The following is a 142,755-nucleotide window of genomic DNA, read 5'->3' on the forward strand; positions in this document are numbered from 1 at the left end:
ATTTTGGTCTTCAGCCATCACAACGTCTCCAAAACTTTCCAGTGAAAAAAAGAGATAGAGATTATCAGGCTGTTTTACAAATCTCTTATCTACTTTTTTTCCTCTGACTCTTACGGCTTCTACACAACCAACTGAATTCTAGTCTTTTGCTGATTCTTCCTTCTCCCATCTCTGTCCCTCAAAAAAAAAAAAAAAACCCAATGCCAGAAACCAAGCCTTTCTTCACCTGGGAGAGTACTAAGTTTAATTTTGGCAAGATATGTGTATGACTATTATGCATATTATGTGCTACACAGTCATCTGGGTGATTGGTACACTTGGCCTGATGAGGAAGAGCTGTATAGCTCTGTGACTGACACCTATCTCCTTCCATTGACCATAGTTGAAGGAGGACTAGGAAACAGCTTTGCTGAGAATATGTCTCAGATTACAGTCTGATCTCTTTGTACCACAGTAGAACAATCCACATAACAATATAGTTGCAGAAAACTTATTAAGTGTATTTAAGTGTGCTGTGAGTCATGCTTGTAAACTCTGCTCATCCACCTCCCTGAAAATGTGTATTCGTCAGTGGGAATGTGGGTGCATGTAAACCACAATAAGGCATTAAAAGATTAAGCCAGGATCAGAGAGAGGGGAAAAAACCCCAGATATTGAGAAACAGGATAGATGATACAGAGCCACCAGCCTTCAGTTTTTTGCATGTAGGTGCCTTGTGAGCAGTGAAAATGCAGTGAAAGGGCTACATCCCGTGGGACTCTGTTGGCCTGGGGGCTGGTGGTAACTTGAACATTTCTACACTGCACAGCTGCCTCAGGCCCACTCCATCCCACCGTGGGTGCACAAGCAGACACAACTGCTCACCTGGGACATGCTCTGGAGACCTACCTGCATCTGCCTCCATTGTGATCAGCAACACTTATTGCATGGCCAAGAGCCACACAGAGATGCTGGTGTGCTGCTCACAGGGCAAGGAAAATCACGGGTCCTTGTCATCAAAAGATAAAGGCAAAGTATGACCAGGAATAAAAAATGTAGCCCTGGGAGATGTGTTCAGTGGGAAATAGAGGCAGCAGTAGTCCCTGGAACACCCAAATTCAAGGAAAATGTTTTCTATTAAATATAGACTGAAACTTCAATTGACTCTGAATATGTTGTAATTGTTGGAAGTCCCTGTTAAGGAGAGGGAGAAAGCAGTGGTGTCTTTAACCCCTCCATCTCAGAGGAAAAAGGAAACTTATGTTTTGATGCAGGAAGAAGTGGAATGCCTAAAAAATATAGAGTTTTTTAGAACATAGAACATTTCAGGTTCTTTATCTCCAGCTGCAATTCAGTTTGTTGTTGTCCACACAGCTTATTTAGTGTTATCTCAACTCTGCAGGGCAAATACTTTGTTACCAAATCAAACTATGAATAAAAGAGGACAAGTCAATGCTGTTTCTGAAAGCAAACTGATGACATGGCCAGTATAGGTGTTTATGCTGGAACTTTGGCAAGATGTACCACTACATCACTGTAGGAGACAGAAATCCTGAACTTGAAGTCCTCAAGAGCAGCCTTTTTTCATTTGCAGGGCCTGAATCATTACCTGGTTTAATGACATGATTTCCATGTGATGACTACCACAGCTTATCATCTTGTCCCATTTCTGTTGAAGGTATAAAGGAGAAAGTTGAAAAAGGTAGAAAAAATATAAACAAAAAGCCAAGACCTCTTGTTTTTTCTGTAATATAATCAAACAAATTCCTTATTGTTTTTGTGAGGTTGAAGCAGTAGGTAAATTCTTTGTATTTTTAGTATTTATATTACTATATTAGATAAGTATCTCACAGATTTGAAGTTTGCCTCCCAGTGCCCCCATGCTACTCCCATTTTGCAGAAGAGGAATTTTGATGATGTTGAAGCAGTCTGAAACAGAGTAATCCCATGCCTCATGATTTCTACCCTCAGAGTCATTGTCCTGTATTCTTGCTACACTTCAACAATTTTATTTTTCAGAAAATATAATGGCCTTTTTTATATTTTAGGACTCTAGATCCACTCCATATATATATGTACACTTGATAGAAGAGACAGTTCAGTGTTGTCATTCAGTGACCTTCTGACTTCATGCAGTAAACCCACTGCATGAGCTTGTTTTGCACTTGTGTTCAAGATGCATCACCTTGAAAAATAAAAATTATCTCTGAGTCTATGTTTTGTCTTTGGAAAGAGACAAGTATTAGAAGCAATTTAGAATTAATAGAAGAATTTTACTCAAAAGAAAATGTTTAGCTATTTGAGTCTTCATTTAAAAATTCAGCATTTGGGAAAAATTCTAAAGCAGGAGGAAATATTTTCCTTCTGCAATGGTATTTTGATGCACTGTGCTCTGGTTCTCTATTAGTCATGCTCCCAGCTGGAGACCAAGAGAAAAGAGGATTGTAATACAAAGTCATATTCCATGGTGCACTGTGGGAGGTTCTGTTCAAAAAGGAGAAATGAGACATGAGAAAACTGGGCTACAGTTTCCCTGCAGAACCACAATGTGATACACACGCACCCATCACAACACTGAAATTTTGATTTTTAAAATATTGAATGATTTCACGGACCTTTAGACCACTTTTACAGTTCTGATGGAAATTCCCAGCAACACATAGTAATACACACCTCATTCAGGCATGTCATTATAAAGCTCTTGTTGTTTACTGCTTATTATCTAACTACAGTCATACACAGTAGTTCCATTTTCAGCATGTCATTAGATGACTTGCAAAGATGTTGCCCTGAGGAGTCACAGACCTATCCTGGCTGATTCCAAAGAGTATCCAGAAAGGGCTGTTAACAATTTCTGTGTAATCTACATAATATTTTTTTTTTAACTCTTGGTGCCTCCATACACCAGTTATCATCCTTTTAAACAATTTTCCAGTACAAGGAATGCTCAGCAGTATAGCTATTTCTCTTGTGCGGAGGACAGGGAGATAGGTGAGCCACCAGACTTCAGGTGAAAAATCCTGAGTGTTCAGTGAACTGACCAAAAGAGACACAGGTTTCACAGTACCATGCATCATGCATCTTACTTAGCCATTTATTCCTGCAGTACAGAGGGCAAATAAAGAATAATGGCTAATTTCTGTGATAGGTTGGAAATGCATGCAACTGATAAATATGTGATACAGATTAAAAGTAAACAGGGCTAAAAGACAAAAGACATATTAGTAGAATCAAGAGTAAAGATTATTTCAGGGTAATCTTTCTTACTAGGGCAGGCACCTGAGAGATGTAACTTAGTCTGACAAGAAACACTGTTTCAAGAAGAATTTGGACACATGTTGCTGGGAACATCCAGAAACAACACCGGTTGAAAGAGGGAGCACCATGGTATCAGACCCTTCTTTCATTAACTTTATCAGTAATACAAAATGTCTTACTCTATATGCACTACTGGCTAATTGGCATTCAGAGCTTTCCTTCCAGCATTTTATCATGGGAAGCTCTGACTCATCTCTATCATACCTCAGTCACATTTTCTAATGTGTAACTTCTTGGCACGACTAAAGCTAAAGTGGTTTAAACTGCCTATACTAATCATATATGCCAGGTTATTACTGCCATTCTTACCCTATTGTCTCCCCAGTGGTTTCCTGCATTGTTTTACATATACAAATTGAAAATGTAGAGAGAAAACAGTGTTTCCTGTATTCTTACACTGCATAGCAGTGGTGGCCCTAATGCTTGGCTGCTGTTGGGGCTGCCAGCAGACAGGTGCAGTGTATCTTCTCTTTTGATGTGTGATGACCCTGGGTTTGGTGCAAGTATTTGTGCCATCAGTGACTAGACCAAGAGGGAAATAAGACTGAGAATAATTTTAGCAAGGGTAGATTTCCACTGGGGACAGACTCCACTGTCTTCAAGGTAAGAACAGCCACCTGGTATTCATGTTATGGCTGAAGGTCGGTCTGCAGACTGTTGGGGAGCCTCTGAAACCCAAGGACATAGGGGATAAAGATGAGCATTAGGAAACCTTGTTATTTTGTATTAAGTTTTCCCCAGCTCACAGCAACACTAAGAGCTCCTCACTTGCTGATGATATTCTCAGTGATTTGGGAAACTCCCTGCAATTTACTCTGGCTGCTTTCTCACCAGCTGTGACATGACACAGAGGTGTGAGCTCAGATCCAGAACACCACGTGTGCTGCCATGCAGGTAGGTAAACACAGACATCTGCTATTGTGTGAATAGGTCTGTACAGCTTCTATAGCCAAATTGGCCGATTTCATTTCTGGTTGTGGGGAGTGGAGCCAGCTGTGTCCCCCCACACTTCAGCAGACACGCCGGTGAGCAGCAGACGCCCTGACCCGAGGCTGCTGCTGGCATCACCCCTGGGTGCTGAGCCCTGGCTTGCCACTCAGAGCCGTGCAGGTCAGAAAAAAGAAGGTGCAGCTCAAGTCAGGAGCAGGAACATCTCCAAATTGTCCCTTGCTCACGAGACAGTCAGCCCATAAAGTTAACATGTAAACAAGTCCTCTAACCTTCCACCAGCCTGGGCAACACCACCAGAGTAATGCGCCAGACACCTCACTTTGTTTCCAGAGATCTGCACACCAGCCTGGGGCTCACCTGGCCCTACCTTTTTTCCTGCTTTTAATTACCCTTTTCTCATCAGCATTTTCTGAGCAGAATCTGAAATTCACAAATCATTCAAAAATACCTCTGACAAAGAACAGAAAAGTAATCTGAAAACAGCCTTGCCAAACTATTTCAGGAACCTGTATGGTCCCAACACCAACTATAAACCACACCGTCTCTCACTATGTGCTTTATTCTTTCTTCAGGTAAGGTTCTTCCCTGTTTCCCACAGTACACATGGCTTTCAGGCCCTAAATCCACTTTCATAAGCATAATGTGGTGGGTCTTAACCACCCACAAAATAATAGGATTAATTCACCTCTACCAACTTTAGCTGTCAAAATTTCTCAGTAGGATTACAGGATTAAGCAGGAATCCTTGATTTAGAGCCTGCTATCCCATACTGTTCTCACGAAAACACAATCCTATGATTGCCACTAATAGGATTTTACAATTGGCCTTACAGCAACTGAGCAGCCACCAAGGAGTCTTCAGCATTACACCAATTCTGGACTTAGTTGTCTTTGTCTTATGTTTTCTAGAATTTTAACTCCTACCATAACCTTACTTTTAGCTATTAACAGATCACCCATGTTGGCTTCAAAACTTGCTGGTAACATATATTTTCACCTTGTTTTGCAGAAAGCAGCACTAAAGCCAGCTTTCACACCTGTTGCCTATAAAACACAATCCATCAATTACCACCCTCTAAGGAACTGGTATATTCTAGGATCATGGCTGGTACGAGTAGGATAAAAGATGTCCAGCAAGTTCTGTGGTGAATTTTAGGTTAGGGCAACCTTAATTCTTAAGTTTACCCCATACCTAACTCCTACTTTAATGATACTCTCACATCACCTACTGAGGAGTATCCATAAGTCATCATGATTCTTCCAGTCTCTGTGAGACTTAAGGGGTCTTAAAATTCTTAGGATCCATGCATTTTGTAGAGTCACAGAATGGTTTGTGTGGGAATCGACCTTAAAGATCATCCAGTTCCAATCTTCCTGCCAGGGGGAGAGACACCTTCCAGTAGATCAGGTTGCTCAGAGCCCCAGCCAACCTGGTCTGGAACACTTCCAGGCATGGGGCATCCACAGCTTCTCTGGGAAACCCATTCCAGTGCCTCACCACCCTCACAGTAAAGAATGTTTTCCTAATATCTGATCTAAACCCACTGTCTTTCAGTTCAAAGCCATTTCCCTTTGTCCTATCATTACATGCCCTTGTAGAGTGTTCCTCTCCAGCTTGCTTCTCAGTGTGTCCCATAGTCCTCTGTTTGCACCCTAAAGCCTCCTGTTTCGTTTTTGGCCCTCTTACAACCCCTCTTTTTCAGTGTGCCCCCTCTGTTAGTGGTTGGCACCCAGATCTTCAGTCCACAGTCTGAAACATAAGCCTAACTCCTAACCTTTGTTAGAGCTGAATAATTAAGGAATTAATTTCAGCTGGAAAGTGGTAATCGTTGAATGACCATCAGGAAAAACTGCATTTCCTGAAAGTGCTACCAAAGCTCGTCCCTGAGGGATTTGGTTATGGCTCACAATAAAGTGGGAGACCTGACTCCTGGGTACACAGAGGCTTTTTTATACACTGGCACCAGTACCAACCACATAAACCCCTCTAATCTGGTTTATAAATCCTAGGTTGTTGGGCTGTGTTTAATGAATGAATTGGAAGTTCTTTACAAGTTGTCTTCTGCTTCCAGGAATTGGAGAGGGGAGAACATGAAATTATTCAAAGACTCTAAGAAAAATGATAAAAGGTAACACTACTAGCTTCCTGCATACAGGATACTTGCAAATGTTAGTCAATTCAGTTTACATGTACTGCAAAGCTGCTGTGTCCCACCAAGTTAGTGTCAGAGAGAAAGATTTTAGGATAAATTATCATTCATGTGGCATCTTGCTGTACATTCAGTTTAGATCAAAATTAAAAGAGTTTCCACATTGCCCATCATGTCTTTACTGTCAGTACTAATTTCTAGTCCCAAGATCAGTTCAAGTTCTACATTGTGCTATTGTAGCCCCCTTATTCACATCTGAATACTTAAACAGATTCAGAAATAGCTGCTCCAACTCTTGGCAGCATCTGATATAAAGACTGCTATTCAACCTTCCTCTTACTCCCAAAATCACCAAGGATAAGGTGTGTTTGTGATCCATTCCCCTCAAGACCAGGTTTCACTCCGGTGCCCTGGCCGTGTAGATGGTGACTGATGGTGCTACAAGGATCAGTCATGCACGAGGTGCTGTGTGCCTCAGGGAGGTCTCACAAACCAACTGCCTCTCGGAGACTGGGAAGGCAGGGCATTTCCAACTTTGGATTGCAGTGGGCTGCAAACACATGTACCTGGTCAATCTTGACATGTTAACATATTCCTGTAATGACTCCTTCATTACTTGTATGCATATTTCCTTTTTGGGGAAAGGAGCAGGTTTTTTTCCTTTTTCAGAGGTAGCTTGAAATTTTTGGTCCCATAGGTGTTGAATGTAAGGTAGATTACAATTTAAGCCAACAAAACCCAGTTAGAAGTTGTTTTATTTCACTCTGTTCCTTTCCTAACGTTTTTCTGACCCTCCCTTTGGGGTCATTTATTTCTCACATTCCTTAGTTGCTCTTCCTGTTTGGGGATTTGGTAGTTTTAGTGAAACATTTAAAGGAGAAGACCAAGCAAACTCTCTCCTTATTTGGCTAAGAATGTTTGTTCTGCTAATATCTGGATATAAAAACAACCTAATACTTGGGGTAAAATCAGGGAGCATCCTCAGGAGACTTTCCAAGCTCCTAGTTTTGTTCAAACTTTTCAGGGGAGACTGTTTAAATCTCTTGAAAGGTTTTTTGTGTTTGGCTGTTTTTTTTTTTTTTTTAATTTCCTTTTTTTTTTTTTTTTGTAGAATAATCTCAAGATATAGATTTTACCTAGAGGAATGGATGTATGAAATTAACACAATGATGGGATATTTCTTTGCTCTGTAATCTTTTCTTTCCTTTTCTTTCCTTTTCTTTCCACACCTATCTTTTTTCTGTTTCTTTCTTTTTCATTCTCTCTTTGTCCTTCTCACTTTCTTGTTTTCTCATATCAAAAAATATGAACCAAATTTGCACACTGACTTTTATTTTTTTAGATAGCATGTGGTGGCACAGTTCTAAACTGAGATTTTTTTTCTTTGGATCTTAACATCCCCAAATAGATTTTCTACTCCCTTCATGTTTGTTTGTTTTAACTAGGTCTCTTGGTATTGTAGCAGCTCAGGACAACTTTCCATATACTGCCCTTCAGTTCCCACAAGAGTTAAATCCCAGGCTTTCGGCTAGATGAGTTGCCAGCTACTGAGTGATGCCATTTGAAGCTCAGCCTCAGATGATGAGCCTGGGACCTTTTATTTGGCATGCCTCAGACTTTTGGAGCAATGGGAGGACTGCACACTTCTTTTTGAGTCATGGTCAGAGTCACTATTTGCTCCCCCTCTTACCGAAGGCAAATGGTTGGAGAAGGTAAACTTCAGCTTCTTCAAGAAAGTTCTTCAACAGCCTCAGGGAAATCTGAACAAACCATGGATGTATCTGGAAGAAGAGGATTCTTTCCATCCTCATCTCTGAATGCTGCCATGAGGGAATGACCTTAGTAAGTTGAAAATTTTTTCCTCTTTGTTTTACTCTCCAGAGAGAAAACTCCTTTCCTACAGTGATACAAATCAAGAACTTGCTTGAATATTTTCATACTCTGTCGCTTTTTCATACTTGAGTCTTTTAATTCTCTTTTTCCTTTCCTATTTGTTTTAACTCTTGAAGAAGATAGCTTCTCCTCTCCTTTTTTTCTGTGAACCTTTGCTGTACTTCCAGCAGCACCTTCCTGCACTTCCCGCTTGAGCACCTTCCCTCTGCCGTTTTTGCAGAGCAGTGCTTTTGGGAGGCTTGCCACACATTCTGGTCACTGCATTTACTTGTTGCATTCACTCTCCCCTGCCACATCTCCAGCTATGTTGTTTGTTGCCTTCAACTGTCTCAGGTGGTGGCATGGTCAGCATACAGGTGGGATCATCATTAATGTTTTTGCACAGGTTTAAATGCCAGCAAGGCCTGAAGCTTCCCAGGCTGTTTACAGAATGTTCATTCTTAGACTGTGATATCCTGTCTTAAAGAGCTGTTTTAAAACCAGGAAAAGTAAGGCTCATGAGAGAAAAAAATATGACTGGGGTGAATGGCTCTCTTTAAATAATCATTGAAGAAATTGCCCCAGTAAAATTTCTTTACTTTGCATTTGATGTTCTTAACTACAGTTACTTAACAGTACAGGTAAATTTCATGTTAATGAACAAGGTAACTTATATGGATGAACCAAGTCAGCTAGGTAAGCTTATTGTCAACAGTTAGTCCCTGTTAACATCAATAAATCCAAAAGTGTCCTGAATGTGACTGTGTATCATCACAGGGCAGCTGGGAAGTTAACAGGGAATGGGGTGTGAAATATTTGTATGAAAATCAGCAGAAGCCAATGCTACCAACTCTCTGTTTTGAGATAAAAGGAGACTTTACCCCATAACTCAGCAAAACAACAGTTAAAACCATTATAACAATGGCAGGGGATCTGAACAGATTGTGGTGATGATGATGATGATGATGAACACAATGTGACGAACAACATCTCCTCGTGATGGGTTAGATTTATTATGCTTGCAAGTCATGTTAAGTGTTTAGAGTGTGTGAACATGTTTAAATTATGTTATGCTGTGATAAATGGCACTTAAAGCAGGTAAGAAATCGCTCTCTCAAAACAGTGCCATTTTGCCTTCCCTCCACCTCTGTACTTGGAGGAAATACAATGCTGAATAACTACAAATTATTTTTACTTAATTAAATCCCTTTCTGGAAAACTGATGTTGGTATCAATGTTTTTTTTTTAAACCAAAAAAACCTATGAGCAAAGTTCACTTGAAATACATAAATTTAACTTAAAATTAATGCCATTAACTTCAAGAGGAACTGAAGAGACCTCTCTGGGAACAATCTAGTGCTCTAACAAGAGCTACCAATGCCTTTTGTCACAACTATATAATGAAACTGTGCAATGTGATGGGGACATTGCTTGTCCAAGAGCTCTTTAAGAGAATCTCTTTAGCTGTGGTTTAGCACTAACAGGCTGAGCCCCTCGGAGAAGGCGGGTCAGGATTTCTGCTAGCATGATGGGCTTAGTGATCTTTAACATTGCCAAGAGCAGTTCTAACTGGGTTTTAGGTAGCATCAGTATATCAAAGTTGGTTCCTTTTTCCAAGGCCTTCATGTAAGACCAGAAATTGAGGGTCCACAAAACAGAAGGAAAAGGGGGAGGGGAGGAGCACACAATGCTCACAGTATATTTTTATACATATTTACAGAAGGAAGAGCTGTGCTATCCAAACTTGAGCTTTCCCCATGGATGAGTCAAACATAACGTTTCATCCCAGCGAAGGCACAGAGAACATCTCAATGCACAGAAACATTTCTACACAGGAAAGGGTCTGGGAGATATTGACCCCACTTTGGGTAATTATGATCATCTCCTTCCTGGGTTTTTGTGAAAATGGAATTGTCCTCTGGTGCCTCTGCTTCCAGATCAAAAGAAACCCATTCACTGCGTACATCACACACTTGTCCATTGCTGATATCTCCTTACTGCTTTGTACGTTTATTCTGTCAATTGAGTACATTGCTGGCTTTGGATTTGCATATGGTTTTTACTATTATGTAACCACCACACTATCTATTGTCTTCCTTCTTGGCTATAATACTGGTCTCTATCTCCTGACAGCCATCAGTATTGAGAGGTGTCTGTCTATTGTTTACCCCATCTGGTACCGATGCCACCGGTCACAGCACCAATCGGCAATTGTGTGTGCGATTCTGTGGACTCTGTCTTTTTTCATGACAGTAGCTGAATATTTAGCATGCAAAGATGATTCAACCAAGGAACAATTTGACGACGGCAACCATTGCCAAGCACTGCTCATCTTCACATGGATCCTGACTTTCATGATCTTCATTCCTCTAATGATTCTGTCCAGCCTGATCTTGGTTATCAGGATTCACCGTAACTCCCTGAGACCTCATTCGTCAAAGCTCTACATCATCATTGTGGTCACAGTCATTGTCTTCCTCATCTTTGCCATGCCTATGAGGCTGTTGTATCTTCTGAATTACCACCACTGGTCATCTTTGCTCAGCCAGCAGAACCACGTCACCATTGTTCTCTCCACCGTTAACAGTAGCATCAACCCCCTGGTTTACTTCTTTGTAGGAAGCAGCAAGAAGAACAGGTTCAAGGAGAGCCTCAAAGTGGTTCTTAGCAGAGCTCTCACTGATGGCTTGCGGCCAAGAAGCCAGGAAGTTGGCATGAGTTTGGATATAGCTGAAACAATTTTCTAAAGCTTAGGGGGGAAACTCTAGGGGCAAATAATTGGATGTGGAACGTTTAATAAACCACTGCAAAACTAAAAGTATTTTTCATAGAATGTAAAAAGCAGAGGTGAAATGGTATTGTTATCTTTGGTGGTTGAGCAGTGGAAAAACATGGACTAGAATAAAGATAACTTTTATTTGTTTTTTTTTTTTTAAATTTGTATTTTCTTAATTATTCAAACACATGCTACATCCTGATGTGACTATACCAATCAAAGAAACCACAGTGAAAAACAGATATGCCAACAGAGAACATAAAAAAAGGACACAGAAATATGTTATAAATAGTGTGACATTTATAAAAGCACCGAGCACCCATAAATGCTATTGAAGTCATCAGGGCCTGTGTGCGTTCACATTTTTAAAAGTCAAACCCACTAAACGCAGGATTCACATTACATACTGGGATTTAATTTCAACTGTTTCCAGCTCGCTTAAGTGCGCAAAAGAGCTGCTCCCTGGGGGAAACAGAGGAAGAAATCCACGTGTGACAGTAAGTCCCCATACATAGCCAAGCACATACGGTGTAACTTCGATCTAAGCAAGACATTTAAGTATATGTTAAATGGCCTAATTAATCTGTTGTTAAACTTCAGAATTTGTTTTCAAAGTATATGTTGCATAATTTCCACTGACACCGAGCTGTCTCTGGGTCCTTGGATAATTCGGTACTTGACACATAGGAGTATCTGGCAACACAGCGATGTTGCCAACTCACAGAGGGCTTTTGCCCTAATTATGAAGGGTGGGGCGGGCTTATCCCCAAAAATGTCAGCATTCCTGTATGTTTAGATATTCAAGGAGTCTATGAGAAAGTCAGTCCCAATATTTGCTGTCCCAGCCACATATGTAGTATTTATCTCTTTGGAGAATGTATATTCTCTGTGTGGCTTCTCTGTTTTATAACAACCAGCTTTGGAAAAACAGAAAAAAGAAAGGTGCCTCACACAATGAATGACTGGAGCCACACACCAGCCACACTGTTCCAGCTGCCTGCCTCCATCTGTTGTATGCCAGGGTACTGGGGCTGGTATTTTGTGGAGTTTAATTCCCAGGGTCACTTGCCCAACTATAGCCAAGCTGCAGAGTGCAGAGGACAACAGGAAAGAAATGATGGGGCCAGATGAGCTTTACCACACAGAACATAGGAGATCTTGTGAGACAGAGCACTGTGGCACTTTCAAAGAGACACACATTTGCTTCTGGCCCCCATGGAGCTCCAAATTCAGCAGGAACTGAGAGCTCCCCTCACAAGCAAAAGCAGCATCTTCAGCTTCCCGCCAAGTTTCCATTGGCACACTTAATAGCTAACTGGGGAAAGAAAAATACAATCCACCCCTCCTTTGTTGAAAGATTGCCAGTCCTGGAACAAGGAAGATTGTAGGTTTAGACAGAGGATTGGATGGGAATTCATGTAGAAAAAAGATCTCAGAAAGGTAAATGTTCTTTCTACACCTTCCTCCTTACATTAAAGCATTGCATTGTGCCATTGTAGAAGACTTGGGAGAAGGAAGAGGTTACTCCTACATCTTCCTGAGTCCCTCACTCTATCAAAACCTTTATCCGTGACAGCCCCTCCCCCTGTCCCAGTTTCTGTCTTTGAAACTCCAGTCCCAGGCTTGTCACCTCTACTGGTTCAGGCGGTAGATGAGTGGCATCTGCTTCTCTCTTAGGGCAGAGATCTACTGTGCTGCTGGAATGACACATCAGCTGAACTGCACCCCATTGTCAATGGGGAGTGCAGGAGAGGGTGTCTGTGGACACCTTGTGAGGGAGGGCCGGGGGAAAAGTCAGTGTGATATCCACATACAAGTGTCATGTGTGTGCACGCAGCTGCTGAGGGCTGGGGGACTGTCGGGAAATTTGTCAACACTGATGAATGCCATAAACTTAACTACTAGGGAAGATCTTGCCCTGACTTAAAAACCCCCAGACTTTCCTTTAAAGCTGTTCCCTACCCTTACCTCAAAACCCTTTACAATAATCACACAGAGAACCAGAGAGAGGGGCAGCATTGCAGGAAGCATCTTCAACACGTGCTTCTGCTATAACCACACATGTAACCCACTTCTCTGAGTGATTCAGGTGAGGTAAGGCATATGATTTACAGTGCTTAAACATATCCAGATTATTACAACAGGCTTGGGTTAAGGATCACTATGCATGCAGCCAGGGCAGTAGATCTGAAGAGGCAATAATATGCAGCAGGGCAATCAGGATGCTTGTGAGCTGAATAGGTGCTCTAGGACTTCTTGCTTCTTACTGCTTTTCACCTGGCCATGCCTCCAAATGTTTCAGATTTTGGACAACAATCCATAGATCAGTTCACAGAGCAACAAAAATTAACACTCGGCATGAGATGAACATCCAGGACAAAGAAGAATTAACATCTAACAGTTGAAAAATTATTAATATTTTCCAGTGGATAGATAAAAATAACTTAGGGATGTTCTTTCTTCCTTATCATAGCACCTGGTGACTGTTCTCTGTGCAGACAGGCTGCAGTACAAGGGGAACTAATAAGCACATGATTCCATGATTAAAAAAAACCAAACAAACCCCAAGACAGGGAAAATGTGACAATGTTGCACAACAAGGATGTGATTCTCCACCAGCTTGCATCTTTAAAAATTATTTGCAACTGTGGGAGAGACTGGAATACCACTGTGCAGATCAGATGGTTTAGGCACTCTTTAGTGGCCCAGATCAGGAAAGGTTGTCTTGTGGGTCAGGTACTAGCTATGGAGTTTTAGAGATGAGAGTTCTATTTTCATGCAATATTGGCATCTAATTTTTCTGTGCCACTCTTTCCTACTGATAAAATGAGTTGTATTATTTTGCCTCCAGTGTTGTGCTTTCACATTTGTACTACAGGCACTTCAGAACAGCAACTATCTCTTGGTTATCTCTTGTAATGTCTGGGGCAATAAGGATGTAATTTTGCTGTGCTGTGAAGACAAGGAATTATTCAGGAAAGTAATGTCCAGTATAGATCTTGCTTTGTTAAACCTCTCTTTACCAGGCTTCTGATCAACTTGATACTAATGAATATTGTGGGATGTAAAAGTGTGACTAGAAATACAAGGAGAGAAGTCACTTCCGTAGACACAGAAGAGTTATTGCTCTTGTAGCTACTCCTTGGGTCAAGAGGATGATATGGGGCAGGCTGCTGTTTCAGGCCCAAAATGATGTGATGAGTTTATGCAGCAACTTTCCTCTATAACTCACAGACTTTGTGAACAGTCCTTGTGGCAACAAGGACAGAGAGGTGAGGAACATGATATTGCCCAGTTTACTTCTAGCCTGGAGCATACCCTGGGAAATCCTCTAAGGGAAGCTGAAATGCTTCTCAGTTGTACTGGTTGCTGCAAACAACAAACCTCCCTTTCCCAGCATGAGAACAATCCACAAGTCCACAGCATTCCCTGGTAAAATTCCTCAGGTCACTTTGTGGAGTGAGAGTAAGAGGGACAGTTCCTTTGCAGGGTCCTCCAAAAACCCTAGATAGATTGTCTGGCTCTGCATGCACCTCAGAGAGACTCCTTCTCAAGTCCTCCCACTGTGCCAGTCTCAGGGAGAGCATGATCCACACACTGGGTTTTATGAACAGACTTTGCAGTGATGGCACTGGCCAGCAGAAGATACTCTCAGATGGCACCAGGTCAAGGGAAAGCAGAAAGTCAGAGTGAGCTGACTGAGTATGGTGTAGCTCACACCATACAATGCTGCCTGCCATTTGTGTACCTTCTCTTCCCAACTTCTCTTCCCAACTCCATGCAGAAATAATTCATTAAAATCCACTGCACAGGGTTTCTGGCAATCCATCCAACTGGAAAGCCAGTTTGCTTTCTATTTGGTTGCCCAGGCACTTGTGTGATGTCCACATGGAATTACTTTCTTTTCCAGTTGACTCATACAAGCCTAAAAGATGAAGCATCAGGATCCACATTCAAACAAAAGTATTATCGGCGCAAAACTTTGAATTCAAAGAAGAGGTACTGAGATAGCCTGCATGATTCTAATACTTCTTCCTTGCATATAACATTCCATTTTTAATTACATGATTGCAACCTATTTTTTTCTCCAAACTGGACTCTTGCCTCATTAAATACACAAGACTAGACCTGCTGCTGGTTTAGTTAAGTATTTCTAGAGTCCTTGCTTCAGTTTCAGAAATATGAAGGGTAGGAAAGGGGAAGGAGTGGCTGTGGCTGTATCCATCTGGCCCCAAATCCTGTCTCCAGCAGTGTTCACAAGCAGATGCCTACAGAGGAGAAGGAACAGAGCAAACACGTATCATGCTTCTTTCTCATCCTCTCCAAGCCTTCAACAGTTATCAGCTCAGAAACACTGTGGTCTAGAAATCTTTACACTTGGTAACTTTCAGTGGATTTCTCTTTAACAAAAACATCTGACCTCCATGGAAGCTGTATAAATTTTCTATGTCTTCAACACCTCCACAGAAGTATTTCATGGTTATTCTGAAGGATTGTCTTCAGGAATAGGGGAATGAAATTCTTACCTTGGATTCCATCATTCTAAGACCACTAAGCAAGATGCAATACAAAGCAACTAGTTTTTTTTTTCTTTTAGAGCACACTATTTTTTTTTTCCCTCTGGATACAAAGCATCTCTGGAATTGGAGTAACTTTTAATTATTTATTTCTCCTGTTAAGAATTTGCTTTATAAAAAATACGGCTCTTGAAAATTGGACATTGTAACAAATAGATAGCAATTTTAATGATACAAGTTAACAGATATTTGAGGTAAAGAATAAATTAAAATATTTATAGAATCAGTATTTTTAGGTATAGTCTACAAAGAGATGTGAAACTTAACAGTTATGTGCAGGAGATGGAGTGAACACCTTGGTACCACTGTTCTATCTTAGAACAAAAACCCCATTTGCTTAAATGCATTAGAGGAGGGTTTGGTCTATCTGGATTTATTTTTTAACTCAAAGAGTGACATCTGTGTTTCAGATATAATTTTTTTATATTATTTATAGGAAAAAAGTTCTCTTTGTTACAAGTCAAGTATTTCAGATGAACACATATGCTAAGCTCAATGACTATACTCAATTAGATGCTACAGCAAAATGTAATTATTTTGTGAAAATAAATATATGCAACCAATAATTTTTGTTTTGGCTAATTTTGATTTTTTTTTCTTTCCCTGGGCTTGGCCTGGAATGGACCTGCCCTTAGCCAGGGGACAGGCTGAGCCTGTCAGACCAGTGTCTGAACAGTAAACAACATCTCTATTGCTAGCCTTGGCCTGGCTGAGGTCCTCTGTAAATATAGCTCTGCTCAATAATTATATTCTTCATATTATCACCTCTCTTCTGGTTCATTTATCTGTTAGCATATATAGCATTTCAGTACAACACTGGCCTCTGTTTCTTAGCAGGATTCAGTGTGGAGAAACTTTTCTCTGTACTTTTCTGTGTCTGGATTTGATGTCACCTCCTAAAGCATCATCCAGCCACTGCATGTGCCAGCCTGTGGGTTCTCCCTTGTTTATTCCCTGTGGCAGGAGACTTCAAGCCTACAGCACAGCTATTTTAACTCCATGGGCAGACACAATGAGATACATGCCATGCATCTCTCAGCTTGCTATTCATCCTGAGTTTCCTGCTGTGTACTCCACTTATACTTCCCTCCAGTTTCAGCATTCACATAAGGCTTGTAAAATTCTGCAGAGATTTGATCCCTCCTACCCTGTCTACTCAGAGTCACTGCAGCCATCACGCTCTTCTCTTGGCCGTGCTCATGACATCATGTCCCTCCTGTAGCACTGGGATAACAAAACACACTGTCCAAAGGACTCAACAAGCTTTTAGCATCACTGCCCATCATCAGTCTCAGTCTCCTCATTATTGCTTTGTGTGGAGCAGCAAGAAAGAAAAGACACAGAAAATCCCTCCAACTAGTTTTATTGAAGGCTTCAAAGACGAATCATTCTTAGCTCATGAGAAAGCTCCAACACCTGTTTCAGAGAGCAGGCTCTGAGACTGGAGCACACATTAGAACACTGAGAAGGAAAAGTTAAGGCAAATAATAATCAGAGAAAACTATTTTCTCTCTTGTGTGGGACAAACCTTCTATCTTATTTTGGATGAGAACACACATGGCATTTCCTAATATTACTTTATTTCAGCTCCTAAGGCAATAGCTGCCTGATAATATCAGTGTTTATTGCTAAAAAATTTTCCACTACAATGTTTATTCAATTCAGTAAGGGTGACCTGAAAGATTTTCTTCCCCACTGCAACATCTATCATATCTTTAAATGCCATGTCAGTACACGAAAAAATGCCAGAAAACTCTTCAAGACAGTTGTCATTCCATGTCTATCTGATGCATATTTCTTAGCACATTCACTATCATATTTGTACACTTTCTGTTCATTTTACTCTGGCTCTGACTGAAAAAAAGAAAAGGAAAATCTGGACTACTGCACTTCAGATGGTAATATCACAGATTCAAAACTGTGCAGTATGGAGATCTCCTTCTTGTCTTGTGATCCACATGTGCAACCGGTTTTTATGATCTACTGTGAATCTCTAATTGAACCATTTATTCAATACTGTAATGGTTTACCTGGGCCTTCATGTGTATACTGACACTTATTTTTCTCTACCCTATCTCCTTCAGCAATTTGTGAATATAAAACATCTAGGGCAACATGGTATCTATTAAAAAAAAGGATTGTTACTTTTCTTCTAAGTAACTTAATATGTACAATTCTTTCTTCTACTTTGGATATCTTAAAATGTTTTACACACAAATGTAATGGAAATAAAATGCGTGCCTAGAAGAAGTTTAATACTGGCCTAAACCTATTTATGAATGTGGCTATAAAAGCAAAAACATATGCATGGACAGAATATATAAATGAATCATCAGAATATATCAATAAATTCTAGCAAGGGAATCTAGAAGAATCACCTGAATAAAGTATACCACATATTTTAGTCCTCCACAAATATCACATTATGCAAGAAATTTCTTGTTCAGTTCTTTTCCCCTGAAGCGACTAGGAAGAAAGAAAATGTAGGTTGAGCCTTGATGCTTTCAACAAAACCAGTTTGGTAATTTCTCTGTTGTGTGTGAAGTTTGTTAATTTTTAAGTGTGATGTTGAAAATAGCATTTTGATTTTGGTGCCATTTGGCTACATAGGAAAAAAGAATTTCTTTTTCTTTGTAATTTCCCATTACAAAGAACCAGGAAAAATACAGCAAACCAGAAATTTATCAGCTACCTTGTAACAATCAAGAAGGAACAGATGACAACATGTTTCCTTACATAATACTACTGAATTAGGTGAAATAACTACTGAACTAGAAAAAGAAAAGTTGCCTATTGTCTTACAATAAAAATACAACATGACGAAGCAGTAAGACTTCCAGATGATTCATTTTTTCACTTCAGCTCCGCACGAGATATCTGCAGGTTTTTGCCATGGTAAAAAAGTGGTCTTTACATATCCTGTACCAGCTTGCACTTCTTCCAGCCAAGGATCCACAGCTGTTTCCAGCTTTAGGCATCGCTCTAGGTTAGTGCTGTGGTTTAGACCCAGCTGGCAACCAAGCCCCATGAGCCACTTACTCTCTCTTTCAGGTGAGAACTGGAAGGGTAAAAGTGAGAAAACTTGTAGGCTGAGATAAAGACAATTTAATAGGGAAAGAAGAAGCCATGCCACAAGCAAAGTGAACACGGCATTCATTCACTGCTGCCCATAGGCAGAGAGGTGTTCAGTCATCCCCAGGAAGGTTGGACTTCATCATGTGCAACAGTGAGCTGGGAAGACAAACACTGTCACCTCAAACATCCCCCCCTTCCTCCTTCTTCCCCCAGCTCTACCTGCGAGCATGATGCTGTGTGGTGTGGGATATCCCTGTGGTCAGTCGGGGTTGGTTGTCCCAGCTGTGTCCCCTCCCAACAGCCGGTGCACCCAGCCCTCTCGGTGGTGGTGTCGGAGGGGGGAGGGATGAGAGGGGCAGAAAAGACCTTGATGCTGGTTATTGCTGCTCAGCAATAACCAAAACATCTCTATATTATCAACACTAAGCTTCTAAGCCACAGCACAAAACAGTGCCCTTTTCAGTGCAAACACCGAATACAGCACGTAAGGACTTTCCCAACAAGACAAAGATTTCACATAAAGTCAAAGTGTTCGGACAAAGCTGACATTCTTTTACAGTATCATTGAACAGTACCATCTAGATTAGGAAATGCCATTAATTATCTCCCTAACTGCATTGGGAAGCCTAAACCTAAGTCTGCAAAACAAGGTCATCAGGGACTGTTTTCCTCAATTGTTATAAAGCAGGATAACTCATCACAACAAATCAGAAGGTAGCTCTTATCAAGAGCTTGCCTTTAAAAATGCTAAGGAGAGTAGATGTAGAACAGAAAGAAGTAGAAAGCATTAGAAACAAGCAGCAAAAAGAATAAGGAACATTCAGAAGTAATGGCAATGGGAGTCATATTAGGAAGACTGAAGTGCAGAATAGCAAGCAAGAGAACAGGAAAGAAAAGGAAATTAACCAGTCAGTGGCAAATCTGTGCTTTCTGAAAAACTGCACAGCTCCACAAAAGAGCCTTATGAAGTTTCCATGAAGTATAAAAGTAATTACTTCAACATAAGCTTACAGACAGATAGAAAGAAACTGTCCAGACCTCACAGGATAAGGAATTTCCCACAATCAAAAGTAAAAACAGCTCTGGATGCAGAAAAATTTTTTGTTCCAATTACTGGAAAAAAAAAAAATAGAGATCAGATGTGAGTGTTAAAGGGAACTGAGAGAGTAGCAGTAAAAGTGAGCTGCCTCTCAGCCAGCCTGACCTGCACACCTGATGGTGGCCACATGAAGCAAGAGTGTGAGCCAGAAGAACAAAAATTGATGCGATATTTGACACCTGGCAAGATGAAAAGAAGAATCCTGGAGGAGACCTGTGTACCATCAGTTATTCATGACACTGTGCCTACTGAAAACCACCCATAACATGGAAATTGCAGCACGGCTTTCAGGTGTACTGGGATTTACTCCACATAACTAGCAGCCATTGTGCTGAACTTCTCCTGAGGGAAAGGAAAAGGTAAGATTAAGACAATGACATAATTTCAGAATATTTTAACACTCTGCCATCGTACATGGTTAGCTGAGATGCCAGTATGATTAAGCATGGGAGGTAAATATTTTATAAATCATACTCAGAATGGCGTATTCTTATGGGCTATTTGCAAAACATAGTTTAGGCTATAAAAATGACTAACATAGCTCCTGACAATTTCTATTGCATGTAGCTAGCTTTAAGCATGGCAGAAAGTCCATGAATCTTGATGGAACTGCTGCATCCACCAGATTATAAAGGCTAAGGAAAATATGTAGTAAATGGAAACAGTCACATGATTGGAACTTGTAAACTTTTACTTCATTTTATTTTAAAGGCATTTGCACTTACATTGTGTATTTCAGTATTTCTGCAGCACCCTTGCTGTGTTGCAACATTGGTTTATTGTTAGGTTTATGCTTATGTATTAGCACAGCAGATGAAAGAAGAATTTCTGGTTTGTTCCTTTTCCTTTCTAACTGGTATTTTTCTTCCAGGTATTTCAATTTCTTTCCTTCTTGCTAGATAGCTGTTCACATACTTTCCTTTGTATGCAAAGAAACTGCTCTGAAGTCTTGTGCAAATATAAAGGCCTAAGCATTCACAGCAGTACCAAAAGTGAAGAATGCCACTCTAAACGTCTTCATTCTTTTGTCAGTAAACAACTTTGAGTTAGCTCTTACCAGATAACTGGAATTAACTGTTTCTGCGCTGCCAGGCCCTGACACTGCAATAATTATTGTATTCCTAATGTTACCAAGGTGAGCTGTCACATTGTCTTCAGTGGAGTCACTCAGGGACTTAAATCTACACAAAGAAAATTCCAGGTATAAAGCTCTATTTGCAGAAACCTGGGTAGTTAATAAGGTCAGCAGCTACAGAATGTCTGCCTGCTCTGCTGTCTGCAGTGAATTTCCTGGCTGATACATTTTTAATTGAAGTTGGTAAGCAGAGATGGGATTTCCACCAAGTCTTTTCTATCTGCACTGCTCTGTGTCAAGCAAGTGATGCCAGTCCTGCTAGCAAAGCAGCGAAGTTTAAGAAACATAACCACAGAAATAACAGATCAAGTATTCTTTTTGTCGACTGCTTTTGTTTTTTTGAGCCTTTGATTTGGTGTTATCAAGCTTCTCTTTAAACTATACAGGCTGGAGTCTTAAAGGCAGACAACAGAGATTCTTGGGTAATCAGATTTGGAACTTTCAGGAATCCACTGAAGGTTAAAACAAAAGAAAAAGAATTGACAATAATCCATTATATTGTAGTAGAAAGCTGTAGAGGACAATAGCATCTCCTGAGTCCCTTTCACGAATTCTTTTTCTGCAGTTCCTCTGCCCCTTCTGGAGCTGGTGGTGCTGTTTGTGCAGATATGCAGCGAGCCTAGTAAGTCAGGTGACAGGTTCAGCTGCAAATGTGCATGAAAAAACCAGAATAGTATGCCAGCTTTCAGCCAGAGCAGCATCTTCAGCCAGCTGACTGCCCTGCTGCAGAGCTAATGCTACCAGAAAGGTGGGCTGTATCTGAGAGAAAAGAGAGGAAAAGGAGATCAGGACAGCCTGGAATCACGATGAACTGCCTGAGAGGCAGATCTGCAGTGCTGTCTCATTCTCATGGATGCTAGGGAATGGGGCAAGAAAAACTATTTCAGTTTTAGGCCTTTTTCTGTTTTTTTTTTTGCGCAAATGGCTTTTGGAAAGTATTCATAATTAGAGAACAGGATTTCTTCACATAAGACAGCTGTCTGTTTAATGAGTGTAACTTTTAATTTTCTTTCTCTCTCCCACCCTTATGCCTCTTACCACTCTCAAAGGCGCTTTTCGTCTTAACTGCACTTCCATAAAAATTTACTGCTAATTAATTCCCTCTTTTCAATCTTTATGCTGCAGTAAAAATTTGCTAAATCTTGGAAATAATTATGTCAGCTCCAGGCTAGATCACTTTTTTCTGTAGGCCAGGAGGCAGTGGAGGTAGGACAGTGTGTGTTTCACTTCCTGCTGTCAAGGCTGCTGCCTTGTGCAAGCCTCCCCTCCTGCCCTCTGTTTGAATTGAGCGTAATTTCTACACCACACCAGCCTCCCTGCTGCAGTAATGATTCTTGCAGCCAGACAACTAAGCACTGTCATTGCCTCCTCAGCCTTCATCCCTAATGGGTTTCATTTCTTGATCTCTCACAAGATTTCACTGTACATTTTGAATAACTTATTTAAAACCCCACTTAATGTTTTCCAAACAGCATTTCTTTGATTCAACCACCAAGCCACAGAATCAGAGAATGGTTCAAGTCAGAAGGGACCGCAGTGGGTCATCTGGTCCAACCTCCCCGCTCAGGTAGGGTCGTCCCAGAGCACGTGGCACAGGATTGTGTCCATATCATTCCAGTGACGGAATCTCCAGTGAGGGAGACCCCACACTCTCCCTGGGCACCCTGCTGCAGTGCGTGGTTACCCGCACAGGAAAGTTCTTCCTCGTGTTCGGATGGAACTTCCTGTGCATCAGCTCCTGCCCGTTGCCTCTTGGCCTATTGCTGGGCACCACCAAGGAGAGCCCGGAGGCATCCTCTTGGCGCTCCCCCTTAAGACACTTACAGACATTGACGAGGTCTCTTCTCCAGGCCCAGCTCCCTCAACCTGTCCTTGTTAAGACTTGCTCCCGTCCCTTAATTGTTGCCCTCCGCAGGACACGCTCCGGGACACTCCAACCCAGGGGCAGTGCGCCCCACGGGCCGAGCCCCCGCGCACCTCAGCCGGCCGGACAGCAGCCACGGGCGCAGCGCCGGGGACAGGGGTGCCGGTGTGGCGGTGTCCCTGTGTCCCGGTGTGGCGGTGTCCCTGTGTCCCTGTGTGGCGGTGTCCCTGTATCCCTGTGTCCCTGTGTCCCGGTATGGCGGTGTCCCTGTGTCCCGGTGTCCCTGTGTCCCTGTGTGGCGGTGTCCCTGTATCCCTGTGTCCCTGTGTGGCGGTGTCCCTGTGTCCCGGTGTCCCGGTGTGGCGGTGTCCCTGTGTCCCTGTGTCCCGGTGTCACCGCACGGGCCGCGGGGCGCGCATCACGTGAGCGCCGTGCCCGCACATGGCGGCGGTCACGTGACGGGGCGGGGGCGCGCGGCGGTCACATGACGCGCCGGCGGCGCCGCCTGACGTCCCGGGGCAGCCCGGCCCATGGCGCCCATGGCCTCGCTGCTGCTCGGCGCCCTCCTGGCGCTGCTCCCGCCCGCCGGGGCGGCCGCCGCGGCGCTCCCCGACTCCTACCAGGACCTGTGCAGGTGGGCGGCCGCTGGGACGCGATGGGGCGGCCGGAGAAGGGGGTACGGGGAGTGGGGGGTGTACATCGGTGCTCGTGCCGCTCCCGCTCCCCGCGGGAGCGCGGCACCGGGACTCGGCAGCGCGGGCCCGGTCGCCCGGGCTATGGGTCGCTCGTCCCGGGAAGGGTCAGGCCGGGGAGCTCCGGGGGAAGCGACGGCCGTGTGTCCCGGGCGCGTGGCCGAGGCTGGTCCGTGGCGAAGGCGCAGCAGGGCTGGGAGCCTGGAGGGGCGGCTGAGGGGCCGGTGCCCTGCGAGAGCTCTCTGCGTGGATCTCCGCAGATACAGGAAATCTGCGGGTGAGAGGATGAGTGGGCTTGCGCTATGCAAGGCGCCTGTGGTCGGTTTAGTCTGAAAAACACAAAGTGTTGTTGCTTTGGAAGGGATGTCACTTGAGAGTTGGCCTCTTGCTAAGGATATCACCATGTGCCATTCGGTTACTTACGGGTGAATTAAGAAAGTTTTGGGAAACTTAGCACGTGGAGATGTCACCATTATTCATGTCTTGACGTTTTTTTGCTCCCATTTCAGCCGTGAATTTAATGTAGCACCAATATCTTGCCAGTCTTAATTTCTTAATTATTTAGACAGAATATGCAGGATACATACAAGGACACATTATTTCAATCAGTGTCACTGCGAAGGCACCGGTGTAGCAGGGTGGATGTAGCACTAAGGGCAGAGGTTGGATCACTGGAGGCAATGGGCTGTCCACCTTGCAGAATCTGGGATATGATACTATTAAATGATGAAAAAAGGGGGGGAAAGGGTTGGCTTGCAAGAATAATCCATGAGGGTGGCAAAAAGTGGTTTTGTCAGATGACCACCCTGATTGCAGAATTGAGACAGAAATGAGAAACTATCGTGTAGCTTTTGGAAGGAATTTAGCTACTCTGATGAGTGATTTTTGTTGGTGGTGGGTTTTTTGTTTTGTTTTGGTTTTTTTTCTCTTTTTCTTGGCTTTGTTGTGTGTCTGTGACTAGAGGAATATTTGAGAGCGTTATGGAGAGACGTGCAGTCTCATTTTAGATGCAAATTACTTAAGCTGGTTTCATTTTGTTACTGGCAAGTGGAAATAATTTCCATGTAGATAGCACAATCAGCAGGTTTCCTTTTAAGATGGACTGCTTCAAAAACATGTATTTGCTGTTGTGCCATGGTGGGGAAAAAACTGCTTTGAAGGATTTATATCCAGTAATCCTTGAAGGGTAAAAGAAAAAATAAGAACTTTTGCTCTGATAGGTGGGAAGTCCCCATGGCGTTCAGTGGTGAAGTGTCTTCTTTTTTGGTACAGTTGCGAAAAAACTTTACCAAGTGAGGAATGATGCAGGCAATGCAAACACAGTACTGGTGGATTTCTCAGCCAAAAGTTGCAATGTCGTTGTGCAGGACAAGTCCCTGACCTACCTATTTTTTTTTTTTTTGGCTTAAAACAAGGTTTTTATTTGTTTTACAGCCGTTAAGAAAACAGTGTCCTGGGTTTTGTGTGCTGTAATAGGGGTGGTGAAACTGCAGCAGCTGTTGCGTCTGGTGTGTGAATGTCAGAAGATGGGCAAAGAAGGAAATTGCTGGGGATTAGAAGAGGCACTGGCTCTCCTTTAAGTAAGAGTAGGAAAGCTGTTTTGCAGGGAGGAGGAAAGGTGTCAAAACTGTTTTGCACAAGAACTGTGGCATGAGGCTACTTAAACTTGAGTTGGAGGTTTTCATTGTTTGTTTTGTGTAGCCTTACTGCTGCTATGCTTGGATGGTCTCGGGAAAGAAGAAAAGCTTTCATTCTCTGAAACTTTGTCTAATGGCATGGTTTCAGTCACTGATTTGGTTATGCTTTCTCCTTTGTTCTTGTGTGCTCCGACAGCTGACTGTGGCTGTCATGTGACTTGCAGTTGGAATTCTTTTTTTATCTTCTATGTAGAGGTTTCTCCAGGATTGCTGCAGTATGAGTACCTGGAAAAGAGTATAGGGAACTGGGTGGATACAGGAAGTTACTGGCTGGTTTGGTCTCTTCCAGATTTTCTTCTTCCCCTTATATCTTTCATGTTACGATGCAGGAAAAATTCTGGAATTAGAGTTAATTTTGTGACATGTTATTTAAGTCCATCTACTTCAAAAGAAATCTTGACAGTTTGAGTTCACCTTCTACATAACACTGCAAAAGTTGGAGTGTAATTTTCCTTTCTTTCTAAAAAAAAATCCAGAATATGTTTTGAGTGTGATGGTAGAACAACAAATACAAACTGCCTCCTCTGTGGGCTGTTTTGCCTGAAAATCTATACTGGATGAGAGGTGATTTAATGACTAGTGCTGTTTTTGCCCCCTTGCAAGGATAGGACCTGGTGCATAACTTCAATGATTTTTAGACTTATGGATGTAAGGGAATCTCAAACTTCTGTACAACACAGGATTGCTATTACACAGACTTCCAATTATAGGGTTGTAAGTAAATTCTATTTTATGTTAAATGTGTAGTTTTTAATAACACAACTCCTACAGCTGACTGCACCTAAACTTCTGTTCATTCAAAAGACTGAATTTTCAGCCTTTGTTGTGAAACCACAACTGTGCTCATCTGTGCTGCTTGAAACCCCAAGCTTGGCCTTGGTGAAGAAGCACATGCTGAGTACAGAGAGATGACCTTTGGGTGCATTCATTCAGCTCTATTAAGTGCTTTGACATATTTAAGTGGGAGATGTCATAAATAAGATATTACTGGACTTAAATACTGATGTGATTGGTTGTGTTATGTGCCTGGAAGCTGTCATTGTAATGTCTGAATGTGATTACTCAGCACATGAACCACCTCCTATAGTCTTAGGTACTTAAACTTCAGATTTCTAGCCCTTTTCTTAAGCATTCTGTGAAATGGTGTAATAGATGTGGTTTAGAGTGCAGCATGAAAGATCAAATGTCTCCTGGATGCAAAAAGCAGAAGAGCTTGTTGTGTAGCTGAAAGGCTGTCATGCATGATGCACGCGCAGGAAAACTTGCCTGAAGATACACAGTGTGCGTGGTAGCTGGAAAAGGGGATGGGTGAGCTAGAGCAGAATTCTGCATGGGTATGGATGCATTAAAAAGCTCTTGAGGCGTAGTGATGTCTGTACTTTGTGCCATTCAAGCTCTCATTTTCTGTAAGGAGAGCTTGCTTTGACGTAGAGATTTCTTTACTGTACACATTTGTGTGAAAAGAGTAGTCACATCTAATAGTGATTTCTATGGCAAATGAGCTGCAAGCTTCAAATTAACTGTGGCTATTCTGGAAATTGTTCCTGATCTTGCCTGCCCGAGACTGTGCTTGTTGAAACTGCTGGTAAAGAGCTTTGGATCCTCGTTTAATCTCTGCAGTGTTGTGATAGCTGAGAAGCATCTGGGCACAAAATCGTGCGGATGCATAATCACATGTGGATGTGCTTTCCAGCTCTGTGGTCGTAGGTTGCCTTGTCTCTCTGCCAGGTCGTCTGTGTAACACCCCCTCAGTAAAATGAACTATTTCAGTGCGTTCCCCTGAGAGGAAACACATGATTCTTTGCGACTGTGCTTTATAGCCGTTTGGAGCAGGGTGCACTGTTCTTCCCAGCAGTCATCTCTTGGGTAGCAGTTTGAGAACCAAAACCCTTGAACTATTGTTGGAGATTGGTGGCAGTAGTCTCTCTGGTGCTCTGCTGATTTGAAGTGGTTCCCTAGTGCACAGGCCTCAAAGTGGCTCTGGCGCTGGGATGCACCTTGCTGTGACAGGAGTTAGCCTTAGCCTTCTGCACCTTGCTTAACTTCAGTGCCTCAGCTTCTCATCACAAAGTAAACTAGGCTTGCTTTTCCCTTTCTCATGTTATTTTTTTCATATTGCTTCTTTGATGTGTTAAAAAAAGCGGAGCTCTGATTTGATGTTGCAGCTTGCTGAGAACTAGATTAATTTTTTTTTTTTTCCATGTAATTGCTTCAATGTCTCAAGAACAATGCTAGGTAGCTGAAAAGGCTGACCTTCAGGCAGGGTTATCCCAAAAAACTCATTTCGACCTTGCTTGCACAACTGCTTTAGACAGTGGTCTGAGCTGGCCCTGTCTCCTTCTGTGCCTCCTACTGCTGGTGCATGGCCAGAAACCACTGTGAGCCAGACGGGGAACTGGCCAGGCTCGGTATCCCCTCCACGCACATGCACATGCACCTGTTGTTTTTGCTGAGTTAATTTTGAGACAGTACAGTCCCTGGGCCCAGCTTGTGTCAGGTGCTTGGGCCAGCAACACTGGCGGGAGACAGGAGAGCCTGCCCTGGGGGGATTAACGTGGGTGTATGTTTCATCCCTTAATTGTGGGCTAGTTCGCAGTTGGGTTTATTAGAAAACAAGCGTCATGTTGTGGTTTCAGCAAAAAGAACTGTTTGACAGTTTTATTCAGGGCAGACAGCATGTTTGAGCCTTGACCTTGAACTGCTCCAGAAATAGATGTTTGAATGTTTTAATCTGTCAGATGGCATCTGTACTGAACCCCCTGGATCTGAGGATGCATCACACCCCACCCCACAATCATCACTGTTGCTTTTTAAAGGTGCTGATATAACAGCTCCCTAAACTAGCTCAACTGCATTGAAGCAGGATACCTTAAGCCCTTCAAACAAGGTAACTTCGTCTGGCCCTGGCAAAGGAATGATTGCATCAGGCATCACCACTGGTGGAGGTGAATGCTGAGGAGGCTGGAGGAAGCCAGTCCATGTGACTCACATGGTCAGGATGGGCAGTGTGGTTGCCAACAGATTGTTTCCATTATGGATTGCAGTACAGAGGTCAGCTTGTATCTTACTGGAAAGTAGAGCACATGCAACTTGAAACTATTCCCAGGTACTGATTTAATGCCTGGAGTCTTACTTGTGTGAGAAATAATTCTTGCTTTTACTGTTGAAGTACTTTGCATCTCTCTGAGAACAGCTGCTTAGGCTACATCTGGGCTGCTGTTGCTTGCATTGAATAAATCCCACCTTGCTCCTCCCACACATTAGAAAAAAATAGAAGTCTCTGTAACATCCATGAAAGTAATACTACTCTGAAACTGCACTAGATTTTCACTTCCATGTGCCCCTGAAGTTGTGGTTTGGAACATGATTGAACATTGGAATTCATATTTCTTTTGTGCAGACTGTTTTGAAGGATTCCTCAACCTTCCCTGTCATGGGGCCTGTTACAGGGCAGAGGGAAGGTCTGGTTTCAGTGGCTGCTTTGCTTCTGTTCTGTAAGCTGCACATCTTGTTTCTGTTTTGCTTCTGGCCTGTGGGTGAACTGACTTGAAGATGTCGATTTCCTATATTTCATAACATGGAACTGGGAAAGCAAAACCTTAATCTCAGAGTGATAATTCTGTTGTGTGAAGGACTTAAATTCTTGTTCCATTCACAAATAGATTTTAACTTGCAAGGTCTCTATAAAAACCAACAACACACTGAAGAGCGCCCCCGTTTGATCAAAAATGTTGTGCCTTAGTATTGTTACCTTTTTGTCATCTTCCAAAACCAGTCAAAGAAAAGAGTACTGGAGCCCTTCAGAAGTTTTCAGCAGAAATGCTAACTTTCTGGGGCTTCATTGTGAAGAAATTTGGTTTGGACTGAAATGCATTTTCTCCTGGATGTAAAACCAGCTTTGATTTTAATCTCTTGCTGTTTTCAGAGCCTTTGAAGATAGTCAGGTTCTTCTAACTTCTTTTTTTGTGTGTTGAGAAGCTTTATTCTGTTGCTGAACTTTGGTTATTCTGCACCATAGCTGAATTCTCATCATCTTCCTGCATCGATATTGCCTTTATCCACTTCAGAAATGCAACAGACTAGCTGAGAGAACGAATCAATATGATTGTAAAAGGTCAGGTCTGCCTGCTTATGAGGAAAGAATAATGGCAAGTGTTTGTCTAGGATTGAGACACAGTCCTTGAATATATACTTTTATTGATGTTTTGGGTGTGACTCAATACCTGGCAAGTTATTTTTGACCCTTATATTAGGATATAAAGCCTCGAATATAATATTATGCTAATGTATAAAGATTTTCTTTGTTTTTTTAGTTCACAGAGAATGCTCTTGTATTTGTCCCTAACTTGTTCCAGCCATCAGCAGACTGAATTGAACATGGCTGTTGTAGTACAGGGAATCCAAGAGCCCCATAGTCAGTAATTAAAATGGAAAACTGTGTGCTATCTACTGCTTTCTCTTGGTTAGTTATGGGATGCACTGGGTTTGAGAGGAATTCTCAGAGGATTTAAAATTTAAAATAAAGTAACTGAACTGTTGTTGCCCCTTTCTCATCCAAGGACTGGAATTCAGAGCTGAACAGGAATGGTTTCTCCTCCTGGGGGGACCTGGTGTACGATAATGCTGAGAAATATGTTGCACATATTGTTGGTGCAACACATATGACCTAGAGATTAAGGCAAACAAACCTGATGGGTGAAGCTTCTTATCAACTGAGATTTGTACATTAAGACAAATGCATCTGTGGGTCAGATAAGTGCACTAAATAACAGGAATGCCTAATAAGTCACTGTGGTGTCCTCAGTTTTCTGATGTGTTGATGAGTGTGCATTAATCCTACTGAAGCTTCCACTTGGAATAGAAAGGCAGCTGGGGAATCTGTTATGTTGGAAAAAACAAGTGTCCAGGAGATGCAGGATGCTGCCAGTGCCAGAAGAGGGATAGCTGAGCCAAGGTGACAGCAAACCTTTATTGAGTTGTGCTTTTTTAACAGAGATTGACCAAAGAGCCCTGATAGTAAGCCAGGCTGTCTAAAGAGCTCCTGGCTCTAAACTAGATGACCTGGGCCAGCCTCAAAACTGAGCAGTGCTGTGTCATGCAACTGACCACATTTCACTGCAGTCATACTGCCTGCTGTGAGGGGAAGGAATCCTTGCTCTGCTTCTGAACTGTGCTGCATTTGGTTTTTTTCCTGCTGTTACTCAGATTTATTCCCAGTTGTATTTAACCTGAGCTTTCTGCTCCTTTCCCAGTTTTTAGATAGCTGTTTTTCTGATAGGCCTGTAGCTAGGTAGTATGATCTTTCACTGAGTGTCTTGAGGATAGCTCTGCTTGTTTTCCAGATGTTGACATATATCTAATGCCTAAAGGTGCAGCTGTGCCCTCCTAAGCACTGTTAGCATCTTTTGGTCTGAATACTGTAAGACTCTCAGCCCTAATTTTGACCCTGAAGCTGGGGGACTCTACTGCTCTATTCCACTTAGACGTAGCACTTCTGCCATTGTTGTTGGGCAGAACACTAAGGTGCAGTAGTGTCCAGCCTGCCAAAGTCACCTGAGAAATTTATCAGGCTGTCAAGGCTAACATATCAGAGGTGATGATCCTTAGTCAGGGTGGCCTTCACAGAGATTTGAAGGGATGGGATGGGGAAAGAATGGGTAATTGGGTGTTCAAGACAAGGAGAAATGGACTTGATGTTACATTCCACAAGTGGTTTAATCTGTTCTGCTCTTAGTCTCAACAAAATAGCAATTATTTCTGGCATTTACAAATATAGAACACGAATAGGAATTTAAGTTAGTGGTGCTCTTAGCCTTTAACTTGGTTATTTCAGGGACTGAAATAGGACACAATTCAGACAGCTTGAATACCAACTGACAGGCATTTTTGTCTTTTCAGTTACACTTGGGAAGCAATTGATGCAGACAAAGAAGTGCTTTATAAAATAAATTTCTGTTCTGGTGTTGAAGAGTGTGGAAGGACAAGTGCAGTCTGTGCATATGACATCAAGAAGAATACCCATCTGTCTGTAGGTAAGTAAACAAGTGTCTTGTAGGTAGTTCAGAGGCATGTTAATGGATGTTCTTACAACTATTGCAAAGTTTGATGTGTTAGGAAAGATTTCTCTCCATTGCCCTCTCCCCTCCCCCCCCGGAACTGTGTAAAACTTCGTTTTGTTGCTGATTTACTAGGGAGATTTGGTAAAACATAATCTGATTGTAGATAATGACTTTATGGGACAGTGAAATGTATCTTATGTTCTAGTTAACTGTAATCTAGTGTGAAAGTATGCAAGGCTACCTCCGGTACAGTAAGTGCATCTACCTGTGGCAGGTATGGACTGTGCACAACTTTGTAAATACTGAACACAGGATAGAAATTGAGTTACAGCTCTAAACTATACTCAGCCTAGCCTGATGTAATGTCAGGTCTTTGTTCAGAGGCAGGTTATGCTTTGTAATGCAGTCTTGAGAGTATTGCCAAGTGTCTGGGGTGTCATCTCCAAGTTGTTCCACACAGAAAGGAAGCTAATTACATGCAGTTCTCTGGTTGTGGTTACACTTGTGAAATCTGGTGTCAGCTTCAGTAGTTCACAGATGTCCTTGGTATTCTGAGGAGAGGTGGACTTGTGTGTGCTGATCTAAATATGAAACCGGCATATTCCTATACACGTACACGTGATTTCATCAGTCAGAAGCACCTTGTGCTCTGAACAGTGTTTTTTCATGAGTTCATGTGATTTATTTTCATGGATGTTTGTCATTTTCAAGGTTGCTTTTGTGTTTTGGCTGAGACAATAATACCTGAGTACTGTTCAAGAGGCTTTCTCATGGTTTACTGTAACTTCTAAAACAATAAAATAATAGCATTCTGAGGAGCAGTATATCTTCAGACTGCTTCGTAGTATCTGCAGATCTGAAGTCTGATTTAACATGCTTGTCAATCTTGCCAGCCATTGGCAGACAGCTCTTAAAAGAAGCTATGATTCTTCATTGAATTGCTTGAGTTTGAACTGCCAGAATGTGGTGAGGAGGAAAGTGTTTCTCATCTGTATGCCAATGCACCAGCAGCTAGTCAGCTTCCATTCTCCCCTCACCTCTCTATTAACAGTAGAGATACTTTGGTTTCAGTCTATGGTTGATGAGTGCTTTTCAAACAAACTGTTAATGTTGGGACCCAGGCTTACAGAATCACTGAGTGCATGAATAAAGGTATATTCCGGCTCCAGAGTTCTCTGGGAGGACTGGTTAGGTTGCTTTTGTATTCAAACTCCAACTGCATGTAGTGTAGCATCTTCTCTGAGGGGTATGGCATGTTAGAGCACTTGATGCTGTTATTCTTGTTGTACATTTTAGGAATGAAACACATTTTTATTTCCTGCTGATGGGGGTCTCAGCTCATAAGCTGTTGAGGCTTCAGTTGCCTGTGGATTAGAAAAGAAAGTAGCATCTGAGCATCTCTTTTAACATGCTGCTTTGGGTGAGACTGGAATGTGGCAGGTGGAGTGAGACTGAGGAAGTCTGTTCTCCACAGGGAAGTGTGAGAACTAGAGGCTTGTGTAGGTTTTGTTCTATACTTCTTGTGGAGAGTGGAAGGGCGAACAGAGCTGGGTGATGACTGAGCAGTATCAAATATTCCTCTGTATGCAAACCTTGAGTTCATGAGTGCCTCTGTACTTCTGAATGGAAGAGCATTTAGCAACAGATATACTGTGTCTTGCTGAGGCAGTTTGAAATGACTTTCAGAGGTTAAGCCATGAATCTTGTTCAAGTGGGATATGTTTTTAACTACCCTGCAATAAAGTGCAAAAACAAGGTGAGCAGTTAACATTGTCATTGAATTTTGCTTTTTTCTATTGGTCAAATTGTCCAAGTTTTGTTCTTGCTCCTGCCTCTAAATGCCTTGAAGCTTCATCACCATCACACTGAGTTTAGATCATGCTAATGGGTTATCAAACTTGTTTGTTAAAAAAACCAAAAAAAACCACCCCACTCCTAGTGAGAAAAGAGGAATCTCTCTGATCCAGGTCTAGGCAGGTGTAGACTCCTGGTTACCTAAACCAGCTAAACCACATACTTGTCTTCAAGCAATCCAGATGACATGAGGTTACCTGTATGCCAAAGCTGTGGGCCGATGAAGGACATTTATTTGGGGGAAGAAGGGCAGTTTGTCAACTGATAAATTTTGCTAAGCAGTAAGCTTTCTTCAAATATGGGCTTAATCGGTTCTCTTCTTCATTCTTTAAGAAAAAAAATTCAATGCAAACAATTTTTTTGTTTTTTTTAAATATTAGCTGTGCAGAAGATGACAGCTGTAGGACTGTTTGTTGCTCCCAGCTTTGAGGGGTGTTAAGGCCATATGCTCTATGGCAGTAATCAGCTTGTATCCCAGGCAAGCCTTGTGGCTAATCTTAACTGTGTGTCAGTGATGTACCAGGGTTTGCATGGAGACCCCAAAGGCCTCTCCTCTGCACTTTTATTGATTAATCCTAGAAGTTTTCAAGGGTAGGCAAATACTTAGTTCATGAACATCAGTGGGGATGGAAATGACATGGTAGTTATTTAACTTTTCAGCTTACCATGATACCTAGTGACTCATGTGCCATGTACTTGGACTGTTCCTAGAAAATGGAGATATGACTTTGTGTCTGTTAAGCTGATGGTGGAATGTACACTTTGCCCAGCTGCTGTAGGATGAGTGGACATGAAATGAGAGCTGCCATCTAAATGCCACTTTCTTCTGGACAATTTACTAGAGATCTTCCATGGTTGCCTTTTTCCTACTAAGTAGCTAAACAGATGGAGTCAATGAACAGAAGATGTTGTGGACAGTGCCTTTGGTACTGATTTAGCACAACTGTGTAATAAGAAGTATTTGGTGCTAATTTTTGTGAGCAGTACTAGCTGATTTGTAGCGTGTTGGTTTGTGGAAGCAACATATCTCTGAAGTCATGAAGAAACATGAGTGATGATTGTAGAGGGAGCTTGATGGTACAGTGAAAGTGATTGCAGCTGTGGAAGGAAGCTGATCATGTGAGGGACTGATTTTCCTTGCCCTGTGAGAAAGGGTGTGATGAGACATGTGCCACTGAAGAGACTTACTAAAACTTTTAGCAAGTTCCCAAACTAATTTTAAGCATGCAAGGGGGAAGAGAGTATACTTGTTGGCCTGTAGTCAACAAGATATACTGGCTGAACTTGTTTTTTCTTGAATATTACTTTTACTGAGAAAACTGGAATCAGCTCAGAAGTGCCTTTAACACAATGTACTGTGTTTTTAGCACAGAGAGAAGCTAGTGCTTACAGAGCACGAAGTCCTCAGATGGTGCTGCCATAAGTTCCCTCCTAAATGGGGGCTTGTAGCTGTATACATTTATAACTGGAGAGGTTTTAAATCATGCGCATATTGTTACTATAATACATTTCTTGCCTAGAAAGTTGTGTTGGCTTCCTTCTGCTAATCTGTGGAAGAAAAGAGGACACCTTGACAGTATCTTCTAAGCAATCGTGTGATAAGTTACACTCTTACTGTCAAAGCAGTATGGAGCTCTTAGGTTTAAGACAGCTGCATGGCACTTTGGCTAGCATCAGAGCTGGAAGCTGTAGAACCTGAAGATGGCCTTTTGATAACACAGAAATAAAAAAGGCATAAACCACATGTATAATCTTCCTGCGCAGTTGTTTGACTTCTGTTCTCTAGGCTGTATTACATGGGTGCAGTGCCTTAAGTGAGGAGGTAACAGGTTGGGCAAAGTTCCTACAAGTGTATTTTTTATAAAAACATTTGGCCTAGGTGCAAAGCTTCTATCTGCAATGCTTACAGATTTGACTTGCTTTCTCCCTAGTGTAGACATAAACTAAAATGGAAAAGGGGAAGCTGATCCACGCTCACATTTTACAGCATTTTCTGTAGTTCGAACCAAACTCATTGCAGAATTAAAATCTACTTCTCAAAACAAAACAAAACAAAAAAACCCAAAAAACAAACCCAAAACCAAACAAAAAAACCCACAAAAACCCCAAAAAACAAACAAACCCCAAACTAGACTGAAGTTAGCATAGAAGGTCTAAAAGCGGTTGGTGTTTAATATTAACCAAAATGGGCTTGAGCAGGAACATTTCAGTGACCTGAGCTGGTGCTCATCATGATTGAAATGTGCCCCACCTTTCCCCTTCACGTCAAGTTCTGGGGAGGAGAACAGTGTGCAGTGACAAAGCACTGCCCCTACTCCTCATGCAGCATGTGAGCTGTGCTAAAGGGGATGGAGGATGTGGGGGATTTGCACTGTGGCGGTGGATCTGTGCTGGGTTTGTCTGCAGAGAGTGCCAGTGCACAGGCACCAGTGTGTTCTTCATTAAGTAGATTAAAGATTAAGTGGAGCCAGCAATGTGCACCTGCAGCCTGGAATGCCAGCTGTATCAAAAACAATGTGGCCAGCACGTCGAGGGAGGTGATTCTGCCCCTCCTTTCCCTCTGGTGAGACTGCACCTGGACTACTGCATTCAGTTTTGGGGTCCTCAGCACAGGAAGGACATGGACCTGTTGGAGCAGGTCCAGAGGAGGGTAACAAAAATGCTCACAGGGCTGGAGTACCTCTCCTATGAAGACAGAGTGAGAGAGTTGAGGTTGGTTAGCTTGGGGAAGAGAAGACTCCAGAGAGACCTTATTGCAGCATTCCAGTGCTTATAGGAGGCTTATAAGAAAAATGAGGTCTTAGTAGGGCCTGCAGTTACAGGACAAGAGGTAATAATTTTAAACTAAAGGAGGGTAGATTCAGACTAGATATAAGGATTAAAATTCTTTATGATGATGGTGGTGAGGCAGTGGAACAAGTTGTCCAGAGAGGTTGCAGATGCCTCATCCTGAAAGTGTTCAAGGTCAGGCTGAACAGGGCTCTGAGCAGCTGATCAAGTTGAAGATGTCCCTGCTTATTGCAGAGGTCCTTTCTAAGCAAAAACCACTCTATGATAGACTCTCATTTTGTGCTGATGCTATTATTATAAATGGTATAAAGGCTGAGAAACTGATAAATAGAAACTTGTAGGAGGAAGGAGTGAATTGCGATTGAAACTAGTTGGTAACAGCTTTCCTTGTTCCTAAGGAGTTGATTGGATTGTAGTAGCACCTGCTGTTGTACTTTTATTTTAAAAAGTGTTTGCTAAAAACGTTTAAGAAAGTACAAGTGTGATTAGGGAGTCAAATACTATCTTAACTTGGATCTGATCTTCCAAATCAGAAAATCCACAAAGATCTTCAGTTGTACTGTCTTCAAGTGAACTGGTATGTCTTGTGCTGCTCAGTGGTTGAAACTACATCCTGTCTGTTGAGCTTCTATGAAGGTGTTGTATTATAACACCCATTTTCCCCCCACTTTCTCATTTTTAAACCCTAGGTGATTTAGCCTTGCAAAAAGTTTCTGAAAGTCTTCTGGAGCTCAACACTACACGTAACTGCTTGCAGCAAGGCAGCGAACACCAAATTCAAAGCAATATTAACTTCCTCTGTGGGAAAACACTGGTAAGTCTAAATAATGTGCTGTTATCTTCAGTGGAAATGACACGTAGTTCTGACTTGCTTTTTAAAGAGACTTGCTGTACTTCTGGATGTACTGATTACTGAGCTTCACAGCTTAAAGAAGAGCCAGTTACATTTTACTGTTAAGTTAAAGCGATAATTTATTATGGCTTTCAAAATTCAGTCCTGGTAGAATATTGTTGCAGATCTGCAGCTTAGCTCTGGTTATAGGCTCTTCTTTGTCTTTAATGTTTTTACATGGTTGGCACTGTAGTATTTTATTAGCTTAATATGGAGGAATGAGTCAACAGTGTGCAGGGTACCATAACAGTGAGAGCTGTTGTTTAATTGTTGGCTGTGCCTTAGCTATGAATCTGGCAGGACTGTTTAATAGAATAGTATTGAAGAAAACGACTGACCTCTGTCATGGGGCAGCCTAGTTGACAGCAGTAAGCCTTAGGCTTGGTCTGTGCATTGTTGAACTAACAGTGCTTATACAGCCAGCTGGGCTTCTGAAGAGCTAGTTCTTTGGGAGAATGTGTTTGAAGTGTGGTTGGAGATCCCCGAAAAGTTTCTAGGGGCCTGTGTGCATGCAGTTCACTTCAAAGTGCTTTTGGAGTTACACCTTCCACACACTTAACAGAACTCACTATGGACTGTGATTGGTTCACGTATTTGTGTATCCAGGAGAAGTATTTATTGGTGCTGCTCTTGGCACTGACAATGCTATTGCACACCCCTCTTGGAAATGCAGCCAATTCAAACAAAGTGCCAGTGCAGCAGAGACTTAAATGTTTCTTGTTCTGTTTCAGCAGATGACTCTTTAAACTAAATTAAAAATTATTGCTCAACTTCAACTGTAACACCAGATCATGCTGATCTTCAGCCTTCTTCTGGTTAGCTCAGTTCTAATACCTGTTCATCTCGTGACATAGTAAAAAGATTTTGTAACAGTGTCTGGAACAACTTGTTTTGTCCCCTTTTATGGCAGGGTTAAATGAGAGAGGAAATCAGTTTAAGTGTGCTAAACTGCTTCTAGCTGAGGTGGTAGAGGGCAAAGTGAAAAATTGTGTTTTCACTGAGAGACATTCAGTTGAACATCCAGTCCTGAACCATGGTAGAACCCCCATCTTGAAATATATACAAATGTGTATAACATGAGCCTAAAAAAATAGGCAGTTCAGGTCATAAATATTCTTTCTGTGTAGCAGAAGAGGCTGCTAATCAGTTGTTTCTGTAGGATAAAAGGGAACTGATAAACCATGCATTGCTTCACTGTGTTAACCTATTTATATGCATTTCTATTGGTGTCGTCCTTTCTAGTAAGCACATATCACTGGTGCTTCTGTGATTATCAGTTGGCATAGTGAGCACTTCTAAAAGATGGAATACAGTTACTGCATATTAGGACTGGATATGTTGATTATTGGTGCATATGCAGACTATGGATTTGGCATCCTGCATCTTCCTGAGTTGCCCAACAAAGCTGTTATATAACAATCTTGCTGTTAACAAGTGCCATTAAGAAACTGTATGCCCTTGTTCTTTGATGTGCTGTATCCTGTTTTTCTTAATCTCTTGAATAAACTTCATAATGTTTCCAGATGTAAAATAAAATCAGTCTGTTTTTCAAAGCATTGTTTTTTCTTACTTGAAATAGGGTACCCCTGAATTTGTAACAGCAACAGAGTGTGTGCACTATTTTGAATGGAGGACCTTTGTGGCTTGCAAGAAAGACTTGTTTAAACCTGTGAAAGAGGTAATCTATGTACTATCCATGCAGAAGTTACTCTTCACGTACATGACAATTTAATTACCTGCCCCCCCTCCCCAAATTAATCTGAACAACCTCCAGAAACCTATGTTTTTCACAGGTGTGTAAAGCATAAATGTTGGAAGTTGGTGGAGCTGAGAATTTTAAAGAACTCTTGAACCTTTTCTGTGCGTTGGGTGGTTGTTTATAGTAAAACTCTTCCAAAAGCTGGACAAATGAGTCTAACTTTGGATGCCTCATTTTAATCAGCATGTCCAGCTTTGAGCTTCCAGAAGTAAAAAAAGTTTACCACATACTAACTGGGCTTCATATATGCCTGTTCATCACTTCCCCCTACTTGTGTAGTATGGTTTGCACATAATTTTTTTGTTGTTGTTCTAGGTCCCTTGCTATGTGTTTGATGAAGATCTCAAGAAACATGACTTGAATCCTCTCATCCAAGTTTCCGGACACTACTTGGTGGATGATTCTGATGATGACTCCTTGTTCATAAATGTCTGCAGGGATATAGGTTTGAATGGTTGTTTATGTCATTTGTCAGTGTGTAAATTTCTTGTAATGTGGTTCTTCTCTATTAAAGTTGTCCGATGTCCAAAGATCAGTATTTCAAGACTTAGATGATTATTTCGAACCCCCTACTCTCCAAGTATTGAGGTGTTCAGAGATATGCCCCTTCTGGATGTGCAAGTACTGTTAGTACAGTTTAAGCCACTTTTTCTAAGTGGGAGAGGGCAGCTTGTCTTGTATCTGTGTTTGCTGCCAAGTAGGACCAATATTGTTCACAGGGCTTCATGTGCTCCAAGTTTATTCCTTTGGACTCCAGGTTGTCGCCCAGTTCCTGATGAATGTCCTGAGGTGTATCTAAGCACTGTTTAGGTGCTTGCCTAAGTACTGGTGCATAGCTAGCACTTTCCTGTCAGTTGAGAGCTATATGTATAAGGAATTAAACCAGAAAAAAACACATATTTGAAACTTGCTGAAAAGGTTAGTTTAGCTGTATACTCCCACTGTGATTTTTACTTAGCAGTTAAATATGTGTTTTGTGCCCCTGTTATGGGTTTAATGCTTCTAGTTTTAGTGAGAGGTCTATTCTTTTAAACATCTCACCAGTATGAAACTTTTTGCTGACAGCTTTGAATTAGATGGCTAATAAAGAACAAAGAAGGGGATAAAACCTTCCATGTAAGGAAGAGTTACCCCTGACTTGGTTGTGGGGGAAAAAAAGAAATACTTGTCACACTTTTGGAAGTTTTCAAAGCCCTGTGTATCCAGCAGCAGTACTAGCAACTAGGTGCAGATATTTTGTCAGGAAGGATGAATTTGCTGTCCCCAACCAGGGCAGCATGAATTACCACAAGCACTGCAGGTTTTGTCTTGTCAGTTTTACATTCTAATGTAGCCTGTTTTTTAGAACTATTTTTAGAAGAACCCACAGATGAAATGGCAAGATACTTCAGGTAGAGCAGGGCTTAGAAGCTGAGTCCTATAACTGCTTTTCTATGTGCTATAACCAGGAAGTTCAAGTGGAGAGACCATAAGGTGCCCTGCTGGCAGTGCTGCTTGCTTGGTGCATGATGGTCTGGCATATGATGTTGGCCGTCCAAAGGAGCAGCTGAAGATTCAAGACAAAGACAGGTATGCAATTTTTGTGGTAATACTTCTGTGAGCACTTCAGTCATCTGGCCTGGAAACAACACTCTTGGTAACAGATCAGTCTCCTAAAACTTCACATTAATACCTCTTCAGTGTTGAAGCATTAGCAGAAAACTATTCAAAAATACTGTCAGAGCAGTCTGTAAGGCCATAGCAGATCCTTCGTTTCTCCTTCTTTGTGAGAGACTCCTTTTTACAGAACTGCAGAGCTCTTAGAAGCTAGGGGTGGTTAGTGCTCTCAACCCGCAAGCAGAAAGGTAAGATTTGGTCCTGTCTGCCTGCTGTCTGAGGGCCCACAGGCTAAATGCATTTAGCTCACTCTACTCTCCAGGAGTACTTTAAAAATTGGGAATAGGACCAGAATTTGCCTTTCTGTGGTGTGGCTAATCTCAAGCCAGAATGTCACTGCTCTGGGAGCTGTTGTCTTCTGCCTGTTAAACTGCATAGGATAATAATGCATAGCTGGGAAGTTGTGGTGATTGTCCTGTTCTCTCATCCAAGTCATCTTGCTATTTGTCTCTCCCTGTCAGATAATTACTGTGTTTTATTCTCCTTCTCCTGCTTCACCTGATCTAACCCAGTTGCCTTGCTCCTGTCAATTTGCTGATGAGTTAATTTTGCTGTTAATTCTGGGGGCAGAATGGAAAGAGTTTATATGTAGAGAGGTGATCAAGTACAGGAATGTGGCAAAACCCGAGTGGGTACTGCTTTCAAAAGTTGCAAGAACATTTGCCACATCTGCTCTCCAGCAGTAGTTTTGAGAACAAAACTGCGATTATCCTGTGTTCCTGTGATTATCAGCTAAATTGTTGCTACAATATGAGTCACGAGGCATTCAGCATAGTCTTACGTAGGGTACCAGAAGATACTGTATTAAGTAATTTTGCTGGGACTATTTTAGTTTTTATTTTAAATTAACTCTTAAGATTAAAGGAATGAGGATCTCCATAGAAGTTGCTTTCAGGAGCAGGGCTACATTGGTATACTCTGTTGGAGTGTCTAGCAAAGATTGAGCATTTCAAGAATATCCTTCTTCTGTAGAGTGTGGTGTCTTAACTGTCTCTTTGGTTTGTTGTTTTCTATTTCTAGGCTTGTATTGAGTTATGAGAGACAATACAAGCATGATGAAGAAAGGCCAGGCTTCTGCCTAGGCCACAATCCAGCAGTGACAATCACTTTTGTTTGCCCATCAAAGAGGGGAGAAGAGGTAACTTCAATGTTTTAGCTTGTGTTAACTGGTTGGTCTTTAACTTTTGTGTTTTATTATTTATTTTTATTCAGACCTGAAGAGAGCGTAAGTATTCCTGGCTTGTAGCTTGTGAAGAGGGTGAAATTCTAGATGTACTCTTTTACTGTCTTCTAGAACTTAAGAAGTAATAAGAACCTGAATAGAATTTCCCCAGGAGTATGTTGTCTCTGCTGATGAATTTGGTTGTCCCTTTACAGGTTCAAGGCTTTTCTCTAAGCATAGGATGGATGTAGTGTAGAGTTAATCCTGGGCACATTGGCACAGGGCTTTACTTGCTAATGAGTGCTCTTCCTCATCAGTCAGGCTGGGCATGCTTATAGTTGTTGCTTTTTACTTGGTTTCTTCATTAATCTGTTCTTCCTCAGGGTAGATCTGTAGTGTTCAGCAACAACTCAGTTTATGCAGGTCACTGTTTTAGCCTAACTTGAATGCAATGTCACGGTAATGCTGGGTAATTTCAGCAACCTACACTCCTTGAATTGGGCAATTGCTATTGCTCTGTCATTTCATATAGTGATGCTTTTTGTTGCAGGTTAGTGAAGAGGGAACTCTTGTCTGGCTAATTTTTGGTTTAATGTCTAGTCCCTCATCTGACCTAGATAAGTACTGCACTTCACTCTCATTGCTGCAGAAATAAACCCAGCTCTTGTCTACTGTCACTTTGTGCTACCTATGCACTTTTGTAGGATGAGTAATATTACTGATGGTATTTGTGCCTGTAACTTACCTCATATCTATGTATCTGCAAATTGTTCCAGTGGATGGCAGAAATACAGATTTATGAAACAATTTGAATTTTTGGTGTTTCACTTTAATGTGAGGAAAACCAAGACTATTGCTTCTCCCAGATGTGCAAAAATATGACAGAAAACTCATCTGACAGAAGTGTTGGCTAAAGAGTTCTCAAATATCTATATTTTGATTGGGATCGAGGGAATCAAAGTTGCTAAAACACCAGTGTCTAAAAGTCTGCTTTGCCTTCAGAGAGCATTTGACCTCTATTTCCTGCATTGAAGACTTCTCTGAGGCAAACACAATCCAAGCTTAGGCCATTTGGGCTCACATCTTTGCTTTCTGACACGTTAAGGAAAAGTGCTTTTAAAAGCGGTATTACTTCTGCTGTCCTTCTGCTAATGTCTGATGCTTTACTTCTGCTTAGACTTGTAATAGTTTGCCACATCATTTATAAGACCTGTTTTATTTCTTCCCAACACCTATTTCTGAGAGGTCAGAAACAATGTTTGCAAATCTTAAGTAATTTAGAGGTGAAGTAGTTACTGATCTTAGAGGAATGTGATACTGTTGCTTTAAAGATTATATTTCAAGTAATTCTACTTATAATTTAATTTCTCTTCACTTCTGTTTTAGAGTGCAGGTCCCAAACTTACAGCAAAAACAAACTGCCGGTATGAAATAGAGTGGGTTACTGAGTATGCCTGTCACAGGGATTACCTGGAGAGTAAGAACTGTCATCTGACTAATGAGCAACATGATATCTCCATTGACTTAAGTCCACTTAATCAATTTTCAGGTAAGCTCAGTATTTTTCTTTTGATTTTTTGGTTTTTACTAGCCAGTTTTGCTTTTCCTTATTTAGGGACAGAAAAAAAAAAGTCCTGTATTGATATTTGGAGTTTCATGTCTGTCCTGATGTGTGTTAAAACTTTTTTTTTTTTCATTCAGAATATGTCACACCATATTCAGCCAAAGATGACAAAGAGGAATATTACTATTACTTAAATGTATGTGGGAAAACCACTGCAGGTAACTGCAAGGACAGTACAGGATACATTTCATCTTGCCAAGTAAAACTTTCAAATAACCAGCAAAAAGTGGCAGGAAGATTTGCGAACCAAACCCTAAGGTGTGTAAATGCTCTTTATCTCTCCTAACTGGTCTGATTGGGCTTTGTTTCCTGCTTTGATGCTTACTTACTTATCACGTAAATCAACAATTCATACAAAATGCAAGCATTTTTGGTCACTTTTTTTGTTAGAAAAACTGTAACAGTATAGCAGGATAGCATTAGCAAACAGAGGAGCCAGTGAGGTTGGCAGAGGCCATTGTCTAGACAGGAAGACTTCCACTGACTTTGTTGTCCCAATTGCAGACTGTGCTGCATTGCCCGTTGTCCTCCTCTTTATATGCTTTACATGTAAAGCAGTATCAGAAGAAGCCGATTCCCAAGCGGCATATAGGGACAATAGTTTGCATGAGACTGTAAAGCAGAGATTAGTTCATGTGGATATGATCTTCCATTTTGTCTGTGACAGGTTTGTTGCAGTTACCTTCCAGGAAGTATGACTTCCTCCTCTTACAGAAACACAATATACTAGTGGGAATAGATATCCTACCACACCTAGGGCAGCTTTAGAGCATTCTTTAATTTCTATAGAAATTAATGGAAAGTGATCAGAAAAATCAGTGGATGCAAGCCTTTGTTGCTGTAGAAATGTCATTTTTGATGTTGAACTAGCATTTGTTTTCCCTTGGAGTGAGACAATTAATAAATGAACAAGAATGTGACTTCTGTTATGTGAAGAACACTGTGTGATTGTCTGACCCCACATTTCTGTCTAAAACTGACTTCTTACTCAGGTACTCTGATGGGGATCTCACTTTAATTTATCCAAATGGGGATGCATGTAGTTCCGGCTTTCAGAGAATGACTGTCATAAACTTTGAGTGCAATGAAACAGCAGGTGAGTTTAACAAGCTGTGACAGCTCTGCTCAGGGTTTTACTCCCATGCTTGCTAGTAGACCTTATGCTCAAATGAATGCTTGCTTTGAGCCACAACTAATACAAGAAATAAATATTGTTACATTAAGCAGTAATTTCGATGGCTGGCAGGATGTGCTATGTAGTAGTGCTGCTAGTCTAAATTTACACTGATGATTGAGAAGATGGAAGTATAAAAGAGCCTTTTATTCTTAGCCAATGGTAAAAAAACAGAAACACAAGTCCTCTGCAGTGAAGGGACTTCTTGTCTTCCTTGCTCATTGCTAGTCCTCAAGTCTCCTTGCCTTTTTCCCCCTTCCCCCACTAGAAGCCTCATATCTGTTCATCTGTTTTTCATGTTAAGGTAATGATGGCAGAGGAACTCCAGTATTCACCGGTGAAGTTGACTGCACCTATTTTTTTACTTGGGATACAAAATACGCATGTGTTAAAGAGAAAAAAGATCTCCTTTGCAGAGTTACTGATAAGAGAAAACACTATGACTTGTCACCTCTTATCCGCAGTTCAGGTATGGCAATAAAAACTAGCTTTCAGTTACTTTTACAGTCCTGAGTTTACATGCCATCTCCAGTGCAATTCTTTAGCTTAACATTAGTCAGCTTTTGTTGTTCTTAGTGAATTTCTGGGATGCTGGTGTTTTCTTCCCTCATTCCACACAGACTGAGCGCCTTAGTAGCCATGTCCATGACTGCCTTAGATGCTTCCATCATAAGTGGTTTTAAGTCACAGAATTACAGTTTGGGTTGGAAGGGACCATTAAAGATCATTTAGCCTGACTCCTCTGTTGTGGGCAGGCACGCCTTCCACTAGACCAGTTTGCTCAAAGCCCATCCAGCCTGGCCTTGAACACTTCTAAGGAGGGAGCATCCACCATCTCTCTGGGCAACCTGCGCCAGTCAGGATCCACCATGGCTCAGCAGCTTCCACCCAGTGGCTTGTGCAAAGGGGATACCTTTGGGTGCATCTAAAAATGGCAGGATTTGGCAGCTATGGCTTCAGGGGACAGATGCAGGTGGTAATCTCACCTGGTGGGGGAATGGAGCTGAAATCAGGGCTTCTGTGTGCTGGGGGATGCTCTGAAGGAGAGGTCATCACACAAATATGGGGTACCCTATAATAAAAGGCATTTTGGCATGGAGGTGCTGAAACAATTTAGCCAGATGACTTGTTCTTAATGACCCTCTATATTTCAGAGTCAGCCCAGAACTGGGAAGCTGTGGACAGTAGCTTTTCAGAGGTAGGAAGGAAACATTACTACATCAATGTCTGCCATAAGGTGTTGAAGAGAGGAGGAGCTTTCAGCTGTTCAGATGGTGCTGCTATTTGCTCTGTAGGTGAGTCAGGCGTTTTTGTTGGTGGTGTTTCTGGAGGTTTTTTGATTCACTGTGTTTTATTAGCCTCTGAAAGCTTGGCACTTCCTGTGCAAATGGGGTTGGTTGTCCTGAATGCCTTCATTTATTCAAGGAAACAGAAGTTAGGAGCATGTTTCTTTTGTGGTCTTAGAGATGCTTGAAGAAAGAATGCACAGCTTTTTCTAACTAAAGAACCATAGGCTTTGCAGCATGGTTTGGCAAGGTAAAATCAAACTCCTAATGATGTTTTCTCATTAACTGGACAAATGGAAAGTATTAGTATCTAACAGAAGCTTCACTTCTTTTCAGAGAAACAAAAGTTCTGTATTTACTGTTTTTACAGATAAGCAAAACAACAGTAAGAATCTTGGAACATTTGTATCTTCTCCAAAGAAGGTTGGAGAAAATATTCAACTTATCTATTCAAATGGAGACAGCTGTCCTTCTAAAGAAAAAGAAAAAATCCAAACGGTCATCACTCTAATATGCAGACCAGGTGAGAAGATCCACACCCTGTTCATTGATCCAGTTAAAAACTGAAGGTCATCTAATAAGCCCAGACATAATTGCTAAATGTTAGCATGTACTTTTGTCTTCTGTCTCTTTCTATGCAAAAGCTTGAAGCATCAGGGTTTGTTTACTAGGATGATGGCAATGTAATTGCAGGTATTTAGTTTTGTTTACCTTTTATGCAAGTACTCTTTAAAAACTCTTGAAATAAGATTCTTCCAAACATGATTAAAGTATGCTGAAGTGTTTAAAACTTCACTAATATCTGGAAGCAATGTGAAGCACTTTCTTTCTCTATATTGTCTTGATGGGAAGGAGTAGTTCTGAACTGAGATCAAATACTTTAGCCTTCTTTCCCCGTAAATATGGTTTGTATCTAAACTGCTGGCAGTTTATGAAAGGCAGAAGCATTTGTGGAAGTTGATATTGTTCATGTTGATTATAATAGCCTGCTAGTTAACTATCTCCCAGGAAAATAGAAAACCTGTGTTCCTCTACCTCAGCCTGAGGAACTTGAAACTTCCAAGTATGCTGGCTGTTAAGATCAGATTATGCATTATTTGCTAATACAGCTATTGCTTTGTAGTAAAACATTAGTTTTGTATATCAGAGTAGACATTTTTTCAAATATTGTGAAAGCTCTCAGGAGCAGATTGAACCCTGCACCTTTACTTCTGGAGTAAACTTTTGTTTTGGGGAGGAGGATGCAAAGACTTTGTGAAAAATATTTTTGGTTCCATTTTCCAAGAAGAGGTACTTTAACAATTACCTTGGTCTGCTTTTGTGGAGAAATTAGTTTCTCAGGTGTAGAGTTCTAGTTCCTGATGGCAGCTTGGCTGTCTGTATGCATAACACATTGCTCTTGTGATACCAGGTGATCTAGAAAGTGCTCCGATCTTGATGGCAGAGCGTGAGTGTTCATATACATTTGAGTGGTATACTGCTGCTGCGTGTGTCCTGTCTAAAACTGAAGGAGATGACTGTCAGGTGTCAGATCCTCAGGCAGGTACGTGTTCCTGTTCAGCAAATCAAAAGGTCATTAGGGATAGAACTTATGTCACAACAAGTCCTTATGATACCCAAGAGGAAAGTGAGTTCAACCTAATGCTAAATACTCACAGTTTTAAGTACATACATGTGGAAGATCAGAACAGCATGAGCTTAGTACTCCCGTAGTGAATGTAGGAAAATAGATGTAATGTGTATTTTACTGAATTAGAGCTCTATGTATAAGAAACCATGCTTTTACTTTGTCCACTTTTTTTCTGGAACAGTAATTACATAGAAGGAGACTTATTCAGGGGGAGGTGAACTAGCTATGTGACTGACTGAATCAAAACCTGTGAGAGATATCAGGACAAAATTGAACTAATACTGTTTATTCCTTCCTGATTAGGCTTCTCTTTTGATTTATCACCTCTGGCCAAGGCAAAAAGTTTCTATACAGTTACTACTAAGGAGTACTTGTTTTACATAAGCATCTGTGGCAGTCTGCCTGATGACCGGTGTCACACAAAATCGGCAGCGTGCCAAGTAACGCAAAGGTGAGTAACTAATTCTGTTGTCTGTAAGGGAAGATCTCTTGTTGCATGATGTGTTGTCTGTGTGCAACAATTGAACAATTTGCATGTAAAGTAATTACTGGGCTACCTGTAATAGATTCCGGTAATTAGCATATAATTTGCAGTAATTACACTGCCAGCTGTTTCAAGCCAAATGCACATATATGTAATCTTGCTTACAGATAATTTCTGAGATGGAATGTGCCCATTGCTCTCCCTTTTGTTATCCATAGGGACTATAAACTCTAGATTAACTGCTGCAGCTTTATTAAGGCAACCTATAATCCATAGATTGAGAGTCAGCTCTATTCCAAGAGCTGGCCTAAAGATCTTGGGATGAGCAGGCCTGCCTTAGGTGAAGCCCAGAGCTTGGATGTTGTACCATATGGCCTCAGGTTGTGCCAGTGGAGGTTTAGATTAGACAGTAGGAAAAGTGTCTTCCTGGAAAGGGTTGTCAGGCATTGAAGTAGGCTACCCAAGGAAGTGGTGGAATTGCTATCCTTGGAGGTGTTCAAAAATTGTGTGGATATGGGCTTGAGGACATGGTTCAGTGGTAAAGATTTGGTGGTGGTGCTAAGTTAATGGTTGGACTTGATCTGGGAGGTCTTTTCCAACCTTAACAATTTTATAATCACCCTTACTAAATGGGCTGTTGCAGGCGTGGTCCCAGTATGTACTGCTACTCTGTCAGCATCACTGCTTTTGTCTACTACAAACTATGTCTGAGGTAGTATCTGTGCATTTCAGGTTCCAGGTCAGCCTGCTGCCAGAGATGGGGTAGAGTGCAGCTGTACTTGGCTCTGAGGTACTCTCCAGCCAAGGACAGTTCAGTGCAGACCCTAGAAATGTTCTTCAGAGGAAGATGATCAAGCTATATCTGATAGAGTCAATGCTAAGTCAGTGAAGAAACACTCCTATACCAAAGATACCTAGCTGAGAGCTGTTGTACAGTGCTAGGTCTTTGTTGCCCATATGTAATTGGATGAGACCAGTTTGACCCCAAGATGAGGGTCTCTGCAGTTTGACTTCTGCTTTGGAGAATGAGAACTTGATGGTATTGTCACCCTTTTAGAGAAGGGAGTATTAAAGTTTTTTAGATATCTAAGCAATATGTAACTTCCTTTCCTTTTCAAAGGAGGACATCTGTTCATGTTTTAAGTTTCCTTTTGGCAGCATTCTTTTTATCCCAGCTCACTGAGGTCTAATCAACTTTATTTAATTATTATGTCTTATTATGGTGACTTGTATAAACTTACGTGGTTTCTATTTGTAAGACTTCTCTTAGGGACAATTAATTTTGCATTCTGTTCACTGTCAAAACTCACTTTTTCTTTCTAGTAATGATAAGTCTTGGAGTCTTGGACTGGCCAGTTCCAAACTTTCGTATTATGATGGCTTGATTCAGTTGACCTACAAAAATGGTGCAGCATACAACGATGAGAATAAAACACAGCGCTCTACCCTTATAACTTTCCTCTGTGATCATGATGCTGGAATAGGTCAGCCTGAGTATCAGGTAAGAAGTCCTATATGAAGAAAGGCAGGATCTCCATCCTAAAATACTGACAATAGCTACTAGGTCAGTACAAGCAGAGTGTTGTGTGTAGAAATAACCAGTATCTACAAAGCAGGCTAAAAGAAATAGTTACTTCTCTTGGTATATTTGATTCTTGTTGCAGCCCTAAAGTTTTACTTGACCAGTGAACAGTAAGCTGTATACCTGGATCCAGGTTCTTACCTCACTCTCCTCTAGTCCCTGGGCCATGTAATTATTAGTGCTTTTGATCATCTTGTATTTCTAGCTGGAAAAAAAAAAACCAAACTGGCTGAGAAGTAACAGATGGTAGGACTGTTTACACAGCAGACAGTGGTTTAACAGAACCTGAGCAGGTTTTTTTGGCAAGAGCATTTTTGGTGACACAGGGAATGACAAGATCTATAACAGGACAGACCAACACAAATCAGTCTGAGAAGATATATACCAAAACCAAGGGGAGATACCAAGCTTGACATATAAAGCAGTAGCTGTGAGTCACAAAGTTGTCTGTGTGGAAAGCCTCTCTTACCTATTCTACTCATTTGTAGAAAGAAGATAACTATACCTACAACTTCAGGTGGTACACTGAACATGCTTGTCCAGAAATTCCACTGGAATGTGTTGTGACAGATCGCAACACCATGGACCAATATGACTTGTCAAGGTAGGAGAGTGACACGTGCACTGTAACTTAGCTATTCTAGTTTGGTATTCTGGCTGATAGTTGTGGTTGAAGTTGGTTTCCTGTGTAGACAGCACCAGAAGCCTCACCTGTTGTGACAGTCTTGACTGTAAGTATGTTGAAATCCCTCTAGTATGTTGGCTTGCCTCCTAGGATGTAAATTGACTTTTTGGGATGGTTTTGCTTATAAAAACATATTACCTTGTCAGCTGTGCTATGTTCCAGGAGAATTCTTTCTAATTGTAGCACTTAAAAATGAAGGGGAAAAGTTAGTCAGGAGTGACTTAGGGTTTGCTCTGTTTCTTGAGACTGAGAAAGCTAGAGAGAGTCTATGAAGCATGTGTGTTCTTAGAGCAAACTTTCTCTTTCTGATCAGATTAGCAAAATCTGAGAAGAGAGGTGAAAACTGGTATGCCATGGATAATTCAAGACCAAATGAGCGCAAGAAGTACTACGTAAATGTCTGTCGACCCCTGATTGCTGTCCCAGGATGTGACCGGCGAGCGTCTGTCTGTCAGATGGAATATAAGCATCTTTCTGTGAGTACCCTTTCCATCCCAGCTCAGAGCTGGTTTGCCACACGAGTGAGACTGAAACAGACATGAATGAGATTAAGACAGCCATGGGAATTCTGACTCCTTGTGCAAAGGGATATTCTCTGTATGATAATGGTTGCATAACCATAGCAGAATGATAGAGCTCCTGTCCACCTCTTCAAAGATCAAAGCTTTAATTTTTACAAGTGTGCCAGTGTCATGTTTGGCACTCATGATTTTTTGCCCTGTCTTTCAGAGGCAGACAAACTGCATCTCTTCTGTATGAATTGCTGGAGTCTCAGACTGCTAGGAATACACGTTTCTTTAGGAATAGGCTGTCCTCCTGGATATTTTGTTGTGCTTCTAGCTTGTTTTAGATGGAACTGCGGAAAAATTTTGCTTAAAGACTTTGTTGCACCCTTACCCTCCCTGAGCTTGCTTTGGATCTGAAGAGTAGATTAGGCAGATGTTATGAAGCAAATAAAAACAAAAAAGGCTGATGGTTGTTATGGGCTTCTACTTCTGTGTTGCCCTGAAGTATAACAATTCATTATGGAGGTGATAGCAGCTGACAGGCTGAATTGACCCATTGCCCACTGCCTGACTTCATTGCTGCTCAGAGCTGTAGGGAAAGCTGAACTAGAGGCTCACCAAGCCATCCTAATTCCTTCTATCAAACCGAAGGAGCACCTTCCCCCCTTACTGCTAAAGGGGATGTGTTAGTGACTGAAGCCAGTCATTGCCACTGGGGCACTTGAGAGGTAATTATTACTCATTCCCTGTGCTTGCTTGTTCCCAGTCCTTGTTGTGCAAGCCTGCTTACTTTACCTGTAGAGACACTTTAGGGCTTCATTACTTCACTGCTTGTGATAGTGGAGTAAAAAGTGAGCAAATTTGGTCAATCTAAAGAGTTGTTAAAAAATTTTAAAAGGGCAGAAGTCTGTGAACAGCTCTTTTGGAGGTATATTCTTCAGTTTGTTGCTGCTATTGACTTAAAGTAGTTTCTTAAAACTAGGAAACACCAGTTATGTTGAAGTGACAATAACTTCAGACTTTGGTAGTAGCACCTACTGTCTTTCTAGTGCTCAGTTTCTGTCAGTGATTTTTAGCCTTAGCTACGCATGGCAGATCCCTAAAGTCAATGCTGAGAACACTTGGAGGCTTTCACATGTTGTTTTAAAGAGCTCTACAATAAATTCTTCCAACTGCAGAAGACATAGGCCTCCCTAAATTGCTAAGCTATGTAGCCCGGGAGATGCTACACCCGATGGGTGTTCTAAGGTACTACAAGCACCTTATTGTACTAAAAATAAAAACAACAAAAATGAAACCATACGTGGTTGTGGAGGTTGTCTGTTAAATATGTGAAACTTGAAGACAGAATGGGAGAGAAATGTAGAGGTATCTCTATATCTTTGTTATCTTCAAAGATCTCAACCTGTGTACAAGAGTACTGTAGTAGGTATCTTCTTTTTGGTTGTATCAATTTTTTAAAAGTTATTGACATGCTTTTCTTTATTTCTAGGCTTCTTATTCTGAAGTCACCTCTATTAGCAATCTTGGTGTTGCCAGCAAAGAACTAGTAATTGAAAGACCTGGACATGTTTCTCTAACCTATGGAAATGGCTCCGTGTGCATCAATGCTGATGGAAAGACTACTACTTATACCACCACCATCCACTTTGTGTGTTCCAGGGGTACTCTTGTAAGGACAAATTATCTTCCAGTTGTTATTTCATCTTAGCAGGTTTCTCATCCTATAACATGAAGCCACATGAAGATGTGTAGTGTATAGCAGATTTGTGACAAGGGAGACTTCTTGAGGGTTTAAAATTGAGAGGTAAAACCAAAACTGATTTAGATGCTAGAGAACCACGTGTCTGAGTATTTTATCATAAACAAGAACTAGATAAAAACTAACAGCCTTGATGAACAATAATATTTTGGACTAGTTTAATTAGCATGAAAAATACACAAGTACTTAAAACTGCAAGCATTGTGGACACTCTTAAGCGGAAAAATATTGTAACGTGTATCCTCAGGCTTAGGTTCTGCATTCTCCATAGATTGTTGGTGCTAGAATTCTTAAATCTATAGAGCTTTTGGGGCTACAACTCCACATACTGAAGTTTAGATTGAGGGGATTATTAGACTTAAGCTTGTGTAGACTTGTTCTTCCTGGTTTTGTGAATCTGCAGGTCTTACTCTCCCCTTACCCACATGATTTTTAGCTCAAGAGGTGTGGTGAAAAATTTGTGATGTGGAGCAGTTACAAACTGCTTTACTTTTTCTGAAGACACTGACGTGAAGTGTACATAATTAATATTTCTGCTACCTTGTTACATCACCTAGCAGGTTTCTGTTACTTTACTTTAGCCTTTTTTTTCTTTTTAATTATGGGCTATGTATTATACCCGAAAACTTCTCAAAGCTTAGACTGGGACAAGATCTTTTCATACATGTCTAGATTAAATATTGACTTTAATTTGATTATTTGCATGTCATATTCAGTTCTTGGCTAATGCTGGGTCACATGGTAAATGTTTAACTGGACCAAGTTTTCAGTGATGACCTTCAAAATAAATTGGGGAGAGGGAAGTGGGTGGGAATTGTGTGCCTTTGTAGTGAAGTCTTTTAGAAAAACCTGACAGTTTCTTGTAAGGGGGAATCTCAAACATGACAAAGTCTTAGCTATTATACTTATTCTGGTCTTCCTCTGCAATCTGTTTCCAGAGTAGCAGCCCACGGTTTATAGCTATTCTGGATTGTGTGGCCACTTTCTTATGGGAAACTGAGGCTGCTTGCCCAATCAAGGAAACAAAAGATGATTCTCAGGTGAGAAAGGAGAATGTAAATCGTATTTGTGGTCTCAAGGTACAATGTTTTTTTTTTTTTTCTAGCATTCTTGATTGCTCTGTTTAAATGGCTCTTGAAGAAAACTAGCTAAAGTGAAATCTTAAGTTGGTCATGATGTAGTCTTGTGATATCTTACTGCTTTATTTTTGAAGTGTTTCTGAAATGTCTAACTTCTGACCAAAATATTCAGGTGCTTTTTCTTGAGAACAGTTTACTTCCTCTCGAATGCTTCATTTAATGTTTCATTCCCTTGCTTTGTTGCTAGTAAAACTGAATTTATATGTATGGATATGTATTGTCCTTGTTTTCTGCAGATCATCAGATGAGACTTTTCTTTTTTCACACTAAACCCTCATATTAGCTCAGTTGCTTGGAGCATGGTGCTAATAACACCAAGTTTGAGGGTTTGATCCCCATATGAGCCATACATTAAACAGTTGGACTCAATGATCCTTGTGGGTCCCTTCCAATGCAAAATATTCTGTGAAATCTGCTCAGTTGCTTCTGCTTTACAGGTCTCAACATAAACACATTAGTGTGAAGACAGACCTCAGTTAAAATTTCCTTGCTCTTAGCTAATATGATAGACGCCATCTGTTCAATTCCACTTTAATATGTTGGTGTGCATGATGTCAGTGGACAAAAAGAATTGAACAAATGTACAAAAGAATTGAATGAAGTTACTGCCAGAGCTGTTTTCTGGTGTTCTGGTTGCAGGGTAGGAATATGTCTAAATCCCTGCTTTGGTTCTTGAAACAAGTTAGAGGTAAAATATAAATAGAAGAAAAGCAGAAGGAGAAAATAATTTTGTTGTAATTTTTTTCCAGTCCTGCTCTGTGCGAGATCCAAACACTGGCTTTCTGTTCAACCTGCAGCCATTAGCTTCTGAGGAAGGGTATACGGTTACTGGCAATGGGAAAACGTTCTCGGTAAGGATTTTGACTGTACAACATGTTGATTATGAATGCTGTTGTTGCATTTTTTTTCTTGCATAGTGATCTAGTGCAGCTTTCACTCAGTTCTGTTAGGAAGTATGAGTTAGCAGGAAAGCACTGTGGTTGAATGAAGGAATGAAAGATAACTTCATTCATCTTAGATGGTCTTGAAAGCATTAAACTTTTGATTCTTGGAGAACATAAAGTTGCCACACTTTTGAGGCTGCCTTTTTGAGGTGATTTTCCCCTTATGGACTCTGTTGTGTACTACTAATTTATCTGCCAATTCTGAAGAAATTGACAGGGAAACCATAGAAAGGGATTTAGTCTGTCCATATCAGTGTTTTTAATGTAATCTGCCTGTGTCACTAATCCTAGGCTGTCACAGATAGTACCATACTGGTATCTTTTGGCCAAGAATAAACTTGCTGAACCACATCCTTTACTTCTAGTGGGGAGAATTTGTGGACCCTGTAATCTGAAGGTTGAGGATACTCTTACTGTATTATAGTTGAATTCTAGTCTGTCATTTCTGCAGTGCAAGACAAGTGTGTTGTTTGAAATAGTTCTTTACAAGGGTTTTACTGATGTATAAATGGCTATGTGGACCTTGTTTTTCTGATGCAGTTAATACTATGTACATCTACATATTTTCAAAACTTCTAGCTAAACATTTGTGGACACTTGCCATATTGTGGTAAAATCAATGGCAAAACAGCTGCTGGGTGTGAAAGAGAAAATCTGACGCTTCTGAGGCCACTGGAATTGGACAAAACCCTTTATCTATCCAGTGAAGGGTTTCTAACTCTTACTTACAGAGGTCCTCTTCGTGTGGAATCAGGTGAGTTCAGGAAATACACAGTGTATTGTAAAAACTTAGTGTGAGTGGTCTTCATTCTTTCTTTTGTTCATGCACTGAAGTCTATTTGGCTTGGTATTGATTACTTGAACAAGCTGGCTCATATGGAAATTTTAGGAAGAAATGAAGTTACACAGAATGGTAATGGCTCAGTAATACATGTGCATTTCAAAACTCTAGGAAAGTAACTCAATACACTATAGGGTTTTCTCCTTAGCAGATGAAAAATACTGGTCCTTGCATGGAGAAATGGATAGTCGAATTAGGAAAACAAAATTAACTCAGGTTCTTTTTCTTAGTGAAATAACAGCTTTTAGCTCCAGTTTCATGGATAATGCTTTCTAAAGTTGTTTCATATCTGAAAGGTTAGCTTTCAGTAAGCTTATACTCTTCTCTATGGAATTTTTTGAATTAGTGCTCTAATATTTCATGTGCACCTACTTCATGAATTTAAGTCTCTTTTGCAGGTAAAATGAATGAAAAATGTGTATCTATTTTTTGATATTAGATGCTCTCCAATTATACTGAAACTGAGCTTTGTAGAAAGGAGTATGACATCTTAACAACAAAAGCCCTTGGGAAAACTGGGTTTTGGATTCAGGAACCTCAAATGCTTCGGCATGCTTAATTGCTGGGGTGCTATCTCTTCTCTCTCAGTTGTGACATTTTTTTACATAATATATAACAGTGATTAAACTCTTATGTATTTTACTTTGAGAGGTTCTACAATTTTTATAACACTATGAAGCATTTTGCTGACAAATACTACTCCCTGACATAATTCTGTCACTTCTTGAGGATTAAACAGAACTTGACATATAATGCTTTGATAAGCTCAATATTATTTGTTCTGCAGTCATTACACTGAACATTTTACAAACAGAACCCCCAAACCCAAAACTTTGTGTGATGCAATTTAAAAGCTGCTGTTACCACTGGTGATATTTTAAAAGGTTTCTGTTTCTTCATATATGTCAAAGAACATAGGGAGCAGAGGTCAATGAAGGTAATTATGTTCTTGAAATGTGTCAAGGTGTTTTGGTCTCTTAGTAGAGGCAATAGTGACTGCTAGGCAATTTTTCATAGGTCTCTGAAGAAGGCTTGCATATTTACAGCTAAAACCCCATAATCAGTAAGGTAGTGTTATACTTGAAGTAGCTATTAATAAGAAACTCTTAGAAAATTTTGAAGTGAAGTATTAGCTGAAACTTAAATTCAAATGTTCCAAACAGAACCATTAGTAGATAAATGTTTGTTTTATAGGAACATCAGACATGTTCAGAGTGACTTTCATTTGTAATGATTCATATCCTGGAGAGCTTAAGTTTGTGCGTGAGGAGATAAACAGCGTGCTGGACGTCCATGATACTTTTTTTGAGTTTCACACAGCTCTTGCTTGTGCTCCTGCTCCTGTAGATTGTCAGGTTACAGGTAAGTACCTGGAATTTAGATGGGCTCTGTCCCATGTTGGAAGGATTAACTGGACAGCAAACTTCTACTCAGTGGAGGGTTTTAAGAATACCTATAGTGAAGACATAAGACTTAAAGCCTTTGTAGGAGTTGTAGGGTGGGAGAAGAGTTAAGTTGTTTGAAGCAGCCTTAACTTAGAAAAACAGGGGAAGAAGCTAATTTAGAACATTATGGTATACACAAGAAAGCTGATAATTACTTTGAAAAAATGTAATCATTACTGTGACTGATGCTGCTTCAGCCCAACTCTGAAGGAAATTAGTTAATTTAGTATTGACACCTGTGTAAAAGTACACCTGTGAATTGTGGAGAAGTTACATTTGGGAAGTAACTGTCAAGGGAACTATGTTCTGCATTTGGCATGGTGAGGTTTTTGTGGCAACAATACATTCTCTTAATGTATATCTAATGTGATTCTGAAAATTATTTTGAATTGTGTATTCGTCAATGAAACCGGTATCATTCAAATCCAATTCTGCTGCAAGTATTGAGTTCTCTCAGCTTACTGCATTTCTTCCAGATGCTGCTGGCAATGAGTATGACTTAAGTGACTTGAGCAAAGAGGGTGAGCCATGGGTTGCTATAGACACTTCAAAGGAAGCAAAAAAGCGAACGTTTTTCCTGAATGTCTGCAAGCCCTTGCCCTATGTGACTGGATGTCCTGGTAAGCCAAGTGGCAAATGCTTAACTTGTGTTTTGTGATGCAAGACCTTATAGTCAGGATGATGTCCCTGGGTATTTTAGTAAGATTTATTGACTCCTGTCTGTTTAATCACAGAAATATCACAGACCTGTGTGACATATATCAGGAGTTTTAATAAACAGACTTTTGCAGATCAAGAGCAGTCTTAATGCTTATCAGGACTCTTGCATTGAGTTGTATATTAATGCATTTGGGAAAATTGTATTGAGGGCAGTATTTGCCAGGATCTGTGAGTTTATTATTATTTTTTAAAGATAGGATATAAAGTTTAACCCCAGCTAGCAATCAGCCCCATTCAGCTACTTGCTCACTTCCCCACCAGCAGTATTGGGGTGAAAATCAGAAGGGTGAAGGTGAGAACTTACGGTTTCAGGTAAAGACAATTTAATGGGCAAAGCATAAGCTGGGCATACAAGCAAAGCAAAACAAGGCATTAGTTCTCTGCTTCCCATGAGCAGGCAGGTGTTCAGCCATCTCCAGGAGGGCAGGGCTGCATCACATGTAACAGTGACTTGGGAATACAAACACCATCATTCCATATGTCCCTCTTTCCTCCTCCTTCTCCCCACTTAATGTACTGAGCATGATGTCACATGGTCTGGAATATCCTTTTGGTCAGTTTGGGTCACCTGCCCCTGCTATGTTTCTCCCAGCCTCCCAACTTGTGCACCCCCAACTTCCCTTGCCATGTGATAATATAAGCAGAAAAGGCCATGGCTCTGTGTAAGCCCTGCTCAGCAATAGCAAAAAATCTCTGTATTATCAACCCTGTGTTCAGCACCAATCCAAAACATGTCCCCATACTCACCACTGTGAAGAAAATTAACTCTACCCAGCTCAAACTAGTACAGAAAGTCAAATGTTGTTGAAGCCTCCTGACTGAATGAAGCCAGAATGAGCAGCTAATGCCATGTCTTACTCCATTTCTAGCCAGTTTAATGTATTTAACTGTACTGTAGTCTTCTACAAGTCTGTGGAATCAGATAAATTAGTGCAGTTAGAAAGATTTGAGTATGCAGGAGTAACTTGTTATATTCCTCAAAGGCTTTAGGTACATAATGTTTCTAACTGTGTTGATGAATATGTGTGTGTTGTGTTCTGCTTCAGGAGTTTGAGACAGTTTACTTCAAAGCTCCCTTAAAGCTACCCTGTTATGTTATTTTACAATCAGTTTAACTCTAGTTGTCAAAGAACTAAAACCCAGTTCTCTTCCTGTAGGTGGTGCTATAGGATCTTGTGTGAAATACACTGATAAAAGCAAGAACCTTGGAGTCATTCAGATAAACCCCCAGGCTGCTACTGATGGGTCGTTAAGCATTATATACTTGAATGGTGACACATGCAAAGATAATCAGCGTTATTCTACACGTATAATCTTCCAGTGTGATCAAACAACGGTAATTTTCTATTCTACTTGCTATTAATGAGGAGATTTTAGTGCTTGTACCAAAACAGACTGTGTTTGCGTCTCTTAAAATGGAGAGACTGGTTCTACAAAGTAAAATCTTACATACTTTTTCCTTGTCTCTTCTTGAAAAAGCTGTCTGTTTTACTGAACCTGTAGAACACAATTGTGAACTATCATAGAATCCTGTGAGCCACCGAAAGAAGCTCTTTGCTGAACATGAATATTGAAATTTGATAGTGGAGACTTTAAACTGTGCAACTGCAGTAAAAAAAAAAGTGCCGTGTGTATGTTTTGAGACTTGCAGTGTAATTATTAGTAAGCCTCCTTCATATGGCTCTTTTCTGTAGGGATCACCAGTGTTGGAGCAAGAGAATGACTGTGAGTTTGTCTTTGTTTGGAGGACTTTGGCAGCATGTCCTGTTCACAAAGCAGAAGGTAAGTAGTTATTTGAGATTTAAAGTATCAGTCAAACTGTACAAGTTATAAATACTTGAATGAAACTATGTTGGTTTCTTGCCCTGTGAATCTTTATGTAAAAAGTATTGTGGAGGAATGTCTATTCTGAGCTTTAAGCTAATGACAAACCCTATTTAATGTTAAAAGTACAAGTTAGGATGACAGACAAATGTACTTGCCTATCTAGGGAAAGAGGCTGTACTACAATACTTTATCAAAACAGCATTATTACTCTCTTGTTAAATCACAGACAGACTTGCTAGTAAATATTAAAGCATTAGGTATCATGAAAATGGAGTTGATTCTGTGCCTGGCAAGTAATTCTCTGTCCCTCACTAAAGACTGGAAGAAAGACTAAACTTGACCCTAGTTAGACAATGGGGGAGAGGCTAGTGGGGGAGTCTCAGTTTGTATTTGACTCCAGGATGTGCAACAAGAAATCACAAGGTCTAGTTCTGGTACTTGATTGTCTCCTAGATGGAAGATTGAGTGTGTAGGCATCTTCTCTGCCTTTGTAGGTTTTGTTTTGCAGCTTGTAGATAATTCTTTATAAAATATCTGGACCTCCTGTAAAAGATCTATCACAATGGTCCTAGACATTATTGAAACTGCTGATGATCTGACATGGCATGAGGAATATTCACAAACTGCTCCTCTGTAGCACATAGTCACTGTGCAGGACACTGGTGACTAAATTGTGGTTTTGAAGGAGTAAAACTGATATCTTTAGATGGGCACCAGCATGTATGATTGAGAAGAGCATAATGTTCAAGTGATACAATCTGATGATTTTTTAAACAGCTTCAGAATATTGAGCAAAGGGTCACTTTAAAACTGAGGACTTGATCAACAGCAAAGTCACTGACATATATCAGCTAATGAGACTCATGAAACTAGAATTTTCCTAAACCTACTTTTATATGCATCTCTGTAGATTTGTAAGCTGGAGTAAGTATTTCCTATGACTGATTATTTTCTTAACAGCAAACTTCAGAGGTGTTAAAAGAAGATACAAGACTGACATCTAGGACACCTTTTACTTTGATCTTGTGACCTTGCTATTCTTTCCAGATAATTAAGCAAGGTCTGTGATCTTGTACTTAGTATCTCTGATTTTGTACTTAACCTTCAGCACAGCTGAAGGAAGAACTTGAGACCACTCTGAGGCAGTTTTTGAACTACAGTGTGACTTTTTCATCTTGCTTTAGTGTCAGTTATAAAAGAAATGTGCCATTTATACTAAGATGGTTCTTCAGTGTCACTGCCTTAAAGAAACTACTCAATTTTGTGGCCTTATTTGTCCAGTAAGCCGTAATTGTCCCCAGTGTATTTGGCAAGGCTAATAGATCTTAAGTTGTATTTTAAATTGTTAACTTCTCTTTAAAGGAAAAGATTGCCAGGTGACAGATCCAAGGTATGGTCACATTTTTAACCTGAAGCCACTTTCCAAAAAAGACATCAAAGTGAGTACAGATGAGTATGACTACTACTTCAGAGTTTGTGGAGAAATAACAGAACCTTGCAGTGTAGAGGGTCACAGTGTTGCATCGTGTCAAGTAAAGAAGATGGACCACACTTTCAAAAAAGTAGCAGGTACTGTACTTACCTAAACAAATTTATGGAACGGGAAGATTAACCAGGGTGTAATAGGAGAAGGGTTCTTGCTAATCTAGTACGTCTAATGAGATAAAACACCTCACTGCTTTTGCTCAATGTGCAGATAAAATGTCAAACCTGTAGTTACCTTGACACTCAATTATGAATGAGCTCAGCCTTACTGTGCTGGAGTAGTAGTCCCTCAATAACTGGATTGCAAGTTTTAGAGGAAGGTTGAGGTCTGTCTATCTGTTCTTTAGTTGTGCATTTTATTGCTGTTTATTAATACCTCTGAAATTGTGCATTTCAGAGGTATTACTGCAGCTGTGTTTATTGTAGCTCTTGACTTTTTTCAACTCTTTACTTCTAGGCTTACGTACAGACAAACTGACTTTCAAAAATGGTCTAATAATGATTAATTACACCAGTGGAGAAAAATGTCATAAAATATATGAACGATCAACTGCTATATTATTCTATTGTGACAAGACTACATCTGAGGTTAGTTTCAAAACATTCTTCCTGTACATACTGTCTTCCAGAGTTGCCCTCTTTTTTAAAGTATGGAAGGTTACGGTGAAGAACATGTACATGCCTAATCATTTACAGATTAGACAAGCGATTCAAAGGTCCTGTGAGGGGACAAAAAAATGAAGAATGTTTTGAATCTCCTGTTTATGGAAGGTACCTTTATCATTGCCCAGGAAGATCAGTGCATCTTGTTCCTTTAAGGGATGTCTGTCATTACCAAAGCTTTTGGAGAAGTTGGGAAGGGATATTCTTCCATAAATAACAGCTGTTTCTTTGTAAGAAATAAAACGTAGAAGGTTGAATGTGCAGGAAAACAGGCATTACATGGCCAGACTAAAATAAGCTGGTTACTTGCTTTTAGTATCTGTCTGACTTGTGCTTCCCTTGCTATTCTTAAACAATGGTGTCTAGAATTACTTTTGCTTTTCTTATTTCATTGGGGAGGCAGCAATTCCTAATGGCTGCCCTTTTATCAGAAGTGTGCATGTGGATAAACTCAGGTTTGGGAGAAGCCATGCTTAGCTGGTCAGAGGCATAGTGTGGCTCTAAGGTAATGTGTGTTCTTGGATCTTCCTGAAGCATGACTGAGACATTTCATTGTTTCAATGTGTATCAATGAGAAAGCAAATTAATTTTGTATTGTGTTCTTTCAGCCTGTATTTTTGAAGGAAACTCCAGACTGCACCTACATGTTTGAATGGCATACTCAGTATGCTTGCCCACCTGTTAAATCTACTGAGTGCTCCTACAAGTAAGTTGTTTCCACAAAATTAAAATGGAGCTGTATGTAGAGAGAGACAAATACAGCCTTCTTGCAATGCAGTGCAACACTGCCCCTTTAACTATTGTGTTTTGACTAGCTAATGTAGCATTCAGTGCCAATGCATAATATTTAAAATAACTTTAGCAATTTGTGCTTCTGAAAACTAATTTAATTGGAAAAAAAAAACAACTTTGAGATTCTATTGGGAAATAATAAAAGGGAACTGTTGGGTATGTATTTATTGATGGTTGAATGCTGAGTATGCTAGGTTGTTATTTAACAACAGCTAATTTAAATAAGGTTACAACTGTCTGTTTGGAACTTCAAGTTCCAAACCAAGCAGTGCTTCAGGAAAAATGTCGTTTATATCTGTCACAACCAAGTATTAGCTCATTAAGATTGGATGTGGGGTCAAATGTGGCTAATATTTGGCCCAGAATTTAGACTTCTGGCCTCATTATAGGTCTCTACCCTGAGGTAAAACAGTGGACTGTAACTGTGTGTATGCTTGCCATGCACTGAAAGCCAACATGCTTTTGAATTAAAAGCTGAAATTACTATTGCGTTGGCTGAGAGCTGTGTGCATGTGGGCAGTTTCTGTGGGGATAGCTGGTGCAGTGATATTATCCCTCTGCTGATTTGAAGTTTCTGGGGGAGCACTGTGTCTGATGCAGACTTCTGTTCCAGAGTAATACTCTGCTTAGAGTTATCAGGTTAAAATTACTTAGTGACTTAAGAATTGCAACTTTAAAGTGCTTAATTATTTTACATGCTTTTAATCTTTTGTACAGGGATGACGAAGGAAATTTCTATGACTTTTCGTCCTTGACGCGACACAGAGAGAATTGGGAGGCCATTGCTATATCTGCTACTACCCAGAAATACTATATTAATGTCTGCAGGCCCTTAGTACCATATAGTGCTACACGTAAGTGCAAAATGCAAATATATTCTTCCTATAGCTAGGGAAGGCAAGTGGTAGGACAGTACTGCTGGTGAAATAAATCACAAAGCAAAGTATGCAGAGACAGTCGTGTGATTTCGGCACCAGAGGGAAAGGTAGATGGTGAGCCTGATTTCCATCTGCTTAGTGGGTGAGATTCACTAGCAGCTCTTCAGTCCTTATCCAAAGTCTACTATAGCTCTTAAAGATTAAAATAATCAGTTCTGGATTTCCCTATGGCATCTTCTGACTGACTTGATGTTTTGTGCAGTGCAAGGCCAGACTGTAGCCTTCCACTCTGTAGTAGTCTACTTCCCCTGTGGTAGCTGCTACTACTTTTTGCATGATCTTCAGTGAAGTGAGACAGTTGCTGCTACTTGTAATTTTTGGGGAAAATGCACCCCAATGAGTATGGTTTGGACAATGGCTTGGAGATAGATCAGCCATGATATACCTGAAAGTAGAGTTTCTTTCCCGGAAAGTACACCTTACTAACATTTGGAGTAATAATGCAATTTTTGTTTATCTGTATAGGTTCCTGCCCTTCTGATGCTGCTGCCTCCCTCATTGAGGGTACAAAATGTACCAGTCTTGGGGAAGTGGCTGATGGTCCTCGTTGGGAAAATGTCACTTTTATCCTGAAATATGTTAATGGAGATCAGTGTCCAGATAAAATTCGGAAGAAAACAACAATATTGCGCCTCAAGTGCGATGAAAACAGAATTGTAAGTGGGTTCCTTCTGCTGGGATTTTGTGTTCATGCAAGCAGAAGGACTTATAAGTCCTTGAATTTTAGATGCTGAGCAATTTTTAAGAGATTGTTTTGTAAACTCTGTTAGCACAAATTTTGTCATCTGTAATAGCTTCAGATAGTCTGCTTATGTCTTGAAGATGAATGTAGTGCAGGTTGGGAAGTGTTTCGAGTAGTAAATAATGCTACTGGCTGTGTAGCTCTTAACTCTTGCACATCTGTATGCCTTGCCATTAAGTACTCTTCCATTTGAGATTTGAATTGGCTTTTGGACTTTCTGTTGACCTAGGCTACCTTTAGCTCTCCTCTTAGTAATTTTATTTCTCCTCATAATGGTTCTGTATTGTTGTATATTTGAAATAATCACAGTTAAATACTGTGTCCTTGGATTAATTCACTGGACCATCATGATCTGTCAGGTTTTAGAACTGGTGTTTGATGTGAGCTCAGCTACAGGCTGCAGGGATAAACCTGTGGCATGGCATCTTACACTATCACTCTATAGAGATGTTGCTCTCTCTACTGTTTTGTGTTTAGGAATCAAAGCCAGCACTTATAACTGCCATTGAAGATTGTGAATATACCTTCCTATGGTTCACTGCTGCTGCATGTCCTCTTAAAAGCAATGTGCAAAACGACTGTCGGGTAACCAATCCTGCAACAGGTAAGGAGGAGGCCTCAGGACTTTGTATGTGGAGGAGGCTGCTGGAAGCAGCACTACTGTGTTTGTGTTCTTGAGGGACTTTGTTAGTAAAGGGCAGTATGGTACATCCTCTGGATAATGACTAACAAGCTTACTGATGGTAGAAATCTCTTGTACTGCAATGTCACTTGGAACATAAATAGTTGATAGTTCAAAACTAGTTTTTCCTCTGTTAATGTGAATAAGTAACTGTTTGCCTTTCTAAGCTAGCAGGCAAATAGGGTCTGGTTAACCTTCCTACTAAATTAAATTACTGAAAGCTTATAATACAAAGAAGTATCTTGATTTTGAATCAGAAGAAGAGATTAAATTGTTCCCTGATCTCTCTGTAGGCCATCTCTTTGATTTGACATCATTAAAGCGAGAGTCTGGCTATACCCTCAGTGATTCACACAACAGAATAATTGAGTTGAATGTTTGTGCTGAAGTTAAAAGTTCATGTGCTAACGGAGCTGGTAAGCAACTTATCCTCTCTGGTACTGTAATCATTGACTATAGGGTAACCAAAAGAAATGCTTATGCTCAAGTTTACTTTAAAATGTGATGTTTTACTGCAAATGCAGAAGGAGTGAAGGGAGCAGCTGGTGGCTGTACTGACTAGGAAAAGAACCTAAAGCTGTTTTAGGAAATGAGGCCATATATTTTACCCAACACCATTCACATGATTTCACTTCAAGTCCCAGTCCCTTTAATTCCTAATGAATGGACATGAGGGCAGGAATGTAGTTTGCTTCTACTGCATGTCTTTAATGCTGTGAAAATGGAGACACTACAGTCTTTCAGCTGGAGTGAACTTTATAGGGATGCATTGCTGCAATACATCTGTACTGGGCTTTGTGTCTGCACTTCAAACACCTTTGCCAATCCTCTTTCTAGCTTTCTGTTCTGGGTACTTCTGAAACATCAGTAGAAGTTAACTTTCTGCTTCATTAATTGGTTTTATGGCTGCTTTATTGCAATTACTAGCTCTTCTGTCAAATTGAATATGAAATAATACTTAAGCATCTTAGATGCTAAAATAGGAATATTTCTTGTCATGAAAATTTTTTTCCTGGAGTTAGAAGAAAATACTGGATTTATTTGGTTTTTAAGAGACATCTTAATAAAACTTTATATAATCTGGCTGACATTTTGTGTTAATTGCTTGGTTTTCAGAGAAGTGATAACCAAACACTGCTCTGTAGCTGCTTAAGCATCTATAGGTGCAGTACATTCAGCTGGTTGATGAAGTAATAAAGGCAATATTTGGTCTTTGTATCAGTGCAGTTCAGCTCAGTTTAATGGCAACTCAGGATCGTGTGGCAAAGCAATTCTTTCTTAGGAAAATTAAAGTGATGCTAAAATCTTAAGGTTCCTGACGTTTATGTTGTATGGTGCAATTTTTGAGGGCAGTTGCACCAGACTTGATCTGTTTTCTCAATTTTTCTTTTTTCCACTTTAGCTGTCTGTATCACAGGTGGCCAAAAACCAGTTAATGCTGGAAAACAGAGTAAAACTTTAAGTTATGAAGATCAGGTGTTAAAGCTTGTCTATGAAGATGGAGATCCTTGCCCTGCAGACCCTGCACTGAAGCATAAAAGCTATTTTAGCTTTGTATGCAAGCCTGATGCTGGAGATGAGAGCCGGCCTGTTTTTGTTTCTTTTGACGAGCAGACGTGCACTAGTTACTTCTCTTGGCATACTTCTTTGGCTTGTGAAGAAGAGGTAAGAATTACTTTTGCAGAAAACGCTCATGGGACTTAAAATTTCTGAGGGGGGTTAGATATTATAGCAGGATATTTTAAATTCCTTGAGGGAAAGATTTCTTCTGATCCCTTTTTTCACAGTGACCCAAGCTATTTCAGCGTGATATCATCTAGGTAGCAACAATGATTATTTGTCCTGAAATTTAATGGTAATTTTGTTAGTTGCTTCTTTTCCAATATCTAAAGAAAAATAGATTTCTCAAATTCCTCATAGACTCTCAGTAGGTTTATGCACATTAAGAGTGTGTGAAATTGGTTCTGAGGAGAGGTAGTACTCACGCCATCAACTTGAAATACACTAACTTTACGTTGTTGTAATGTTGTTATAACCAGGCTTATTTGTTGGAGGTGCTGGAGATGAGGAGAGGAAGGCATGGGGCCTGATCTGAAGTCATAGTGACTATGTATTCTGGAGTATGTGTGGTAGAGCCTTGTCTGGGTGTTGTTCTCATAGGGACACCATTCCATAAGAATGCTTAAATGATGAAGGCTTTTCATATGCTGCTTGTAGGTGCTTAGTATCTATAGACAAACAAAAATTATAACAAATGCTGCTTTACTTACATTTTAAACTTTTAAATGTAGCCATGCTTCTGGCCCCAAGAAGGATAAGATGTTTGTCAATTAATCAAAGCAAGTAATAAAAGAAGAAGAGCAATAAATGTGCCTTCTTGTAGGTGAAGTGCTCCGTAATGAATGGCAGTTCCATTATTGACCTGTCTCCTCTGATCCATCGCACTGGGTATTATGAGGCATTTGTGGATGAAGATACTACAGATGTTTCTCCAGATTTCTACATCAACATTTGTGAGCCTCTCAATCCTATCAAAGATGTCAATTGCCCACCTGGAGCAGCTGTTTGCATGGTTCCTGTTAATGCATCACCAATAGTAAGTATTTTGCCAAGAATTACTGAAATGTGCATTTCCTTAATAGTTTAATATAGTATCCCTGCGTAGAGACCTGATTTGAACCAGAGGCTTGACAGTGGATTAAAGAAATGGAATGCAGAATCAAAATCTCCTCTGCAAAGTTCCCGTTTATTGCTCTTCCCTATGAAGAAGTATTTTCCTATACTGAACCCCAGTGGTCTTTTTTTGGATGTCAGAAGATTAAATACAGTGACAAATCTAAAAATTGCTACAGAGATTTTTTTTTTTCATGTAGTGGAAAAGAATTTGTGTGCCAAATATGGATACTGGGAAGCAGAATGTTGTAGCCATTCTGTGGCTTAATTAATCTTGTGATAGCCTGTTACAGTTGGAAGCAGTCTGGATGCTAGTATGCTTCAAAATGCACTTAGGTCTTTCACATGTAAGAACTTGACAACTACATAAATAGCAAGCCTGTTACAGAGGATTGACTAACTTGTCTGTGTCATTACCTTGAGAGAGCTCAGCTTTTTCTTTTCATGACTTGTTTGCAAGCCCTAGAAGATAGACATAAAAAGCTGTGATTATTTTCCATAGTCATCTAGGGATCTTATTCCATTCTTAATGCTATTTTTAAGTGATGTGTTGGTAATTTGGCACATTGATGTAAAGAAGATTCTACCTCTAAGAGGCAGAAACTCCTTGGCTTTTGTCAAGCTCAGTGAAAAACTGTTTTGAGTCACTCAACTTGTGTTTTATTAGTATTGAAAGGTAATGGCTGTTCTTTGACTACAGAATGCAAGTTTTCGAAAGTGCAGTAGTTGTGCTTCTATGTAAACCAAATAGATGAATCTGAATTGATCTGAATCTCTGGGCTGATCTGGAATCTAGGTGTGTCCTGTAATTCTATTAATACATATTTTTGCTTGTGTAGGATATTGGTCGTGTTACTGAACCTCCCCAGTTCAATAAGGCAGTAAATGAAGTTTACATCACTTACAACAGCACTACTCCTTGTCAGATAAACAACGGATTGAACTATACTTCTGTTATTGTATTTCACTGCAGCCAAGGAACTAGTCTGGTAAGACATCTATTAAACTTAACGTTGATATTGGAGTGTAATGGAAAGTGGATAGTAACCAGTGTTATCTTTGCTTAAAACTGAGTCAAGAATTTGTTTCTGTAATGTATGAACAGACTCTTCAAGAAGTATCATTTGTTTTCTTGACTGGCCAAAATTTTACTGAGTCCGTGAACTTTAAGTTTGAGAGTAACAGGTTCTGATGATTTCAAGCGTCAGATTCCACAGAAGTAACGTAGTGATAATTCATTGCTGTCATTAAACTTAATGCTGTATTGCACCTTGTTTAGATCCTAAAGTTTGTACTTGTACCTCCAGCTAACACAAGAACCAGTGTAACTGTACAGGTATTACTGTGAAGTGTTCCCCCTATGCTGTAACCTTTTCTATAATCACACAAAACTTTTAAAATTTGCATTTAGTTACTTATGTTTTTATTTTGTGTCTACACCAGAACACTAAATTGAGTTTGTGTGGTGATGTGAAACTAACACTTCCTGATTTTTTTTAATGCTTCAAAAAACTGTAGAGAAGCACTTAGATATGTTTGTCAAACTAGAGCATGCTGAAGATCATGAAACCATTTTCCATCAACATAGGGCATGAGTTGAAACTTGAGGCAGCTCTGAACATTATGCATACTAATACTTTAGTTTAAAACGTGATAAGGTAAACAGTATTCTCTCTAAACCGTAACTCAGTGAAATTTCTTAATGCTCTCTGCCATCAAGAAGCACATCTCTCACTCTTCTACTGCTTGCAACTGAGCTAAACATCAAAATCTCAACCCTAATTAAGAAGAAAGCTTATGTGTCTTGATTGTTTTCTGGAGCTAGGTAGAATACACTTCCCTTGAAAGCTTTTTTGGTACTGGTTATAATATGGTGTTTGTCCTACAATCAATGAACTCTAAGCACGGTAGTAACTGAGATTAACTGCTGGGGAAGGGAGAAAGTGCAGAAACAGCAACAAACTCTCAAAAAATTAAATATTGTCTTCCTGTGTTCTTTGGTAACAGGGTAAGCCCAAGATGATAAGGAAAGTTGACTGCACATTTGTGTTTGAGTGGGAAACTCCACTTGTGTGTCCTGATAAAGTGAAAACTTTGGGCTGCTCTGTGATTGATGAACAACTACACTATACATTTAACCTGACCAGCCTTTCTGGAAGATCATTCGAGGTAATGCCTTCTTGTGGTGTGTCACTTATTTATTTTTTTTTTTATTTATAATTGCATATTGCTAACAACATTTTGAAACTGCAGGAAGGGTTTCTATTAAGCATTCTGTGCAAGAAAAGGCTGAAATGTGCTGTGGTCAGTATTGATACTTATTTGGCTTCTGACAGAGGGAATAATATTAGAGAGTATAACATTTTAATGTTTTTGAGAGTGAAGTTAATGGACACAGTGATGGGTAAAGGAATGAGAAATCTTCACCTTTGACAGAATCTTCAGCAGGTCTGCTGAACATATTTTATCTATGGTCCTGTGTGCTTTATCTGCAGTTTTGTCATATTAAGGAAGGCCAGACTTGCAAAATTAGTTATCTTTTCCTCCTTCACTATGCAAGTGCTGCCTGAGACTTGGTTTTATGAAGCACTTGTGTGATTTTGTAAGTATTGACTCTAGACTTACTGTGATGCTTCTGATTGTCTACACAGGTATTTTCTGGATCTAACAACTACCACATTGGTGTGTGCAGTGTAGGCTTGCCCCAGGGAAAATGCAGAGATGGGGCAGTGTGTCTGACATCTAAAAGTGGTGTGTCATCTTTTGGAAACATAAAGGAAATGAGAATGGACTATAGCCACCAGGATGAAACAGTCATCTTGCAATATACAGGAGGTGATTGGTGCCCTCCAGGTGAGATCAAAGCAGGCCCATTCTTTATGTTCAAAACTTGTCAGGATATTTTTCCCTTAAAATAGGAGGTTTTGTTGTGACAGGAGGAAGCAACATAGATTTCACATGCAGCAATAGAAACACACAGTTTTGCTAAATCACAAGCGTCATACTAATCTGCAACATCAACATGTATCTCCCTGGAAGAGACAGTGCAACTTTTCTGTAGGGATAATTGTAGCTAATTGTATGCTACATCTGGTTTTCTAATTGGGTTTAAATTCAGTGTTTCAGTATTTCTGTTCTCTGCCACTGACCTTTCTTTAGTATTGAAATACAGGCTTTGAATAAGGTTCTGAATATGGATATGCCTCTATTCTACTGTGTGTAGTTCTGAGATTATACCTTTCCTTCTCAGTAACTGAAAAGGGAGAGCTCTGTGTGTTCCCCTTCAAATACCAAGGGAAGACCTATGAGGAATGTATTACAGAAGGGAAGAATAGGCCATGGTGTGCTACAACTGAAAACTACCAGGGAGATGAAAAATGGGGATTCTGTAGTAGCAGTAAGTACTTCCTATACTTTATGTACAAGGGTGTTCGCTAACACAGAGATTTATCTGCACTAAAAATCCATACATGCCTGCAAGCCTTCTGTAAAATATGCTTTTTCTTTTTTTCCAACCTTTCCACTTATAGCAACTGCAAGAAAGGAATCTACGATTATCTTTACATGTGATGAAAATGCTGGTGTTGGGAGCCCATACCTTCTCAGCGAGACTCTTGGTTGTGCTGTGACATTTGAATGGAAGACTCAAGCTGTTTGTCCTCCCAAGAAAATGGAGTGCAAGTTTGTCCAAAAACACAGAACATATGACTTGAGAATGCTGTCTTCCCTGACAGGATCATGGATCTTTTTCCACAATGGGAACTCGTGAGTAATGAGCAACTCACAGGGAGGAGCTTGCTTAGCAGTACAGTTCTAATGTGGCATAGCATTTCTGTCTAGTCCCTGCTCAGTGTCTTAAAACTGTCAGTGCTTAACACTTCATATAACCATGATAGTTAGAAGTAATCTGCCAAACCTTAGTACATGTTTTAGTATGTCAGCTAATTTGAGATTTAGTTTCTTGCAACCTGTATAGCTCCCCATGAAGATTCTAAAGTTTGTGTATCACTGCTTCAGTTTAGCCTAGATGAATTTTAAATAAGTTTTGTCTACCACATTCTGTATAGGTACTATGTGAACCTCTGTCAGAGAGTACACGAGGGACCCACAGGCTGCCCTGAAAGAGCCAGTATTTGCAGGAAAAGCTACAATGGAGATGTTCAAGTTCTTGGACTTGTTCATACACAGAAGCTGAACGTGACAGGTAGAGTTACTTTTTGTTCCTGTGGAGAGCTAGAGATTAAAGGTTTAAATCTTACAGCCTGGCTGTAGTAGTTTTTAAATTATGCTGAAGCCTTTATTTTGAAATATTTTTATCAGTGAATCTTCTGTTTAAAAAAGGAAACAGAATGTGACGTTTAAGGTATGAGAAAACATTGAAGCAAATAAACAGTGTTGTCATTAAAGCTTTAAGAAATGAATTATCTATCTGAATATCAAGAAACCCTTTTATTACAGTCAGGATACCCAAACACTGGCACAGGTTGTCTAAGGAGGTTGTGGAATTTCCTACCTTGGAGGTATTCAAAGGTTGTCTGGATATATTCCTGTCTGGACAGCTGGCCCCAAGTGACCCCACTTGAGCAGGGGGTTTGGACCAGATAACCTCCAGGAGTCCCTTCCAACCTCAGCCAATCTGTGATTCTATAGTTGTGAGAGGGCCAAGGAGCAAAGGAAATTTCTGACAGCTGCTTACGAAAACCTTTTGTCACCTTTTTTTTCCCTAGGTGATACATTGTATATTAGTTATTCCAGTGGGCAAGAATGTAGGAAAAATAAGAAAGTAACAACAATTATAGAGCTGAAATGTGCAAAAACAGTTGGCATGCCCATGCTGCAGAGGTGAGTAATAAATTTACATACCACTGATCTTCACGGCTGATTCTTTTGTACCTTTCTAGTAAACTCTTAAATCTCAGGACAAGAACTCTCTGCTCTGTTGGACAGTCCCTAAAATATCCATGGTCTGTACTTGCAAGGCATAGGGTCTTCTGGAGTTTGTGCAATTGTTCATTTTCATAAACATCATATTTTGTATTTATCCTAAAATTTCTGGGAAAAAAAAAATTTAAGCATTCTGCTTCTGAATTAGAGCTGACAATGGCGCGGATGCTGTTGTTTTCAGTGTCGGTAGCCAATGTCGTTGTACAACCATTCTGTATATTAAAGAATGTAATCTGTATATTAAAGAATATTTTTTGCAGGTAAGTGATTGAGCTAATAAAGCATGGTTTATTTCTGCCTCAATACTGTGTATTTAACCAGAAGCTCTCTAAAATAAGGTATATATGCATGATCACAAATACTAAGAAAGCTTGAGGACTTTTTGTTTCGTCTTGATATTATTAACACTATATTACTTGCAGAATTGGAAATCTGAACAAAATGCTCTGTGTGAGTCAAAGAACTAGGCAGCAAAGTCTGACTAGCAGTCATAGTTTAGGAATGCTATACTCTAATTCAGTGCTCCCACTGAAACTACACACTGCTTGTTCCCCCCTTTCCCCTTCCGAGGACTGGAGAGGGGACATGGAGGCACAAAAGGCACAGATCAGGTTGAGATAACAACAATTTACTGGAAACAAATGAGATAAGAAAAGAAACAGTATCAGCAACAATACCAATGACAGAGGGTACAAGAAGGAGCTGAATGATTTGAACAAGACAATGATACATGACTGGGGTTCCTCTGCCATGCTATGCTGGCCCAGGAGGGACCCCTTCTCCCTAGAAAAGATGTCCTTCCCCCTGTCCCTAGCAATGATGTGAGCTGGTATAGAATAACCTCTGGCTCCTGGCCATGGTCCTTTCTGGCTACTGCAAAAATACTACCCTGTTGTAGCCAGAAGCAGGATATTAGCTTATGCCTCTTGTCCCGCTTAAATAAAAGGCAGGTTTAACATGCTGCAGAAAAGCAGCCTGATGTGTTTGCTAGCTAAAATATATCAATAAAACCCTCTGATACACCATGGGAATCCTGGAATTTTCAGTAGGAAATTCAGGTGCAGCCAAGTCCTCTAAAATAATGAAACTGCAGAAAAATCCAATGTAATCCAATTTTTTTTGAGTGCTGCTTAACTATTTTAGCTTACTCTAGGTGTGATACTTAGGCAGGACATTGTCACATGTGCATTAACAGTTGTCTTTTCCAATTCTCAAGATGGTAAAAACTTGTTACTCTTTCCTGGAATCATCAGCTCTATCTTTTATTTGGTAGGTTTGATGAAGAAAACTGTGCTTACTACATCACGTGGGACACACGTGCAGCTTGTGCTGTGAAGCAGCAGGAGGTAGAGGTGGTGAATGGAACAGTCATTAATCCTGCAACTGGGAAAAATTTTTCTTTAGGGGATGTTTATTCCAAGTGAGTAAAAAAAAACCCAAACAAACCCCAAAACAACAGAATGGTAGAACTAGTTACCTTTCTGGAGAAGATAGCTAACCTGTGCCATTTATCATAGCTGCAGAGCATACCAGGTGGATCTCACAGTCTGTGTGTATGAACCACTGAATCACTTTTTTGTCTTCATACTATCTTAAACCTTTGAAGGTATTTACATGTTCACTCACACATTGAGGGCAGTATAGCTGGAAAAATCTGCTTTCTGTGCTAAATATAATTCTTACTTCTACTTCAAGGAGCAAGCCACAGTCCTGCATCTTTTCTGGTTGCTGAATCACTCAGCATGCTCTGGAATCAACCAGTGATGGCATCTCTACCATTGTTGCCAGTCTTGGGAATAGCCCCAACCTGTGAATTTAGACTTAAGAATAGATTTTTCTTCTGTTTCCTCAGGTTGTACACAGCTTCTGGTGATGTACGGGCAAATGGTGATCAATATGTGTATCAAATACACCTTTCTGGTATAACAAACTCAAGTTCCCCAGAATGCTTTGGAGCAAACATCTGCCAGGTGAAAACCAATGAACGGCGTGTTCGGAGAGTTGGTTCTGCCAGAAATGCCAAATATTATGTTGATGGTAAGTGTGTGCTCACCAGACAGAATTGCTTGACACTCTGTGAATTGCTTCATCAGAAAATGGTTCTTGGTTGACAGCACCTATGCTAATCCATTTCTGTAGAGCTATCCAAAGTCTGTCTAGCATAATTTAGGTTTCTTCTTTTTTTTTTTTTTTTTCTGTGTAAGCTCAGTTGCAAATATGGCTTTAATAGGGGTTAGGACTTGACACTTGAAGACTGAAAGGCTTGAAGTTGGAAGACTTCGTAAAAACAGTGCAAGGAGAAGACTTTCATCTCCTGTTTTCACCTGTGCTCATATGGCATAAGCAATGATTTCCTTTAGCTAGCTACTTTTTTTTTTCCAGGGTCTAGTGCTTACACACTGTTCCCAAGGAAGTAAACTATTTTTTCTTCTCATTGTAGATGATGATTTGGATGTCATATTTTCATCTGACTCCAGATGTGGTAAAGATAAATCAAAGTTTGTGTCTTCAACCATTTTCTTCCACTGCAATCCAGAAGTAAAGGAAGGCATCCCTGAATTCCTTCACGAGACAGCAGATTGCCAGTATTTATTTACCTGGTACACATCTGCTGTGTGTCCATTAATGTGAGTAGATAACTGTTTGCTGAAAGCAGCTTTTGTCAGCACTTCTCAGTGAAAGCCTTTTTTGTATTTATTTGTCACAGTGATTGGGAAAAGGGGAAAAGCTACAAAAGCAGTAGGCTTATAGATAAATTGATGGTCATGTATACAGTGTTTGGCACATGACTACTAAATTAAAGCTTGCCAAACTGATCTGGACTTAAAGCTGGAGAGGCACAGTGGGATTGATAGAATTGTTTTCACTAAGTAAAAGCTACTGTAGCTGACAGAACATGCTGTTTCATGTTACTGAGAGGAGCAAACAGTTTGTGGGTGAGGTGGTCCCCCTTGCCTTACTGTCTGGAAAACTTTGAAGCTATGACAAAGACTGGCCTTCCCCTCTATCTCCCCACTTCTTTAGCCTGGAAGGGAAAATTATTACAGGTCTTCAAGGGACAATGAAGTATTCTGCAATTAAATATTAGCTAATCTACTGATTAGTGAGGGGACAGTATTAAAAGGGGAGTGTCTGTATCTAGGTGCTTACAATGTTCTTGACAGGTAGGCAGCCTCACTGTGAAAAATGGAGTGTTTACTTCTGGGAGTGTTTACTTTCTGGCTGCTAGCTTGAAAGCACAGGCAAACTCTTGATTCTGATTTAAACCTATTGTGGGAGTTTGGGGTGTGTAGTGCCATAGTCAGATGAGAGGTAAATAATTTCCGTAGCTGTTGAGGCTTACTCATGTGCATGGTTCTAAAACAGCAGTTTTGTGTGGATCACTGCTGCTGTATAAACTCTGGAGTGCTTAATTGTGCTCTGCGGTCTTGACATGAAACATGTAGTTCCATGCACTATTTATAGCATACTGGGATGGAGGCACAGTACATACATTTGTGTTTTTCAGGTTGTTTTTTACTTAGATGAAATCCCCTAAACATGCAGCTGTTAGGTTGGAATGACAGGATGGTGTGGCATGTCTTCTTTTAATCTGCTGTTTCTAATCCAGTTTAACAAAATTTATTAATATATCTTATCTTTTCAATTTACATTGCTAGATCAAGTAATGATCCAGGAAACAATCAGCACCAGACAGATGAGGAGACCCAAATACATAAAGGTCTTTCAAGGAGAAGCCAGGCTGTTGGTGCTGTGCTTAGTGTCCTCCTGGTTGTTCTCACTGTGTGTCTCATAATCTTGCTGTTCTACAAAAAAGAGAGGAGGTAAGAAATTAAGAGGCTTTAGAAGTTTCTTTGTCAGGACTTTGTTTTCTGCCAGAAATGAAAGGGAAATACTAAACTTTAGAGATTTGGGTTCTGTTTTTCAGTTGGCAGCATCAGCTGTCAAACTGCTGGTTCCTTCATATTCTCCATTACTGTCTGAAGGTCCATGTAAAGAGGGCTGGGGTGTACAACTGAGTTGATCTAGCATCTCTTGTGGGCAACTGCTAATTAAGAAACATAAAACAGTATGACAATATTGTGTTAGTATTTGATATCCCTCCACTTTCGTGGAGTCAGACTGGATCCATACAACAGTGTCAGGGAAAAAGTGCAAGTCCTGCTGTTACTCTGCTTTCCAGATGACTTTTGGGGTGTTTTTCTCTTAGATATGAAGGCCAGAGGGGTTTCAGAACAGTCAGCCTGAAGCTGTAGCAAGGGAGAAGATGTACATCATCCTGGACTGGATTTTGGTAGAGTGGTTCAGAGTCAGTGTGATAGTTCGTAGCTCATTTATTGACATGCTTTATGTTGATGGTAAAATTTCAGTGGAGAAAAGTGAGTGCTAATAAGTGGATATAGTGTTCCTAATGTAATATTCTTTCCTTTATTTAGGGAAATTGTTATAAACAAGATAACAAACTGCTGCAGAAGATCATCTGGTGTTTCCTACAAATACACAAAGGTAATACAGTGACAAAATCAAATTTGTTTCTTGTCAAGTTTTCTTAATATGAAGCTTTTATTAATAAATAACCCCCTTAATTCCTAATTCCTTTAGTGCATGGAAACCATATGGTGTGGCATCAGGAAAGCCACATAGCTGATATATATATATATAGTGAAATGGGAAAGGAAAATGGAGTTGAGGAAATGAAGAGCAGTCCATAAATTACCAAATAACATGTAAATGTACAAGAAGAGAACAAAGTCTGTTTCAGCACAGTGAAAAGTAATGCTCTTGCAGTGTTTACTCTCTCACGGCTACCTTAAACCAAGGTTGTGCATGCTGTGGGGTCTGACGACTGGGGAGATCAGTGTGTGTGTCAGTCTAGAGTGGCAGATGCAGTCTCCTCTTCTTTTCTTACAGATAAACAGTGAAGAAGACGCTAATGAGAATGAGACAGAGTGGCTTATGGAGGAAGTTGCAGCACCAAATCCAAGAACAGCAAAAGGAGGGCAGGAGAATGGTCACATTGCTACCAAGTCTGTTACATCTAAAGCCCTTACCTCTCTCCATGTGGATGACCTGGACAGTGAGGATGAAGTGTTAACCATTCCAGATGTAAAGATTCAAACAGGAAGAGGACTGAGCAAGCACCCACAGAAGAAGCCACACAGTTTTGGCAGTGATAACAAATCTTATTTACTGAACGGAGGAAAGGAAACTAAAGCAATAGCAAAGCCAGGCCAGCATCAGGCACAGAACTCTACAAATACAGCATCATTTCATGATGATAGTGATGAGGACTTGTTGAATATTTAATAACCCTTCTTGTGCCTAATCAAATATATATAGAGAGATTATATATAACAGGACAACATTTCCAACCAAATACGAGGACTTCAGCCTGAAAGATTTTTCTGAATTTTGCCTTTAACAAGAAACCATTGAAAAGGGAAGAAGAGAAAGATTTCTTGGTTGTTTACAATGATCTGTTCAGTAATGACTGGATTTTTGACATCCAGTTGGCTGAGTTAGTTGACTCTCTCTAGCCAGGACACTTTTTTTTTTTTTAAGTCTCAGCATAGATGTTAAATGCTTGCTTAAAAAAGAGAAACCTTTGAAAAGAAAAGATTAAGGCTCAATGAAGCCCCTGGCTTCTGAGACTCAAGTTATCTGACTACTGTCATTTTAACTCCTTGTATTTATTGATCCTCACTACTCAGGTTTGCATAATAGTAACACGTTCTTCCTGCCGGCAGGGTATTCTTCTATGGGCTCACCCATTGTGAGACAAGGAAAAGTATAACTTTTGTGTGTTGGGATGATTTGATGTAAATTTTGGAACTGGTCTAATTTATCCTGTAAATTTGAATATCCATTCTAATTTAAACAGATCATTGGTTCAAAGGTGTGGACTGAAAGGTACAATTCTGTATAGATTTAGCCTGAAATGGTTGCTGTTCTTCGCATGTTTTGTTTTTTTTTTTTGTTTTTTTTTTTTTTTTTTTTTTTTTTTTTTTGGTACTGGTCATATGACTGACTTCATCAGTATTTGCCTAAACAGCTGACAAGCACCCAAAGATTTTTTTTTTACCTTGATTATGGCTGGACTAGGCCAACTGCACAGATAACCAGACTTTTTAAGGACATAGAGGCAGAATTCCTATAATACAGTCTGCACTACCCAATTTGTCATTACCAAGAAAAACCCAAGGACTAGAGGAGCCCTAGTCTGCATAATGCCTCTCTCTGGTATTAATTTCAAGAAAATAAATTCGGGCCAATATTTTGTGATAACCTAATTTCTAGTCTGTATGCTATGATCCTGGTCATGGGTCATTGATTTGAAATGTTGCTGGTAATAAATGCAAGTCAGTTTTTCTGTAGCAGTCTTACTCCTCTCCAGGTGTTTCCTAAACAAAATTATGGACAATGTTAGGGTTTCAAAGCATTGTACAAGAACATGCATTGGTCAGAATTTTTTGAAACTTTTTTGTTGTTCCTTTTGGCTGGCTTATTCAGTTTCAACAATGGTTTCTTTTTATAAAAACTCCGTTTTGAATCAAAATAGTGTAATATGAAGTATTCAGCAATTTCAATAAAAGATATGAAGTGGGTATTCCAAATCCCACATCTCAAGTCTGGAATCTTTCTTGCACTATTCTGTATGCTGCTCACTAGCCTGGTGAGATCCTTTCTTGCTGTGATGGTTAATACCTCAATCATGTCACTCAAAATAAGAACCAGTGTTTGATGACAAAGATCAGAGTATTCCACCAGAATACACTGGTGGTGTATTCTTTGTTTAATCAGTCTTGGGTGTTCTTCCTCTGATATTGTTACCTGTCGAGCTGTAAGTCAGTTTGGCTTAAGCTGCATATTTTCAAACTTAAATCAACATTTTTCATATTTCTAATTAGAAGAGCTTGGAGAAGTGAGAGGCTTGATGGTGTATTTTTAATACTATTTATTATCATTGCAACAGTTCTCTGAAAGCATGTCAGAGGCTTCTGCTTCCCTTGCCCACGTCATCAGGGCTGGCGTTTTGGAGTTGTTTGATCCATGAACCAACTGCATGAAATTAATTCTCCTGTATCTGACAGCAGAGAGTGACTTCAGTGCCTGGTCTTGGAATTACTGCCCACTTTTTACCCAGGCATTTGTAGGCAGCTTGGCTGAATCTTACCTTATGCTGGATGCATAAACAGCTTCACCAGACTATTTTTCCCGGAAGAATACTCTGCTTAACTGTATGGAGGGAAGGGTTATGAGAATAACAGGGTCCAGATGAGTCTGTACAAATGGCTGGGCCAGGAGCTGAAGCTTTGCCTGTCAGCAGCATGACTCCTTGGGAAGTGTCCCTAAGAAACCCACCTGCCTGGCGGAGTCCCACACAGTTCCCTCTAGGCTGGCTGCAGAGAGAATGGGGAAAATGGGGAAAACTGGCCCAGTCTGGATCAAACTTCTGTAGTTCAAGGGAAACTTTTGCACTCCAATACCAACTGTTTAAATAAAACTGTTGGAAAAGAAGGGGGTTATGTAAGGGGGTGTGTTTTTAAGATGCAGCCTGATGCCTTAGCTTCACCCACTTCCCAGGCAGGCTTTGACTTCAGTTCCCTTGGCTCCAGCTGACTGTACACATCCTCCTCCTGAGGAAGGTGGCAGGGGTTGGCTCTGAGCGTGGTGACTGCTGTGCACGTTTGTGTCCCTGTTCCCCTCCCCAGCTCCACATGGAACTCCTGCAGGTGGGGAGGCAAAGGTCTGGTGTGGGGTGGTACTGTGCTTGGCTGAGGGTGGCACAGCTCTGAGTGGCCAGGAGAGGAGTCCTTGTTAACTTGGTGTGGATGTTCCTGACAGAGAAGAGGGTGAAGCAGGAGAGGAGAAAGCACATCTGTGTGATGTAGGGAATGATCTTGAAGTGTTGGTTTGCAAAGCAGCTTTCACAGCTGCTCAGGCCACTCGTGGTCTGTAGTTGATGAGCAATGAGACCAAGTTCTATTTCAATGTCTATGCCAGAATGGCCTTCTAAGGTGGTTTTTTTTTTTTTTTTTTTTTGGAGTGTATTGTGTCTTAGATTTTTTTTTCCTTGTTGCCTAAGCTATTCCAACTACTTTCCAGACAAATTTTCACCTTTTTTTTTTTTTTTGTGTGTCTTTTAAATGTTACCTCCACTTGGGCTTTTCTTTCTGATGGAAGGCTGCTGTTGTCAGCAAAAGATATGGGAATAGCTGGTATCTATCCATAGGCAGGACAATGTACCATAGGATACTACTGCATTTACTGCAATGAAGTCTACTTAAAGTCCTAGAGGTCTTCTGTGGTAACAAAAAAAAATAGCTGTTTTGGCCATAGGTACTGTATAGTATGGCTTTCCACAGCTATTCCCAGTGCATAATTCTGTAATGAATGCTTTTTCTCTTTTGGATCACTGCAAAAATATGCTCAGGTGAATCCCTGATGCAGGTGGGAAGAGATTTTCCTTGGGAATGGAACAGTGTAGAGGGTGAGAGGTGTGACACATGTGATAGAAGTTTTCAGGAAAGCTGTTCCTTTACTGCTATATGGCTCAATGTGTAGATGCTTTTTTCAGAGTGTACCCACCTATTTTTTCCAGATCCTGGTTAAGAAGCTTTGCTCACATGTGGTGCCCAGCCATTCTTCACTAAACCCATGTGTTGCTTGTATGTTGGTAGAAACATTTTATATGTTTGCTGCTTAAAAATGCCTATTATTTGAGGAGCTGACTTGCCTAACTAAAAAAATAACCCCCAAACCCCCAACAAAAACTGAAGGGCTGTGACCCATAGGGGCTTTTCCAGAGAACAGGCATGTATAAGTGCTCTGATTAGGGGTTAAAGGCAAATTCTCCCTGGGTGAATTAAGGTCTGATTTCAAATGAAACCTAAAAAATAGAGCTTGCAACATGTAGTTTAATAATTTATAGAGTTAGTCTTGACTTTTGGTCAAATATCTTTGTTACCTAAGTAGCTTTGCTGCCAACTAAATATATCAGCGCTGCAGAGAAGACCTAGTTGAGCTTTCTGAGGTGGTTTTGATGCCAAAATGCCAACCTTAGATGACATTTTAGAGCATATTGGAGAATTTGACAGGTTCCAGAAGCAAATCTTTTTTGTCCTATGTTTGTTATCTGCTTCCTTCACCCCAGTGTACGTGGGGGTCGTCTTCTTTGGGTACACCCCTGAGCATCGCTGCTCCAGCCCTGGGGTGGCTGAGCTGAGCCAGCGCTGTGGCTGGAGCCTGGAGGAGCAGCTGAATCACACAGTTCCCGAGTGGGATGGCCACGGGGGCAGCTTCAGCAGCCGCTGCAGGAGGTACGAGGTGGACTGGAACACAACAGGCATCAGCTGCACTGACCCCCTCGGCAGCCTGGTGGGCAGCGGGAGCACCGTCCCCCTCGGTCCCTGCCGGGATGGCTGGGTCTACGACTTCCCAGGGAGCTCTATCGTGACAGAGGTAAAAACAGCTCCCTTTGTCCTGTCCCCTCTGTTACAGACAAGGTGAGGGTTGGTGGAGCCTTGACTATGTTAAAATATCCCCTGCTTACCTGGAGAAGGTAAACTTCTCTTACTGTGAACTTGCGCTTGGGGGTTTACAAGTTATCTTCCCTCTGTCCTTGCTGTGAAGGGTTGCCTTGGCTGCTCAGGAGGCTTATATCTCCAGCTGGGGAGCAAAGCATATTTCAGCAAATAAATCTCCAGGTAGATAAAGTCCAGTTCTGAATGAAATTCCTGTCACATGAGAGGTCCAATTGGTGAAGGTGTGTAGGCGTGTAAACAGTGCAGCTAGCAGTGCTGCAAACAAAATGGGCCAATGCAATGGCCTTGATTTCTTCCCCCCACCCCCTTCTTTTTTTTTTTTTTCTTTCTTTTTTTTTTTTAATGAATAAAGTCTTTTAAATTTGGTTTTAAATAAAAATTAATTGCAGTCAGTGTGAGGAAAGGTATTGCCTCCCACAATTAAACAGTTCAAGTTAGGAATAAACTGTAGAAACTGTGCTCTCAGAAGGAGTCTGAATAAACTGAAAGTGGTACTTAAGCTACTTGCTGTACTTCAGCAGTTTAGGTGCTTTAACTTTAAGAATAAACCAGTAACTGGGATGACAAGCTTGATCTCATCACAGAAAGTTCTACCAAATGTTTAGAGGCGGTCAGGATTCTTTCCCCCATATGGCTAACACAGGAGCAGTTAAAATCTGTGCTCTAGCAACTTCAGCATTCATAGTTTTCTAAGAGATTGGTCCTAGCTATAAGGGGGTGCACTCTAAGTGTACTTCTTTCAGCAAGTTATGGGCTGTGAGATATGAAAGTGAGGAAGTGAGGCACCTCAAGTGTAGGGTGAGCCAGGCCTTCTATGCAGCAGCAGCTCAGCAGGCACATCTCACTGGAAAAGGCTCCAGCAGATCCCATGGTCCAGATGCCCCCACCATCATTTCCTGAGGCTGTGGGAAGCTGAGCACTTGCAGTCTGTGTGGGCTCATGCAGTTGTGCTCTCACATCAGCTGTCTCCCCTTTCCTGCTGAAGGGGGTGCAAGGCCAGGCCCATGGGCTGCTTCCTTCATAGAATAACCAGATATGTCACATAACCCTACATTTTGTCAATGAGTTTCTGGTTGTGACTGTTTCTGTGAAACTTCTCAGGCTCTGATATGTTGTCCCCTGCTCTGATAGCCTAGAAAAGGAAAGAATAGTGCAGTGTAAATCGTGTTATTTCAAAGGAGAAGTTTGCATGTGGAAGAACGTTCTCATGGGAAGTCCCATAGAGCATCAGAAGAAATATTTGGTTTTGTGTTAATTATGGATGCATAGATTCAATTAAACCCAGCTACCAGGAGAAAGGGAAGGGATTCTCAGTCATATTAGGAGAGGTTTTTGCAATAACCTTTTCTTCAGTAGCTCTTAAGTATTTCTACAAGTAAGACAGGACAAGACTAGATGGCAAATATATGTAGGTATCCATGTGGTATAAAGCTTGGCCCTGGATAGAAAATATCTGCTCTCCAGACACATACAACATATGTTTAGCATAGTTGAGCTAAAGACCAGAGCAGAGAGAAAATGCTGTGGCCTCAGGGCAGATGCAGATACTTCCACCCTCCTTCTGAAAGGCAGTGCTCCATGGGACCTGGAACAAGGCAGGCTCCTGAAGGCATCTAAGGTGCTTCTAATAAGGGCATCACACTTAGTCCTCAATGGTCTGTGGGGACTACTCTGCCATGCCAGGGTATGAGGTAACAAGAACTGCCTAGAAATGTTCACCATCAGTCACAAAAAAAAAAAAAAAGCTGTTTGAAAAACTCAGGGTGATCATCAGATCCATGCTGATTTGATCAATGAGGGCCAACAGAGGTTCGGATGCTAGTTTTGACAGATAATAACTCACTTATGCTTTCCAGAAAAGAGAGATGAGACATGAGTGGGAGATGCCAGTAAACTGCTCAAGGGCTTTTCCCAGTCTTTAATGTTGGACAATTAGTTAAGTTAGCAGGATTTCTGTGTGCTGGCAAAGCAGGCATTGACCAGAAACAAGTTTAAATCTTTAACTGAAGTGAAGGAGAGTTGTGGATGTGAGCCAGCTCCTCATTTCACTCTTTTGTCTCTGACTGTGGTTGCTCCTTTAGTTTGACCTGGTGTGTGAGGACTCCTGGAAGTTGGATCTCTTTCAGTCTTCTGTGAACGCTGGGTTTTTTATTGGCTCCTTAAACATTGGCTACATTGCAGACAGGTATGTGTGGGCTGACAGCAAAACCCTCTGACCTCCCTTATCAGTGTTCAGCAGCCAAACTTAAATAAAGGTTGTGCAACTGATATCATCTCCACTCTTCTGAAAATAAGGTCATCCCCCTGGACCTTCAGTTGCAGCATGAGCCAATATCCTGCCTTTTAGGTTGTGCCTGGTGGTTAGCACAGATCTGCTCAGCAAGCCCTGCAGAGCCCATGAGGACTATTTTAGAATTGTACACACCAAACTTCCTACTGTGCCATACCAGAGCCCTCGGGCGTTAACCAAAGCCAGGAAATGTGTGGTTTGGATCTCCCACTTAATCTGTCACACTCTGTGTGGCTGCAGCTTGGAAACATTTTGCTTCTTTTGGAGAAGCTTAGAAACAGTTGTCACAGTTTGCCAGATGTGTACAGCAGCAGTCACTGAGAAAAAAAAACAGATAATCCCTCTAGCTCCGTGTTCAGAGCCAGCAGAGTCAGACTCCCTGGCTCAGGCATCTGGGCTTAAAGAGAAACAAATGCCAGTACTTCCCCTCTTGCTCCCCTTCTGCCTAGGACTGTTAGTACAGCAGGCTCTGAGTTGCTCCAGCTGAGAAATGCAGCCCACTCACAAGCAGAGCCATACATTACTAGTGTTTTGAAGGTTAAGATTGTGGTGAATAAAACCCTTATAAATCTGGTGCATGTGTAACTGTCAGAATAATAATATTAACCCATGCTTATTTTTCAGTCCCAAACTAATATATGTAAACATGGGACTATTCTTTTTTTCCTGAAAGTTTTTGTGGAATTGCTGAGCAACTGGCACAGTATCTTTTCATGGCATAGGAAAGCAGATCAGTGAGTAATAGGCAAAGAAAAAAAGCATGTCTCTATATTGCATAGCAAAATTGGATTTTTTCCCCCTGAAGATGCACAAAGCTCTTACTAGTTTAAAATGCTTCCATGACTAGTGGTTTGCTTCATGCCTATCATTTTCCAATCCAGGTTTGGCCGTAAATTTTGCCTTTTAACAACAATTGTTGCAAATATTGTGTGTGGAATCCTTCTGGTCTTCGTGCCCAGCTATGTGTGGATAGTCATCATCCGCTTGTTGCAAGGGCTGGTCAGCAAGGGCTGCTGGACTGCAGGCTACATCCTGGGTGAGTACAGGACCTTCTCCCAGGAGCAAGACTAGCAGCAGAAGATGAAGGAACAAAACTCAACTCCAAAAAACTTAAAAAATAAGCCATTTTAAAAATGCCTGCCATGGTGTTTTATTAAGGAGTTTTCTCCCTCTTTGACTTCCCAGGATGTTTTCAAGCACTGTCATTTGGGAGAAACAACAGTAGCCTTCAAAGCTCAAGCAAGTGGTGGTGGGTTAGGGCTCTTACCTCGAGATAGGCTTTCCCCTATGGTACAGCTCACCTTTGCAGATCTATCTGGGCCCCGTGGCTCTTCCTTCCATCAGGCTCCGGCTAGGGAAGGTGACCAGGCAGACACAGCCCCTCTGGCCTGGGTGCATTCAGGATGGTGACAGAGGAGGCCATTAAAGAAGCAGGCAGAGGGGTGGGGAAAACTTGAGACATTTTTATGACACAAAAAGCATTAAAGGGCAAACAGAGGCTTCAGAACATAAAAATAACAGAAGAACAGCACGTACTTGCTGATAAAAAGACGAGGTGTTTGTGTACCTGTGTGTATGCACTGGGCTGAGCAGAGGCCAAGCCATGGAGGAGCCAGCCTGTGTGGGTGCCTCTTCCAGTGCCCTGCACCAGCTGTGTCTGCTGGTGAGGCACAGCTGAGTGGCCAGGCTGGGTCTGGGACCACCTCAGGACCTCTTTCTGGTTCAGGGTAGAGCTGCCTGTGATTTCTCTGATTTTTCTGGAATGGAGTTCAGTCTTTTGTCCACAATACCCAACTGCAAGCAATCACTGAAGCAGCAGATTAACTATTTTAAAAGCTGACCTATAGAACATTAACTGGGTTATGGTGGCAGGTGGCTCTACCAAATACCTCTGAGAGACATGCCATTTATTGTGACAGTGGTGAAAATGTAAAAGTCAGTGCCCTAAACTTCCATGAAATCTTTCAGTGTGGGCATCTTGCTAATTCAGTTTTCCAGATGTTTGATATAAATAAAAGCACCTATCCCACGGTCCAGACTGTTTTCTGCTAAGACATGATTATTCCTTTCTGTGCATTTCTGGATTTAAATATTTTCCTGGCACAAATGAAATCTCCATCCCCTCTTCTGGGGAACTTTAAGCTGTTTTAGAGGGTGAAGTCCTTTTCAGGACAATGATTTGCCTCATCTTGATGTTTTCTCTTTGTTACATCTTGTTACTCCTGGAGTATCTTGAAACTCTCTTATGGAAAAAGATCCTGAACCAGCCCCAAAGCCCCCTTAAATTTGTATCTTCTCCCTGGGGTGGCCAATACTGAATGCCCAGGGGAGGATATAAGGACAGAAAAACCTTGTTAACCTGCTCTGCTGAGGCACTTGTCTACCCTTCAGCTGCTTCTGGCTCAGTGCTGCTGAGCCTGCAGAGATGTCTTTGTGCCTTGTTCAGCTGAGCAGCATTAGCTAATCTGTGGTTCCAAAACTCAGCAGCTCATTTGGCCGCTAATTAGTTCCTTACCGTTCTTTTTCTAATGAGTTTGCTTTCTTGAAGTCACACAACTGGATGCAAAATATTGTGTGTGCTTGCGCCTGTCTGCTGGCATAGTTACTTTTAACTGTGTATCAACAAGACTTAATGTGTGTGTCTATGCTGTGGAGTCGCAAAGTGCAGACGAATAGTGATCCCACCCTGGCCTGGGAGCTCTGTGCCATCCCGTGATACAGGTTTTCCTTATGTACTTGGAGTGAGGTGCAGGCTGAAAGCCTGTATTTTGGAAACAAAATATTCAGCTTTGTTGTTGGGTTGGAGACATTATGTATGTTAGCTTTAGATTTCACAACAAAATTCATCTGTGCACGTTGACAAATGTTTGATCTACTCTATGATTTCTGCAGCAGAGGACACTCCTGGATGTCTTAGGCCAGTGCACAGCCAGCAGCAGTGTTTTCTTCTCTGCTGGGGTTCAGGTGCCAGAAAAGCCGAGCAGGGGGTTTTGTCTGGAGGCGTTATGCTGGGAAGCCCAGGATTACCAAGGTTTCCCCAAGGAGTTACCATAGCATCGGTCCTCCAGCAGCCCCCCTAGCTGGTCTGTGCTGCACGGGGCAGCCAGGGTGCTCACGTGTCCCCGTGTGCCCGTCCGCAGTGACAGAAGTGGTCGGCCCGCAGTACCGGAGGATGGTGGCGATCCTCTACCAGGCGGCTTTCTCCGTCGGGCTCCTGGTCTTCGATGGCATCGCGTACGCCCTCCCTCACTGGCGGTGGCTGCAGCTCACTGTCACCCTGCCCACCTGCTTCCTCCTGCTCTACTACTGGTAAGTGCCCTTTTGTTGTACCTCTGCCTGCCACCCAAAAAAACTGGCTTCTCCTGCTTCCCAAGGCTTGATACTGAGAGAGACTGGGCGCTCCTTTCTGGCGCGCACACCTCTTGGTGCAAAGAGGAAGTTCCCTGCAAAAAGGAGAGGGGAATAGGACTCCTCAGCAACTGAGATCTTGTTGAATCCTAGTCTGTGCACCTCACCTGACCTTGTGTTTAAAAAACAGACCACTTGGAAAAACACTGAGGGAAAATTGGATTAGTATAATTTACTATTTTCTTTAAGCAATTAATAAATTGCTTAAAGACAATAGGTGCCTTGGCATAATTTAATTGGTTTTACACTGAAAATACTGACAGATTGACAGATTGTCTAATGCTAACATAACTGTAACAGGCTGCTAGCGTGTTCTTTTAAGGCAGAAAAGTTGCAGGTTTTGTGGTCCAACCGAAAAAAAAAGCACTTGGGTACTCCTTCATTTTAGTTTCTCTCCTCTCTTTTTAATTAATATTTTTTGGTTGGAGTGCTTCAGATTTGAGAAATTGTCTGGATGGATCAAGAGGTTAGGAATAGTAGAAAGAAATTTGTTGCCTTCCTTCTTCCATATTTTTGAATTGGTAAGCCAGTTCTAACTTAATGAATACGTCTTAACCTGTATTGGCAGAAGTGAAAAATGGCTCCCTGAGAGGAGCTGGTTTGTAGTGAATGGGCTGGACAAGATGAGAGCACTACTCTCACTCAAAGCTCCTCCCTGATTTATCTAAAACTAAACTCCTCTTTGACTAAAGCCACTACCTCAACTGTTCCTTTTCCAATCTCAGCCATGGATACACTACTTTTCCTGACTGAGGGAGTGGGAAGTAGCACATGAAACCCACCCAACCAAAAAAAAAAAAAAAAAAAAAAAAAAAAAATCAATCTTCCTCTATTTAATCCTCCCAAAGTCTCCACTCATGGGAGAATAGGTGGGGTTTATGTTTTGTTGTATAATGGCATTCACTCGCATTTTAGGTGCCTCCCAGAGTCTCCCAGGTGGCTGATATCTCAAGGAAAAAATGACAAAGCTATGAAAATTGTCAGCAATATGGCTAAAAAAAATCAGAAAAAGATGCCTTCCCATTTTAAGGTGAGATCAGGGTTTGCTTGTGCATGTAAGTAAGCATCATGATAGTACCTTGCACCAGTTCCTCACAGAGAAATTTAATGTGCTGTGTACTGGCTCTTCCATAGGATATTAAATTTGAAGAGGAAGATTGTGGGAAGCAGAATCCCTCACTGATGGACCTTTTCAGGACACCACAGATAAGAAAAAACACACTCATTTTGATGTACAACTGGTAAGAATATAATGCTAGAGAGCTGGTTTTGGAGCTTTGGATTTGAAAACTCCAACAGGACATGGATGTCTGTTCTCTTACTATCTAACAAATCCAGGATGCTCTTCTCTGCCCAGGTTCACGAGCTCCATCCTCTACCAGGGGCTCATCATGCACATGGGAATGGCTGCCGAGAACATGTATCTGGATTTCCTCTATTCTGCACTTGTTGAGTTCCCAGCGGCCTTCATCATCATCATCACTATTGACCGTGTTGGGCGGCGCTACCCCTGGGCTGTGTCAAACCTGGTGGCTGGGGCCGCCTGCCTTGCCACAGCCCTCGTCCCAGAGGGTAAGTCACCTGAATGAAGCCCCGTGGGGACTTCCCATGAGATTCCTCTGGGACCTCCATGCTGCTTTGTGAGGATCCCTTTGCCACTGCTTATGCGGCCCTCTCTGTTCCTGTTCCCTCACTCACACGAGTGAAACAAAAAAAACAAACATCCCTCAAAAACATCAACTGACATGGGATCAGAGATTCCACAGAATAACACTGTTGTATTAATTGGCACCTGCTAAATCACTGGGATGCTTTTAAATGTCTTGAATGTATTTTCTCTGCAGACATACATTGGTTAAAAGTGATTACTGCTTGCATTGGGAGAATGGGAATTACAATGGCTTTTGAAATGGTTTGCTTTGTAAACACAGAACTGTATCCAACTTATATCAGGTAAGTGCATCCTCTCCCCACTTGGCATTTGGCCTGGAAACAAATAATTGAGGCTGATGTGTATGTTACGTTTTATGCTAAATGAAGTTATCCTCAAATGTGTCAGAATTACACAGGTACTATTGAACATAAAGTAGGTGAAGCACAATTAAAATGCCTTAAAAAAGTGGCTTAATAAAGAAAAGAAATGTACTTTTAGACAAGGGGAAACTCACATGACTGAAATAAAGGGAAAATTTGGGATAACCAGGGAGGGTGAGGGATCTGAAGTTGCACACAGTGCCTGGATCTGTCCTGTGTGAGGGTGAGAGTTGTGATCCATCCCCTTCCAACTGCAGTACTCTGACACTAACATGATCCCTTTGCTGCCAAACCAGGAATCTCGGGGTGATGGTTTGCTCCTCTTTGTGTGATATTGGTGGAGTCATCGCCCCATTCGTTGTCTACAGACTGGTGGAGATCTGGCACGATCTGCCACTGATTGTCTTCAGTAAGTGCCACTTACCTCCTTGCTGGTCCCTTCCAGGGTGCAGCGGGGGACCCAAGTTCCAAAGGGAGGGAAAAGCCACCAACACAGCTGCTTTAAGTTTAGCAGAAGCCCCCTGCTCTCTACAAGGCCTTAGCCTTCAGTTTATGACAAGCTGGAACTTGTTTATGCACTCATATTTCCCTTGCCCCTATGATTTCTCCATGCATTTTAAAGGAAGTTTGAGTTGAATACAGGTTTGGCAGATGGCAAAGAACTCATAAAAAATTTGATGAGCTTAATATTTGATTTAAAGATGATTTACTGCTCTTCTGTGAGTTATATTGTCTCTGTCCAGCCGTCAAACCCTAGAATTTCATGTAATTGCCTATTTAATGGAGTACAAGTATGCCTGTTATGCTTCAAATTTTCTGACACTTTGTTAACTGGCTCCTCTCCACTTATTTGGAAAGTGGCTGGTAAAGAAATGCAAGATAAGTTTTGCAGACTAGTGACCTGAACTCTCAGGTCAGGGCCTGAAACACTTATGAATCTTTAGGTCAGCACATTATTTATAGAAAAATACCTTGAATGGCAATATGCAGATTTTAACAGACAGGACATCTAGAAGGGCGCTTAGTAGATTTAAAATACATACCAAACACTTACAAAGTGGATAAAAGAAATTATCAGAGGAGAATTTGATTGTGTTGCTTCGAAGATAATTGTGTGTACATTTTCTAATCTTATGTGAATAGCATAAAATGGAATGTGTTTCCTGGCATGCTCTAGCACTAAAAAGAGTTCTTTCCTCTATGAAGGAAGGATCTGTCCAGTTTGAGGTGTCCTAGTTCATGCATAACTCACAAGAGGACTTGGCTTGGTGCTGTCTCCAGAGGGCAGCCACATCCTCCATTTTTGTACCAGCATGACAGTTTTGCACATGAGACTTGAGGTGCACATCTTGTATAAAGAAGAAAATAAAATGCCATTGACAAGTCTGTTCAGTCTGGCAGTAGCAAGTGGCTGATAAATGCTTACAAGCTCTTTGTTCCTCTTGTTTGAAGCTGTGCTTGGTTTGATTGCGGGTGGATTGGTGCTGCTTCTGCCTGAAACTAAAGGAAGAGTTTTGCCTGAGACTGTGGAGGATGTTGAAAACTTTCACAGGTGAGTCATGAGGATGAACATGTGGCAGTTTTCACTTGAAATTGGGCAAAATCCCTGTCCAGAGGGAATCCCAGGGGTTATTTGGCTGCCTTGTTTGTTTCCAGGAAGTTGTTGGGTAGTTTCCAGACTCTCTGGACAGATTCTGGACTCTTTTTAGCCCATGTCTACCTAGGCACCTTGAGAACAAGTAGCCTAGGCCTTTACTGGCCTTGAATAGCTGCACTAGGCTCTCAAAAGTGCTGCAACACCATACTAAATGGTATTTGTGTTTAAAAAAATGCCTTAACAATTGAAGAGGAAGAGGGCAGTGTTGGTAGCAGCTTCACATGTGGGGCGTGAAGCACCAGTATCTGCTGAGGAACCAAAGCAAACCTAAGGGAATATATATAGTCATTTTACTGGGGCCAAGGCAGAGCAGGGGAAGAACTTGAAGTTAGCTGCTCCCTGATCAACTTTATCCCTGGTTGATGTTCATGTCTTATGACTCTTGCAGGCAAAGTGCTCCGAAGGCCAAGAAAATCTATCTCCAAGTCCAAGGATCAGAAGTAGCATGTGGCTGAAGAAGGTGTAACTCTTGCTGGGTAGTCTGCTTTAGGGCAGTAGCACAGAAATACCACTTAGAATAAATACCCTCTCAAAAGCCTTGCCTCTCTTATTTCAATTTCTGTGCACATCCTTTATTTACAGTGTTTAGGGTTTTCTGATGGGATTGTCCCTATTGCTGCATAGCTGCTTCCCTCTCTGTACACTAAGAGAAACATGTTTTAGGGCTGGGAAATTTTTGTACCAGCTGTGTGGACTTCAACATGGACTTCAAGAGGTCTTAACTTGAGTATGGTAGGATCCATACCAACAAAACTTTGTAAGTCTCCATAAAGTTTAACTTTGTTGGCTTCTCTTAAGAAGAGGCAGCATAATATGATATTTATCTCGATTGTAGAATCAAGGTAACTATAAACCTGGTTCAACTGTGTGACAACTTGCACAGAGTTTTTAAAAAATTGATTTTATTTTCTTCTGGCTACTCACAAGGATTTTATTTTACTGGCTACTCACAAGGATGTATACTCACAAGGATGGGCATGTGGCAACTCTAGAGCATGAAAAAACATGCATAGGAGAAACACTCATAATCCTTTATGAGGTAATAGCATTATACATGGGCCCTGCAGGGGCATTCCTTTGGAGTGAGCTGGGATCAGGCTTGGGAACTTGCAGGACCCTGACCAAGGGTCCTGTCTATCAAGGAGAATCAGGAACAGCATTGGGTTCTCCAGGAAATATCCAGCACCTTCAGAAATTTCCTAGTCCATCCTGTTGAGTGACTGTAACAGACTTGTGGTTGCAGGGTCCTGTGTCTCCCCTTCCCTGTTTGTGTTGCTGGTCCCTATCTGCTGGAAAACACTGTTTTTCCATAGGGATACTGTGAGCAGGGTACAAGATACCTCTGCCCATTGATAATCAGCTGCAGGGAGAGAACTCCCAGTTGAGCAAGGCACCGCTGGACTCTAGCAGGCAGGGTGAAATTCCCCCAGGATTGCATCCCAGTGACCTTGCATCTGCTTTCAACTGGCCTGAACCTCAGTTAATATTCAGTGTTGCTGTGAGGGCCTCCAAGGCAGGGAAGTGTGTTGTGCAGTGAGGCAAGGCCATGGCAAGGCTGCCCTGAGAAGAGTAGGGACAGATCAGGAATGGCATGACTTTGGCCAGGGCAGTTGCAAAACTAGTATTTGCTTCAGGATCAGAGAGGAATAAGCTTGTCCTGAGAAGGCAAGAGGAACAGTGGAGGTGTAATTATGTGTCTAGAAGAGCTGATGTCCTGCTCTGTTTGCAGACATGTCTCTGCTCTGCACTAACCAAATCTGTCAGAACTTCTGACTTACAGTTCTTTGATATAAAACCTGTTGAAAGCTCTGCAGGTAGAAAATGGAGGTGGTAGCAACAAGTTAAGCAAAACAAAGACTGAGATGAATAAATAAATAACTACAAAAGCTGAGTCCCAAGACCCTTACCCATCACACTGGTATTTATTCCCATAAGCACTGCTACTGCCACAGCAGGAGCTACAGAGGTGGGAGGCTCTGGAACACCTTTGCTTTAAAGTCATCTGTAGACTGTGATAGTGACGTCTGCTTCTGGTAGCAGCTTAATAAACACAAGGGCAAATGTCCTTCATTCATTTCTTTGCTGGTGACATTTGCCCATTCATGGATTGCTTCCTGGAGCTGGGAAGTCAGAGGGATGTAAAAGCTGGTCCAGCTGCACGTGGCTGCTCTCAAAATGGGGAGCAGCAGCACTGTGTCCTGGGGGTGGCAGGAGTGCCTCACCCCCAGGCTATGGGTGAAGCTCACATCCTGCCTCAGTAACACAGTTTGACAGCTTCCCTTCCTCTACAGAGCAGCTGAAGCCTGTCTGCTCCTGGGGCTGCTGGAGCATAACCAGTGCTGTCCCTGGAGCCTGGGAAGGAGCACTTCAGGACCAAGCACCATCTGACTCTGGCAAGGAGCCTGGGAGCAAGTAAATAGGGCCAGATTAATGAAAGTGGGACTGACCCCTAAAGAAGACCCTGTCCCTCACTTATTACTTAAACCTGGACTTTATATCAGCTGTGCCTGAAGAAAACATAAAAGCTCCATGTTTTGGGATACCCACCAGCCTTCACCAACTGGGTTTTGGCCAACCAACTTTACTTATACAAATTTCCTGGTGTTCTCCATGGCATCATCTGATGGGCAGATAAACTTGTGGCCAAGGGCTGCACCTTTCTAAGCACTTTTCTTGTCCTCTTCTGTTGCTATCAGCACCTAAATCCAAATGCCAACATGCAGGCATTACTGTTGATTGGACAATTCTATGTTCCTATCCCATCGCTAGTCAACAGCACTGTGTCATCCTACATCCTTAATATTTTAAAATATAAAGAAATTGGGCCTTCTTCCACAACTAGAACTGGTAAACTCAAATCCAGAGAATAAATATATAAATAATATATAAATATAAGTTGATGAATATGATGTGAATCGCAGCTTCTCAAGAGCAATGGAGAGAGGGCTCTTCAAACTCCAAAGGCACTACAGCAGTGATTTTCCGCCATGGTATGGAGGGAAAACTCCTTTTTTGGCTTATCTTTTCCCCCTGCCTCAGTACTTATTTCTGACAGATGCTTGGGAGTTTGGCCATGTAAACAATCAAGCTCAGGGCATTAGGAAAACACTCACGCATAAACACAAACTTTAATGTGCTTTAATATGCAGGGCAGAGTGTCCTGTTATTGTTTGGGCTGGTCCCAGGAGGTGTCTGTGATGGGGCTTCCTGCCCCTTCCCCGTCACTGATCCCGAACGTTGATGCAGTTGTAAGGGGCCCAACAAGTCCTGAGGATTTACTGCCTCCAACTCCTCATTGTTTTTTTTTTTATTTTCCAGCTTGCCTAATATCTAGCCAAATTCTGGAATGCCAAATCTTAAAAGCCAGCCTGGGCTTAGAGGTGCTTGTTTTTTCTACATTTCTCTGGAAGAAGAGGAGCAAAACTAGGAGGGAAAAGGGGCTTGTGGATGCCTCAGGCACCCACAGTGGGCTCTACAGTGGCAGTGCTCGCTGCTGAGTGGCAGGAGCTGAATTATAGACCAACCAACAGCCCCAAGACTTTAAGGGAGGTAGAGGGAATTGTGACAGTAAATCAGACACTGCCTCTGTGTTAGTTTTGTGCAGAGTTAGGTAGCTTGGAGGAAGTGAGTTGGGCTTGTGACTGCACTCCTGCTTGCTACAGAAATGAGCTGTGAGTGAGCAGCCCAAAGAGATTTTTAGTTTTATAAGAAGCAAAAGAAAGTGTTCCTTCATGAATTTCCCACTTATGCCACATGAGTTGCTGCTGCCAGATATCCTGGGACACCCGAAACATGTGAAAGTGTTCAGGAGGCAAATAGAAAATATTTGCAGGATGGTCCATGAGGAAGTGAAGCAAAAATGCTTCTGACTTAGGAAATCTGGTCTTGTTACAGACAATGCTTTGAAAATCAGATGATGCCAGTGGGGGTCAGGCCTGCTGCTAATCAGGGGTGCCTGCTCAGAAGGTGCCATTGCAAACTGGGTAACTGAGGACAGAGGCTGTGAGCCAGCCTCCCTTGCTGACCAGTCCCTGGATCAGGCCGAACGTCACCGTCCAGCTCAGTGCAAAGGCCATCAGAACCCCTGAAACCACGCTGATGAGGACTGTGACCAGAAGGCAGAGTTTGTGCCCCCAAACCTGTGGATGGAAAAAAAAGAGAAAAAAGAGGCTCAGCTCCTGGAAGGGTAGGGGGCAAGCCAAAGAGTTTGAAGAGGCTGGAGAGGATGTCTGTTAATTTTGAATAGGAGTCTCTATCTGCTCTTCCCTTTGCAACATTAACCACTTCTATGGAATTTCAGGGAACTCCCCTGCCTTGTGTTTTCAGGTCATTGCTCACTTTTGGTTAAGGACTTGGCCAATGAATTCAAGATTGCTTTGATGTGGCTTCCCAACCCATCTTTCAAAGTTGCCATAGCTTTTTAATGGAGATTTGTTTGCTATCTGTGATATTTTAATTTTTTCTTATCAACCCTGGCTGACTATTGAGCTCTTCTTGAGTAAGGTTTTGTACATCGCTGTCATTTGTCATTCCCTTTATCACTGTGACTCGCTGGTAGTCAGAAATAGAGGGTTTCCAAAACAAACAAGCTGACTGGAACACTGGAAAGGCATTTGATTTCTAGCTGACAGAGATACATATTCAGTTAGAAGTATGAATTATAAAAGCCATTAAATTAGTCAGCGTCCACTAACAAAAACAGCATGATAATAAGTACCAGCCAAAAATAAGTCTTTTGTTTTTCACAGTAACATCAGCAGATCCCATCACTCAAACTCCATCCTCTCATGAGCCCAACATAAAGATATTTTTGACTTGCCTTAAAGTTTAGCCCATGAGAGCCTCATCAGACCACATTTGAAACTTCTGGTTTTGTGTTTACTGAGCACAATACATCCTGGTTATGGCATTTTGTGTTGCTCTTGGGTGCTCTCAGTGCAGGAGCAGCAGTGAGCTGGGACAGGGTGGTGTGAGCAGAGTGAAGACTCCTTATCACTCTAACATGTACGTGTTTTATCTTAGGAGGAATTATATCCTACTCCCTCATGTCTTTTCATACTCCTGCTTCACAAAAAGCTTTTGCAAAAAGATCCTTCAGTATTTTGACACACAGAGAGAGAGACAGAAGAGCATTTCAGCTATAAATGGCTATGAATTTGGAAGCTCTGGTTTCTGTTGGCTCTCACCATCATGAGGTGGTAAGAAATGCCTTTGCTAGGGAACATGATTGCTTGGAAAGGTGATCTGAAGAGTGGTGCTTCTGACAACCATGGAATGAATCTACTCTCTGCTGTTACATGTCCTGTTATGCCTGGATGTGGGTGCATCACCACCCAAGCCTCAGTTCTGGGAAAAAAAAGATGGACTGCTTTCAAGTTTACTAGGAGATTAGTCAGAAAACAAGAACTTGGATTTAAGAGAATGAGAGGATGAGAGAGGCAACACATGTTTCTGATTAAAACAAAAAACAAAACAAAGATTTTCCAAAATGCATGTGAAGAAAAGCCAAAATTGTTGTAAATCTGTCCACTTTTGTCCTTGAAATTGGACAGAGGACTCCATCTCAAGATGGAGGACTGGATGTAGGATTTTTGTGGTACTGCTGTAGCCATTTGAAGTCTTTCACCTGAGAATTCCTTTTGCCAAAGGTGTAGCCACACACAAGACGTGGCCACAAAGAGTTACTTCAGTAAATCACTATCTGTGGATGAAAAATCCATTTAAGCAAAAAGCTTATAAAAAAGCTGGTCTGGTTCACTGGCAGTATGGTAAAGATTTAATGAGGATGGGAAAGCAATCTGTCCAATCTGCGCATAGATGAGCTTCTTCACAAGCAGATTCATCTGCACAACCTAACTGATGACGTGTTTGCCTGCACTGAAACCAGGGAGCAGGGACCAATGAGACAAACACAGTCTTATCCTAATTTTGTGATACTGCAGCAGTACTACAGGGGATGGCTATGCCTCTTCCCATAGATCTTCCCCCTTGGAGGAGTGTGACAGTGAAAAGAAGGGAACAATTGCAGTATCTGTTTAACAGAGACAATATTAGGGCAGTCTTGGGAGGAAAATGCTACTGAGAATACAAAGTTAAAAAAAAAATCAAGACAGACTGGATCTCCAGAAGGATTGTTCGCTCCCGTTACCTCCATTTCTTCAAATTCCAGTCTCATCCTCCCTTGTTATTTTTGGTAAATATGCAGAGAGAGATCAGCTACAAAGTACTGAATTTGTTCAGAGTCTAACCTAAAAACCCAATCCACTGGGGAGATATATAGCACAATGATAATTGTGATGGAAAAGAGAAAATGAAGGACAATAATGTCTAGAACTGGCTAAATACAGACTCAGCTGAAAAAAAGGAGGGTAAAATAAAATTTAGGAAGAAACAACTGCTTCTGTTTCTGTATCTGAGAAAAACTCTCCTAGTTTGAAACTGATTTATGGCCATCTGGCTACTGTTAAAATTAATGTGAAACAAATTTATCGCAAAGATGAGCAAATAGTTCTTGGTGTAAGAATTAAAATTTCATCTTGGACTCTGAGCTCGTGTTGCAGCTTGCACCTATGAGAGAAAACAATATGTCTCCACTTGTGTTAATTCCTCAGGGTTGTAAAAGTGGAGTCATACCTTGGTATTTTTGTGAATTTTTGGGTCACAACAGCTGTTGAAAGTAGTATCTTAGAAACCACCACCCATCTCCCTTTTAAGTGACACACAGATCTTTTCAAGCAGGTTTTGGTTGCATCTACTTTCTTTCTGAATTGTGAATGTTGTTCAGCAACAGAAAGCCAATAACCAGAGGAAAGAGTTCATCCCATACCTGTCTACACACCACCCACCTGTCTGCTATGTAGCCAATGCTCATGGAGCCAATAAAATCCCAGCATTCACACACCACTGGAAGAGGTCCAGCTTCCAGGAGTCCTTGCACACCAGATTAAACTGTAAGGGCAAACACAGTTAGAAGCTGAGGGGCATTCCCCACAAACCAATGGCATCAACTAGAAAGCAGAGGGAAAGAAACCCTCTATCCTCTTAAGCTGACATCTGCAATACATTTTGTTTGGATTTTCCCCAACCTTGTGAAAGTTACACCCCGGAAAATGGTTGCATAATGACACAAAAGGAGAGTGAAAAAGGGAGGAAAACTCTGAAAGAACAAATAAAAAGTTCAGGAAAATCTCATCCTCTTGTCATCACCTATCTGCTTGAAATTTAGAGGACACTTGGAGCATTTGTTTCTTAAATGCCGTTTCTAAACACACTTTGACTCTTCTTTTTGGCTTCTGTTGTTAATTTGTTTTATATGTGACATACTTGAAATGCAAGATCTGGAGTCTTAGCTTATGGCCATTTCAATCTATGTCTGACAATTTGCCCATGCACAGTATGGGGCAGGTGGTAATTACTCTGTCCAGTATTTTCAGAGGCCATAAATACTATTAAAGCAATATGATCCTTTTCCTCACATGCATATACAAATGGAGAATCTTAAAATTACAGTGGACATAGATAATTGCTTGTATGCTCTTTTGAGGGAATAGGAGAATACAATACAGCAAAAACACAACAGGGCAAATTTCTTTTAGATACCTCGTGGTTAAAGAATAGTGTTGTGCCTCAAATGGGAATCAGACCAGTCACTGCAGTATGAGCTGGGGCCTCTGAGTGACCAAACTGAACTTACTGGGGTTCACATGCAACTGACCCACACTCAGGGAACTGAGAGTGGCCCTGAGATTGGTCACCAGCCCTTGCATGCCCATCCTGTCCTCTGCCTCCTGCCCTGACCTGCACCCTGGGGAGGCAGAGGGCAGAGGCTGCTGCAAGATACAGCCCTGTCTCACAGTTTGCAGCTGTTTAATGAGAATTTATTAGACAATGCTAATGTGTAAATGTGTGATTAAGCAATGGAGACATCCTCAGCCTCCTTTACTTGAGCGGGTGATTAATGTCATGTTCCCACGACCATGATTGCATAAGGTCCTTTTATGTTGTTCCCCATTTCCGCCAATGATGGAGGATTGGAAGAGGTTCAGTGCAGCTGAACATCAAAAGTGTGGATTTGGACAAAAAATAATTTATGGGCAACAATATCTGCCTGAAAAATTTCTGCCATCTTTCTGTCTGCAAATCTTCTGCAAAATTTCTGCCATCTTTCTAAGCCAGACAAAGACTCTGTAGCTTGGTTAGTGCTTCTGAACAGAGCCTCTGAGCAGGCTGCTGTCCCTGGGTTAATTTTCCCCTGAGGAGCACTCAGTGCCCTCTCTGAGTTTTATGAAGCACAAAACTAAATAATGAGGAAAACAGAGGTGATAAGTAATATAATATTTAAAAGAGCTATTACAACAAGCACTCTTGAGTTACAATGACCAGCATTCCTAGGAAATGTCACAGATCACAAACGGGACTGCTCCTTTGCAATAAACATCTTTTGCAGCTAAGAAAAGATCAGCCCTTTGACTGTGTACAAGTGAAGAGTTTACCTATCTCTGTTCAGTCTGGTTTCATTAGAAGCAGAGAAGGGACTATTTCCCCTGTTAATGCTCAAGGAGCTCACGGCACCAGCAGCCTTTAAACCTTGCACCCTCCTGCACACAGACTACTTAGCAGTGCACATATTTGATGCAGTGGTTAACAGCTAAAGACTATCCCAGCCAAAATTGAACTAAGTGCAACAGGAAGTGCATAAACTCTAGAAATCTGCTTTACTCCCTTTCCTGATTCTGCCTACTGTAGTTTCATGCTGGAGAAAGCAAGAAGAGAGCTGCCAGTGTGGTGTTCACATGACAGAAGGTTGTATCTCTGATTATGATTAATGTTATTTCTTCTGGAAAACCTTCACTGTCACCGAGTATTCTCTTTTATTGCCAGGAGGCAAAGTGTTGTCCTACAGTGGGAGTGACCATGAGCTTTATATTTTGCAGGATGTCCAGAGGTTTTGGCTACTGTAATCCAAGCTGTCCTTGAATAATCCTGGCCAGACTCTCTCCTGTGTATGATCTCACCAGTCTTGAGGGAACTGAGTGGTCCATCCCACCAATATAAAGGCAGGTGATTCTTGTCACCTGGATATCCCTGAGTATGATGTCTTTAAGATGTTTTTAGTGTGGTTTTTTCCACTTTGCTAGGGACAGAGCAGGCAGTGAGCATGCATGCAGTTCTGCTGGTGGATCTGAGTGCATGTGAATGGAGGCAGCATGAGAGCTTGCCAGACTGACATCTGTACTGAAAAACTAAACATGACTGTGCAGGGGCTCAAGCACTGTCTCTTAGCCACTGTGTTTCATCTTTACCACCATCCCCAGTACTGTTTTGCCTGATTCCTGTTAGCACCTCACAACACCCAGGCAGGTCTGGGGAGGTGATGCCAGGCAGGCTGTTTCTGGTAGTCAGGAGGGAAAAAATCCCTGACTGGGGATGGTGTGTACAGAGGTGAGCCATTGCCTCCAGCCTTCCCATTTATTAGCACAGATGCAGCACAGCACCAGTCAGCATATAGCAGGTAATTCAGCCAGACGAGAAAAGGGAAGAAAGTTGGAGCAGCTCTGTTAGCAGAGGGCATCTGTGTCCCTGACAGAAGACCCATATCACTCTGCAGTGGCAGGTTCATGAAACACTGTCAAGTGTGACAGGTTTGCTGGGTATAATCAGTAATCCCTTCAGTCTGCAGTAGTGAAGTATTACCATGACTGCTTTAAAACAAGTCAGCCTCCAAAATCTGGGGTAAACGTTCCTGTACTCTGACCTTCATGAGCTTTAGATGTAGGCTCGAAGGGTTGGTGAAATGTGAACAAAGCCAAGCCTACCACACTCCTGTAAAAAAAATTACAGATGAAAGGCATACTGATAATGATTGTATAAATAGCTGATGGCTGCCAAATAATAGCCCCAGTTTAAAGATCTGAAAGCATCATCTCATGAAATCACCCATGAAGACTGAGAACCTGAGGCAAAGAGATCTAGCAGGTTAGCTTTTCAGAGAAACTGGTTTTCAGATCTTTGAGAATTTAGGCTAAAACAGTTTGCTAGAGGTGTCTTAGACAGACTTTCCCATTCAGACTCTCCCACCATGAGCATGCTGACATGTTGGCCTACAAACCTTCTTGCATGAGTAAATACTTCTGCATTGATGTCCTCCTAGTGAGTCATTCTTTCATCTTTGCCACTTAGTGATGGTTTTGGTTCAGTACTTCCCTGTGTATTTGGATCTTATCATAGTTCTGTTTCCTGCGAATACATCAAGAACACAGGCTTTTAACAGGGAGCTCTGAGCATGCTGTCTGTCATAATCATATGCTACTATGTACCTGAGCAGGACTTGTATAATTCAGAGGAATGTGATGGAGAATCACTGGAAACATCCAAGGAAGTTTATAATGCACCCACTGAGATGCACTGCCTGTGCATTGGGGTGCAGGTACATCAGCCAGGCTGAGCCAATCTGGTTTCTTGGTGCAAAGCCCCATCCCCTTTCCTACAGCCTGTTGTGGCACTTGTTAATCCTGTACACCATAAATTGGCTCAACTTGCTACGAGGACAGAGGCCGATCCTATCTGCAGTAGTAGGTTGTAGGGTTCAGTGAAGGGATGAGGAAAATTCAGCACAAAGGAAGGCACAGGATCACATAGCTCAATCTGCTGGGAGTAGGAAGCTGGAAAGAAGAGGGAAGAAGCAGGATGTCCCTGTGGTGATGAAAAAAACATCCATCTCGTAGTTTTTGGTAGGGTTTCACCTGGGCTAACATCAGCCATGTAAAAGTTGAACAGCAGCATCTAGTTACCCCTGGATGTATATCCACATGTGAAGCAGGAGCCTATAGTGGTGCTAAATGGCAGATCTGTGCACCCAGAGCTGCTAATAACAGCTGGAGCTTGGGTCATGGGATCGCAGTTCTTCAGGTCAGCACTGAGAGCTGGATATCTGAGAACTGACTGTAGAGGGAGCCTATGCACCTTGTTTTTAGGCTGCTCAAGTTATTTCAAAAGTCTCATGTTTGCACTTGGTATTTATTTGCACCATGAGAACTTATTTTATAACTGAGAGAAACAAAGTGTACTTTATGGTTGGCTCACATACTACTAACACATTTTTCTTAGATGATAATCACACTATATTTGGCAAAACCCTCTAGTTTAAGATTATTTGCATCTAGATCCAAAAGTCACAGCTTGAGCTCATTTCTTCCTTGCACATTAATTACCACTTAGTATTGTGCAACCTAGGAATATCTCCCTTGGTGACAAAGACATCTCAGTGCACAGTTCTTACTCCTCAGCTTTCACCGTGGCACAGAGCACAACGTGTTCATGGAGTTTGTCCTCTGAAGGTTTCATTTCTGCAGTCATGAGGTGGCATGGCTTTTGCCAAGACCAGGAGCATGCTGAGCTGCTGTACCACTGGCATTTGGCCTTGTGGGCTGCTGGAGTGCTGTGTGAGCACTCTTTGGCTAGGATGAGGATGCTTGTGCTGCCCAGGGAGAGGGAATTGGCCCTGGGACAGCTTGGCTTGTTGTGAACCTGTGTTATGGTCCCTAGTGTCCTGGTTGCTTTGTTCTGACTTCCCAAGGAGATGGCAAGGTCACCCTACAGTACACTTGGGGTTTGTAGAGCCGCTCTTATCAAAGGGTGCACTGATAGCAGGTTACCAAAGTGAGCAGAGGAGTCCAGGCAGCCCTGTAACTCCTGGCACAGAGCCTTGAGGGTGTGCTAGGCACTTCAGGAAAAACGCACAGGTTTTTTTAAATGCTGATCAGAGAATTTTCCTGAGCCCACCCACCCATCCACTTCAAAAAACTCCTCCAAGAGCTGTCTGGAAGGGGTAACTACATCTATCAGCAGAGTCAAGGATGGAGCTGGGCAGACCAGCCTTCCCAGCTCTGGGTACAGCACATGCCGTCCATGGTTAGCCCTGTGTCTCTACCCAGCCTGACACCACAGCCACCTGAACGGGGAAGCCCATGGCTTTTGTTGAGCAGCCCAGTGTGACTGTAAAGAACAAGCCTCAGCCCCAAAGGGCTTGCACTCTAAGCCTTAGGTTTGTTATTTCTTTTGCACAGTTGAACTGCTGATACCTGCTGTAAAAGTAGCAGGACCTACCTGAGACAAGCAGTGCAAACAGTGTGGGTATTACAAGGCTAGATCCTGCTCAGAGGACTTGAGCCTGGGGAGAACTGAGGCTGGGTGAGCTGGGGACTGAGGCTTCATCATAACATACATTTCTGCTGCTGGTGAAGGCAGGCCTTGCTGTCATGACACACTGGGTAACTGCACCCAAAGCTACCTGTCAGGGGCTGAGGTGGTGGTGCCTATTTCACTGTTCTCTGCCTGGACACGGTCACTCCTGAGTTGGTTTCAGCACACTGGCTCCTTCTGTCCCATGTGTAGAAGCTTCTTTTGGACCACCAGCTCTGCAGGAATGGGAACTGCTTCATGCCCATATAAGAAGGAAGAGGCAAGTTAAGTAGGTGTCATGTGAAGCAAAGCTCAAAGAAAGCTTGCAAATTCAAAAGGGAAGAAAGAAAAAAAAAATAGGAGAAAGCAAACCTGCAAGTAGCAAGCAGGTTTGCAATTTGGAAATGTCCCTGTTCCAAGACTTTAAAATGTAGTTAATTACAAGCATTTAATTTTGCAGTAAGGTCTTGGCAGTGTGATTGCTTGATAGGTTCCTAGATTAGACATATCAATCACGTACTTACTGCTGTGCTCAGACAGGGTATCACAGCTGCACAGCTCGAGGTGAGGCATGGGGACACCCCTGGCACCTCACCAGGCTCAGAGCAGGACCAAAAGTGGTGGCAGGGGTTGAGGCTGTCCTGCAGGGATCAGAGCAGGGTTGTCCTCTTCCCACCTCTGCAGGTCTCTGCTCCCGGTGCTGCTGCTCTGAGCAGCCTAGGAGGGAAGGTGACAAGGGAACAGCACCTCTTATAACTGTTTCCATCATCAGGGGGCTCCAGATCCCTGCTTTCTGGAGCTCTGTCCTCGACCACACCTTTCCCCACCTCCACAGTGGGAATGGCAGCTATGCAAGGTGCCCCACTGGGAGGGGGAGACAGGGGTGCTTCTCTGAGGTGTGGGTGGCTGTCTGAAGAAGATGGTGACCCTCTGTCTCATCAGACAAGACTGCTCTGGAGCAAAGTGTCCTGGCCATGGGAAGATGGATAGGAACAGGGGGGCACAAGGAGAGACTGCTTTTGTCCTTCGAGACCAATTGCTCCCTGTCAAAGTTCTCACCTCTCTGCCCCAATCTGTGACAATCCCCTTTGACTCCCCCTGCCGTTCCTGTTTTTGGCCCAACCCCTTCAGAAATCCTGTTTGATCTTTGAGGCAGCAAAATGCCATCAACCAGAGGACTGGGTTGTCTAAACCCAGCCCTAATAGAATAAAAGATGGTATAATATTACAAGAACTGATTTTTCTGAATTTCTGACAGCCTTGTTCCTTGCATATCACCAAGCAGCTGTTAGGATCACTGGTGCGAATGTGGTCTAATGAGAGGCAGGCAATTACAGAATTCCCCCAACTACACCTTGGCAGAAGACTTCAACTTCAGAGTCATTATGAACAATATTCTTGGATTTTCCACATGGTCCTCAGCTAAATCATCGTTCTAGCACTTTTGTGAAATAAGTGAACACACCTATATCTCTTGGCATCATAAATTGCTCTTTAAATGACAGAAAACTTGGAAACAAACACAAAACACTTATTAAAAAGAACAATAAAGCAGTTAATACTGACCTATGAAAATTATAATTGGGGATCAATCCTAATTAAGCAACAGATTTAAGGAAAGGCTTCTTGACTCTGGGTTTGAATATTTTTTTCTGACTGCAAAAGGAGTTCAAATGTATTTCGCAAGCTTGAATCTTTGGGGAGTTAAGTATCATAAACACACAGCTGTGATGCAGTTTGTCAGTGTTTGTTTACACAATTGTTATTAGACTGGACATTTATGTTTCTAAAAGAGCTTTCTGCTCAGCAGGAAATGAAGCTATTTCTTCTGCTCAAATTGCTTTAAAAAACAGTCCTTTTGTAGCTGAGAAATGGCACATTGGTCTGTGAGATTTTGTGTTCAAGCCTGATGCCTCTGACATCCAAGGTGCTTGGAAGTGATGTGCTGCCCCAGCAGAGGAGGAGGTATCCAACACTACTTGTCATGTCAGGTGCTCCAAAGTCTTCCTTCAGAACAGGCTAAGAGTTCTTGCTCTCAACTTTTATTTCCATTTCTTAGCCTGTGTTGTAAATGTTTGGGTTTTGATAGATTGTAATTTGGTTTTGTGAACATTTGGGCATCTGTCTACACATCTGAGAGATAATTAAATATACTGATGACACAAATCCACTTGCAGCTACAAGTGAGGTAATACAAACACAATAAACACAGTTTCCCAGGGTCTTCAAGGGTAAAGAAAACCATCAAGGAGCAATGGCAAGAAGGTGTCGTAGTTTAAGTCCAAAGGGAGCATTTGGACCCAACATTCGTAGACAGACAGTCAACCTCTGCTAGGGAATTCGGACTGAACTCTACCAGCCTATCATGAATGCAGACAGCCCCGCTTCACTTCAGTCCCAGGACTGGTGAAATTTCAGTGGGACTAGCTAGAAGTACACTAAAAGAGGCTGGTCAGGGAAGAGGGGGAGTCAAGTATAAGGACACTAGCTAGCAGGCAAGTTTGAAGCCAAACACATACCACATGAAATAAGAAACAGAGAGCAATGTTTTCTGGTTGAGTCTTCCTATGCTAATTGCCTGTCTGTGCTGCCCAGTGGGCTTTGGTGCTCCCTTCCTGCTGCAATAAGTGCCTTCATAATGGTCTCCAGGGTAAGAAATGAGGCAGTGGGTGGACCTTAGTGGTGGAAGAAGCAGTGAGACAGTGATAGTCACCACCAGATATCCTGTTTGGAGCAGTGGTAATTTGCCCATGTGCTTCAGTGAGATGTTACCCTCGAGCACCATAGGGTTGGTCGGCTCTTCAGCGAGCATCTTTTGAAGTGAAATATCCATGGGAAAACGGAGCCACTTTACAGCTAAGGGAGTGGGTGGAATGAGATCATTGCACTTGGCACTTTGTACGGATGAAATATAAACCCAGCACGGGGATACTGCTGAGCCAGAGCAGGTCCACTTTTGACTCGGGAGGAATTGGCTAAGTGAAGGCAGGGGAGCTCCCTGTGGAGGAACCATTCTCAGTGGACTGAAACTAAGGCATGAATTCAAGCAAGTTAGGTGACTGAAGCTCAGCCTGTTAATCAGATCTAGGTAAAAACAAGGACAAAGTGTAGGCAGCATTCACAGAAGGAGCCACAGTGGAACAGCAGCATGTCCCTCTGCGTGTGTACATGAGGGCAGTGTTTGTGCAGGGGGGGGTCTTGCATTTCCCAGCAGGTGATGGCCAAACAGACTCCCCGTGACCTGCATGCCAGGGGCCAGGGGCCAGCCATGCCCACAGCACTGGTCCCACTCTGCTTTCCCGAGACTGAGGCTGCAGAGCTGGCAGCACAGGCAGTTTTACAAAGCACAGGCTGCTCTCAAGGGAGGTATTTCAGAATGAATGACCTTGTAAAATGTATGTCCTGACTCTCCTATGGAGCAAGCTGCCCATTCAGTCAGGAGATTACTGATAACTTCTGAATTATTGGGCTGCTCCCATAAATACAAGAGTAAGTGGACTATGATTGTACTAAGAAATTGTGAGCCTAAATTGTCATTCAATTATCTCTCTGAGTCCCTAAGGTTGAAAGTGTGTGGGCAGGGTAGTTAGTCATACCTGTGGAGACCACCCAGGTGAATGTCTATTCTTAGACACACATGCAACAAAGTATGTAAAACACAATGTATGTAATACACGTACATAACACACAATGTATGTAACACCGTTGGGCCAGGTCATAGCTGTATCACAGCCATGTTAATATTTAACTGCATCTGCCCCTTGGTTAGAGCAGAAGATATACTGAGATCTCAACTTTCCCTCCTAATTTCAGGGTGTGTTTCCTCTGTGATCTGCAGCAGAATTGTCCTGTACCAGTGACACCAGTGCTGGTTCCCTGTTCAGACAGCATTCAAAACTGTCCTGGAGCCAACTCACGTTTCCATCGAATGAGTGCACATGACATAGGATCTGTGCCAGCTCTGCCTTTACATCGGTTTTAAGGCCAGCCCCAGCATGACAGGTCATAGCCAGCCTGCAGATAGAGAAGGACCTCAGCCAGCACAGATACTATTAGGTCCCTTCAATACTTTTACCCAGCACTAGAAGCCTTACAGCCACACTGACCAGAATCTCTCTGCCTGATATTGCTGCTGGTGGTACATGGACAATCCTGTGCATCATGCACTTCTGGCGTGTGGGATATGTGTGGCTTCACTTCTTGTTTTCTTGAATGCCACAGGCCAAAGGGAGTAGCAGATAGAAATACAATTGTCAAGGACAATACCCAGCAGGAGTTTCAGTGAGTCTGGGATGGTAGAGCTCAGCAGAGACTCCTTTCCCAGGGTGGATGTACTTTGTGGTGGTTCACACACAGGTGCTCTGCTGGGCTGATCTATGCTTCCGACAGACAGCAGAGGCATGCCCAAAGCAAAATTAATCTGACAGCTACTGAGCAGGGAGAAATACACCGCAGACTCCCAAACTCTGACCTTATCAAGAACATCCTATAACAATTGTGTGTGCTCTGAGATAATTAAAGGTGGCAATGGTTAAGAGGAAAGCTTTCAAGTAAGTCATATGATAGCACATAACAACTTTGTTTAAACTTCTGTTTGCACTTTGGTTTTCTTGAGTTCACAGGAACAGGGAAATCTATGAAAAAGTAATTTTAAGAAATAGCCCCTAAATGAAACTGCTGCATAGCAAGTGAGAAGCTGAAACATGTCTGAAAATTTTCAGACGTTCCAAAATAATGAGCCAAGGTTTTCAAAGACACCAGGAGTGATCAGAGACAGAGGCTGAATGAGAGGGTGCAGGAATGTCATGTCCCTATAGATGACATATGGTGGAAGTATTAATTTTGCTGTAACAGTCAATAATGCTGAGTTTCAATATAATTTATTTAATCTATAATTTATCAGCCACTGGATGAGCAATCATGCTCACTTCTCATTTCTGTGACCTCCTTAGTCCCCTCCTGCTATTTGGCAGTAACATAGACTGCAGTTGCTTGGAGCTTTGCAAGGAAAAACACAGAATCATCACAGATTGAAAGGCACTTGTGAAGATCACCTGCTCCAGTCCCCCACTGCTCAAGCAGGGCCACTTAGAATAGGTTGCCCAGGATCACTCCCAGATTGCTTTTGAATATCTCCAAGGATGGAGACTCCACAACCTCTCTGGGCCACTTGTTCTAGTGCCACTAGGTGTTCTAGTCACCCTCACGCTAGAAAGGTATATCCTGGTGTTCAAAGGGAACAGTTCAGCCTGTTCCTATTGCCTCTTAAAACATACTTCTTAAGAATGTGTTTTAATTCTCTCCTGGCAAAAATTCTGCAGTCTCCATACACAGAAGTCTGGACATAGCCTGAGTCAATGAATCTCCAGAAAATCTTAGCACAGTATAAACTATCAGGGATCACAGCTGGGACTGTGGTTGCAAGGCCTGAAGCTTCCTTATGTTGGTCACAGGGCTAGAGTTTCCTCCTGGATTGTTGGCTTTATGGAACAGGAGAGCAATGGGAGGAGGGATTTCTTACATTATACACAGAGGTTTTCAAGTTTCTGGTTTTGTCAAGGAGCAAATAGGACTTTCCGGAAAAGTTCATTCTCAGAGGAAGGAAAATTGAAGTGGAACAGAATCATATATGAGCAAAACATTATGTGATGGGAAAACCAGGAGAGAAACTTCCTTGGATATAGAAAAGTCAGTGAATGACTGGCTGGGAACACCTTAGAATTCCAGAAAATAAAGAAGGATCTTCCTTGTTGAAAGCTGACAAATTGCTTAGCAGTGCCACCTGTCTGAGCAAAAGCTGTTACCAGGAAGAAAGTGAATGAGGCATTGCTGGTACTTTAGTATAAATTGCCATTTTAATCATGCTGCTGAAAGGAAGGAAGAAGAATGATTTTGAAGTGGAAGGAGGTTGGTGAAGTTGCCTTTAAACCTCCCCCATGCTGGGATGAAGGCTGGGAGAGTGACAGCCAGGGCCTGCCAAGCATGAGGTATGTGAGAGACAGCCTTTCTCAGCTGCACAAACTGCTCCAACTTGTGTATCACCTTGCATCCCTGCTCTGCCACCCTGTGCTGGATGGGCAGTGAGTCTGGGATAGGCTCTGCCCTCTCACCCCACGGGAAGGTGGTGAGGTCAGCAGTCCGGCTGCAGATGAGGAGAGGATGAGGTCCATGCTACTGCCTGCTTGATATGCAGGAGCATAAACGTCTCCTTGGCTCCGCTGGCCCAGGAGCAGTTCGCTGTTGTAACACAGGACTGGAGGAGGACAGTAATTTGAGGGGTCAGGAGGGTGCCAGCTGCTGTACTGATGCATATATAGAAATTATACAGTAACGTTGCTATTTTCATTTATTAAGCAAACCCAAAGTAAATCCTTTTGCTTGTCTTCAGCTATCATTTTGCTAAAAATACCATATGAACTAATCCTCTAAATAATATTTTCACAAAGTTCATCTCTGAATCAGTCTTCTAAATCTAAGTTTCAAGGAGCTGGCAGTTAGTCCAGGAACTTCTTGTTTACTGAAATTGGTCCAGTCCCCATCTCCTCATCTCAGTGCAGTGGAGCAGACATGTGGGACTGGAAACACTGGCTCCCCTGAAGGATGAATAGTGGGCCTGCATCCAAGGAATGCTACCCACCCTGGCAGCAAATGGCACCATCCCAGACTTTACAAGACATCCCACTTTCCCCTTTCTATGGCAGCCGGCCAGCATGAAGCTGGGGGAGCAGCAGTGCCATCCCTTGTCTGTGGTCGATAATGTCCCTTCATCATCCAGCAGCCTCAGCTCTTGGCTACTGCGTGTCTGCAAGGGCTGAGTCAAGGGTTGCACTCCTGCTGACACCAGCTGCCAGTGGGAGGTGGCAACCTTGCAGCAGGAAGAACAGTCTTTTGCAGATGATGCCTTCCAGCTCCCAGTGCCGAGGGCTTTCTGCCTGCTGCATCATGGTGACACTGCCAGGGACCAACTCTCCAAGTTTCCTGGTCACTGCAAGCCCCTCACTCAGGGTCTTCTGTCAAGACCTGGGTTTGGTGACTGAAAGCTCAGCCTAGAAATACAGAATTCATCTCAGGGACTTCCTTTGCCAGCCACATTATTTTACCTGGGCCAGCTCCACATGATTCAGGTGTTACACTTTCCATCCAGTCGCTGCATGGGAAAATGGAGACAACTATTGCATCCTTTTCACATACACTTAGCTTGAGCAGCCTTTGTTTCAGCTCATCTATTTACTCAAGATTTGGGGATCTTAGACCAATGTAAACAATTTCTTCATTTTTGAATGTGTTGAATCATTCTTGCTTTGCATCTTCACATCAGACATGTACGTCTTTATGTCTTTTTCTTAAATACACTCAGATACACTCAGGAACATTTGCTAGGGAAAGGAAAATAAAATAAATCCTGTGTAATAAATACACTGACATTTAAAATCAAATAAATGTTAAAACAACTGAGTAACTGAAGTACCCTGTGGTAGGGCCACATACCCAAAAATATCCATTTTAAGTAGTGTGCTAAGAGCTGGATCATGAACAGAGAGCATTTTCATCCAGCCAAGCGGCCTCATGAGAGTAGTCTCGTCCCTCTTCCTATTAATAAAGCAACCTAATAAAGCAGGAGGTGAGAACCCAGCTGTGAAGAATTCCTTTGGGTTGATATTGTGCAGTCAGGACAAAAAACACGATGTTACAGCAGAGATAAACTACAAAAACGGAGTGAACTATAAATAGATTGCAACTGCTAAGGGTTTCCAAAAACCACGACAGGGAGAATAGAGAAAGACACTGAGAAATTACCAGTTCCCATCCATCCTTCCAGGGTGACTTGAACTTTCGCTGGTCCATTTGGAGTGTGCTGGATCTCTGCTGCTGCTCTGAACTCACCCTGATCCTGCAGCTCTTTTTAGTTTCTGCAGAGCTGTTCCTTGTTTCTTTTTCAATGGCATTAAAAATAATTTGCTATTGTCTTGGAAAGACAGAAACAAGAAATCTGTTGAGATTAGGTAATTTTTCACATAAATATGAAACATATATTTATTCTCCCACGTGGACTTTGATCAACTGGATGTTAAGGCTCAGGGGGTATTTTGAACCTGAATTCTCTTCTCCATCAGATCATACTGCTTCTATCCAAAGCTGCCCATAAGATGGGCAGCAGCAGTCTAGGGGAATTTCTCTTTTACTTTCTTCTCATGTTTATAAATGCTGGCATTTTTGTTACGCTGGCCACCTTATTGGTCTTTTACATTCCTGAAAGTTCCCAGCCAAAAAAAAAAATGCAATAGAAAGGCCAAAAAAAAGAGGCTTGTTGGGAATACTGAATATAAAAGTAAAACTGAGAAACAGTATGAAAATAAATAATGGAGTCCACTGTTAAAAACCCTGCAAGGGGGTTTCATGTGGGGGTTTTTTCCCTCCTTTTTTTTTTTTTTTTTTTTTTTTTTTTTTTTTTTTTTTTTTTTTTTTTTTTAATGGAATTCTCCCTTCAGAAATAGCTAGGGAAGTATATAGGTAGAGAGGGGACACTCTCAGAACTCTTCATTGCACTAGCACCATCACTGAGAAGATTTAAAAGTTTCATCTTACTCTCATAAATGGATCTATAAACTTAAAGTCCTTTTATTAGTATTTAGAAATGTTGGCTTCCAAGCTTAGTGGAAACTGAGTCATAGGGGAGGGATGTGCAACAATGAGGAAATCGCAAACAGAACCGATGTGATTTTTTTATGACTTTCCAAGCAGAACTTGAGGCATGTGCAGCTGAGAGAGGAAGCAACCTTGTGATTTACATCTGTCTGATAATGTGAGAGGGAACATTTTCATTTTATTAAGCCTTTACACCCATCTCTGGAAATATACCTTGTTTGTTCCAGTGTGTAAAATATCCTCTGGTGAACTTGGCTTGTCTTATCTTATGGCTGAAATGCTTGCTTATTCTGAGTCATGAGCAAGGATCCTGATAAACATGCTGTGGAATTATGGCATATTTATCTGAACAGGAAGGTAGAGCCTGGTGTAACCTCCTCATTGGCCTCTAGGGTGACTGAGTGCAAAGAAAAATGATGAGGGAAGCCACATATAGACTGTGAAAATAGGTGTAGAGGAATCTTTTTTCCTCTGGCTGCCTTTTCTTCAGCTGGCCTTGAGGAAGCTGGTGAGCCCTTTCGGTCCCTGAGCCTGTCTCAGATCCTGAGCTGAAATCCTGGCAAGCAGGTGTTCCCACACCTGTGTGCAGAGACATATTTCTGCTGCTTTCCCTCAGTATGCTGAGAGTCAGGCTATCATCTGCAACTATCCAAATGTGTGGTACCTGATATTCTCCAACAGGCAAAGATGAGTGTTATGCAACCACCATGGGGGTGAAACAGCACTGGGTTTGGGCAATAAAGCACAGGCCCAGCAGGATCCCATTGGCCTTGAACAGAGACTGCTACACCCCAAGAAAGAGCCTGTGCAAGGAAAAGTGTGGGGTGTCAGGGAGGGAGACCTGGTGGCTGTGGAAGGGAGGAGCCTGGGGGAGCCCCAGGAGCTGTTGGCATTTAAACCCCATGTGACGCCCACCTTCTATACCTTGGCAGTGGGAGGAAAAGCTGAGGGTTCTCATTGAGGATGAGCAGATTTAGGATGGCTTCCTCAAAATGACAGATACAGGCTGTCTTCAAAATGGTAACTATTGGTCTGATTATTCCTGTCCTATGAGGAGAGGAAACAGGAACCTCTTTGCTACTGTTTTATTTCTCCTTTCACTCTCCATGTTTTTTTTTTCCCTCATTTTGATTTTTTCTTCTTTCCCCATGTCTCTATTTTCCTCTGCTGTTTCAGCTGCTGTCTTAGCAATGAGTACAGATTCCCCTGGTTGCTGTGTTCTACAGTTCCAAGTACTACATTTATTTATATTTGCTCCTGGGATCAAGATGGTAAAAATAGCTTACAGTCCATGGAAATACTGAGAGAGGGGAGTTAAATGTTTTGTGTACTTTAATGAATTGCCAAAAGGTGGAAACCCTGTTGGTCGGAATTGACTTTTCCCATATCTCAAATTCAGCCTACAGCTCACTAAGTTGTTCTGGAGGTCTGGGAAAGGACATATTTTGTTGTGTATATTTGCCACCTTTTAGAAAGAAAAAGAGGAAATCTGGAAGAGGAAGAGTGGGATGAAAGAAGAAGATGAAAGTGGGTGTGGGAGGAAGAAGAAAGATTAATAAAGTAAAGGAAAAAAAAGCCAACAGCAACAAAAGCTAAAATACAGGAACTGTCAGAGACAAAGCTACATGTAATTTAGTGTCCTGACTTGGAATGTAATTGTACCATGTGTGGGAGAGGGGAGCCTCAGCAACTCTAACTGCCCCAGAAAGTGATGTCCCTCTGATCTTAAAAAATCCACTATTTATTGAATCTCCAAAACTGAGCTCTCTAAAACTGAGCCTTTCTAATTCTTGCCATCTTCTGCTGTGAACCAAGCCCTGCCATTAACATCTGTGCAATGTGCTTTGAGCTGCCACTGCCTGGGTCCCTGTTGCAGTCTCTGCTGTGGGGTCTCCAGTGAGCAGAGGCTCAAGTAGTCCCCAAATGCAGGGCTGTGGAGATCCCCACCCCTTCTCCTGGCATGGAGAGTGGAAGAAAAGGCTGGTGTAGGCAGTCTCCTGGCCCTAGGTGTGAAGCTGACTGATTTGCACCCTTGCTGCTTACGGCTATCTAATCTTCGCAGTTTTGTCTGGGGGACAAATATTTGGTACAATATGATGCTGCATCAAGTGAGATAACAAGCAAGGTGGATGATTGCTGCCCAAACTTGTTCACAGGCACTCTTTTATTCAGCAAGGGGTGTGTGTTTGTACGGATCTTAAACCCAGGTTGTGGTTTTCTGCATAACTTTATCATGCAACTGCATAACTTTATCAGTGCTGTTTTGTAGGATGGTGCCCTCAAGTGCCTGCAAACTGGGTGATGTCAGTGCCCCACTGCTCACAGTGTTCCAAGAAGGACTTTGAGGTTTATCAGTGACTATCTGATGCACTGGCAGAGGTTATCCAGGGTGTTGCAGTAAAGTTTTAACTGTCCAGGATTCAGTCAGAGTAGGTATTCAGCAAAATGTCTCACGCTGTCATCCAGGCATGGATAAATGGTAGTCTAGTGCCACATATGTACAGGGAGTGTATGTGCTTTCCTCTCTAGACTATATGGTTTTCCTTCCATGTCCAAAATAACTGTGACATTTGGGCTGCTAAACAGAGTTCCAAATGAAGATGCCTGTAATTGTAATTTACTTGTACTTCTCTACCTCTATTTTCTATGCTCCCCTTTCATCACCACTTCTGCATCTGCTCTTTCTCTGGCTTGCTCTCTTTACACTTTTCTGTTCTCTGCATCTATTTTTACTGTTTCTGCTCTTCTCATCAGTCAGCATCTTCCTTGGCTTTTCCCAGTAACAAAGAGCATCATCTTTTTACTGTATGCATAGGATAGAATGTTTAAAATGATGACCCAGAGATCTGTTCTCAAAAATTTAAAGGCATTCTTTCATGAGGTTACAGTTACAGGTTTTAGGTACAAACCCATCATCTTCCTGTCCTTAGATGTGCTCCGCTCTCACAGCACATGAAGCTGAAGTTCCAGGAAAAGAAGCCAAGAATTGCTTGCTGTAGAATAAATGCAGTAATGCACACTCTCATGCATCTGTCACTGTGATATTTTACATTTCTTTGACAAACTGGAGTCTTGCAATACACTGATATGATGGGCTGGTTTTGGACAGAGAACTTAAAATACAGGTTAACACTGAGAAACCAAGGTTATCATAACATCACGTAATGCCAGGTGGTGGAAATGATTTTACGGAAAGGATCCTTGCCTCTATGACCAGCAGTGTAGCTGCAGGGAATGTTAGAGAGAATACCAGAAGTCCTCTGCCTTGACCTTAGTGCTGGTCTCTTTCAGGCTTTCTGGCTTCTGGTCTGACACACTGCAATGCATGTGCTGGTCAAGACCAGAGCATAATGGACTGGGATGTGTGAAATTTTGACAGTGGGCTACTAGACCATGCTTTCTTTTAGGGAAGAAGGTAACTCCAGAAGCAAGGTTGCAACAGTGGACTGAATTCTCCCTCAACTGAATCTAGCTCCACTGATTAGCTAAGAGGTGGCCCAGTAATTACACCAATGAGTTTCTGAAACAGGAGGAATGCTGGGCACAGCTATGTTGGTGCATGGCATTCAGGGTGCTAACCCTCATGACTCTGAGTTGAACTAATATTCTGTAGTGTAATAGTGGAAGGTGTCCCTGCCCATGGCAGCAGGGATGGAACAAGATGATCTCCAAGGTCCCTTCCAACCCAAACCTTTCTATGATTCCATGATAATATTCAACGGGACAGAACCAATATTTTTTAATTGGGGTAAGGCTTGAAGAGCAGTGGGTGTTTAATACACCCTTGGTCTGATCTGTGAGAGCAGCACACAGTCTGATTATCAGGGTCTGTCCCTATTTCTTGTCTTTATGGTATTCCTTACAAGACAATCTCCTCCCCAGTCCCTGGAAGCTGTTGGAATAAACATCACCTTTGATAACTCAGCATGACTGAATTCCCAGTTAGCCCTGCTGGGATAAAATAACTTCTCTTGTTTGAAACCAGCCATCAGAGTGTTCCTCATATCCTCCTGGACCCAAAGGTAATACATTCATGGCCTCTCAGCTTGAGTACTACAAAATAGCATAACCAGGCTAATCCAAATTCCCTCAAAAGCATATTCTGATGTAAGCACAGGAGTGCACCTACCTAGAAATCTGCATCTTTGCGGAGCTCACACCACAGCATCACTTTTCGCGTCAGCTAGACTGCATAGTAATCAAAGCCTTCCTTGATTTGCACCTGTTTTTAAAATTGTACTTCATTTCAAAACCGTAGACACCCATAGTCAAGCCTGTAGGTAACCGAAGACAAGGGATTGCAGGAGACATCTTTGATAGATGCTGTCTCTCTGCTCCTTCTCCCAGGAGAATACCATGGAGATGATAATACCCAAGAGAATACTTGGACTCTCCCAAGAGTCACCATGGATCCTGAGGTTCAGAAAGCCCCACTATTGAATCTCTGATTTGATTGATGGCGTTCTGCACAAGATACGCTCACATGCACACAAAATGCACCCTGGTCCTGGCTCCCTTTTCCCTTCTCCCCTTTCCACAAACAGCTGAGTAGAAAAGTGACATAACTTGTTTTCCATTCATTTTTGAGAAAGAAACACTGCCATTTATCTTTTAATTTTTTGAGAGATTTTGTGGAATTAAATATAACAAGGTCATATAAAAGTCTGCTTGAAGAGGTAGATCAAACTTTAAGAAAAAAAACCCTTGGTTTTTGGTCTGTTGCACTTTGTGACCCTCACTTTATTTATGCTACAGAAGGAAAAGGCCCATGTGAATTAGGTGTGTACAAATGCCGAAGTAGTGCCTTAAAGAAGTAATTAAACTTTGCCAGAGCACTAATTTCTATTTCTGGAAGGAAAGACTATAGGTCTTTTGAAACAACTTTCTTTCTGCCCCTGCCATCCTGCAGAGAACCTGCATCACTCACTGATGCTTTTTGCAACAGCTCCTGGGCTCTTTCCCATTTAACTCTTCTTTACATACTAATTTATCGCAGCCGCGTCGGGAGCTGCCCTTTGCGGCTCGCCCGTCCCGAAGGAGTTAACCCTGTTTATTACATAATCTGTTTAACATTCGGGATGAATAGGAAACGCATGCCCCTCCTCTCCTACAGTCTGTGAGTTGGCTTCAGCCGCACTCCTCCCCGGCTGTGTGTGAGCCCGGTGCCACTGGCGGTGCCCGCAGCCCCGCGGTGTGTGCCCGGCTGTGCGCCTGCATGTCCGCCCGCAGCCCTGCCCTGCTCCGCCTCCGCTCATGCCCCCGGCGGCATCGCACGCCCGCGTGTCTGTCTGTCTGTCTGTCTGTACGCGCACATGAGAAGAGTGGAGCGAGGGGAGGCGAGACCGTCACGCTTGTAGGAAGTGCCGGCAGCCGGTGCGAAGCGTGAACGAAAACTCTGCCATCTCTCGGGCTGCTGCAAGTGGACAGACCACCTCACATAATGCCATCTTTTGATGAGGTTTTGAAGGAGGCTGGGGAATTTGGAAGATTTCAAAAGAGAGTATTTTTCCTCCTTAGCCAGACAGGCATAACTTTTTCTTCCCTGTTTGCCAGCGTAGTTTTCCTTGGGCCAGCACCAGACAGCTTCTGGTGCAGGATCCCTGGGGCAGCTGAATTGAGTGAACGATGTGGCTGGACACTGGAAGAGGAACGAAACTTCACGGTACTTCCCCTGCACCTGGGGAACGAGTCCGTCACTGGGGAGTGCGAGAGGCTGGATGTCACTTGGGACACCTCTGTCAGCTGCACCAGCCCGCTCGCCCGCCATGGCAATCACAGCACAGGCAGCCTGCCACTCGCCCCTTGCCACGATGACTGGGTCTACGAAGAGCCCCGCTCATCCATTGTCAGCAAGGTAAGGAAAACACCCACTCTCTAATCAGTGGTGCCTATCCTGCTGTGGGATTGCAGCAGTAAAATCGGGTTGCCAATGCAAGGCATTACTTTGCCAATGCATGTTACTTTGCTGTCTGGTTTTCCTTTCCAGATTTATTTAATTCTGAGTCACAAACAAATCCAGACAATGACTATGATCTAGTGCTGGCACCAAGCTTTTAGGGAAAGGTGAGCTGATATGAAAAGTGGCTGTTCAAAGCCAAGTGCACACGCATAGTCGAATACCCTGCCGAGATATTGCTCTGTCTGTAGAGGAATGTCAGATTAGAACAAAGAGTTAAGTCCTTGCAGCTGAGGCTTCGGGTGCTCAATTTCGGGCAAACAGCTCTGGTAGTGTGAACTCCAAGTGTACTCTATGACCAGGATCAATGTAGATTATCTCTTCTCTGTATTTCCAGTATTGAACATGTAAGTTTGCAGGTAATAAAAAAACAACAGGTGGCAGACTGCCTATCTGAGATCTGTCAGGAGTCAGCAGAAGTGATTGTGCTTACTAAAGAAAAAAAAAACAAAAAGACAAACACACGTTTTTGTGCAAAGCTAATATTCAGCTTTTCCTGAATATCGGTTTCAGAGAACAGCAGGCTATTATGGCTAGTGGTAAGCACTGGCAAATGCAGTGATTTTTTCATGAGGCTGCAAAAGGCCAGTGAAGATGCTTTCCTAGGAGACCCTTTGTGTAATCTGTACCATGGGTTTGCTGTGGTCTGGCTCCAAAATACAGTCTGCACACTAGGAGTGTGTATTTTAGAGTCATTCTGATAGCAATTGTCACTCATGCAGTGATGAAAAATCCAAAGTGTGCTTAGAGGGATTGGCTCGGAAATAATCAAGGTGCACTGCAAAATGTGTCAGCACTGTTGAGGGCTCTGCTTCCTCTCTGTCTCATGAGCCTCCTGCTGTGCTTTTTTTTTTGGCGCTTGCACTGGAGCTGCGTGCTCCAAAACAGGGAGCAGGGCACAGCAGGCAAAGCCCTGAGCGAACACTGACAGGAGACGCTTATCCTGTCCTTCCAATTCATCATCCTACTCCCATCCAGCTAGGACTGCTGTATCCACTGTCAGGCCTCGGGCTGTCCCGAGCAGCAGCTTTGTTCCCTGAGCGCCACGTGCAACCTGAGCAGCTTTAGCCAGGGTCTATATCAGGAGAAGAGAAACCAGAGCACCCCAGTGGCCCTCGAGCAAAGGTTCCGATCTGGCTTTCGTGTATGATCTGTGAAATCAGGGCTGCTCAGAGAGCTGCAAATGACATGCAGCGAGTTGGTGTCAAACTTTGGTCCCTAATAATGATGTGTCTCTGCCCACGTTGGCAGTGGAAGGCAGGGCTGGGTGGGCAGGGAGGGAGGACAAATGATGCCTTGGAGCTGCAGCCTGGCTCTGGAACAATCCATAGGACATGGACGTGGTGGGAAGTTTATACTGCTGCCTCTGAGGTACCTCTGCTGGGGGACTGCAAGGAGTTAGGCCTTAAAAATAAAAATATAGAGATTCCTTTTCTGTTGTTGTCCCTTTTTTTTCCCCTTCAGCCTTGCTATAGGCGAAGGCATGTGGGCTGTGTCCATGCTCAGAGTCTGTTTATGGCAGCACTTTGTGTATCTAACAGAGCCACTGTGATTTTCCAGCAGCAATGGGCACAGCTATGGGAAAAGGAAGCCACTGTTTGTCTTGCAGCAATAAATGGGAGTGAAAGGTTCAATGTTCTCAGGCAAATACCTCATCCATCTTCACTTTCTTGCTCTTCTCTGCTGAGGAGACCTTTCAGGGCCAGGAGGGATGAAGGGATGATTGGGCAAGCACTCCCACCTGTGCTCCCAAAAGTGCATATTGGGAAAACCCTGGAGTAACAGTCTGCAAGTTTGGGACTGTCTCTCCCCTGTGCTGGGGCAGCAGGTCCCACCATTGGTGTCACTGTGACTCCTAGAGACATTCTTGCTGGCTCAGTCCATCTCAGATGGAGTCTGCTGGGCTGTGACCTGTGCCACTTCGAACCTTTTCCCAGTTTTGCAACATTTTCTGGATAAATCATATCCCATGAGGCTCAATTTCTTCTCAAAAGGAGGCTTGTGATATGCATGTCCTGACTCAATTGCTCTGAGATCAGCTACTAAAAGGGGCTTGATATCTTGTTAATGAGTTATATATCCAGCAAAGACAATTTATTTCCCAGATTTAATTTAGTCTCCTTTTGCCCAGCTGAGTTTCTAACAAAGTGTGACTTAATTTAGGTTCTTTTTAATTAGCTCACCAAAGACTTCTTTTCTTACCCACCTACTTGTAAATGCTTCATTTTGTCCATGGGTGCAGAAATGTTTCTTTCAGCTAAAGATTTCTGCCATGTCTTGTTGAATCAGCAGTGGAAGTGAGCAGGAAGACAAAATTAAAAGGATGAGTTACAAAACAGTCTCAGGATGTGTGTTCAGGGAGAAAGGGGCGGGGGGGGGGGAAGTCATTGTACTGAAGGAGTTCTTCCAGGCCTATGGCAAGCACAGGTGCAGTGTGGATTTGCAGTGTGACAGGGGATTCAGAGGGAAAAAGCAGGCATATAAAGCCTTCTCTTTGGATAGATGTCATATCACACAGGAGGTCTGGCGGCTAAAGCACAGGCTATTGCAATAAGTTCACCTTATTTAGCACCCTTCAGAAGCTAAATCACGTGACTGATTTGTGAGGACTTGTGAAACAAATGGCACTGTGGTACCTGACTTCACTGCTCATGCTGCTCACTGGCCATTCTCTCATCTTAGATAGTTGTCTTATACAAAGGTGTTCGCAGTAGCATCACCAGAAGGAAGCAAAGGAAAAAAGGGAGCTGTGGATTGATACAAAGCACACGCTTTGTAAGTACTACCTGGGGTGCCTGCTGCATCACCTGCTGCTGCAGGACTCCCAAGTCTCAGTGCTGGGGTACAGTGAGACTCTGGGAGAACGTACAGGACTTCCCTCCTTCAGCATTTGAGGAGAAGAGCAAATTGTGTTAAGAAATCATCACAGGAGCAACACATGGAAAAGCCAGTTACCTTGTTCTCATGATGGTCAGTGCAGTACTGCTAAAGATTCCCCCTTAAGATCTTCTGGTGTCCAATGGACTCTGAGAATAGGTCCCTACTTCTGCAGTGACATGGCCAAGGGTCTCTGTGCTCCATTGCTCTAGGTCAGGCTTTTCTGTGAGGACAAGCCCGATTTGAGAAAGTTGTCACTGGTGCTGCACACATAAACTGCACTGTGTTAGAGCTGAGCAAACAAGACCTGGGTTCACATAAAGGTTTCAAGATATCATTTTGAGACACATCTGTGACGAGGTGGTGGAGCTATGCAGAGGACCTTGGCCCAGTGCAATCAGCTCTGGTTTAATTCAGTGTGTCTTGCATATCTCCCTGTGAATCTGTGTCAGCAGCAGGATTGGAATGCAGTGGCTATTCAAATTTTTCTTGGAGAGTGAAGCTGACAGGGTAAATTATCAAGGTAAGTCAATTCCTGACTCATGCCAGCTGTTGCCATCTAAAATGATGCTGGTCCCAGCAGGTGGCTGGCGCTACTCAGGAGGGAGGGTTGGTGAGAGCAGCAGTTCCTCAGAGCGAAGGGAAGCATTGTGTTTCTGTGCAGCAGATGGAGATGGAGAAACCACTGATGTGCTGGGAGGTTGCAGTGGACTGGGGGGTCACAGCCTCGTGCTCTGGCCAAGGGGTCTGGAGGGGAGCCCAGGTCATGCCCTGATCTCTGTAGCACTTGAAATAGAAAATGTTTGGCCTGCCAAGTCCTGCTGGGTGAGCCTTGTGAAGGGCCCATGTATCCAGGACATACAGAAGTCAATAAACCTAAGTGTGCTGAAGATGGGGTCACTGATCTTTAAGACTGCTGGGCTTCGGCACTATGCAATATTATCCCTGAGAGACAAATCTAGCAATTTGTGACAGGGTGGCTGGAAATAGTGTGCAAAGGGAGAACCATTTTCTTCAGACATTTTTGTCATTGGTGACTCCTCAAGGCATGGGCATGTGACTGCACTGAAATGGCCTGAGGTGGTGGAGGAAAGGAAGAGGGAGGTCTGTGTGGTCATCAGCAGCTACAGCACAGATAGACATATTTTAGGCAGCATTGATTTCAGCCTTTGTTGGCAGGAGTCGAGCAGAAGGGGCAGATTTCAATATGTCCTGGTTGCAGCAAATCTTCACATGTAGATGATGCCATTTTGAGACCTAACAATACTTTGCTGCCGAAGAGTGAGGTCTGAGGTGGACAAATGATCATCTGAACATAGCCTATTGCTCCTGTGCTGGGAACCAATCTTCTTACTTCTCTGCTCACCAGCCATCCCAGATAATAGCAGTCAACATTTACAGAAAAACCTGGAAGGAAAAAAACGATGTTTGTCTCATGGTTTTTAGTCCCTCAGAGAAGGAGATAACATGTCAGTCAAATTCAGGGTGGAAAAAGCACAGCTGGTCCTTATGCTATCCTCCTCCAAGGGAATAAACAACTCAATTTACTCTCAAATTGTTGATCTAGTGTGACTGTTGTTATTGGCATGGCAGTATATCCTGTCTTATTTTCACTGTCGTGGTGGGATTAATATTAATTAGGGGAGGGAGGGAATTAATATTAATTAGGGGAGGGGAAAGGGAAAAGGGCACAGGAGGAGCAGAGGAAGCAGCAACTGCTGAATTTCTTATGAAATTCTGACTAAGATTTCTCTGTATGAGAGGGGCTGGAGCAGGTGCTTGCAGGTGTTATGCCAGTGGGGTGTATTTCTTCCACTGCCATCAAACTCACTGGTATTAGTTGAGGGTTCAATTTTTTTATTATTTTGAGGACAGCTGCTGCTTTTCCCCCATTAGGAGATGAAGAGTTTCTCTACCTCCCTCTTGCTTTGTCCCTGAAGAGACAGAGAAAAAGGGGAAGTACAGAACAGGCCTTTTGTGCTAGGACACTCAACAGGTGATGCCAGTGGCAGGGACACAAAGTTAATGGGCTTTTGGTCATGCACAGGAGAGGAACTTACAAAGCTTTCAAAACTAACCTGTCCCTCAGGCCCTGAACCCCAGTGCCCTGGCAGCAGGGTAGTGGCTGACTGTGGTGTTCACATGTCCTCTGAACAGAGAGAGACAGCTTTCTCAGGATTTCTCCTGAGAGAAGCTGTGAGAGAAGCAGAGAAAAGAATGATCAAAACAATTCTTATTTCACTTGCTACTACTTGTTGTGCACATGTGGAATGTGTTATAAAAATTTGTTTACCAAGGAGTAATTTCTTAATTAAACACTAGATAGTGTTTAAATTAATTAACCGATTAAGTCAAAGCTATATCAAACTAACTGTAAGAGTTACTGAGTTTCTTAATAAGTATAGAATAATATAATATAATATAAAATAATATAATAAAACAATCAGCCTTCTGCAATCATAAAGTCAATACTAATTATTACCCAACTAGAAACCAACATCAACTCCTCTTGTCCTGGTAAGTGCTCAGCTTGAAACAAGACACAGAGAAGGACAGTTGCTTCATCCCTGAGCATTCTGCCAGAAGCTTTAACAGAAAGCGAAAAAGAAGATAATTTCTCCCTTTCCACCACATGCATTTTCAGAGGGGTTTGTTGCAGTAAGGATGTGGGAAAGATAGCAGTTTGAAAGGCCAGTGGACAAGAGAAGAGAAGAACTTCCCAGCAACAACTAAGGAACATGTAGCAACAGTCAGCATCTCCTGGGTTTCCTTAAACTATGAATATCTCACCGAACCATTTATCACTGGCAGTGCAAGGGTAAACCAAACTCTTTATGTTCACTTGTATGAATGCCATTTAAAATGTGTGTCTGGGCTCTGGACATGCTGCTGCAATTGAGCTGGAGAATCACGGTAAAATTCTTTATTAATCCATTGCCTTGTAATTTAATTGTAACAGGCAGTAAAGCTCTTCAAAACCCCTCCCCAAGGCTGCGACATTTTGAGAAGCTTTTAATGGTATGTTGTGATTTAAAACAATGTATTTTTACAGGGATATGTGTGCTGAAGTGAATAAAGGTCTCTCAAGTACCAGGAATGACATGTTTGTGGTTAGTCAGTAGGTCAAACTGAAATGGAATGTTTGCCTTGTTCCCAAGCCATGAAGAAATGAGAAGTTGCCACAGTCCCGTATTTCCCAGTCATTAGTCATGTACAAGCTCATCCTTACAGTGATTACACCACTAATGAGCTACAGGGAGCCAGTGAAAAGCCTCTTCCTTCTCCCAGAGAGATCTCACTTAGGTGGTTTGCTGCTCCTTTATAGATCAATGAAGCACCCAGCGCTGTTCCTTCCAGTCCCACCACTGCTCCTGTAAATCTGAGCATCTCGTTGGTGTCTAAGCCTCAGCACATGTGCAGACATTAATGACAGGCGTGTATTTCCAACCAGCAGTGGCTGGCTGCATGGACTGCAAGGCTGGCAGGGAGAACAGAACTGTTTTTCCCATCTGTTAAGGACACTGCAGAGGAATGTCTGGAAGGAGTGGTTCCTGCTGCCTGTCTGTGTTGGCAGCACCTCATTTCTGCTTACAATAGCAGCTCATCGTCAAGGCTAAGAGAGAAACAGTGGGGAAGTGGATTGTTTCCCAATTTGGGCAATTTTTTAGTCAGCTGTCTAAATGGAAAGGGTCTGTGTTCAGGTGCACAGGGGTTTGTGTCCTAGATAGAAATCTTGTAGGTGGGGCCAGGACTGAATGCAGTGGTGAGTTGCAGGGCTGTGCTGGGTGCCTGCACTAGTGCAGTGAGGGGCTTGGCTGAGAGCACAGCAAAGCCAGGAAGAGGATGTGCCCTGAGCTGGAGCTGGCCAGCTGAGCTAGGTCACTTGCTTTGTGATTGCCTTGAGGAGCCAGCTCGCTGGTTTCTAACAGGGTCTGTTAGGGTGTAGCCAGTGCTGTACGGAACAACAAATAGGGTTAAGATCAGGGGAAGAAAACCCTAAGGCTTTGCTTTACTTTACATTTTCATATCTTTCCCTCCCCACCCTCTGGCACTGCAATAAATGCTTTAGCATTTTTAGAAGTGTAAATGTCAGCCCATGCATGGACAGGTGTATGAATGTTCAGAAACAGAGAGGAGGCACCACACCACTACCTTTTGTGGAGGCTGCTAGCAAGGAACGTGGGAGGTGTTTGGGAGGGATGTCATACAGGAGGACTAAGGACTAACTGGAGGCAGTCTGAAAGTGTGGGTAAACTGTTGCAGATGATTTTTGTCCAAAGGATGCACATAGGGATAACTTTCATATACAACCAAACCAGGTCACAGCTGGAGCAGTGTAGTGGGTCTGACAGGTGGCTTGGATAAAGAAAAGGTTTCTGCAGGGTGTTCAATTCTCTTTTAAAGGTTACATTCCCCTCTAAAGGTTATGTTTGCAAATGAAAAACAAGACATTAGCAGCATGATGACTTCATTGCTAGGTGCTATGTCAAGCAAACAGAAGTGCTTATCTATATCAGAATTTATTTAAATACTTAAAAAATGACAAAGTGCAGGGCTACCTTAGGAGAACAGTTAGTGTATTGTCACCAATCTTCAGAAAGATCCTACAGCTCCTTAGAAGTTTCCTGTATGGTACTATTTCCCAGAATATATACAATATTTGACTATACTGTTAGTGAAGAGATGGTTTCAGCTGCTGCATAAATCATAGGAAATTGGTGTACAGATGAAAGAATCCTCTCTGTTGCCTTCCCCTTCCTTTCTGGCATGCAATTGTTCTCCTGCCTTCTTTCATGATAGTTTATTCATTGCTTGTTTACAGTAAAGAGAGGTAAAATCATTAAAAAAAATTACTAGTTTTGAAAAGGGGTCAAGGAGAGTCCCAGCCTCTGGCATCAGCACAGGCAATTGCATTGTGATTTTTAAAAATCTTCTTTTAAAGGTCATTCTCATAAATCCCCACTGTTTTCCAAAGATACATCTTTTGATACCATTTGCTAGCATTGTCATAGCTTCAAAAAGCAAGAGGTTAAGCAGCATTTGAAATCTGAAAATGCTGCTCCATGTTCAGTCTAATTTAGGAAAACATTTCTATTGCCCTTGAATATGACAGCTGAGAGCAGGTTTTATTCCTCTCAGAGGTTTCTGCAGCTCTTGCTCAAGATTTACATAAGTGGAAGCCAAGTGCTCATAACTTGACTTGGCTGACAGGTGGCCAGTCAGGCTCCCTGGAGTAGCGGGGTTGACATCAAAACCATTACTTTGTTTAAAGTCAGTGGAGGTGGGATATCTGTCAGGTTGGAGACCTGTGAGGTGCCCCTTGCATGTCCTGTGTAGGCACCTCTGAGATCTCAGGCTCAGATAATTCTCTGGGCATTACAGCAGGCAAATGAGCTGGGATGGATCTTGGGCACATGACACAAAATTTTAGGATCTGGAGAACTATGAATAGCTGAAGAGGCTGCTGTCTCTCTAGCCCACCCTGTGCCCACTCTGCTCAAGCAGAGCGCTTGAGCATTGGTGTTGTCATGTGCTGGTGAGCACAAATGTGGCACATTGTGTGTGCTTCAGTGACCAGCACCTTATTGACAATTTAAAAATTTCTTATAGCTCGCATCTGAAAGCAAAAGGGTCTCTCTAGGTAAATGCTGGCACCTGCTGCTGTCTGTGGCTTCCTTTGGTCCTGAGGTCTCATTGTTGCAAAGATTACCCCAGGTATGGATTGAAACCTCCCAAATCTCATATGGTCTGCAGTGGTTACATTTCTTTATTCTTCATGAACAACTAAAGTAATTTCCAATGCCATGCTGCCTATAGAATTACTTCAGTTTTAGTTTAATTCTAGTTTTAGTTCCTAGTCCCTTCCTTCCTCTCAACCACTTTCCCCTTCTCTTTGCCTCCACTCATCCCCACCCCCATCCCTGCTAGTAGTGCTAGGGAGTTACAGATACTGCAGTATAAGGAATAGAAAAGTCTGGGAAAGCTACACCAAGAAAATACATATTCAGTGTGTCTGCAATTGACCTGAGATCTGTTTTCAGTTTCCTCGGAGACTACATGTTTTTGCTTTTATCTAGAAGGCACTAAGAAGAATATCTAAACTAATAGATTTCTATAAGATGCTGTTTTCACTGGCAATAGCTGTGGACCCTTATTCTGCAGCAAACCAAGTCAGGACTTTGCCTTGGCACCATATTTAACGGTGATGTTTGCAGAAGAGTGATTTACTTTCCAAATCTGGACAATTGATGTATGAAAGGCAGCATCCTCTTGGCAAGGAGCTCTCCCTGTTCATGACCACTTTAAGAGTGCTTGCTGTGGGCCCACTGGTGCTCTGGTTATTGAGCAAGCAAATAACTGGTGCTATTGGTTATTGAGCGAGCAAATGTGAGCTTCCCCTTCCCCTTCCTTTCCCTCTTCCCGTGTGGACCTATGCAGTTCTGTAATGTTTTACCCTGAGGGTGACACCTGGGTGTTTATGCCTCTCCCTTGTTCCCACAGTATGATCTTGTGTGTGGCAATGCCTGGATGCTGGATCTCTCACAGTCTATCCTCAATCTGGGGTTCCTGGCTGGTGCATTCATTTTGGGCTATGCTGCTGACAGGTACAGTATGAGCTCATACTTTGATTTATTGGGAGGTGAAACCACTCTCAGTATCACCTGCAATAGGCATGTGTCAACATTTTGCAGGTTTAATTCTCTTGGGATAAACATCCCCAAATGGAGTTAACAAAACCCAGCCAATGTAATCTTTGCTTTGATTTGGGCTGGAAACTATATGCAATTGTACTTACTGGTCCTGTTTGGAGCTTAAAATGCCATGAAATGAGCTTTTCTTGTGGTTTCCAAACTTTTCTGTGCACATCTGGACACAGAAAGGGCAAAAGGACACAGAAACAAAAAGGAAGCATTCAGAGGAGCTTTCTGACTGATGTTTTCTGAAGGATATTTAATAGGCACCATTGATTATTTCCACTTTCTTTTCCTTTTTCAACAGATACGGCAGAATCCTCACCTACCTGCTCTCCTGCCTGGGGGTTGGAATATGTGGTATCATAGTGGCATTTTCACCAAATTTTACTGTATTTTTGATCTTCCGGTTTCTCCAAGGCATGTTTGGCAAGGGAAGCTGGATGACATGCTACGTGATTGGTGAGAGCTGTTACCTTCTTTTTTCTTGGTTAGGGGAAGTGAGGGATTTTTGAAAGACAAAGACTCTGGCTGCATCTGCTTGTCATAATATTTTTTCTTGGGAACAAAGCACTGGCCCTGGAGTCAGCAGACAAAGAGTAACCCAAATCCATCCTGGTTAATGCATTTGTCCTCCAATGATTAAGAGGTGAGCGAATGGATTATTCATATATAAAGGTTTTGTTATTACATAGAAGATCACCAGGATGATAAAAAATCTACAGAGCAAGCCCCAAATAAACCGGATACACAAACAGGGACATGGTTTATTTTGGCAATCTGAATGTCTTACACAGATGCTCAGAGGAGTTAGCTGTTTCTCCTCACTGGGAGGACAGCTTGGCTGGCTGCTTTCATTCTTTAGCTGGGAGGCTTTGCTTAGTGTCAGGCTGGACACCAGAGTTCATATTAGGATTATTATTTTCCTGAAATGGGAAAAGACAGGGAAGCTTTGTTATAAATAGCATCAAAGCAACGGGGATACAGAATCTTTGGTAGATTATAATTTATCAGTCTATAGGAATGAAGCTCCTTGCGCAGCAAGCTTCCTTTTGACAAGGAAAGGATATTGTTGTGGTGTCTTGAATGACTGCCAGGTTCAGTAAGGCAGTCATAAAGAATGAAAAAGCCAAACATTGAGCAAGGCATCCTGCAAGAGATGTGATGTCAGATTTACTTAAAAATAAAACCAGTCATGTGGTGATCTACTGTTATAAAACAAAACATAGTGATAACATCATTATATAGGGCAAAAGCTTGTATCATTGCTCTTGTCTATGAGGCCTGTGACAAGTGTTTAAAATTCCTGGTGGAATTTAGGTGAATGGGAGTGGAATTGCAACCAGACATGAACACTTACAGTGAGACCTGTGAGCACTGTGGTGATGTACATGCAAACATACCAGTCTAGCCCTTTTAGTACCTAAAGCCCAAAATAACCTTGTTTTTCTGGGCTAAGTTACACTGCTGAGCAGCTCCTGTCCAAGATCCAGGGAAAGGACCAGAAGCTGCTTTTCCTCTTACTTCTATGCACATGGCTTAATTTTAAACTGAAATCTTGAAACTTTGGCAAGTGCTCTAACCAACAATATGTTTTATGACAGACCCAGGGCTTCCTTAAAATGACCAAGCTTTAACAGAAGGGAATATTTTTCAATGCTCAGATCAGGCTGCCTGACTTTAGGGAAAGATTCAGAGATCCTGAGAATCTCAGGTACACTGTATTACTGCAGACCTAAGCAAGGTGCCTAACTCTTGGATAGAGTGATTCCTTCCAAATCCCTTCAGGGATCGCCTCTTATCTCCTGGGATCACCCAGAGTATTTGCCAACCTAGTATCTTTTAAGAAACATACATATACAGATCATAGGTAGGTTTGCACCAGGAGGGTGGTCGCTATTAATACATTCCCAAAGCTCTTGATCTGCGCTTCAGGCTGCCCCAATAACTTCCCTTTGCTTTTACTTACAATCCAGCTCTTTTGGAGGCACTGCTAATCAGATATCTTTAGGCAACAGAGTTGCCCCTAGCTATGCAGACATGATGGACAGTCAATAAAAATGGTCATGCTGTCATATCTCTCTGGATTGCCAGCCAAAACAAGCCATTGTTACTTGTAAATTTGTGCCTCCTTTAGCAAAATAAATAAATAAATAAATTTAAAATAAAATGTTTTCTGTGTGTTGCAAACCAAAGTAAAATCCTCTACTTTTACTCTGAAGGTGTTGTAGTGGAGATAGTTTTGAAACAAACAGGAGACACTTCATGCAATTCAATTGTGGATGTCATGGCCATGGGATATTGCCTGAAAAATGAGCATAGATTTCAGAGCTATTAGACACATTCACAAAATTAAAAATCCACCAAATGATTTTTAAAAACCCCAAACAACAAAAGCTAAAACTTTCTTAATAAATAAACAAAGCAGACTGGATCATACCTTACCCTCAGAACAAACAGCATGTTATGGTTAAATTCTCTTCCTCATAGATGTCTTGTCCATATTACCTGCTGTGAGCAGCCTCTGCCTGAAGGATCCCCTTGTCTGGGGCATGTGCCAGAACTGCACCAGGGAGAGTGCTAAGGATTTCCCACCAAGCATGATCATGATGCAGTCTCAAACCCCTGTTGTGGCCCTATGTGATTCAGTAGCAAACATGAGTCAGAAGCCCCTCTGGCTGAAGAGGGGTGGGTGAGTTGATGAGGAGATGTCACTTGTGTTTGCCCTGGACAGCCTCAGTGACATGCCTACACTGCTGAAGACAAGATGCTGTGCTAGACAGACCTGTGGCCTCATACAGCATAGCCTTCCTTGTATTTCACCTCTAATAATTTATTTTCAAATTGGGTTTGTTTCTGTGTTATTTATTGTGGCTTTGTCTCTGCTTAGTGACGGAGATCGTTGGTTCCGATCAGCGGATGGTTGGAATTGTGATTCAGATATTCTTTACCCTGGGAATTATAATTCTCCCTGGAATTGCATACTTGATTCCCACCTGGCAGGGGATCCAGCTGGCCATTTCACTGCCCAACTTCCTCTTCCTGCTCTACTATTGGTAATGTTGCAGTCATTGCTCTTGTCATTATTGCTATTGCTATTTGAGCACCTTGAGAGTCTTGCTGTGGCCCCAAGTCCCACAAGTGGAAGATGTAGGTTAGGAAGAAGATATTTGCATATTGTTGACTGTGTAATTTGTAATTACTTTGTAGTGAATCAGAGACATACATTACTCTAGTTTTTCTGACCAGTTTGCCTCTCTGGTCAGCCACAACTGGCCTTTCACAGAACTCTGCTCTGTTTATAAGGTTAACTTGACCAAAGTTGTTTTTTCCCATCAGCCATGAGACCCCACTTCTGCCTCGCATTATCTTAGTTAAAACTTAGTTAAAGTTTGACCTTGCCCTCAGGCCCCTGAGCTGGGCAGTACAGCTGATGAGAAAGCAGAGCTCTAAGCTGTGGTAAACACCTGTCTCAGTGCAGCCATCCAGTGGGATGGATCCCAAGAGACTAACCCACAGAGACTCCTCCTGAACACTGCTTCCTTAAACACTGCCTGCTGTGAACTTTAAAATAGCGAATCATCTTAACCCTAGGCTAGCAGAAACTGAAGCACCCATCATATTGCTTGGTGTTCAGTTTATAAAAGAAGCATACCTTTGTGTGTGTGTGTATCTTATAGTGATACAGCCAGAAGCTTCCTGATCTGCCTCTATATGTTACTCTGTGAGTCTAGTGTTGCCTTTCATTGTTGCTGCTCTACAGGAACCTTCTTTGCTTGTTGGTTATACTTTTGACAACCATTGTGCAGATACAATATTAAGATTTCTGATTTTTCAGCTTTGCAGAGAATTGATGAAGTCTTTTTTCTTATTTCTTGCCCACTAGGATCAAATATTTTACAGAAGGCTGACTGGAAAAGCAGTCCTCAAAAGAGTTTTTGTGTACCAAAGACTGAAAAATCTGTGTTTTGTGTTAACACAGGGTAAAAGATAAAAGACTTTTGTTTACTTATGATGTTACAAGGTAAAAGCCTTATTCAAAACTTTTGTGTTCTTACAGGGTGGTTCCTGAATCTCCACGTTGGCTCCTGACACGCAAAAAGGGAGAGAAGGCATTGAAAATCATGCACAACATTGCAAAACACAATGGGAAATTTCTCTCACCCCATTACTCAGAGGTACAGTCATATGTTTGAGCTAGAGGTTTTTTCTAAGCTTTCTTAAGCTTTGGAAGTTTCAGTGGTGTTAAAATGCATTCTCTCTAAGGGATAGACGACACTTGAAGAGTCACACCCGAACAGTTTGCTGTCAGCCACACAGCTACTTTGTTAATTGCAAGATGGGAAAAGTGAACTGGCTGGAAATATACAGGCTGAAAAAAAAAGGGTTTGCAAAACAAGGAATCAGGTCTTTCTTTTGTAACACTCCTACTTTAAAAACTTGTGGAAAATATCATAAAACAACATGAGGAGCAATGGTATTTCATAGCAGTTGCCATTTTATCTGACAGAGAGAGTGGAGATAGCATGATCCACTTTCCTGGCTCCTTTTCTAGAAGTTCCTTTTACATCTAAGAGAAATAGATTTTCAGTATAAATTTGCTTCAATCCCAACAGGGAGAAAACACACTGCAAAGTTCACAAATGAGGAAGCTCTGTCTGAGATCACTATTCAGAAAGTAGGATGATAAGTGTTGCAGTTACAGTCCTTTGGCCAGTGGTTGTGAGAGAACTTGAAAGGACTGATGCATTTAATGCAAATAATGCTGTTGTGACATTGCAACATTTGGCTTGTTCTGTGTTGGTAGCAAGTGTCTGGCTCTCAGACCGTGACTACTGCAGCATTGGACTTACGGTTCAGTGAGAAGAGATGTGGTTAACTGGAGTGATCACTAAAGTCCCTTTCAACCCAAAACATTCTATGATTCTTGTACTGGGTGCAGCACTCCAGGTGTGGTCTCACAAGGGCAAAGCAGAGGTGCAGAATTCCCTCCCTTGCCCTGCTGGCCACACTGCTTTGGATGCAGCCCAGGATACAAGTGGCTCTTTGGGATCCAAGTGTACATTGCTGGGTCATGTCCAACCTCTCATCCACCAGAACTCTCAAGTCCTTCTGGGCATGGCTGCTCTCAGTCTGTTCATTCCCAGCCTGTGTTGATACCAGGGGTTGCCTGGACCCAGGTGCAGCACTTTGTTAAACCTCTTGTTAAACCACATGAGATTATGAAAGGACCTGGAGCTGTTGGAGTGAGTCCAGAGGAGGGCTGTGAAATGATCAGAGGGCCGGAGCACCTCTTCACCTCTCCATCTCTCCAGAGGGAAGGCTGAGAGAGCTGGGGTTGTTCAGCTCAGAGAAGTGAAGTTTTGAGGGAGGTCTTAGAGCTACCTTCCAGTACCTAAGGGAGAGTTACAAAAGAGCTGGAAATGGACTTTTGTCAAGGACACAAAGGAACAGAACAAGGGGGAATGGCTTCAAACTGAAAGAGGGCAGCTTTAGATTAGATATTAAGAAGAAAATCTGCACTGTGAGAGTGATGAGGCACTGGAACAGATTTCCCAGAGAAGCTGTAAATGCCCCATCCTGAATGGTGTTCAAGGCCAGGCTGGGCAAGGCTTTGAGCCATCTGGCCTAATAGACAGTGTCCCTGCTCATGGCGAGGGAGCTGGAGCTAGATGAACTTTAGTGTCCCTTCCAACCCAAACCATTCTGTGATTCTATGAATCTATAGTCTTTTGCTGGGGCATATACACCAGTGTGATTCCCACATCCAGGTCAGAAAGTAGTAGGAAGTTTGTGCTTCTGCAGCTTCTGCAGCTTCCCCTCCACGTTCAGCCCTGCATTCCTACACCCACTTCCTCTCTAAACATCAGCATTTTCAAAGCATCATGTCAGAAAGATGTGTCTTCCCTTGCTTTTTGTTTAAAGTTGTATTTATTTTTTTTTTCAAAAGTATGCATGCTCATGACCTTAAGCCACTCACAGCTGCAACAGATTAACCTCCACACATCCAGATTTATACTGGATCTGTTCCTAGGACCTTTTTAATATAAAATCTCTGTCATCCTTTTGCTGTGCCCAGAGGAAAGCGAGCATCTCCAGAAAGTGCATGGGTAAAGGATCAAGGGTATTTCTCACATTAACTGATATCAGACTTCTCTTTCATGAAGCAGCTCTAGAATTTCAGGCTAAGGGCTGCAGGCATGGAGGCTCAGGAAGAAGTGAGAGGCATTATCCCTCAATGCACTTGGGCTCAGATTTTCCAGTATGTCTGTATCAATTTCATCAGCCAAGTCCCTTACACAGCTCTGGATGTTGCAGCTTTGGGTTTTTGTTGGCATGCAGAAACCACAGATGACTTTTATATGAAAAAGGATAAACATTTGCTGCTTTTGCTTTGTGAGTTATGACACTGGTGTAGGTCAACCCCAACCAGAACTTATTAAATTAATTCTAAATTATAAACTCTTTTTTTTTTTACAGTTGCTCATATTTATCCTATCATGGAGAGTTTTTTTCAAACTAATTTTCTAATTCTTGATCTCTGTCCAAAACCAGAATGAACTGCAACCCTCTAAGTAGAACTGCTTCATAAGAGAATTGTGGATCAAAACCTGTCCCTTTATCTACAGATTTTTTCCTACCCTATAGAACATATCTAGACATATATATTTCTTGCATACATTAACTTACATATGTAAATGTTATATACATCCATGTATGTATAAACCTGCATGGCCCATGAAGAATTAAGCATGTGTAGAACTACGTACATAAAAATAATTGTGGGAAGATCAATATGTAATTTTGCTGGAACATGAAAATGTGAGGGAAGTTATAAAAGATTCATCCAGGGTTTTCAAATAGTGTATCTTTGGAAACATGGGCCCTCTCACTGAATTCCTGACTGCACTGGTGTGAATAGCAAAGCTCTCCTTGACTTCAAAGAACAAAAAGAGGATTTTTACCCCTGCAAAGTGTTGACTCTCCATAGCGCTTCTTTTCTTCATCTATAAAAAAGTGCTCAGTCATGCTTGGGTTATTTTGACTTTATTAAGACATAAAAATACAAGTGGCAGTTGTACTGAATTTATCTTTAGTCCTCTAGAAATCTAAAACCATATTTGCACAAAGTCACAACTGATGGCTGGCAGCCTGTTCTGATAAACAACAGACATGGCAGCTTTATAACCATATTATGAGAGAGTCCAAGAGCAGTGCAGAAACCCAGCAACCTCAGCCTGCCTCACTAAGGACTCTGGCATGCAGCACAAGTGGCAGTGCTTTGAAGAAAACTTTTGGCTCTGGTTACAGAAGAAAAGTGAGAGGGAGTAGAAAGGAAGTTCAAATAAGTGTGGAGATTCTCTGTCTTACTTACAAAGCTTTGTGTCAGTCAGTTATGAAAAAGTCATACGTAAATACATCCAGCCAAATCGCACTCAAAAGCAGCTGTGCTACCTTATGATATAATAAAACAAATAAAGGGTGAAAGCTTTGGGCTCAGCCCTGGCTGAGCTGATGAGACCCTTGGGCAATGCCTTTGGCTTTACCTGAGTTCTCATCATGGATCTGCATGTTACCTCGAGCTTCTCTGTCTTTTCACTCCTGTCTCCCCTCTGGCCTGGGCTCCTGCACCTCTGTGAGCAGCAAGTGCTGTGGTAATAAAGAGGGGTTTGCTCTTCTCTTTGCCCTCTTAGGCCTCCTCTCAGGAGGGGTCAATAGCGGAGAGTTAAAGCAGCAAGGCTGCCTAAAATCCTTCTAAAAATGGCACAGCAGGTTTAACCCCATGTTCCCCACAGCTGCTTTGAGAGCTGATAGCAATCCCAGCTGTGGCTGCCAGTTCTTGGGCAGATCCCTGATCATGTTTGATCCCTGCCTAAAACTGCCTCTGCCTTATCTTCCTTGTGTCTTCCTCACTCGCCAAATGACCATATGAACGAAGGGTTTTCACCTGGCTTGGTTAAAAACTGCTGGCCAGAGTTACAAACAGTCTAGATCAATGTAACTAGTCCCTTTTTGGCCCTGCTTGTATTCTGCCTCTGTAATATCTACAGCAGTGAACTTCAACGGGTAAACACAGGACTGTGTGAAATCCTGCTCTTTTGTTAGTGTTAAACCTTCTAACCAGTAATTGCATGGAGTGTCTCACTGTGATTGTATTGGAGGCAGCTGAGAACAGATTTATTATACTTTGTAGGCAGTATGAGGACCATTAATTCATACTTAGCAGGTTATTTTTTTCAGGGTAAAAGCCACGTTCAGCACAGTGCGTGTGTATTTTAGGACCCTCTGAATTTCACTGGTTGAATATTTCATAGCATCCAAGCACTTTTACAGATCTGCTCTTTCTCTCACTCCCCTTTTCTTCCTGCTGCCCAGCTGTGCTGCCAATGATGTTCCCAAGCCCATTGCCTGCTGCTCAGCCCCTCTCTCCCTGCTTCCCTCAGCCCATTGCTTTGCCCTGTCTCCTCCTCCCTGCCACCCCTGGCAGAAGGCAATTCTGTGCCCAGAGGCCCTGATGTGACAATGACTGCTTGTTACCTTCCAAGAAAATCCAGGTCATCAAGGAGGAAATAATTTTTCTGATCTCAAGTTACGACTGGGGATTTTCAAATTGATTTTTGCACAATCATCTCATTAAGGAAAGTCCACAGCCATATCCAGTTATTAGCTATTCCAACACCTGTGCACTGCTCTGGAATGCTATGAGCAGTAAAATGGCTTGTCAGCACCTTTGCTCGCTGGACTGGAATATTGCTGATCACTGTATTTACACAGAAACTCTGTCCCAGTGCCTGCCTGACTCCTGACAGCTGACTACTGCTCACTTGTCTCCTCAGATCACTGTTAGCAATGAGGAGGTCACCAACCCCTCCTTTCTGGACCTGGTGAGGACTCCCCAGATGAGAAGGAACACACTCATCCTGATGTATGCCTGGTGAGTGCCCATATCATCCAGCTTGTTACCTGGGCAGTGGGTTTTGAGGAAAGATTTCCTTGTGACTTTTAGGGTCTCTCCAGCTGCTTGCAATCATTTGTTTGCCTCTCAACACTCTTTTCCCTCTGCTGTTTAGGTTCACAAGTGCCCTTATCTACCAAGGGCTTGTCATGCGCCTGGGAATTATTGGAGGAAACATCTACCTAGACTTTTTCATCTCAGGAGCTGTGGAGCTGCCCTCTGCTTTCCTAATTATAGTGACAATTGATCGCATTGGCCGGCGCCTGCCCTTCGCCGTGGGCAACATCGTGGCGAGCATCTCATGTCTCATCACTGCCTTCCTGCCAGAAGGTAATTCCCTTCCCTGGGTCAGGCTCTTCAGGTCAATGGCTTCCCTCTGGCACCTCCTGAGCAAGGACAGTGAGCCACATAGAGCTGCAGGTAAAAGTAAAACCATCTGGTGATACAGGCAGCACCCAGTCACGGAACAGCACACTTTATTTGCATGTAGATGGCCCTGGCACGTGGAATAGCCATATCTTTGATGGGTTGTGAACAACAGCTGGGAGTAGTCTTAGAGAAAATGTATATAAAGGCCCTGCACTCTCTGTAAAGGCAAATGCAAGGGAAGAATATACAAACATAATGGGAAAATACATTCCCTGACATGGAACACACTTAGTGATGTAAGAAATCAGTGATTTTGGTGAGTCATCTTGGTAAGTCTTTGCCTTTACAAATAAAACAATGGAAACCACAACACAATGTAAGGGCTGTGGTAGGCATCACAGAGCTTGTTGCCTTGCCCTCACTCTCCCATGGGTTTGGACAATGCTAAGAGGCTGGGAGAAAGATATGGCTTTTGATTAAGCCATTCTTATCTGGTTTCAAGGACAGAGAAAAGGTCTGGTACTGCACAAAGGATTCCCAGCACTTCTCTCCTTGCTTTAAATTGTTTTCCCTACCACAGTTTTTGGAGGGTTTTTTTTGTTGTTGTTATTGGTTTTTTGTTTGGTTTTTGTTTGTTTGTTTGTTTGTTGGTTTTGGTTTGTTTGTTTGTTTTTTATCCCTAGGGAGGCATTTGGAGGTGCTTTGAAATGTACATAACTATAGGATTATGCTTTATCTTACTGTAGCTGGGGACCAGCAGCTCAATGGACATCAGAAAGGCTTATTCCTCCCCAGAACTGTTCCTATCAAAGTGAGGGACAGTCCTGGACATCCTAAGAGTTTTTAGTTTCTCAAGGTATATCATGGGGCTGCCAACAGCCTTCTCTCAGTAGGAGAGGACAGCCTTGGGATTAAGATACTTGCAGTTGGACACTTGAGGTCTGTGTCTTGCTTTAAAGAAGTCTATTTACACAGATGGAAAAAACTGCAGCTCTCAGCTGTGAGCCCCATCACTCTGTGTTGCTCACACAATTCCAGTCCCCTGGCAGAGGGAGGATCCACATGGACGTCACCATCACCTTGGGAGTCTGATGGACTGAAGGGATGCCATGGAGATGATGTGGAATTGTTTTGTTCTTTCCAGCCTTTGTTTCTCTTATATGTTTTTGAAAACAGATCTCTTCAGGGCATAAGTAGTGTCTTGCAACATGGGATGAAGTTTGATGGTGATTTGTTTGGTTGTTTTGGAAGGAAAATAAACCCAAGTGTCTCATTTTTGGTTCAGAGAAAACTGAAATGTTTTCTTGTTCTTCCACTGAAGGTTTGAAAAAACACAATCACTGCCAGAGCCCTCTCCAGTAGCAGAGCTCCCCTTTGTGCCAAGTTCAGGCTTGTTGTTTCACTTGCCTCCCTGTCTGCCTAGTCATGGTTAGACCATGCAGGAGACTGTCCTCTCCCAAGAGCACGACAGAAGTGCTTGTCACATTCCTTGTCATGCACTTCCAGAGAGCACCAGATCTCCAGAGAGGGGTTGCTCAAAATGAGAGGGGCAGCTCTGCTCTGCTGTGTGTGGATGACCACTGCATCCCTGCTGATGTACAAGGGCTTCCTGTTGATGTACTCAGGGCAGTGGCTGCTCACCAGAGCTTGAGTGGAGCTAGGAGAGCTGGGCAGAGCCAGCGGGGCAGTGCCAGGTACAGCCTGTGCCAGGCGTGCCAGGTATGATGGGAGGGAAGGGGAGGATGACCAGGACTAGCATAATTAGGAGTTTGTCTAATGTGGAGTGGCTAGAAAAATCACAAAGGGTAGGTGGACTGCTCTAGGGAATATTATTTTACTGCAGCCTCCCTGGACATTTCTAAGAGATGTGTAGATGTGGCACTTAAGGGGCATGGTTTAGTGGTGGAATAGCAGGGTTGAGTTAATGGTTGGACTCAATGGTCCTAAAAGTCTTTTCCAACCTAAATGATTCTATGAGTCTATGCAGCTTTAGAGGTACTTTCCTTGTGGCCAGAAGGCTTTGGGAGGTGACTCAACAGTGTTTCTTACAACATAACATCTCTGTATAGAAAATTACTCCTTTCTGGAACGCAATTCGGATGCGGTCATGGAAGCTTATGATGGCTATTCTCCCACCCATGCTGTTATGTCCCACTAGCATCTTGAATCAATCAACTCTAGTGATTTCTAACTCTCCAAAGCAGCCTCACGTGACGTTTGAAAGCAATAAATGCCAGTATAGATTGATACCTACAGCAGTGGCCTTTCAGTCTGATTTGCAGTGTTCCTGTGGTATAATTTCTGCTGAAAGGGTCTGGGGCTCTCAGAAATGCTCTGCAGGTGTGGCAGAGCACATGCACTTCATGCAGAAGTGTTTCTTTTTGTATGAACAGATATCCCATGGCTCAAAACAACAGCTGCCATGCTGGGAAGACTGAGCATCACAGTAGCTTTTGAAGTTGTCTATCTAGTGAACAGTGAATTATACCCTACAACACTGAGGTATGTAAAAAGATCCAGGAATCTTTTAGCTTTTCCCTGTGCTTTTCTCCATTACCTGTTTCACTGTCCTTTGGTTAAACTTGGTTTTCTCCAGAGTTTCCCACTCTGAATAGCCACTGCTTAATGTGGATGGTATAAACTGAAGAGATAATTTTGGAGCTAAGTCTACATTCTACTCCTTAAACTGCTGGTTATGCTGTTTGGTAGCACCTCTCTAATATCTGGTACTTTTTGTCTTTTGCAGAAACTTTGGTGTTTCCCTGTGTTCAAGTCTGTGTGATCTTGGTGGGATCATAGCCCCATTCCTGCTTTTCCGACTAGCAGCCATTTGGTTGGAGCTACCTCTAGTTATTTTCAGTAAGATTTAATTTACAATATACTTTTGTTTTAAATATCCTTCTCCTAACAGAGCTTTTCTTTTGGGGTAAAAGTAGTATGTGGCCTTATGTCCCTGCAGAGCAGCGTTTCTCCACCCTTATGCCTAGAGCAAGAGGCTGAGTAGCAAATGGGTGAAACGTGATTTCTCTGTACAAGTGTGGAGGAGCTCAGGTCTGCTTAGGTAACTGCTGAAAGAGCAAAAATTAAACTGGGTGAAGTGCTTTAAGGCTGAGAAACCTTTCAGCTAGGCTCTGTAATTGCATGGGAGTCTGTGGCTAAACCAGACTTCTAGGAGGTAGATGTGATTGGAAAAAATCAGAATGAAAAGAATAGAATAAGAAGGGAAATTTGCAGTGACAAACTTTAGCTGAAAACAAAATTAGAAACACAAAAGATGTTTTAAAAGACTAGCATTATTTCAAGAAAAACATAGATAGAAGTACAGTGTTCACATTATCTAATTATTAAATTCTGCTGCTTCTGAGGGATATATGAATTCCCTCTGTCTTAAGTAAACAGCTACAAAATCAGAGTGAACTGTGGAACAGTCAGGGAACATTTGATTTTTTGCTCCAGCCCTTCTATTTTTGACTTAATACATTATGTAAATTATATCTAAGCAGGAAATTATTCCAAAATATCCATTCCTAATTCAGATTTTGAATGCTGTTCCCCAAGGAGGAGTTTTTATTCTGAGCCACATAATTTACTTTGACCATGGATAAAAGAAGAGAGTATTTGGGAAAATCTCAGTGGTTTCAGGAAACACAGATGCATCTACATGACAGAGCCCTTTGAGAAAGGGCAGATTTGTTCTACATGAGAAATAACACCCTGTTTCCTGTGCTTTTTTTATACATTTGCCCATATGTACTTATCTCAGGTTTTTGACTTCTAAGATCTCCCTTTGGGGAGATCAGGCTGTAAATGAGCTCCTAGCCCTCAAGTGATTTTGTAATAGGCTAAATTAATGTAACATAGAGGTATTTGATTAGAATAGGTTAATCAGAAATAGCTGATGTACTTAAAACATCTCACTTCAAACTCAATTTGAACAAACTTTTCTCAGTGGATAAATGCTGAAAACACAAGTAACAATGTTCTTATTGCTTTTGTGTTTCTTCAATGTCCATTGTAGGTATTCTTGCAGCTGTCTGTGGCGTCCTAGTATTGCTTTTACCAGAGACAAAGGGAATCTCATTACCAGAGACAGTGGAGGATGTGGAGCAGCTTCTAAGGTATGAGATACTTATACTTGGGTGAAACCTGAACTTTGCAATATCACTAAGGAAGACTACTGAAAAATGTATGGTGATAAAATCTGTATTTTTCTCATAGAGACACAAAATTGTCCTATGCATCTCTGGAAGCAGAAAGCAGCAACATTGCACAAGAGAGGTGCTGCATATCCTGCAACTCTCTGCTTGAGAAAACCAGCCATTACCTCAGTCAAAGCATCCTGTGAAGAAGGGCCCCTTATCATGGATGCAATCCCACAATTTGTGAAGTCATGTAAAAATCACATATGAGATGGATTTAAAGCTGAAGAGTTGTAGGCACAGCTTTCCCACTCCAGGCACACAGCCAGCCAGACTGCCTTGCAGATATGCAGGGAATATTTACTCCTTGGCTAAATAATTTGAAGTCCTAGTGCCATAAATTATTTCCAAGGAGAGGCTTTGAATATTGCATTAACTTTTACCTGATTCAATGTACAAACTAAAGAAGCAGGAAATTTTCAATGCAAAAAAAAAAAAAAAAAAGAATGTTTCATTACAGCAGCTTGGACTACAACTTGAACGACATATTTTCCTGTTTTTTCACACTTATACTCCTCTCCCCTTCTGTTTCAACAGTCATTTTGGAAAATGTGGCAAGAAACGGAAACACCGGGACACCAATTCTTATATTTGACTTTTGAAGGACAGCACTGAGCTAAGAACTTTGTTCCCATACTGGGAATTTGTTCTCCACCTGCTACAACTTCAAAATTTGCTGCAGAATATGGATTAAACTTCATGTTTTCCTTCTAAGCACAAGGACATTTAACACAAGTAGTGTATTTTTCTATGAATATTGAATAAATACTTTTTTTTTTCTGAGTACACTGTTTGCAAGAAGGGACTGTGATTCTTAACAGAACAGAACAGCTTTAAAAATATGGAATGTCCAGCTTAGTGACCTTGTATTTATTTCTGTATCTATTTGAGACTTTTGTTTATTATTTTGTTAGGGTTTACATTTGTGTGGGAATGATTTAAATGGTAGTGCTTGTTTAGATGACCTTGAGGAGGAGAGGATGACTATTTTAACTGGTCCCTCTGAAGAATCTGGACCAATATAAGGTATGATGGCTGAAGAAAGAGGGCACTGATTAGGGTGACACTTTCCCTGGTTGAGAGGGATGGAAATCAGCAGTGTGCATCAGCAGAACCTCTCTCTGGTCTGATTGTCATCCACAGGGACCCTTTTCAACAAAAGCCTCCTTGTTCAAGGGCTTTCTCAAATGTGGAAGCAGTCCTCCTCACCTTTCCAGGGCTTTATGTAGGTGTCATTCCCTGCACAGAGCATTAGCTCTGCAGGACAGATTGTCCTGCTGCCCATTAGTGCCTTTCCCCAGACACAGCTGGGGTTCATATGACACCCCGCATCCCTCCAAGGGAAGGGCTTCTGCCTGCTCTCCTCTGTTGAGTGCTTTTTCAAACACCTCTTTCAAGAGCATGCTGATTTTTTCCTTTGCAAATCATGCTCTCTGCCCATCCCTACAAACTAAATTCCTTCACCCTCACCACTGCCAAGATGACCTGCAATTTCTGCATTCTGTTCATTATCACTATTTGACATCTTTCTGTCTTGGGGATAATTTTTTTGGGTTGTTGACAGAGATGTCAAGATGTCTTGGGCAGGGACGAGCCAGAAGCTTTGGTTATGAAGGGAAGTAAGTGTCAATTGGTCTGTTGAAGCTGACATGTAACAGAATAACTCTGGCTCTGTAAGTAGATTCCAGGGACAGACTGCCTTTCCTTTCTCCTGTATGACCTTCATCAAGAATTGTGTCCTGGCCACTGACTGGTGAACAATACAGTGCTTACAGGGGAGGACTTGAAAATATGTGGCATTTGAAAGGTATCCTGTTACCAACAGAGAAATAAATAAAAGAAAGTCAGTGAGATACTGTAAAGGACCTTATAAGCTCACAAAAAAATACATGTTTGGCACAGGCAAACAAAGGGCTGAGTTTGGAAGGTTCATACCACAGATCTGTAGTACTATGGTACAGTCAGTGAAAATGAATGACCACTGCTCCAGTCTCACCATCCTAGGAGCACAGGAGGGTTTCC

The 142,755-nt window shown here is 42.0% G+C and overlaps 4 protein-coding genes and 2 long non-coding RNA genes across 9 annotated transcripts; 4 read left to right on the top strand and 2 right to left on the bottom strand.

Moving 5' to 3' along the window:
• The first annotated feature begins 10,026 nt into the window (after window positions 1–10,026).
• MAS1 (MAS1 proto-oncogene, G protein-coupled receptor) lies at window positions 10,027–11,016 on the top strand. Its single transcript, XM_053939410.1, has one exon. The coding sequence runs from the start codon at window positions 10,027–10,029 to the stop codon at window positions 11,014–11,016; it is 990 nt and encodes a 329-aa protein (XP_053795385.1).
• Window positions 11,017–20,469: 9,453 nt separating this feature from the next.
• LOC128785587 (uncharacterized) lies at window positions 20,470–23,193 on the bottom strand. Its single transcript, XR_008429942.1, has 2 exons — window positions 22,756–23,193; window positions 20,470–21,690 (listed from the first exon to the last, which is right to left on the bottom strand). It is a non-coding gene; the product is annotated as an uncharacterized LOC128785587 (long non-coding RNA).
• A 130-nt stretch (window positions 23,194–23,323) lies between these two features.
• IGF2R (insulin like growth factor 2 receptor) lies at window positions 23,324–78,551 on the top strand. 2 transcript variants are annotated; one of them, XM_053937252.1, is made up of 48 exons: window positions 23,324–23,429; window positions 31,083–31,216; window positions 36,577–36,701; window positions 38,359–38,457; window positions 38,854–38,992; window positions 39,987–40,107; window positions 41,215–41,332; window positions 42,743–42,905; window positions 43,058–43,238; window positions 43,973–44,076; window positions 44,459–44,623; window positions 45,309–45,449; window positions 45,811–45,963; window positions 46,852–46,983; window positions 47,374–47,521; window positions 48,878–49,055; window positions 49,625–49,740; window positions 50,135–50,297; window positions 51,820–51,999; window positions 53,028–53,129; window positions 53,978–54,079; window positions 54,752–54,926; window positions 56,208–56,375; window positions 56,935–57,078; window positions 58,336–58,514; window positions 58,873–58,960; window positions 60,368–60,574; window positions 60,948–61,078; window positions 61,762–61,859; window positions 62,663–62,799; window positions 63,349–63,539; window positions 64,103–64,229; window positions 64,601–64,723; window positions 65,710–65,972; window positions 66,691–66,903; window positions 67,820–67,969; window positions 68,988–69,149; window positions 69,632–69,833; window positions 70,231–70,377; window positions 70,511–70,745; window positions 71,048–71,184; window positions 71,708–71,822; window positions 73,198–73,344; window positions 73,777–73,961; window positions 74,365–74,551; window positions 75,584–75,748; window positions 76,361–76,430; window positions 76,836–78,551. In XM_053937252.1, exons 1-48 carry the CDS (start codon window positions 23,326–23,328, stop codon window positions 77,229–77,231), a joined length of 7,410 nt encoding a protein of 2,469 aa, XP_053793227.1. In that variant the 5' UTR covers window positions 23,324–23,325; the 3' UTR covers window positions 77,232–78,551. The 2 variants fall into 2 exon arrangements, with proteins under 2 accessions (XP_053793227.1, XP_053793228.1); XM_053937253.1 differs by having other exon boundaries at window positions 38,854–38,983.
• On the bottom strand, window positions 75,651–85,138 carry LOC128785092 (uncharacterized). Its single transcript, XR_008429756.1, has 3 exons — window positions 85,061–85,138; window positions 81,478–81,593; window positions 75,651–75,730 (listed from the first exon to the last, which is right to left on the bottom strand). It is a non-coding gene; the product is annotated as an uncharacterized LOC128785092 (long non-coding RNA).
• LOC128785091 (solute carrier family 22 member 2-like) lies at window positions 80,899–91,387 on the top strand. Its single transcript, XM_053937254.1, has 11 exons — window positions 80,899–81,386; window positions 83,551–83,654; window positions 84,641–84,795; window positions 86,900–87,068; window positions 88,083–88,197; window positions 88,302–88,408; window positions 88,525–88,739; window positions 89,012–89,120; window positions 89,498–89,610; window positions 90,654–90,753; window positions 91,247–91,387. Exons 1-11 carry the CDS (start codon window positions 80,976–80,978, stop codon window positions 91,311–91,313), a joined length of 1,665 nt encoding a protein of 554 aa, XP_053793229.1. The 5' UTR covers window positions 80,899–80,975; the 3' UTR covers window positions 91,314–91,387.
• Window positions 91,388–117,077: 25,690 nt separating this feature from the next.
• Window positions 117,078–141,503, top strand: SLC22A3 (solute carrier family 22 member 3). Of its 3 annotated transcripts, none has more exons than XM_053938223.1 (11): window positions 117,078–117,538; window positions 127,019–127,122; window positions 127,517–127,671; window positions 130,100–130,265; window positions 131,270–131,387; window positions 136,047–136,144; window positions 136,281–136,495; window positions 138,928–139,036; window positions 139,281–139,393; window positions 140,553–140,652; window positions 140,753–141,503. In XM_053938223.1, the coding sequence occupies exons 1-11, from the start codon at window positions 117,125–117,127 to the stop codon at window positions 140,877–140,879; spliced, it is 1,719 nt and encodes a 572-aa protein (XP_053794198.1). In that variant the 5' UTR covers window positions 117,078–117,124; the 3' UTR covers window positions 140,880–141,503. The 3 variants fall into 3 exon arrangements, 2 of the variants coding, with proteins under 2 accessions (XP_053794198.1, XP_053794199.1); XM_053938224.1 differs by having other exon boundaries at window positions 141,271–141,503; XR_008429906.1 differs by lacking the exons at window positions 138,928–139,036; window positions 140,753–141,503 and having other exon boundaries at window positions 140,553–140,642.
• The last annotated feature ends 1,252 nt before the right edge of the window (window positions 141,504–142,755 follow it).

Source organism: Vidua chalybeata, chromosome 3, assembly GCF_026979565.1.
Source record: "Vidua chalybeata isolate OUT-0048 chromosome 3, bVidCha1 merged haplotype, whole genome shotgun sequence".
Lineage (NCBI taxonomy): Eukaryota > Metazoa > Chordata > Aves > Passeriformes > Viduidae > Vidua > Vidua chalybeata.

Coding starts and splice junctions, on each gene's coding strand:
- LOC128785091 (XM_053937254.1), top strand. CDS start 80,976: ATGCCAACCTTAGATGACATTTTAGAGCATATTGGAGAATTTGACAGG. Junction 88,409..88,524: donor CTCATTTTGATGTACAACTG/GTAAGAATATAA, acceptor TTCTCTGCCCAG/GTTCACGAGCTCCATCCTCT. Junction 89,611..90,653: donor TCTGCCACTGATTGTCTTCA/GTAAGTGCCACT, acceptor TCTTGTTTGAAG/CTGTGCTTGGTTTGATTGCG.
- MAS1 (XM_053939410.1), top strand. CDS start 10,027: ATGGATGAGTCAAACATAACGTTTCATCCCAGCGAAGGCACAGAGAAC.
- IGF2R (XM_053937252.1), top strand. CDS start 23,326: ATGGCGCCCATGGCCTCGCTGCTGCTCGGCGCCCTCCTGGCGCTGCTC. Junction 36,702..38,358: donor TCCTCTGTGGGAAAACACTG/GTAAGTCTAAAT, acceptor TACTTGAAATAG/GGTACCCCTGAATTTGTAAC. Junction 69,150..69,631: donor TTTCTGGAAGATCATTCGAG/GTAATGCCTTCT, acceptor TTGTCTACACAG/GTATTTTCTGGATCTAACAA.
- SLC22A3 (XM_053938223.1), top strand. CDS start 117,125: ATGCCATCTTTTGATGAGGTTTTGAAGGAGGCTGGGGAATTTGGAAGA. Junction 117,539..127,018: donor GCTCATCCATTGTCAGCAAG/GTAAGGAAAACA, acceptor TTGTTCCCACAG/TATGATCTTGTGTGTGGCAA. Junction 131,388..136,046: donor TCTCACCCCATTACTCAGAG/GTACAGTCATAT, acceptor TTGTCTCCTCAG/ATCACTGTTAGCAATGAGGA.